Source organism: Heterodontus francisci, chromosome 28 (assembly GCF_036365525.1).
Source record: "Heterodontus francisci isolate sHetFra1 chromosome 28, sHetFra1.hap1, whole genome shotgun sequence".
NCBI lineage: Eukaryota > Metazoa > Chordata > Chondrichthyes > Heterodontiformes > Heterodontidae > Heterodontus > Heterodontus francisci.
In genome coordinates, this window is record NC_090398.1 from 20,222,454 (window position 1) to 20,366,632 (window position 144,179).

At 47.8% G+C, this 144,179-nt stretch overlaps 2 protein-coding genes and 1 pseudogene across 8 annotated transcripts; 1 reads left to right on the plus strand and 2 right to left on the minus strand.

Annotated features, from left to right (window-relative positions):
• Positions 1-16,456: 16,456 nt before the first annotated feature.
• LOC137385121 (probable G-protein coupled receptor 139) lies at positions 16,457-44,158 on the minus strand. 5 transcript variants are annotated; one of them, XR_010977737.1, is made up of 3 exons: positions 21,422-21,639; positions 17,783-21,012; positions 16,457-17,248 (listed from the first exon to the last, which is right to left on the minus strand). XR_010977737.1 is itself a non-coding variant. In XM_068059919.1 (3 exons), exons 1-3 carry the CDS (start codon positions 21,534-21,536, stop codon positions 16,857-16,859), a joined length of 819 nt encoding a protein of 272 aa, XP_067916020.1. In that variant the 5' UTR covers positions 21,537-21,639; the 3' UTR covers positions 16,457-16,856. The 5 variants fall into 5 exon arrangements, 4 of the variants coding, with proteins under 4 accessions (XP_067916020.1, XP_067916017.1, XP_067916016.1 ...); XM_068059919.1 differs by having other exon boundaries at positions 20,701-21,012; XM_068059916.1 differs by lacking the exon at positions 21,422-21,639 and adding an exon at positions 43,767-44,158 and having other exon boundaries at positions 16,457-21,012.
• A 9,057-nt stretch (positions 44,159-53,215) lies between these two features.
• Positions 53,216-114,677, minus strand: LOC137345124 (uncharacterized; annotated as a pseudogene).
• LOC137385122 (endogenous retrovirus group FC1 Env polyprotein-like) lies at positions 59,757-118,988 on the plus strand. Of its 3 annotated transcripts, none has more exons than XM_068059920.1 (3): positions 59,757-59,861; positions 113,371-113,539; positions 116,656-118,988. In XM_068059920.1, the coding sequence occupies exon 3, from the start codon at positions 117,561-117,563 to the stop codon at positions 118,482-118,484; it is 924 nt and encodes a 307-aa protein (XP_067916021.1). In that variant the 5' UTR covers positions 59,757-59,861; positions 113,371-113,539; positions 116,656-117,560; the 3' UTR covers positions 118,485-118,988. The 3 variants fall into 3 exon arrangements, with proteins under 3 accessions (XP_067916021.1, XP_067916023.1, XP_067916022.1); XM_068059922.1 differs by having other exon boundaries at positions 59,777-59,851; XM_068059921.1 differs by having other exon boundaries at positions 59,779-59,861; positions 113,375-113,539.
• The last annotated feature ends 25,191 nt before the right edge of the window (positions 118,989-144,179 follow it).

A 144,179-nucleotide genomic window follows, 5' to 3' on the forward strand; every position in this document is an offset into this window, starting at 1 on the left:
ATGATGAACATAAAGGGACTGGTAGTCTGAGGTGCATTTGTTTTAATGCAAGAAGTGTAGTAGGTAAGGCAGATGAACTTAGGGCTTGGATTAGTACCTGGGAGTATGATGTTATTGCTATTACTGAGACTTGGTTGAGGGAAGGGCACGATAGGCAACTAAATATCCCAGGATATCGATGCTTCAGGCGGGATAGAGAGGGAGGTAAAAGGGGTGGAGGAGTTGCATTACTGGTCAAAGAGGATATCACAGCTGTGCTGAAGGAGGGTACTATGGAGGACTCGAGCAGTGAGGCGATATCGGCAGAACTCAGAAATAGGAAGGGTGCGGTAACAATGTTGGGGCTGTACTACAGGCCTCCCAACAGCGAGCGTGAGATAGAGGTACAAATATGTAAACAGATTATGGAAAGATGTAGGAGCAACAGGGTGGTGGTGATAGGAGATTTTAATTTTCCCAACATTGACTGGGATTCACTTAGTGTTAGAGGTCTAGATGGAGCAGAATTTGTAAGGAGCATCCAGGTGGGTTTTCTAGAGCAGTATGTAAATAGTCCAACTTGGAAAGGGGCCATACTGGACCTGGTGTTGGGGAATGAGCCCGGCCAGGTTGTTGAAGTTTCAGTAGGGGAATACTTTGGGAATAGTGATCACAATTCCGTAAGTTTTAGAATACTCATGGACAAAGATGAAAGTGGTCCTAAAGGAAGAGTGCTAAATTGGGGGAAGGCCAACTATACCAAAATTCGGCAGGAGCTGGGGAATGTAGATTGGGAGCAGCTGCTTGAAGATAAATCCACATTTGATATGTGGGAGGCTTTTAAAGAGAGGTTGATTAGCGTGCAGGAGAGACATGTTCCTGTGAAAATGAGGGATAGAAATGGCAAGATTAGGGAACCATGGATGACAGGTGAAATTGGGAAACTAGCTCAGAGGAAAAAGGAAGCAGACATAAGGTCTAGGCGGCTAAAGAAAGACGAAGCTTTGGAAGAATATCGGGAATGTCGGACCAATCTGATACGAGGAATTAAGAGGGCTAAAAGGGGTCATGAAATATCTTTAGCAAACAGGGTTAAGTAAAATCCCAAAGCCTTTTATTCATATCTAAGGAGCAAGAGGGTAACGAGAGGAAGGATTGGCCCACTCAAGGACAAAGGAGGAAAGTTATGCGTGAAGTCAGAGAAAATGGGTGAGATTCTAAATGAGTACTTTGCATCGGTATTCACCGAGGAGAGGGACATGACGGATGTTGAGGTTAGGGATAGATGTTTGATTACTCCAGGTCAAGTCGGCATAAGGAAGGAGCAAGTGTTGGGTATTCTAAAAGGCATTAAGGTGGACAAGTTTCCAGGTCCGGATGGGATCTATCCCAGGTTACTGAGGGAAGCGAGAGAAGAAATAGCTGGGGCCTTAACAGATATCTTTGCAGCATCCTTAAACACGGGTGAGGTCCCGGAGGACTGGAGAATTGCTAATGTTGTCCCCTTGTTTAAGAAGGGTAGCAGTGATAATCCAGGTAATTATAGACCGGTGAGCCTGACGTCAGTGGTAGGGAAGCTGCTGGAGAAGATACTGAGGGATAGGATCTATTCCCATTTGGAAGAAAATGGGCTTATCAGTGATAGGCAACATGGTTTTGTGCAGGGAAGGTCATGTCTTACCAACTTAATAGAATTCTTTGAGGAAATGACAAAGTTGATTGATGAGGGAAGGGCTGTAGATGTCATATACATGGACTTCAGTAAGGCGTTTGATAAAGTTCCCCATGGTAGGTTGATGGAGAAAGTGAAGTCGCATGGGGTCCAGGGTATACTAGCTAGATGGATAAAGAACTGGCTTGGCAACAGGAGACAGAGAGTAGCAGTGGAAGGGAGTTTCTCAAAATGGAAACGTGTGAACAGTGGTGTTCCACAGGGATCCGTGCTGGGACCACTGTTGTTTGTGATATACATAAATGATTTGGAGGAACGTATAGGTGGTCTGATTAGCAAGTTTGCAGACGACACTAAGGTTGGTGGAGTAGCAGATAGTGAAGGGGACTGTCAGAGAATACAGCAAAATATAAATAGATTGGAGAGTTGGGCAGAGAAATGGCAGATGGAGTTCAATCCGGGCAAATGCGAGGTGATGCATTTTGGAAGATCCAATTCAAGAGTGCACTATACAATAAATGGAAAAGTCCTGGGGAAAATTGATGTACAGGGAGATTTGGGTGTTCAGCTCCATTGTTCCCTGAAGGTGGCAACGCAGGTCAATAGAGTGATCAAGAAGGCATACAGCATGCTTTCCTTTATTGGACGGGGTATTGAGTACAAGAGTTGGCAGGTCATGTTACAGTTGTATAAGACTTTGGTTCGGCCACATTTGGAATACTGCATGCAGTTCTGGTCGCCACATTACCAAAAGGATGTAGATGCTTTGGAGAGGGTGCAGAGGAGGGTCACCAGGATGTTGCCTGGTATGGAGGGCGCTAGCTATGAAGTGAGGTTGAGTAGATTAGGATTATTTTCATTAGAAAGACGGAGGTTGAGGGGGGACCTGGTTGAGCTATACAAAATCATGAGAGGTATAGACAGGGTGGATAGCAAGAAGCTTTTTCCCAGAGTGGGGGATTCAATTACTGGGGGTCACGAGTTCAAAGTGAGAGGGGAAAAGTTTAGGGGGGATATGCGTGGAAAGTTCTTTATGCAGAGGGTGGTGGGTGCCTGGAACGCGTTGCCAGCGGAGGTGGTTGACACGGGCATGATAGCGTCTTTTAAGATGTATCTAGACAGATACATGAATGGGCAGGAAGCAAAGAGATACAGACCCTTACAAAATAGGCGACTGGTTTAGATAGAGGATCTGGATCGGCGCAGGCTTGGAGGGCCGAAGGGCCTGTTCCTGTGCTGTAATTTTCTTTGTTCTTTGTTCTTAAAATAAAGGGTACAATTCTAAAGAGGGTGCAGAAGGACCTGGGGGTATAAGTGCATGAGTGGACAGGACAGGTTGAGAGAGCAGTTAATAAAGCATACCGTATCCTGGGCTTTATAAAAATGGGCATAGAGTACAAGAGCAAGGAAGTTATGTTGAACTTGCACAAGACAAGAGTCCGTCCTCAGCTGGAGTATTGCATCCAGTTCTGTGTGCTGCACTTCAGGAAAGATGTGAGGGCATTGGAGAGCGTACAGAAAAAATCACGAGAATGGTTCCAGGGATGAGGAATTTCAGTTATGAAGATAGATTGCAGATGTTAGGACTGTTTTCCTTGGAGTCGAGAAGGCTGAGAGGTGATGTGATAGAGATATTCAACATCATGAAGGGTAGATATGGAAAAGCTGGTCCCACTCGTGAAAGGATCGAGAATGAGAGGGCACAGATTTAAAGTAATGGGAATGAGAACAAAAGAGACTTGAAGTAAAACCTTTTCAGTCAGCGAGTTGTTGAAGGCTGGAATGCGCTCTCTGAGAGAATGGTGGAGGCTGTTCAATTGAAACATTCAGAAGGGAATTAGACTGTGATATGGAAAGAAGAATGTGCAAGGTTACGGGGAGAATGTGGGGAAATTGTTGGGAGTGAATTGCTCATTCGGAGAGCCGGTGCAGACACGATGGGCCGAATGGCCTCCTTTTACGCTGTAAAAATCTGCGATTCTGTGATTCTTTGTGAGAGGCAAGGAGAGGGAGAAAGAGACTGAGAGACAACAAGAGAAGAGAGAGGAAGTGAGTGTACGAGTGTGTGAGAGAGTGACCTCTGAAACTGTTAATTTGATCCATTCTCCTTGTGACATTGAAAGTTATTGGTTCCTGTGAGATGAATGAAGATGGTCCACCCTTAGCTGTATGGATCTCAGAAGGGTCAATATCAATGGTGCTCCTTTGTAAAATGACCTTACCACTGTATTCTGGGATCAATCCAGAAAATTAAACTTTGAACGCAGAATGAATACAGAGGGAATAAAGTGTCTCGCGTGGTGGAGACAAAATAAAACTATGACAGTAGATGAAGGCATTGCCTCATCATTGTGCAGAAAGTAAACAAAATAAAAATCCTTCCAAGCTGCAAGAAGGATGGTGGGTGAGGTTATGGAACTCGCCAGTCTGTGTTAAAGCAGTTAAAGTTAAAAGGTTGCGAGTTGGATCTTGGGATGGAGATACTTCTTGGCAGTGAGACGAGCTGCCTTCTTTTGCAGCCTCTGCTAATGGGGACACCCTAAAGCTCTAAGCTGAATGGCATGGGATTCAACGCCTTTCACTTAAAGTAAAGTTGCTTATGTAGGCTGGTCACCTGAATACACCAACTGGAGTAATGGAATGGGAATCTGGATCTATTTTATCGATTTGAGGATGGCCTGGTCCATTAATATCAGGCTGCTAGAAAGGAAATTCTTGCGAGATGGAAAAAAATTCGAAAACATTCTCATTAATAAAGAATAAAATTGGAAATTCAAAGCCAACAGTCACTTGTATTTAAACAGCGCCTTTAATGTAGTGAGCCATCCAAAAGCGCTTCACAGAAACCTAATCAGATAAATATCGATGCTGGACCAAATAGCATTTATTGTTAGAGGCAAGAGTAGTTGGAGAGGAGGAACAGAGTTGAAATAGCTAAATTTGCATTGGGAATAATAATCTAAGGGTTAGTTTTACTCTGCAGAGTGATCCTGGAGCAATGAACTGCAATTCATGATGATGTTGGAATAGTGAACAGGTTTCACAGAGTAAAGCAGGGCTCTGTAATGCTTCATCCTGTTCAGCCAGATCTGTCGATGGATGGTTGAGCCAATTGTGTACCACTACATTTGCATTTGTACAGCTGGGAATTGTAAAGTAAAGAAGGAGCCCAGACCAGAAGGAATAATGTGGGTGAGAGAGAATGAGGATTTTACTGTGCTCTGGATATCTCGGGGAGGTGGGGAGGTGTTGGAGCACATCGACAGCAATAGAAGTATGCTGGCGAATGGCAAGCCAACATCTAGACAACTGGCAGCTTGAAATTGTAATTTTAAATGATTTAATCAAGGGCTTATTGTAAAAGCAGACACAAGGGGAAAGGGCTGAGGAATGTGGGTTGTGGTGATTACATGGAAGTGATGAGAGATGACTTTGTCTACTGTCGAGACATTAGGAGTAGACAGGCCAATGAAATGGCCAGGTTGGGAGGGTGCAGTGTATATGGCTACTGAAATTTATATTGGAAACATTGAGGTAATTCAGGAGGGCAACTATAATAATATTGCCACAAATGACATTATAGTGTGGAACCTGAGGTGAACCATCCTTGGACTAGGGGTGTGAGTTTGCTTGGTCAGTATGTTTCTCACACAAACTGCTCCTTAGGAATATGCCATGCCTGGCTGATGAGATAAGAAGAGTGTTGTTGAAGCCTGATATCTCTTTCTGTTGTTGCAGTGTACCAGCTGCAAGGCCAATGGTGAGATAGCTATGTAAACGAAGGATTGAAAATTACTGTATCTTATTCGTTTAGAGCAAGAATTAAATTGTAATATTATTGGTGCTTTAGAATGGAAATTAAGGATTGAAATATTGTTGTAAGATTATTGGTTGCAGAATAGTATAATTGCCACTGTTTGACTGTAATTCTTTAGAACATCGCACTGAGTCTCAATGTGAGCTCTACTGTGTTTGTTCTCCTTGTGCACAAGTTAATAAAGTAGTTTGCGAGTACTCATCTGAGGAAGTTTGATTTATTTTGCTCTAGTTTCTTCCACAATAGTAGGATCAACAGAACTGGTCTTAGTGCAGTGATGGCAATTAATCTCAGAGTACTGGCATTACCAATAATGTTAGCGAATGGTAATCGTCAATTATTGTAGTGTATCATCATCAACAGTGATGATGAAGTATGGCCTCACCATTACTGTTGCAGTCGGGTTATCACCAGTAATGTTTCAGTAGGTATATCACCAGCAATGTTAGGATCGAGTCACCAGCATTCATGTTAGACTGGAGTCAGCACAAGACTAGGGTAGAGTAGGGTCCTCACCAGTAAAGGGAAGGTACAATTACCACAATTATTATTGCAACAGGTGCATTTCCAGTAATGTTCATGTTGGTCCATTAGCAGCAATGTTAGAATAGAGTCTTCACCAGTGATGGTAAACTGCAGTCGTTCCATCACCAGCAATGTTAGAGTAGGGTCATCACCAGTAACATTACCGCAGGTCCATCACAAATAACGTTCCAGTCGGGTCCCATCAATTATGATGAAGTAGTGTTACTACCAGGAATGTTCTAGAAGGTTCATCACAGTTATGAAAGGGAAGAGACATAAAAGTAATGTTCGGCTATCATCATCACAAATAATGTCAGTGCTCTTTCATCACCGATAATGTTCGAGAAGGATATCACAGGTAACGTTTTAGTAGGGTCGACACTAATAATAGTAAAATAGAACCACCGCCAATAATGTTAAAGGAAAGTAACTGCCAGTGATGTACGCGTACAATCAGCACTATTAATGTTACTGTGGAATCATGATCAGTAATGTTGGAACATTGGTTAAATGCCGAATATTTGATCAGTTTCTGGTGAAGAGTCAGTTTATTTTTGCCGCATTGATGGAACTGAGATTCAAGTTTACATTGTTGCAATCAAAGTAGCAGCTGCATGTTCCCAGTTTACTTTCGGCTATGAAGGGAGTGGAATTTATTATGGAAAGATTGGGCAGTCTGGAGTTGCTCACTGCAGAAATCTATGTCACAACGGACCAGCTGTCCTGTACCAAGCACGGAATACCTCTGTGACTTGTCTTGCAAGAAGGATTCTTGTTCTGATGTTTAGTCACTGAGCTGAAACGTTAACTCTGCTTCTCTCTCCACAGATGCTGCCAGACCTGCTGAGTGTTTCCAGAATTTCTTGTTTTCATTTCAGATTTCCAGAATCTGCAGTATTGTGCTTTTATTCTTGTTTCTGTGAAAAGTTTTCCCAGTGTTCTTAATGACCGTGATAGGACTCGAACCTGCAGGATTATGATGACTGTTGAAACACAGAAATCAGACGCTGTATACATTCGGCCAAACCGTCCTCCTCCGTGTCCCCAGCTCAATGAATCTGAACTAGAGTGTCTCCATGCAGAGATACTTCCTACAGATTTGACAACTCAGCTCAGTCCTGCTGTCCACAAATTCCCACATACTGCAGTTTTGACACTGTATCGCTGAGTGTCTGATAGGGCATCCCAGTCTGTATAACTCTGTACCTCAGGGTGCCAGTCTGTGTATTCAACATCATGGAACTCCTTCCCTAACAGTCCTGTGGGTAGACCCTCACCAGATGGACTGCAATGGTTCAATAAGGCAGCTTATCACCACCTTCTCATGGACAATTTGGGATGGGCAATAAATACTGGCATTGCCAGGGGCGCCAACATCCCAGGAAAGAATATTTTTAAAAATCCCCGTGTCTGTCCCTGTGTGTCTACCTCTGCATTCTAATGTGTCTGACTCTGTATTCCTTGTTTCTGAATAAGTGTACTTGTGTATCTGCCTCCTTATTCCAGGGTCCATGACTTAGTTTCTGATTGCCTCTGATTCTGTATCCCAATGTATCTGATTGCACATCTCTGCACTCCTGACTCTATATCACCGTGAGTCTGACTGTGAAAGCTGTGTAACTGTGTATATGAATCTATATCCCTGTGGGTTGGATAATATACTGCAGAGTATCTGACCCTGTATAATATTTTTTCTGCACCTTTGCTTATCTGTCCCTGCATATCTGTGTGTATGAATATGTATCCCTGTGTATGAGTCGGTATCTCTGTGTGTCTCCCTCTACAGGCTGTGTTTCTGACTGTATTCCTGTCTGTCTATCGCTATAAATCTGAGTGTCTGACTCTATACACTGTGCTGACTGCATTTCTGTGTGACAGACTCTGCAGACATGTGGGTATGAGTTCCTCAGTTTTTTTCCTGACTCTGTGCCTATGTGCATATAACAGTCTGAAACAGTGTGCCAGAAAGTATCTCAATGTTTCTGACATGACATGTCTGTGGATCAGACACGGTAGCCCTGGGAATCTGATTGTATTTCCGTGTGTCTGTTCCATATCATTGCCAGTCTCTGTATCCCTGTGTATCTGATACTGTAAACCGGTGCATCTGATAAAGCGTACCATACAGTCATAGAGCCATAGAATCACTAACGGTACAAAAGGAGGCCATTCAGCCCATTGGGTCCATGCTGGTTTGCCACGAAGCTATGTAATCTGTCCCACTCCCCAGTTTGATCTCCGCAGCCCGACAAATCTATTTCTCTCAGGTAGCCATCCAACATCCTCTTGAAGTGATTGTCTCTGCTTCCACCGATCTTGTGAGAAGGGAGTTCCAGGCCATTATTACTTGCTGCGTAAAAAAAGGTGCTTCCTCGTATTCCTCTTGCATTTTTTGCCCAAAACTTTCATTCTGTGCTCCCTGGTCCTTGTATTGTTTGCTAATGGAAACCGTTTTTCCTTGATCTAACTTACCTAAACCTGTCACAATCTTGGACACTTCTATTAAATCTCTCACCAATCTCTTTTGTCCTAAGGAGAACAAACCCAACTTTTCCAACCTAACCTTGCAACTAAAATCCTTCAACCTTGGAATCATTCTGATAAATTTCCTCTGCACCACCTCAAGGACCCCAGATCCTTCCTGAAGTGTGATGACCTCCAATTGAGGCCTAACCAGAGTTTGAAAAATGTTTAGCATAACTTCCCTGCTTTGGTACTCAATGCCTCTGTTCATGAAGCCCAAGATGCCATATGCTTTGCTAAACACTCTTTCAATGTTTCCTGCCACTTTTAAAGATCTATGCACACATATCTCCAGGTCCCTCTGTTCCTTAACACACTATAGAACTGTGCCATTAAGTTTATGTTGCCTCTCCCTGTTACTTCTGCCAAAATGCATCACCTCACACTTGTTAGCATTAAATTCCATCTGCCACATGTCTTCCCATTCCACTAGCCTATCTATATCCTGTTGCAGGTGATTCATATCATCCACACTGTTTGCTGCAACTCTAAGTTGGTGTCATCAGCAAATTTTGAGATTGTCCTCTGCATTCCAAGATCCAAGTCATTTCTATATTTAGGAAACAAAAAGGTGGTCCCAGCACTGACCATTGGGTAACTTCACTGTCGACCATTCTCCAGTCTGAAAAGCAACCATTTCGTATGACTTGCCATTTTTAAAATCCAATTGGGCAATGACCCTCCTATTGCATGAGTCACAACGTTGTAAACCAACCTTTTATGTGGTAACTTATCAAATACTTTCCCACCATCCATATAAACAACATCTACCACATTTCCTTCATCAACCTTCTCTGTTACGTCATCAAAACTTAATTAGAGTAGCCAAGCGTGATCTGCCTTTTACAAATCCATGCTGGCTGTCCTTAATTAACTCAAACCTCTCTAAGTCAGTGTATTAACCGATTTCACTCTGTATTCCAGTTAACTTGTCTCTGTATCCGAGTGCCTCTGACCTTGCATCCCAGCACATCTGACTGTGTATCTCTGTGTGCATGACTCTGAATCGGTTTTATGTCTGATTCTGTATGTCTGAGTGTCCTAACCTAAATACTATTTTTACTGACTTTGTATCCCTGTGTGTAAAACCGTGTATCTCTGTATGCATGTCTCAGTATCTTTCAAGTTCCCTCTATCTCAGTGGGTGTGACTTTATAACCGATGTGTCTGACTGTATTCCCTGTTCTGTTCCTCCATCCATGTACGTGTTTGACCCTGTCCCTGTGTGTATGACTGTATCCCTGTTTGTCTGACTGTGTATCCCTGTCTGCCTGACACTGTATTTCTGAGTTCATGACTCTGAATCCCTGTGTGTCAGATTCTATCTTCCTGAGTATCTGACATTGTATATAATTTTACTGACTCTTCACCACTGTGTGTATGACTTTGTTTCTGTATGTATGCCTCTGTATCTATGTGTACCTCTTCCGTACCTGAGTCAGTTTCTGTATCTATGTGTCTGACTACCTAGCATGTTGTGCCTACTGTGTATCCATGTGTATCTGACTCTATATCCCGTCTATCTGACTTTGGATCCCAATCTGCCTGACTTTGTGTCTGACTCTTTAGCCCGGTACATCTGAACTTTTATCCCAGGACGGTCTGAATCTGTCTCTGAGTTCCTGACTCTGTGTACTAACATATGTGACTTTGCATCCAGTGCAGCTGACTCTGTACCCTGTGCACCTGACTGTATCTCAGTCAACCAGACCCTGCTGAGTATTTCCAGCATTTCTTGTTTTTGCATCTCAGTGTGTCTGACTCTGTCCTAGTGAGACTGACTGTTCATTTGTGCCTGACTCTTGTGTGCCTGATACTGCATACCTGTCTATGTGACTCTGTATCGCTGTGTCTGACATTATATCGTGGTGTGGCTGATTGTGTATCCATCTGTCAATTACGCTGTACCTCAGTGTGTCTGACTATATATTCTTGTGTGCCTGTGTCTGTAGCCCAATCACTCTGACTATTTATTTCTGTGTGTCTGACTCTGTAGCCCTGTGCATCCTGATCTCTAACCAGGTATGTCAGACACTGTATCCCTGTGTGTCTGACTAAGTGCACCAGTGTACCTGCCTTAGTATTCCAGTGTGTGTGACTTTGTATCCCAGTGCCTCTGACCCTCTATCCCAGTGCATTTGACTGTGTATCTGTGTGTGCAAGACTCCGTATCACTGCATGTCTCATTCTATATGTCTGAGCATCTGACCCTGTATCCTTTTATTTCCTGACTCTGTACCGCTGTGTATCTGACCCTGTGTCTCTATGTGTGAGATGGTATCTGCATGTATGACTCTGGACCCCTCTGTGTATGACCTGGCATCTTGTGTGTTCAACTCTATACCCCATGTATCTGATTGTATTCTTTTAGGTCTCTCTGTGTGCCTGACTGTCTGACTCTGTCTGTGCGTGTCTCTATCTCTGCATACCCATGTGTCGAACACAGTGTAACAGTGTGCCTTACTGAGTGTACCAATGTAGTTAATACTGTATTCCAGTGTGCCTGACTCTGTATCCGAGTACACTGAGTTTGTATCCCAGTTCAACTGACTATGAACCCCTATGCGCCTGATTTTGCATCTCTGTGTGTCTGATTCCGCAAAGTTGTGCATATAGATTCTGTATTCCCGAGTGTACGACCCTGTTTTCCATTTTTCTGAGCCTGTGCTTGCGTTTCTAATCCTGTATGTCTGACTATATGCCTGAGTGTATAACTGATTACGCTTGTATATGACTCTGTTTCTCTGTCTGTCTCTTCCATACTTTTGCCAGTTTCTGTATCTCTGTGTGAATGACTCCAAAGCCTATGTGTTTGACTAGGTATCAAGGGGTTGCTGACTGTGTATCACTATGTGTCAAACTCCATACCCCTATTTGTCTGACTCTGGATCCCAGTCTGTCTGCATGACTTTATATTCTGAGTTTTTGACTCTGTATGCTGTGTATCTGACTGTACATCTATGTTTCTGACTCTGTTTCCTCGTGCATCTGACTCTGGCCCTTCGTGTCTGGGTCCTTATCGTTGTGTGTCTTGACACTGCATGCCAGTCCACGTTACTTGCTATTCTAATGTATCTGACTCTGCATCGTGGTGTCTCAAAATATCAGACACTTAGATCCGTGTTTGTCTGAGTCTGCTGCCCAGTCTGTCTGACACTGTATCCCTGTGTGTCTGAATATGTGTACAGCTGCATCTGCCTCTATATTCCAATCTGTCGTACTGTATCTGAGTGCCACTGACTCTGCATCCCGGTGTGTATGAACCTGTATCTCCGTGGTTATGAATCTGTATCTCTGTGTATGTCTTTAGACACTGTGTGTTGAATTGTATTCTTCTTTATCTGTGTCTACATCTCTGAATTTCTGACTCTGTGTTCTGGTGTTTTTGACTCTGCACCCAAAAATATCTGCTTGATTCTGCGATCCAGTGTGTCTGACTCTGTCCCCTTCTGACTTTTTGTATTATTGTGTTTGACCCTGCATACCTGTTTATGTGACTCAGCATTCCACTCTATCTGACTCGGCATCCCACTATATCTGAAATAAAAACAAGAAATGCTGGAAATACTCAGCATGTCTGGCAGCATCTGTGGAGAGAGAAGCAAAGTTAATGTTTCAGTTCAGTGACCCTTCTTCGGAACAGTCTATCTGACTCTGTAACGTAGTGTGTCTAACTGTTCATCCAGATGCACAGTATCTCAGTTTATACAGGTGCACAGTATCTGAATCTGTATCCCTGTGGTTTGGATTCTACATTACAGAATACCTGACCCTCTATCCCAGGTTTGTCAGAATCTGTCGCGCCAAAGGTTTTTATCTGGCCTGCGAGTGTAAACTGTTCCTGGGGCCATTCCTCATCCTCTCCGTGACTGGAAATTAGAAATTTCCCGCTGTCGTCTTCTTCTTATAGAGCGGCCTTTTCAAAACATTGCGCTGTCAGTTTCACAGGTGGCAGCTGCTGATATCAAGAACAGTCGTTTCCAAACAGACCCGGCTTTCTGAATTCAGAACCCATGAAGAGGAGGGGCAGAGAGAGAGTGAGTAGGGAGGGGGGATAGACAGCGGGAGAGGAGGGACATAGAGAATGAGAGGAGGGGCAGAGAGAGATGGCAGAGAGACAGGGAGCAGAGAGAGAGAGGGAGAGAAAAGGGGGTCCGAGAGAGAATAAAAAGGGGAGAGAGCAATGAGAAAAAAATGAAAGGGGGAGAAACAGACAGACGAGGTAACACAGAGATGGGGAACAGACAGAGTGAGGAACACTGAGCAAGCAACACTGAACGGGCAACACTGACTGAGAAATGGCGAACATGCAGCGGGGAACACTGGAGACACGGGGGTGGAGAAAGAGAGGTGGAAAGATGCAGAGAGGGGGAGGGTGGAGAGTGAGAGAGAGAGGAGGAAAAAAGAGAGAAAGGGGAGAGGGACACAGGGAGACAGACAGATGGTGGGTGGTGGGGAGAGAGAGAGCGAGAGATGAGAGGGGTGAGAGAGTCAAAGAGTCATATACGTACGGCACAGATTGAGACCATTCTGTGCATCCAGTCCATGCCAGCTCTCCACAGAGCTATGCTGTCAGTCTCACTCCCGAGCACGATCCCTGTAACCCTGCAAGTCTATTTCTCTCAGTTGGCCATCCAACTTCCTCTTGATGTCATTGATCATCTCCACTTCCACCACACTTGTGGGCAGAGAGTTCCTGGTCATTACCACACGTTGTGTAAAAAAGTGCTTCCTCATATTCCCCATGCATATTTTGCACAAAACTGTCAATTTGTGTCCCCTTGTCCCAAAGGGGATGGGGTTAGGGTGGGGAAAGAGAACAACACACACACATTTAGTGCGGTGAGAGGGAGGGGTGGGGGTGGGGGTGGGGGAAAAGATCAAGATCTCTCTTGAGAGATGGATATCCATCCAAAAAACTCTTAATCGCTTCATCAAGTGTGTGGGCAGAGACTGACTGCTTAGGCAAACAGAAACAATGCCAGGTATATAACGAAATTAGTTTTCAATATAGTGACGAGAAAGTAAGCCAATAAATTTATCTTCTCATTTAAAGCTTCTTCACAAAAATGCATATTTGTTGTTGTTCTTATTAGTAAGATAAATTTTAATACCTTTATCTTCCAAAATTTGCTCACTGCTCCCCACCCCAACCCCACCCCACCATGGGCCAAACAGAAATCATAAAGCGGCCCTCCGCCCGAAAAGGTTGGACAAAACTGTTTTACCCCATATTTACTGACTCTGTAACTTTGTGTGTCTGACCCTGTATCTCTGTTTGTTGACTCAATTACCTGTGTGTCTGACTGCATTTTTGTGTTTCTGCTTTTATATCCCCTTAGCCGTGCGCCCGACTCTATCTTGGAGAGTCTGACTCTGTATCACAGCTTGTCTGACTTTGTGTGTATAGTCTTTTACAGCATTAAATTGTATGTCTGAAAATGTCTCTGTTTCTGACACTGTCGCTCTGTGGATTTGACTGTATCTCTATTCCAGTCGCTGTTTGTTCTTGTGTCTGATTCTGTATCCCTGTGAGCCTGATGAAGTTTATCAGTGTGTTTACCTCTGTATTTCAATGGGCTTGACTGTCTCTCCGAGTACCTCAGACTGTATCCCAGTGCATCTGACTCTGTATTCCTGTGTGCATGACGCTGTATCAATGCAACTCTGTATCTCTGTGCTTTTTAAAATCTTTCATGGGATGTGGGCATCATCAGCAAGGCCAACATTTGCTTCCCATCCTTAACTGACCTGAACAACTGAATGGCTTGCTTGGCCATATCAGAAGGGAGTTAAGAGTCAACCACATTGCTGTAGGTTTGGAGTCACATGTAGGCCAGACCAGGTAAGGACTGCAGATTTTCTTCCCTAAAGGAGATTAATGAGAGGAGTTTTTATATCAAGTAATGATCGTTTCATGACATAATTCAAGATTTTACTAATTAATTCTATTTAAGTTGCCGTGGTGGGATTTAAACCTGTCTCACAGGGCATTCGCCTGGCCCACCAAATTACAGGTTCAGTAACATTACCACTACACCACCGTCTCCCCCGACTCTATTGCTGTGTGTAAGACCCTGTATCTCTCTGCCTCTGTATCTCTGTGCATCTCAACCTATATCTCTGTGCCTCTGCATTGCTGTGACTTTGTATATCTGTGTGTCTGACTCTGTCTCTCTGCATGGGTCCCTGTATTACTCTGTGTATGACTCTGTATCCCTCTGTTTATAATTCTGTATCTCTGTGTGTCTGACTCTGTATCTCTGTGGCTCTTTATCTCTGTGTATAATCCTGTACCTCTACGTGTCTGACCTTGTGTCTCTGCATCTCTGTAATCCTTTAATCTATGTGAGTGTGACTCTATTCCAATGTGCCAGACACTGTATCCAAGTGTCTCTGATTCTGTACCCCACTGCTTCTCAATTTCTATCACTCGGTGCTCAGCTCTATATTTCTGCGTGCCTGATTATCTTTTTGACTTGCTATGTATCACTGTGTGTCTGGCTCTGAGATGCTGTGTGTATAACTCCATAGACCCATGTGTCTCTTTATATATTCTTGTGGATCTGAACCTGTGTCCCATTTTTCTCGCTCTGTACGCTTGTGTGAGCCTGACCCTGGTTCTTTCTCTGTTATGAATCTGACTCTGTGTCATCGTGCGTCTGCCTCTGTCCCTTCATGTCTGATACTTTATATTTGTGTGTCTGACACTGCATATCTTTCTCTGCATCCCAGTACAGCTGACTGCGAATCCTCGTGTGTCTGACTGTGTATCCATGAAACTCAGTGTGTCTGACTTATTTAGTGCTGTGTGTCTGAGTTTGTCACCCTATAAGTTTGGATGCGTACACTGGTGTGTCTGACACTATATCCCTGTACGAATGACTCAGTGTATCGGTGTTGTTATTAGATTAGATTAGAGATACAGCACTGAAACAGGCCCTTCGGCCCACTGAGTCTGTGCCGAACATCAACCACCCATTTATACTAATCCTACACGAATCCCATATTCCTACCAAACATCCTCACCTGTCCCTATATTTCCCGACCTCCTACCTATACTAGTGACAATTTATAATGGCCAATTTACCTATCAACCTGCAAGTCTTTTGGCTTGTGGGAGGAAACCGGAGCACCCGGAGAAAACCCACGCAGACACAGGGAGAACTTGCAAACTCCACACAGGCAGTACCCGGAATCGAACACGGGTCCCTGGAGCTGTGAGGCTGCGGTGCTAACCACTGCGCCACTGCACCGTTATGATCCTGTCATTTTTTTTTCTTTTCCAGGAAGTATGCAGTGTGCCTTTAAGGCTATAACAGGATCAGTACTGCTTAATGCAGCAAGCTCCAGAGAATGAGTCAAAGAATGCATTCGTGTTGCCGTATGATACAGCCACTCAGCGACTGAGGATTGAGGGATGCATTCTTGCTAACTGACATTTGAAACTAGCTGAAAAGCTGGCTTTTGAGACACAGTTAACAGACAGACACAGACAGACATCTGGACCAGCATATACTGATGGAAATGAGATCTCTTCCTCGGTTTATTTAAACCTATTTATTATACTCTCAGAATTCTGGTGTCATGCTAGATTAATTTCTTAAAAGAAAATAACCAAATTCCTTTAACTACTGAACTTCAATTGCTGAAATTAACCTCTGGCAAAGAAGAGCATCAATTCAACTGCTGAATTAGACTACGAACTGTTCTACTGTTGAAGAACTTATTTTTTCCCCAATCGGACAGCTGTGAGGACTTCAAGCAACCTTAGACTATTCCACAATGGAACAGTTGACTTCAGCAGGAGCGTAAATATGCAAGGACACCATTTTTTGTTTCTATTTTAAGCTTGAGGATAACTTAAACCATGATTAATACATTTAATTCATGTTGATCCGAACTGGGTTAAATTCCACACTGATTGTGAATAGAGTCCGACATCATTCATCCCTCCATCAACACGAGGAGGTAACCACCCCACCTGGCCGCTTCCCACCAATCCCAGACAATTCCTTAATCAGGAATTAAAGGAGGGAATGCAGGATGTGTCTGATTTGTCAGCGTTTATCTTTCAGAATACCAGACCTCAGCTTTCCTACAACATGATCTTCCTGACTTAAGATCATAGTTGGATTCAAAGGATAGGATATTCCATGTGCCTGCTGCTGTGTAAGGGCCCGTTAAAAATAATACAACGAAAATTGTTCTATTTGAACTTCAATAACGTGCAGCTAACTGAACTGTCAGGGTTTTTCTGATTTATTAAAGGAGGGACAGGTGCCACAGATTATCCCATTACAAACTGTCAGGATAAATTTGTGAATTTCCAAAATACAGTTAAGTATTAGAATTCTCATTCTCTTCTTCTTCATTGAAGTATATGTCGTGACAGGAATATTCTATTTCTAATTTCACATTTTGAAGATTGTTATGATGGAACTCATTGTCACCGTGATGAATTTGAGAAAAGAACTTTGTCCATCTCCTCATCATCTTAAAACGTTCATTTATCTGAAGGAATTCTATGTTGTATTGACAGAAAGTGCAATTTCGGATAATTTCTTCAAAACTGGAATTGCGAATCCCTGGAATATTTGCAAACGATGCGGAATGAGGCAATGGATTGGGCAATCTGATACTGCACAGAGTGGTAATCATATATTGAAAGCAGGCTATTGATAAATGGCAACCTGCAAGGTAACCGTGTCCATTGAAGCTCTGGCATCTTCCTGTGAACAGATTATTTTAAATGTTTTGTTTAATAGAACCTCAACGGGGATGGTGGCATCTTAGAAAAAAGATAAAAATCATGCACATCAGTAACACTATAAAACCATTGATATGTTCTGTGAAGGATTCGGTCATTTGACGCAGTCTATCTGTGCTGGGTTACAGCACTGCCCTCCTCTTTTCACCAAAATTTACTTTTTCTGCTTCTAATACACATCTAATTTCCCCATAACTATTCTCTGAAGCAAAACATTCCAATTTCCAACAATCTTTCGGTTAACCTCTCTGCTCATTCCCTGTACGACAATGTTAAATTTACCACTGACTAACCAACTTGGCAGAATAATCTCCCTCTCTTCATTAAAAGCTGCATTCACTTTTCTCTTAGTTTTCTCTCCTCCAGTGCATGTAGATACCATGTCCTGTTTCTCGTCATCAGTACAGTTCTGATCCCTGGCACCATCCTGGTGTAACAACGCTATCTGATCTCTGTATTTAATGATCTTTCCCAAATGAGGAGACAGAAGCTTTACCTGGTATCCTAACGGTGGCCTTAGCAGCTTTTCGCAAAGAATTATCATCACTTGTTTAATCTCGTGATCTTTTCCCAATTTTTTGTTTTTGGTGTGGTGGACCTTTTATTTTATTCATTCATGGGACGTGGGCGTCACTGGCCAGGCCAGCATTTATTGCCCAACCCTAATTGCCCTTGAGAAGGTGGTAGTGAGCTGCCTTCTTGAACCGCTGCAGTCCATTTGGGGTAGGTACACCCACAGTGCTGTTAGGAAGGGAGTTCCAGGATTTTGACCGAGCGACAGTGGAGGAATGGCGATATAGTTCCAAGTCAGAATGGTGTGTGACTTGGAGGGGATCTTGCAGGTGATGGTATTCCCTAGTTTTTGCTGCCCTTGTTCTTCTAGTTGGTAGAGGTCGCGTGTTTGGAAGTTGCTGTCTCAGAAGCCTTGGTGCATTGCTGCAGTGGATCATGTAGATGGTACACACTGCTGCCACAGTGCGTCGGTGGTGGAGGGAGTGAATGTTTTTATATGGGGTGCCAATCAAGCAGGCTGCTTTGTCCTGGATGGTGTCGAGCTTCTTGAGTGTTGTTGGAGCTACACCCATCCAGGCAAGTGGAGAGTATCCCATCACACTCCTGACTTGTGCATTGTAGATGGTGGAAAGGCTTTGGGGAGTCAGGAGGTGAATTACTCGCCTCAGGATTCCTAGCCTCTGACCTGCTCTTGTAGCCACGGTATTTATAAGGCTACTCCAGTTCAGTTTCTCGTCAATGGTAGCCCCTAGGATGTTGATAGTGGGGGAATTCAGCGATGGTAATGCCGTTGAATGTCATGGGGAGATGGTCAGATCCTCTCTTGTTGCAGATGGTCATTGCCTGGCACTTGTGTGGCGCGAATGTTACTTGCCACTTATCAGCCCAAGCCTGGATATTGTCCAGGTCTTGCTGCATTTCTACACAGACTGCTTCAGTATCTGAGGAGACACGAATGGTGCTGAACATTGTGGAATCATCAGCGAACATCCTCACTTCTGACCTTATGATTGAAGGAACGTCATTGATGAAGCAGCTGAAGATGGTTGGGCCTTGGACACTACCCTGAGGAACTCCTGCAGTGATGTCCTGGAGCTCAGATGATTGACCTCCAACAACCACAACCATTTTCCTTTGCTCGAGATATGACTCCAGCCAGCGGAGGGTTTTCCCCCTGATTCCCATTGACCTCAGTTTTGCTCGGGCTCCTTGATGCCATACTCGGTCAAATGCTGCCTTGATGTCAAGGGCAGTCACTCTCACCTCACCTCACCTTGCACCAGGAAGGCCGTTTATCTCGGAAATTATTATTTGTGTCCCTCGAGCCTGTTCATCCACATTCTGCAGCTCCTGTTCATTGAGAACCTGCTCCCATTCTTTGGTGTTCTTGGCAGATTGAAGAGAGATGGCCGATGAATACTTTGTAACCAATTGAAGGTTCCTGGTATTTATCCAATTATTTCTTGGAAAAATGTGCAAACATAAGACGACAGTTACCAAAAATACTAATTCCGACAGTCTGCAGACGTTCGTCTCAACATGAACTACTCTATCTGTTTGACTTTTTTAAAATTTCTGGCAGGTTTGTTTTTACAGTTAACTTTCTTTGAATGTAATATTAAACAAGTTTATAACAATTTATTCATTGCTACATTGCTTTCGCATTCAGTTATGGAAATTGAGATTGAACAGCAATACTATTGCTCATGATACTGTTATGGACAGCACAGAAAGAAGGCTCAAACTGTGATGCGTGGGAGACACCAGTCAGTGTACAATCGACATTTTAATTAAATATCTGGGGCAAAGGAGGTGAATTTTCACATTGATTAGTGTCGAGCGCTGACAGTATCCTCCATTCGTAAACTTATAATGTGACAAAATTCTGGTTCCATTATCAATGAGGATCAATATTCACAACAAGCTTCTCGGAATGTTATCAATATGGATGATCCCAGGATCTTTGACTATTTCTGCACTAAATGAAACCTGATTGATGACGCTCCACCAGTATCTCTAATATAATGCGGTTGCATCTGTTACTCACATATCCAACGCCACTGCTGAAACCCATCATTGTTATCTTTGAAACGTGAACTTGAAATGTGCTGAATTTACAGGAGTCAGTTCTGTTTACTCAATGAAGGAGGTGTGAAGAAAAAATGTAATGAAGGTATTAAACTGCCACAAACTGCTACAGTGTGTACAAGTGCGAATCTACTTTTCACATTACCAAAAAGGATGTTGAACGATGGAAATGAGTTAAAATTGAGCTTCAGATGTGAACAAGCTTCCTCTAATTTTATCCACATTTTCTGACTAATCTCAGGACCACTGCCCAGAGAGATTTCAACACATTCTTCAGCTCTTCTCTGAATTTTCTCTGAGTCGCTGCATAAATGCAAGGGTTTTGAATACAAGTCAAAAACTTAAGGCAAGTTCCGGTTTCATAGGCGATATATCCAGGGGCTGTGTGGTCACCTCGGTAATTATTGGTGTTTGTCAGTCTGGTCGACACGAAACTCACGGCAGCTGTCAACCACAACAGTATAAAACAGCCCGATACAGTGAACAATAAAATAATGGATTTCCTTCGGTTCTCCATTTCTGAATCACTGTGATTCTCACTCCTGCTACCCCGGAGTTTCCTGCGGATTCTATTGGCCATTAAAATACGTCCAATAGTTAAACAATTAAATGCGACAATTAAAGTAAAAGGAAGCCAAACGACCCAGGCGCTATGAAACCAGACCCATGCTATACCGAGTGGTGAGGAAAAAAATTCGATGCTTGCCCGACAGCCCCACTGCACATTGTTAATTATTTGCTCAGGTTCGTATGCAAATAAAAAGCGAATGTTCTTGATAAATGTCAAGAAACAGAACACTGTTATCACCAGACCTGCATTTCTTGCTGTGCAATATCTTGCTTTAAACTTCTCGAAACAGACAGCGACAAAACGGTCAAATGTGAAGAAGACTGTGAACCAAACAGTCAAATCAAAGCTGACAGTACATAGGTATAGAATAACCCTACACACGGGACTGTAGGTTAAAAAGGAAAATGGAAAGTGATAGCTGAAAATACGATACACTATTACGTTGATGATCAGAACCAGGAGATCCGCTGTTGCCATGGCCACCATATAAACAGAAATACATTTGGAAAGACCGCAATTTCTTCGGGCGAGAATCATAATTGTCACCAAGTTCACTGCAAGAAAGAGAGATGATATAAATAATGTGTTAGTGACTGTTTGAAATATATATGGCGATATCTCTTAACGACATTTTACTCCATTCAGTGTGATTATATAAGATTAGCTGTGGAGCCATTTCCGAGGAAACCTGACCATATATTTTAAAGAGCTGCTGTAACACTTACTGTGCATGGGTGACACTTGATGCTTTGCATAGGACCTTCAAACAACATTTTAACATCAGTAAGGCTAATATATTAAGGGAAACAGAGAAAGTGTGGACCCCCCGGTTCACAGGTTTGCTCCAGTAACCACCGACTGTGTAATGCTGATATCGGGGAAACACGTTTTCTTATGCAACATATGGTCTAAACAGGGAGATAGTCAACACAGATTACGAAAAAATAGTTTCTAATGGCTCACCAAGGACACCCAGGGCTGCGACAAATGGATAGTAAATGTCTTTGATCAGCAGAATAGCTGGTTTCCTCATATTATGTGAGAATGAAGCTGTCGGAGTTGAAGCTCTGGTGCGCATCTGAGTTTGTGCGAGGGAACCTACATTTATGCACAAATGAATCCTCCAAGGAGTCAATTAGCTTTCATCATAATTAGCATTGGTTGTAGTCATTTAACAAATACACTCGGTAAGTTGGTTTTTTTCTAACAATTCAGAACGAAGGAACAGGTAAATATTAAGACAGTTTTAACAATGCAAAATTCAAACATTATTTACAAGTTGAACGAATATGGATCCTATTCCCACAGGACCAGTCAAAGTAGCTCTCTTTGCATGAATTGTCCTGATGCTGTCCTACAATCCAACCTATTGATTCAAAACCTGCCGATCAGGCAGCAGAAGAAATCCTTCTTCATTTGTGATGAAAATGGTCCTGCAGCAATACAGGTGATTTTCGTCTTCTGAGACTAGTACCAGTACATGTATATAGAGGTCTGCATGCTTATCCTTGTTAGAGTTACACTACATTCACCCGAGAGGTGGCCTTATTCCTCCAGTATTAGTGGTACTCTTCAATTACGTTAGAGTGAGCAGGATGTCCCTGTAATAGTGGTGTGCCGTCACTTACTCTAGAGGTGACTCTGTTCCTTTGATCCTAATTGCACCGATGATTACAGTAAATTTGCTATCTCCCTCTGTAATAGTGGCACCTACACTTGCAGAAGATGTGGTCATCCTGCTCCAATACTAATGGTTCCCTACACTTACACTGGAGATAACAATTCTTTTCTGATAGTCATAATTCCATTTATTTACTCGAGACGTGACAACTAGTGGTAACCCTACACTTACTTAAAGTAAATCCATACTCTGTTGGTGCTTGTGATCATCTATATTTGCAATGGAGGTAACAGTGCTCCTCCATGACTAATCGTTCCCTGCACTTATCTATGAACTAAAGAACATAAGAAATAGGAGCAGGAGTAGCCTTATGCCTCTCAAGCCTGCTCCACCACTCAAGATGATCACGGCTGATCTTCTGCCTCAACTCCACTTTCACGCCCACTCCCTCTCACCCTATTTCATGAAAGGCTAATAATGTGTCAATCGCAGCCTTAAACATGTTCATTCAACCATGTCACCTCCACTATCCTCCATTTACAATCCTCTGGGATTCACACTTCCAATGAATCACAACCCTTTGAGTGAAGAAATTTCTCTTGATCACAGTCCTAACCCTAACCCCTGTGACTGTGCCGCCACATTTTCCAGATTGCCAGGAAGGGAAACAATTCACAGCATTTACCCTAACAAATCCCCTTCAGATTCTGATTTGTTTCAATGAGGTCGCTTCTTATCTTTTCTAAATTCCGGACAGTATAGGCCCAGTTTATTTAGCCTCTCGTCATAGGACAATTCACTCATCCCAGGAACCAATCTAGAGAACCATTGCTGTACAGCTTCCAAGGCGAGTTTAATCTCCCTTAGATATGGAGACCGAAACCGTGCAAAGTACTCTCAGTATGGTCTCATCAAAGCACTGCACAACTACAGCAGGACATCCTTATTATAGTCCCCCAATCCCCTTGCAGTAAATGCCAACATCACATTTGCCTTCCTAATTGCTTGCTATTCCTGAATGCCGTTTTTCTGTGTTCTTTGTACGAGTATACCCAGGTGAGTCTGAATATCAACATCTAGAAGTTACTCACCTTTTTCAAAATCAGCTTTCTTTTTCTTACTACCAAAGTGAATAACTCCACACTTCCCTACATTATACTCCACCTGCCACCATGTTTCCCACTCACTTAAACTGTCTATATCTATTTGCAACCTTTTTGTGCTACTCCAGTACAAGTGCAACCCCAACAGTTTCACTGGAAATGATCGTACTTCTAATGTACTAGTGGTACCCTACACTTAGACTTAAAAAAAGTGTTCATCCAGTGTGAGTGGTAGACCCGCACATGAAGCAGAAGAGACCGTGCTCGATTGACAAAGTAGACATAGAGAGGATGTTTCCTCTTGTGGGGCAATCTCGAACGAGAAGTCATGATTTTAGGATAAGGGGTAGCAGATTTAAAACAGAGATGAGGAGAAATTACTTCTCTCAAAGGGGCCTGAATCTGTGGAATTCACTACCCCAGAGTGCAGTGGATGCCGGGACATTGGGTAAATTTAAGGAGGGGTTAGACAGATTTTTAATTAGAAATGGGTTGAAGGGTTATGGAGAACGGGCAGGAAAGTGGAGTTGAGGTCAAGATGCGATAAACCATGATCGTATTGAATGGTGGAGTAGGCTCAAGGGGCTGAATTGCCTACTCCTGCTCCTAGTTCTCATGTTCTGATGTTCTTATGCTGCTCCAGTATGAGTGGTGACATGAACTCACACTACAGATGGACTTTCAATCCCGATGTGGGTGAAACACTACACTGACAATAGAGATACAATTCTTGCTCCAGTGCAAGTCATAACCCAACAGTTAGACTAAAGGTAAAAGTTTTCCACTCGTACTGATGGTGCCCTATCCTGAGACTAGATAAAACTGTTTTCCTCTGGAATACAGTAGATGTCTATGCTGCTTCAGTACTAGTGGTGCCCTATAATTACACTAGCAACGACAATTCTCCTCTGGTATGAGTGGTAAACTGAAATTATACTAGAGATGATAGTACTCAACTGGTACCACCAGTAACACACAACTGCATGAGAAATCTTCATGCTCCTCTGTTACTAATGGTTCTGCATCAGCTACACTAGATGTGACCGTGCTCTGCTGGTGCTTGCTGTCTATTGTCACAAGAGCTTTTTTTTTTGTTCAAAGCTGGGGAAAGGGATTTTCTGTGAGCATTGAAGGATGAGGCTTGGTGTTTGAAGAGTGCAGACTGCAAGACATGTTCCCAAGAAACAAGCAAGATTTATGATTGTCATATGACTCGACTGTTGAAAAAATTTAGTTTCGTTTTGTGATTGAAATCGACCAGTGAACTATGCAAGGAGCAGGCTTTGAAATATTTGCTTTACCCTACCTGTAAAGAGAAGAAAACCCAGAAAAGTGTTACCACTCTCTGCAAAATCACAGACTTGTTACAGCGCAGAAGGAGGCCATTCGGCGATCATGTCTGAAAGAGCAACTCCCTCAGTCCCATTCCTCTGCCTTCTCCCCATAACCCTCAACAATCCTTTTGTTCATATAATGATCTAATTCCCTTTCGGATGCTTCAATTGAACCTGCCTCCAGCACATTCTCAGGCAGCGCATTCCAGACCTAAACCACTCACTGCATGAAAAAGACTTTCCTCATGTTACTTTTGCTTCTCTTTTCAAATACTTTAAATCTGTGCCCTTTCGTTCTCAATCCTTTCACGAGTGGGAACATTCTCTCCACCTACTCTGTCCAGACCACTCATGATTTTGAATACCTCTATCAAATCATGTCTCAGTCATCTCCTCTCCGAGGAAAACAGAACTAACTTCGCCAATCTATCTTCATAACTGAAATTCCTCATCCCTGGAACCATTCTCATGAATCTTTTCTGTACTCTCTCCACTGCCCTCACATCTTTCCTGAAGTGCGGCACACAGAATCGGACAAAATACTTCTGCTGAGGCAGACATAATGTCTGATACAAGTTCAACATAACTTCCTTGCTCTTGTACTCGATGCCACTATTAATAAAGCCCAGGATACTGTATGCCTTATTAACCCCGTTCTGAACCTGGCCTGCCACCTTCAGTGACGTATGCACGTATACACCTAGGTCCTTCTGCTCCTGCACCTCCTTTGGAATTTTACCCTTTATTCTATGTTGCCTTTCTATGCTCCTCCTACCAAAATAAATCACTTCATATTTCTCTGCGTTGACCTTCATCTGCCACATGTCTGCCCATTCCACTTACTTGTCTATGTCATTTTGAAGTGCTGCACAATCCTCCTCACTTTTCACAATGCTTCCAAGTTTCATATAATCTGCAAACTTTGAAATTGTGCACCGCACACCAAGGTCTAGGTCATTAATATATATCAGGAGAAACAAGGATCCCAACACTGATCCCTGGGGAACTCCAATATAAACCTTCCTCCAGCCCAAAATACATCTATTAACCACTACTCTTTGTTTCCTCTCACTCAGCCAATTTCACATCCATGTTGCTACCATGCCTTTTATTCCATGAGCTACAAGTTTGCTCGCAGATCTGTTGTGTGGCACTGCATCAAATGCCTTTTGAAAGTCCACGTACACCCCATCAACAGCATTGTCCTTATCAACCCTTTCTGCTACCTCATCAAAAAACACCAGCATGTTATTTAAACATGATTTTCCATTATGAAATCTATGCTGGCTTTCCTTAACCAACTCGCATTTGTCCATGTGACTATTGATTTTGTCCCAAATTATTTTTTTTCTAGATGTTTTCCCACCACCAAAGTTAAACTGACTGGCTTGTAGTTGCTGGGCTTATCTTTACACACTTTTTCGAACAGGGTGTAACGTTTGCATTTCTCCAGTCCTCTGGCACCACCCCCGAGTCTAAGGAAGACTGAAAAATTATGGCCAGTGCCTCTGCGAATGCCATGCTCACTTCCCTCAGTATCCATGTATGCATCTCATACGGCCCTGGTTCTTTATTCACTTTCGGTACAGACATCCTATCTAATACTTCCTCTGTATCAATTTTAAACCCCTCTAGTGTCTGACTTCCCTCCTCTTTCAACATTGCCTGGGTTGCAGCTCTTCCTTGGTAAAGACAGATGCAAGATATTCATTTCATACCTCAGCTATGCCATTTGCCTCCCTTTCTGGTCCATAATCGGCCATTCCTCCTTTTACCACCCTTTTATTATTTATATGCCCATTGAAAACTTTGGGATTTTCTTTAAGGTTAGCCTCTTTTCATGCTCTCGCTTTGCTTCCCCTTTTTCTCTTACTTTTTCACCTCCCCTCTGGACCGCGGTCTCAAACTAGTTCTCAATAGTATTTTCTACCTGACAGCTGTCAGAAGCACACTTTTTGCTCATTATCTTAATCTCTACTTCTTTTGTCATCCAGGGAGCTCTGGATTTGTTAGCCCTACTTTTCCCCTTTCCAGGGAACATACCTTGACCTACCCAAGCTATCTCTTCTTTGAAGGTCGCCCGTTCTTCAGCTCCTGGTTTTCCTGCCAGCTTTTGACTCCCATTTATTTACCCCAGCCTTCCTGCTGTTAATTAATATTACCCTGGCTTTCTCTCCTGTCAATACTTGATCAACTTGGCACATCTTATTCCCAGAATCAGGTTCAGCAGTGCCTTCTTTCTCGTTGGACGAGCAACATGCTGCCGTAGAAAAGAGGTATTGCATCTCTTCGAAAGATATTTTACATTTAAGGTGTGGCTCTGACCTGCCTGAAGAGAGGGAAAGACCCATGAAAAGGCGCGTTTTTACTCTCTGTAGAGGAAGATTGCTTTGCAGAGAGAACACCCCTGCATTTTAAAGGTAACAGATTTCTACTGTCTCCTGTCTCTGAAGAATCCCTGCCTCAAAAGTGATTCCTGTGACTGTGTTTTTGTGAGATTCTGAACTCTCAAGAAAGTTTCTACTGTTAGACTGCTACTTCAAAATCCATGTAAACCTGTTGCTACACCTTTTGCTGAAAGATCTGTGCAACGCTTCATACAGGCAAATTGCCTTGAATGCCTACCCATCACAAACTGTTCATCAATCTCGCCTGGAAAGACGTCGAGTGCCATTCGACTATTCGACTCCAGAGCATCTCAAGGATTCAGAAATATCCAGCAGACTGTGACAACCAATTGTTTACAATTCCAAAGAAACCGTTGCAACACAAAATACCCTTTCCCCCTGGTTGACTGGTTTTTGAATGTCTGTGTGTGTGCATGAGGGTTAGGAAGAATAAGAAGCTACAGAATCTTTTCATATATATATATATATTTATTCCACTATTTTTTAAAATTTAGTTTATTAATGAATGGTTATTTTTTGTTGTTGTTTAAAGAAATCTAGTATGGTGTTTTTTATTGTGGGGGACAAATAGAGTGTTAAATTCGCTATTTTCGATAGATGGGAAACCTTATTTGATATGCTACGACCTGTGGCACTGGATTAAAACTGCATTAGTCCCGCCTTGGTCATAACATATTAATTTGGGCGCTCTTGTGAGATTGAAATCCAACGCTAATTACGTGAATTATCAGGGGAGTAATAATTGAAAAGCGAAAGAAAAGGAACCAGATTTTTTGTATAATAGGGTAAAGTGTATACCATCAGAATGGCGTTAGCAGTTGCAGCAATTTTTCTCGAAAAGGAGAATGTGCCCCTCAGTGATTTGAATACTTTAACTAAGATTAAACTAAAATAATTGACAGCACAATTGTGGTTAGTGGTGAAATCTGTTTCTACAAAAGCAGAGTTAAGTGACATAATAGCCCAACAATTAAAATTGGAAGAAGAAGAAGAAGAAGAAGAAGAAGAAGAAGAAGAAGGTGATGCAGTTGAATTGGTTAAGATTTAGTTAGAAAAGAAACAAAACCAAGCAGGAAAAAGAACTAAGAAAACTTGAGGCTGAGAAAGAATTGACAATGAAAAAACTTGAATTGGAAAAAGAGGAAAGGGAGAAAGAGAGGGAATTTAGGTTAAAAGATATGAAACGAACACAAAGGGGTGGTCTTGATTCCAAGGAAAATTCTGGCCGGGAAAAAGCTGAATCCATCTCAGGACCCAGAGAAAACCGGTTAAAATTTATACCAGCTCCCTGAGGTTTGAGGAAAGAGACATAGAGACATTTTCACTTCTTTTGAAAAAAATCGCAAAGCAAATGAAATGGCCAAAGGAAAGCTGGGCACTGCTTTGCAAAGCAGGTTGATGGGCAGAGCTCATGAAGCTTATGCCATGCTTCCTGAAGAAGCTTCTACAGATTATGAGATGGCACAAAAGCCTATTCTCGCTGCGTATGAGTTAGTCCCTGAAGCTGACTGACTGAAGTTTCAGAACATAAAGAGATTGGCTGGGCAGAATTATGTACAGTTTGAGAGGGTAAAGCAAATGAACTTTGATCATTGGCTACGGGCATTAAAGATGGAAGCCAAGTATGAGAAACTTAGAGAATTGATCCTCTTGGAAGAATTTAAAAATTCAATCCCTCCAGTAGTGAGAACTCTTGTAGAGAACCTGAAGGTTTTAAAATCCAGGCAAGCATCGGAAATAGCTGATGATTTTGAGCTTATGAATAAGCCAAAATCCTTTGTCCATCACCCTCACAAACCCACGATGTATAGAAAGTGGGAGAGTGAAAGGAAGGCAAGTAGCTGGGACAAGAAGCAACAGCTGGTAACGCCCCAGGATCCCCTCCTCAGGCCAGAAAGGAATGTGCTGAGGGTATAAGTGAGGTCCGAAAGATGAAGTGTTATTGCCACAAGGTGGGACATCTTCGTTCAGAATGCTGGAAGTTGCGAGGTAAACACAACGGACTTGTTGGTGTACTCAAAACTAATTTAGAGAAAGTGGCTCTGACTTAAGGAAAAGCAGAGCAGGCTGTAGCTTTAATGGCAGCTGTAAAACCAGATGCAAAATGACTGTATGTGTTAAGAATAAGTTGCCTGAAAGTTATCATGATTTTTTTTACCAAAAGGAAATGTAACTTAATATCCCTCAAGCGAGGTAGACAAATCTATTGTTATACTTAAGGATGCAGGAGCAACACAAACCATTTTACTGCAGTGAGGTATAACATTTCCACCACAGAGTTCACTGAATGCTAAAGTCTTAGTTAATGTTATTGGTGGAGAGTCGTTCCAGTAGCTTTGTACTGAGTGCACCTAGAATGTGACTTAACATCTGGGGTGATAACAGTCAGAGATGACTATAGTTCGCCTGTAGACAGAACTGGCACACTACGAGGGAATTCTTTGGCTGGAGCAAGAGTATCAGTTTCTCCTGTAGGTGCAGAGAAACCAAGTGAAGTTAATGAAATGGAACAAATACAGAAACATGTTCCAGGAATGTTTTCTGTGTGCGTAGTGACCCAAGCAATGGCTAAACAAGTTCCACTATTGGAGGTAAAATTAACACCACAAACAGAGAGCTGAGTATCTGAAACTTTGCTTGGGGAGTAAGATAATCCAAATGAGATGTTTGACAAATCTTCCATAATTGCAGCACGGCAAGCTGATCCAGAGTTACATAGAAAAGCACAGTTGGCTCTGACAGAAGCTGAACCAAAAGGAGTTCCAGAACGCTTTTATGTCGAAGACGGGGTTCTATGGAGGAATGGAGATTGCCTGATAGACCTGTGGATGAAAAGTGAATAGTTGTTCGACAGGTAGTGGTACCAACTAAATAACGCCAGGAATTATTAAAGTTAGCAAATGACATTCCTCTTGCAGGACATATGGGGATCTGAAAGACCAAATCACGTATAAGTCAACATTATTAACTGCCAGGCCTTGCAAAAGATGTGAAGCAGTTTTGTATGTTAGGCCAGACATGCCAAATGGTGGAAAAACCGCAAACTGCCATAAAACTGGCACCCTATACCAGTTATTGAGGAACCATTTAGCAGTGTATAGGTAGACTGTGTCGGACCCTTTCCAAAAACAAAAGCAGGACATCAATATATACACATTATCATGGATATGGCTCCTCGATTTGTAGAGGCCATTCTTTTGAGGACAATTACTGTGAAAGTAGTAGCAGAGAAGTTAAACCAAGTCTTTACAAGATATCAATTATCACTTGAAGTTCAATCGGATCAAGGTTCTAATTTCATGTCTGGGATATTTCAAGAAATCATGGGTAATTTGGGTAACCAGCAGTTAAAATCTTCAGCATATCACCCACAGACACAGGGAGCTTTATAAAGGTACGATCAAACTCTCAAAACAATGATAAAAACATACTTCACGAATATCTGCATGATTGGGATAAAGGGCGAGACTTTCTTTCATTTCCCACTAGAGATTCACCAAATGAGTCCAAAGGTCGTCGTCCTTTCGAACTGGTTTCTCGACATGAAATAAGAGGTCCTCTAAAACTCATCAAAGACAGTTTCCTAGAACAAAGGAATGAACCTTCGATACTAGACTATGTATCTGTGTTCTGGGAAAGGCTCACAAAAGGTTGCAAGGTGGCTCAGGACCACTTTAAAGCATTCCAAGTCAATATGAAAGAAATTGGCAGACAAGAATGCAAAGACCCTAAATTTTCAACCAGGGGATGAAGTATTAGTATTATTACATTTACAGGGTGAACCATTAAAAGCACGGTTCAGGGGCCCATATAAATTGGTCAAAAAGTGGGTATGGTAAATTACTTGATTGACACCCTGATCACTGGAAAAGAATCGGCTGTATCATATCAATATGTTAAAGCAATATTATTGCAGGGAGGAGGATAAGCCAGTACAGGTATGTCCGGTAATCTGCACTGTTGAGAAGGAAAAGAATAGTGAGGATGAGGCAGAAGGAGGCTGAGATAATTCTCAGATTAAAACTCTTATTATCCAGTTAGCTATTACAGAATGGCAAGGGAAATTGGACAACATATGCTCGTACTTGGATGTAAAACAACGAGAAGACATAACAAGGCTATTCACTGCATTTAAAAGAGTCTGTAGGGATAAGCCAGGATGTACACTCTGATCCACACATGATGTGGATGTAGAGGAATCCATTCCTATAAACCAGCATCCTTCCCGTTTAAGGCCACACAATCAGGCTGCGGTAAAAACAGAAATCCAATACATGCTGGAAGACAACTTAATTGAACCTAGTCAAAGCAGCTGGTATTCACCAATAGTTTTAGTATCTAAACCTGATGGTTCAACTCGACTTTGCATAGACTGCAGAAAAGTCAATGCGGTAATGAAGGCAGACTCCAACACAATTCGTCGCTTGGACGACTCTATTGACGGAGTGGGCAGTGCCATCTTTCCTTTCAAAAAAAGATTTGTGTAAGGGATACTGGCAAATTCCTTTGACAACTCAAGCTAAAGAAATATCAGCTTTTGTCACACCAGACAGTCTTTATCAATGCCAAGTGATGCCATTTGGGCTAAAAAAAAAGGTATCATCAGCGTTTCAGAGATAGACAATTCAAGGGGTAGCCAGTGTTACCAACTGTGTCGTGAATCTTGCTGATATGCTAATATACAGTAACACTTGGAAGGAACACATAAAAGAGTTAGAAACTCTGTTTAAAAAATTACAAGCCACTGATTCAGTTTTAAATCGGGCAAAAAGCGAATTCACAAAAGCAAGAGTATCCTACCTCAGATATATAGTGGGGCAAGGATAAGTGTTGCCAAGCATGCTAAAAGTTCCATCTCAACAGTGTCGATTACCTGACATACCTGTACTGGCTTATCCCCCTCCCTGCAATAATATTGCTTTAACAGATTGATATGATATAGCCGATTCTTTTCCAGTGATCAGGGTGTCAATCAAGTAATTTACTTAACCACTATTTTTGACCAATTCATATGGACCACTGAACTGTGCTTTTAAGGGTTCACCTTGTAAAGGTAATAATCCTCATCCCCTGGTTGAAAATTTAGGGTCTTTCCGTTCATGTCTGACCATTTTTTCATATTGACTTGGAATGCTTTAAGGTGTTCCTAAGCCAGGTTGCAAGTTTTTTGTGAGCCTATCCCGGAACACAGGTGCGTAGGTTCATTCATTTGTTCTAAGAACCTATCTCTGATGAGTTTTAGAGGACCTTTTATTTCATGTCGAGAAACCAGTTCAAAAGGACGGCAACCTTTGGACTCATTTGGTGAATCTCTAGTGGGAAATGAAAGAAAGTCTCGCCCTTTATCCCAATCAGGCAGATATTGGTGACACTGTGCTCTAATCATTGTTGTGAGAGTTTGGTCGTACCTTTCTAAGACTCCCTGGCTGACATGCTGAAGATTATAACTGTTTGATACCCAAATTACCCATGACTTATCCATGACTGAAATATCCTCAACATGAAATTAGAACCTTGATCCGATTGAACTTCAAGTGGTAATTGATATCTCATAAAGAATTGAGTTAACTTCTCTACTACTACTTTAGCAATAATTGTTCTCAAATGAATAATAGAAACCGAGTACCCATATACATGATAATGTCCTGCTTTTGTTTTTGGCAAGGGTCCTACACAGTCTACCTATACACTGCTAAATGGTTCCTCAATAACTGGTATAGGAATTAGTGGTGCCAGTTTTATCGTAGTTTGCAGTTTTCCCACCATTGGGCATATCTAGCACATTCTACCAAACTGCTTCACGTCCTTTGTAAGGCCTGGCCAGTAATAATATTGACATATACATGATTTGGTCTTCCAGATCCCCATATGTCCTGCGAGAGAAATGTCAATAACCATACCTTAATAATTCCTGGTGACATTTAGTTGGTGCCACGACCTGCAGAACAACTGTCCAATTTTCATCAGCAGGCCTATGAGAAAATTTCCATTCCTCCATAGAACCTCGTCTTCAACATAATAGCCTTCTGGAACTCCATTTGGCTCAGCTTCTGTCAAAGCCATCTGGGCTATTCTATGTAACTCTGGATCAGCTTGCTGTGCTGCAATTATAGAAAATTTATAAAACATACCATTTGGATTATCTAAATTCCCTAGCAATGTTTCAGATATTCAGCTATCTGTTTGTGGTGCCAATTTTACCTCCAACAATGCAACTTGTTTATCCATTGCTTGGGTTACTACTTACACAAGAAATATTTCTGGAACATGTTTCTGTATTTGTTCCATTTCTTTAACTTCACTTGGTTTCTCTGAAACCACAGGAGAAACTGATACTCTTGCTCCAGATAAATCATTTATTTGTAGTAGGTCAATTCTGTGGGCAGGTAAACTATAGACAACTCTGACAGTTATCATCCCAGATATTAGGTCACACTCTCGGTGTACACAATACAAAGGTACGGGTACATACTCTCCGCCAATAACATTAACTGAACCCTTAGCATTCAGTGCAGTCTCTGGTGGAAATGTTATACCTTTCCCCAGTAAAAGAGTGTTTGTCGCTCCTATATCTCTAAATATGACGACAGGTTTGCTTGCCTTACTTGAGGGATGTGCAGTTACTTTCCCTTCTGTCAAAAAATGATTATAACTTTCAGGCATCTTATTCTTGATCCATTCAGTCACTTTGTGTCTGGTTGTACATCTGCCATTAAAGCTACAGCCTGCTCTGCTCCTTGCCTTCCTTTCACTCTCCCACTTTCTATACTTTGTGGGTTTATGGGGGTGATGGGCAAAGGGTTTTGGATTATTAACAAGCTCAAAATCATCAGTGATTTCTGCTGCTTACCTGGATCTTCATGAGATCTAACTATTGGAGGGATTGAATTTTTAAACTCTTCCAAACGAATAAATTCTCTAAGTTTCTCAAACGTGGCTTCCATATTTAATGCCCGTTGCCATCGATCAAAGTTAATTTGCTTTACCCTCTTAAATTCTGCACAAGTCTGCCAAGCCACTCTCTTTATGTTCTGAAACTTCTGTCAGTACACTTCAGTGACTAACTCATACGCAGTGAGAATAGCCTTTTATGCCATCTCATAATCTGTAGAAGCCTCTTCAGGAAGCATGGCATAAACTTAGTGAGCTCTGCCCATCAACCCACTTTGTATAAGCAGTGCCCCGCTTTCCTTTCACCATTTCATTTGTTTGGCTATTTTTTCAAAAGAAGTGAAAAATGCCTCTATGTCCCTTTACGCAAACCTCAGGAGACCCTGTATAACTTTTAACAGCCTTTCTCTGGGTCTTGGGCTGGATTCAGATTCTTCCTGACCATAATTTTCCCTGGAGTCAAGAACACCCCTTTGACTTAGTTCCCTCTCTTTTAACCTAAATTTACTCTCTTTCTCCCTTTCCACTTTTTTTCCAATTCAAGGTTTTTCATTGTCAATTCTTTCTCAGTCTCAAGTTTTCTTTGTTCTTTTTACTGCTCAAGGATTTTTTTTCATTTCTTACTAAATCTTAACCAATTCAACTGAATCACCCTCTAACTTTTCTTCTTCTTCTTCTTCTTCTTCTTCTTCTTCTTCTTCTTTTTCTTCTTCCTCCTCCTCCTCCTCCAATTTTAATTATTGGGCTATTATGTCAATTGTCTCTGCTTTTGCAAAACCTGGTTTCAATTCTAACTCTAATTGTGCTGCCAACTCTTTTACTGTATTCTTAGTTAAAGTTTTCAAGTCACTGAGGGGCAGTTTCTCCTTTTCTAGAAAAAACTGCTGCAACTGCTAATGCCATTCTGATGGTACATGCTTCATCCGATTATACAAGAAAGCTAGTTCCTTTTTTCTCTCTCTTTCAAATTGTTACTCCCTTTATAATTCACGTAGTTTGCGTTGGATTTGAATCTCACTAGACCCCCAATTCATATGTTACGACCAAGGCGGGAGTAGTGCACTGTTCATTCAGTCCCAGTATTTCACAGGTCATAGCATATCAAATAACAATTCTCATCTACCGGAATTAGCGAAATTAAACGATCTATTTGTCCCCCAGAGTAAAGCACACCATACCAAGTTTCTTTAAACAACATCAAAAATTACCTATTTATTAATAAACTAAATCTTAAACAATAATGGGATAAATCTATATACATGAAAAGATTTTAGAACTTCATATTCTTCCTGACCCTCATGGACACACACATACATTCAAAAACCAGTCAACCGGGGGAAAAGGGTGTTTCGAGTTGCAACGGTTTCTTCGGAATAATAAATAATTGGTTGTCACAGTCTGCTGGGTATTTCCAGATCCTTGAGGAGTCCTGGAGTCAAATACTCAGATGCCACTCGAAGGAGAACATTGAGGGGCAGTGATCACATTTTTTACTACAGTGATCATTTAGGAATGCTCTGGATCAGAAGGTGGTGCTATTCCAGCCATAATTAGCAGCATCTAGGTCTTGGAACACGATGGACATCCTGTCTGGAGAAATGTGCAGGTGCTTGTTGACCAGCTCGAACAGAATTTTGGAGTAAGTTTTGTTCTGCTTGCTGCTCTCTCCAGGTGAGACTGATGAGGGTTGGGCATTAAAGGTAATTTGTTTGCAGCAAGAGTCGCACAGATCTTTCAGCAACAGGTCTATTTGGATTTTGAAATAGCAGAACAGTAGAATCTTTCTTGAAATTTCAGGATCTCCCAAAACACAGGAGTAAAAGGAATCACTCTTGAGGCAGGAATTCTGCAGAGACTGGAGGCAGTTGAAATCGGTTACCTTTAAAATGCAGGGGCTATCTCTCTGCAAAGCAATCTTCCTCCACATAGAGTAGCAACTCCCCTTTTCCTGGGTCTTTCCCTCTCTTCAGGCAGGATTTCTTTCGAAGAGATGCAAGGCTTCTTTTCTACAACAGTATGTTGCTAGCCCAACGAGAAAGGAGGCATCGCTAGACCTGGCTCTTAGGAATGTGGTGGGCCAAGTGGACCAAGTATTGGTAGGAGAACATTGAGGGGTAGTGATCACTGAATCATAATGTTTAGGCTGACTCCGCAAAAGGACAAAGAGCAATCAAGGATAGGATCAATTAACTGTGGGAAGGCCAACTTCAATGAGGTAAATATGGAGCTGGGGAGAATAAATTGGAGTCAAAAGCCGGCAGGAAAACGATAGATGAAAGATGGGCTACCTTCAAAGAAGAGATAGTTCAGGCAGTCAACGTGTGTTCCCTCGAAAGGGAAAAGTAGGGCAAACAAATCCAGAGCTCCCTGGATGACAAAAGAAGTAGAGATTAAGATAAAGAAGAAAAAGTGTGCTCATGACAGATGCCAGGTAGAAAATACTGTTGAGAACCAGTTTGAATATAGAAGGTCTGGAGGGGAAGTGAGAAAGCAAATAAGAGAAGCAAAGAGAGAGCATGAAAAGAGGCTGGCAGCTAGCCTGAAAGAAAATCCCAAAGTTTTCTATAGGCATATAAATAGTAAAAGGGTGGTAAAAGGAGGAGTTGGCCGGATTAGGGACCAAGAATGGGATTTACACATGGAGGCAGAGGGCATAGCTGCGGTATTAAATGAATATTTTGCATTTGTCTTTAACAAGGAAGAAGATGCAACCCAGGCAATGTTGAAAGAGGAGGGAAGTCAGACACTAGAGGGGTTTAAAACTGATAAAATATTAGATAAGCTGTCTGTACTTAAAGTGGATAAAGCACCAAGGCCGGATGAGATGCATCCAAGGATACTGATGGAAGTTAGCGTGACAATCCCAGAGGCACGGGCCATAATTTGTCTGTCTTCTGGTGGTGCCAGAAGACTGGAGAATTGGAAACGTTACACCCTTGTTCAAAAAACGGTGTAAAGATAAGCCCAGCAACTACAGGCTAGGCAGTTTAACTTTGGGGGTGGGAAAATTCCTAGAAAAAAATAACTTGGGACGAAATCAATAGTCACGCGGACAAATCTGAGTTAATTAAGATAAGCCAGCATGGCGCTTTTAAAGGAAAATTATGTTTAAATAATCTTCTGAATTTTTTTGCGGAGGTTACAGAGAGGGTTGATGAGAGAAATGCTGTTGATGTGGTGTACATGGACTTTCAAAAGTCGTTTGATACAATGCCTCACAACAGACATGTGAGCAAACTTGTAGCTCATGGAATAAAGGCACTGTAGCAACATAAATACACAATTTGCTGAGTGACAGGAAACAAAGAGTAGTGGTTAATGGATGTATTTTGGGCTGGAGGAAGTTTTGTAGTGGAGTTCCTCAGGAATCGGTGTTGGGACCCTTGCTTTTCCTGTTATATATTAATGACCTAGAACTTGGTGGACAGCACACAATTTCAAACTTTTCAGATGATACGAAACTTCGAAGCATTATGAACTGTGAGAAGGGTAGTGTAGGACATCAAAAGGACATAGACAAGTTGGTAGAATGGGCAGACAGGCGGCAGATGAAGGTGAACACAGAGAAATGTGAAGAGATTTATTTTGGTAGGAAGAGCATGCAGATGCAATATAGAGCAACGGGTACAATTCGAAACGGGGTGCAGGAGCAGAAGAATCTAGGTATATATGTGCATAACTCATTGAAGGTGGTAGGACAAGCTGAAAGCACGGTTAATAAAGCATACAGTATTCTGGGCTTTATTAATAGGGGCATAGTGTCCAAGAGCAAGGAAGTTATGTTGAACTTACATTATGCATTATTTTGGCCTCAACTGGAGTATTGCATCTAATTCTGTGTGTCACACTTGAAGAAACATGCGAGGGCATTGGACAGAGTAGAGAAAAGATTCATGAGAATGGTTCCAGGGATGAGGAATTTCAGTTATGAGGATATAATGGAGAAGTTAGGACTGCTTTCCTTGGACCGGAGAAGGCTGACACGTGATTTGATAGAGGTATTCAAAATCATGAGGGGTCTTGACAGAGTAGATAGAAATAAACCTTTCCCACTCGAGAAAGGATCGAGAACTAAAGAGCACAGATTTAAAGTATTTGATAAGAGAAGCAAAAGTGACATGAGGAAAAACGTTTTCATGCAGTGAGTGCTTTACGTCTAGAATACACTGCCTGAGAATGTGGTGGAGGCAGGTTCAACTGAAGCATTCAAAAGGGAATTAGACTGGTATATGAACAGATTTAAAAGCCTGCTCCTTGCACTGTTCACTGGTCTCTTTCAATGACAAAACGAAACTAACTTTTTTTAACAGTCAAGTCATTTTTTAAAATTCATTCGCGGGATGTGGGCGTCGCTGGCCAGGCCAGCATTTATTGCCCATCCCTAATTGCCTTTGAGAAGGTGGTGGTGAGCTGCCTTCTTGAACCGCTGCAGTCCATGTGGGGTAGGTAGACCCACAGTGCTGTTAGGAAGGGAGTTCCAGGATTTTGACCGAGCGACAGTGAAGGAACAGTGATATAGTTCCAAGTCAGGGTGGTGTGTGACTTGGAGGGGAACTTGCAGGTGATGGTGTTCCCATGTATTTGCTGCCCTTGTCCTTCTAGTTGGTAGAGGTCGCGGGTTTGGAAGGTGCTGTCGAAGGAGCATTGGTGCGTTGTTGCAGTGCATCTTGCAGATGGTACACACTGCTGCCACTGTGCATCGGTGGTGGAGGGAGTGAATGTTTGTAGATGGGGTGCCAATCAAGCGGGCCGCTTTGTCCTGGATGGTGTTGAGCTTCTTGAGTGTTGTTGGAGCTGCACCCATCCAGGCAAGTGGAGAGTATTCCATCACACTCCTGACTTGTGCCTTGTAGATGGTGGACAGGCTTTGGGGAGTCAGAAGGTGAGTTACTCGCCTCAGGATTCCTAGCCTCTGACCTGCTCTTGTAGCCACGGTATTTATATGGCTACTCCAGTTCAGCTTTCGGTCAATGGTAGCCCCTAGGATGTTGATAGTGGGGGATTCAGCGATGGTAATGCCGTTGAATGTCAAGGGGAGATGGTTAGATTCTCTTTTGTTGGAGATGGTCATTGCCTGGCACTTGTGTGGCGCAAATGTTACTTGCCACTTATCAGCCCAAGCCTGGATATTGTCCAGGTCTTGCTGCATTTCTGCACGGACTGCTTCAGTATCTGAGGAGTTGCGAATGGTGCTGAACATTGTGCAATCATCAGCGAACATCCCCACTTCTGACCTTATGATTGAAGGAAGGTCATTGATGAAGCAGCTGAAGATGGTTGGGCCTAGGACACTACCCTGAGGTACTCCTGCAGTGATGTCCTGGAGCTCAGATGGTTGACCTCCAACAACCACAACCATCTTCCTTTGCGCGAGGCATGACTCCAGCCAGCGGAGGGTTTCCCCCTGATTCCCATTGACCTCAGTTTTGCTGGGGCTCCTTGATGCCATACTCGGTCAAATGCTGCCTTGATGTCAAGGGCAGTCACTCACACCTACCTCTTGAGTTCAGCTCTTTTGTCCAACTTTGAACCAAGGCTGTAATGAGGTCAGGAGCTGAGTGGCCCTGGCAGAACCCAAACTGAGCATCACTGAGCAGGTTGTTGCTAAGCAAGTGCCGCTTCATGGCACTGTTGATGACACCTTCCATCACTTTACTGATGATTGAGAGTAGGCTAATGGGGTGGTAGTTGGCCGGGTTGGATTTGTCCTGCTTTTTGTGCACAGGACATACCTGGGCAATTTTCGACATTGCAGGGTAGATGCCAGTGTTGTAGCTGTACTGGAACAGCTTGGCTGGGGACGCGGCAAGTTCTGGAGCACAGGTCTTCAGTACTATTGCTGGAATATTGTCAGGGCCCATAGCCTTTGCAGTATCCAGTGCCTTCAGTCGTTTCTTGATATCACGTGGAGTGAATCGAATTGGCTGAAGTTTGGCAGCTGTGATGCTGGGGACTTCAGGAGGAGGCCGAGATGGATCATCAACTCGACACTTCTGGCTGAAGATTGTTGCAAATGCTTCAGCCTAATCTTTCGCACTGATGTGCTGAGCTCCCCCATCATTGAGGATGGGGATATTTGTGGAGCCACCTCCTCCAGTTAGTTGTTTAATTGTCCACCACCATTCACGGCTGGATGTGGCAGGACTGCAGAGCTTAGATCTGATCCGTTGGTTATGGGATCGCTTAGCTCTGTCTATCGCATGCTGCTTACGCAGTTTGGCATGCAAGTAGTCCTGGGTTGTAGCTTCACCAGGTTGACACTTCATTTTGAGGTGTGTCTGGTGCTGCTCCTGGCATGCCTTCCTGCACTCTTCATTGAACCAGGGTGTGTCTCCTGGCTTGATGGTAATGGTAGAGTGGGGGATATGCCGGGCCATGAGGTTACAGATTGTGGTTGAGTACAATTCTACTGCTGCTGATGGACCACAGCACCTCATGGATGCCCAGTTTTGCATTGCTAGATCCGTTCAAAATCTATCCCATTCAGCACGGTGGTAGTGCCACACAACACGATGGATGGTATCCTCAATGTGAAGGCGGGACCTCGTCTCCACAAGGACTGTTCGGTGGTCACTCCTACCAATACGGTCATGGACAGATGCATCCGCGGGAGGCAGATTGGTGAGGATGAGGTTGAGTATGTTTTTCCCTCGTGTTGGTTCCCCCACCACCTGTCGCAGACCCAGTCTTGCAGTCATGTCCTTTAGGACTCGGCCAGCTCGGTCAGTAGTGGTGCTTCCGAGCCACTCATGGTGATGGACATTGAAGTCCCCCACCCAGAGTACATTTTGTGCCCTTGCCACGCACAGTGCTTCCTCCAATTGGTGTTCAACATGGAGGAGTACTGAGTCATCAGCTGAGGGAGGGCGGTAGGTGGTAATCAGTAGGACGTTACCTTGCCCATATTTAACCTGATGCCATGAGACTTCATGAGGTCCGGCGTCGATGTTGAGGACTCCCAGGGCAACTCCTTCCCTACTGTATACCACTGTGCCACCACCTCTGCTGGGTCTGTCTTGCCGGTGGGACAGGACGTACCCGGGGATGGTGATGGCAGTGTCTGGGACATTGTCTGTTAGGTATGATTCGGTGAGTATGACTATGTCAGGCTGTTGCTTGACTAGTCTGTGGGACAGCTCTCCCAACTTTGGCACAAGCCCCCAGATGTTAGTAAGGAGGACTTTGCAGGATCGACAGGGCTGGGTTTGCCGTTGTTGTTTCCGGTGCCTAGGTCGATGCCGGGTGGTCCGTCTAGTTTCATTCCTTTTTATAGACTTCGTAGCGGTTAGGTACAACTGAGTGGCTTGCTAGGCCATTTCAGAGGGCATGTAAGAGTTAACCACATCGCTGTGGGTCTGGAGTCACATGATAGGTAAGGACTGAATATTTCCTTCCCTAAAGGACATTAGTGAACCAGATGGGTTTTTACAACATTCGACAATGGTTTCATGGCCATCATTAGACGAGTTTTTAATTCCAGATATTTATTAAGTTCAAATTCCACCTTCTGCTGTGGTGGGATTCGAACCCATGTCCCCAGAGGAATACCCTGAGTCTCTGGGTTACTAGTCCAGTGACAATACCACTACGCCACCGCCTACCCATATGACAGTCATAATCTTCCTGGTTTCTTGGAAAAAGGTCTTGCAATGTGCAATCTTCAAACAACAAGCCTCATCCTTCAATCTTCACAGAAAATCCCTTTTCCCAGCTTTCAACACAAAAGTAAGCTCTTGTGACAGTAGACACACCACTAGCACCAGGGGAGCACGGTCACATCTAGTGTAGTTGATGTGGCACCATAGGAGCATGAACATTTCTGATCTAACTGTGTGTTACTCGTGGTACCAGTTGGGCACTATCATATCTAGTATAAGTTAAGTTCACCACTCGTACCAGAGGACAATTGTCATCATTAGTGTAATTGTAGGGTACCACTAGTATTGAAGCAGCATCGACATCTCTACTGTATTTCAGAGGAAAACAGTTTCATCTAGCCTCAGGATAGGGCACCATCAGTACGAGTGGAAAATGTTTACCTCTCGTCTAAATGTTTGTTTACTACTAGCACTGGAGCAAGAATGGTACCTCTATTGAAGTGTAGCGTTTTACACATATCGGTGTTGGAAGTTCATCTCTCGTGTGATTTCCAGTCACCACTCATGCTGGAGGAACTTGCTGTCTACTTCTTGTGCGGGTCTAGCATTCATACTGGAGGAAAACTTTTCCGTGTCAGTGTAGGATACCACCAATACCAGAGATATACGATTACTTCTAGTGCAATTGTTAAGGTTGCACTTGCACTGGAATAGTGCAAAGAGGTTGCAAAGAGATTTCGACAGGTGAAGTGAGTGGGCAACGTCGTGGTAGATGGCGAATAATATAGGGAAGTGTGAAGTTAGTCACGTTGGTAGTAAGAAAAAGAAAGCTGATTTTTTAATAGGCGAGAAACTTCAAAATATTGATGTTCTGACGGACGTGGTATACTCAGACAAAGAATTCAGAAATTAGCAAGCAGGAAAAGCAAACAATTAGGAAGGCAAATGTGATGTTGGCATTTACTGCAAGAGGATCGGGGTACTACAATAAGGATGTCTCACTGCGGTTGTACAGTGCTTTGATGAGACCACACCGAGAGTACTTTGCACTGCTTCAGTCTCCATATATAAGGGAGAATATACTCACCTTGGAAGCAGTACAACGATGGTTCACTAGATTGTTTCCTGGAATGAGTGAGTTGTCCTATGATGAGAGGCTGAGTAAATTGGGCCCACACTCTCTGGAGTTGAGAAGAATGGGAGGCGATCTAATTGAAACAAATAAGAATCTGAAGGGGTTTGTTGGTGTAAACGCTGTTTCCCTTCGTGGGGAATCCAGAACATGTGGAGGCACAGTCTCGGGAGAAGCGTTTAGGGTTAGGGTTAGGACTGTGATCAAGAGAAACATCTTCACTCAAAGGGTTGTGAATCATTAGAATTGTGTACACCAGAGAATTGTGGAGGCTACATGGTTGAATGAACATCTTTAAGGCTGAGATAAACATATTCTTAGCCTTTCATGGAATTGGAAGAGAAGGAATAGGCATGAACGTGGAGTTGAGGCAGACGATCAGCCGTGATCATCTTGAGTGGTGGAGCAGGCTTGAGAGGCATATGACCTACTCCTGCTCCTATTTCTTATGTTCCTTAGTTCTTATGTAGGTGTAGGGAATCATTAGTAGCGGAGGAGCGCTGTTACTGCCATTGCAATTATAGATGATCACAAGTACCAGAAGGATATGGGTTTACCTTACCTAAGTGTAGGGTTACCAGCAGTGGCCACCTCTAGAATAAATAAAGGGAATCACGAGCATCAGAAAAGAATTGTTATCTCTAGTGTAAGTGCAGCGAAACACTAGTATTGAAGCAGGGTGATTCCATCTTCTGGAACTGCAGGTGCCACTAGTGCAGAGGAGGATCGACACAGTTATTGTAAACATAGGAGCTATTAGTATCAAAGGAACATGGTCACCTCTAAGTGACGGCACACCACTATTACAGGGACATCCTGCTCACTCTAGCATAATTAAAGGGTGCCACTAATACTGGAGGAATATGGCCACTTCGAGTATGAATGTGATGTAACTCTAACAAGGATAAGTGTACAGACATTTGTGTACATGTATTGGTCTCACTAATGTCAGAAGACTAAAATCACCAGCATTGCTGCAGGGCAATTTTCATCACAAATATTGCAGGATTTCTTCTGCTACCTGATCGGCAGGTTTTGAATCAATAGGTTGGAGTGTAGGACTGCATCAGGACAATTCATGCAAAGAATATGTTGACTGATCCTGTGGGAATAGGATCCACATTCGTTCAAATTTTAAAGTAAGTTTTAATTGTGTATGGTTAAAACTGTCTCAGTGTTAACCTTTTGCCCTAGTTCTGTATTGTAATAAAAAAAACTTACCGAGTCTATTTGTTAAATGACTACAACCAATGCTCATTATGATGAAAGCTGATTGACTCCTTGGAGGTTTCATTTGCACATAAATATAGGTTCCTTCTCACAGGCTCAGACGTGAGTCAGTTCTTCAACTCCTACAGCTTTCATCCGATCTCACATAAAATGGGGAAACCAGCTATTCTGCTGATGAAAGACATTTACTACCCGATTGTCGCAGCCCTGGGCGTCCTTGGTGAACCATTATTAACCATTTGTTCGTAATCTGTTAACACCACATGTTGAGTAACAAAACGTGTTTCCCGATGCCGTCATTACACAGTGGTGGTTATGGAGCAAACTTGTGTACCGGGTGTCCACACTTTCTCTGTTTTCCTCAATTTGATAGCCTTACCGATGTTATAATGTTCTTTGAAGGTCTTATACAAAGAATCAAGTGTCACCCGTGCAGAATGAGCACTATAGCAGCTCATTAAAATATATGGTCAGGTTTCCCAGGAAATGTCTCCACAGCTAATCTTATATAAGCACACTGAATGGAGGAAAATGCTGTCAAGAGATATCACCGTATATATTTCAAACAGCCACTATAACATTATTTATATCGTCTCTCTTTCTTACAGTGAACTTGGTGACAATTATGATTCTCTCCCGAAGAAACTGCGGCCTTTCCAAATGTATTTCTGTTTATATGGTGGCCATGGCAACAGCAGACCTCCTGGTTCTGATCATCAATGGAACAGTGTATCGTATTTTCAGTTATCACTTTCCACTTTCATTCCTGTCTTACACCTTGGTGTGCAGGGTTATTCTCTACATGACAACTTTAACCTTTGATTTGTCTGTTTGGTTCACAGTCTCCTTCACATTTGACCGTTTTGTCGCTGTCTGTTTCGATAAGTTTAAAACAAGATATTGCACAGCAAGAAGTGCAGGTGTGGTTATAACAGTGTTCTGTTTCTTGTGTTTTTTGAAGAATATTAGCATTTTATTTGCATACGAACCTCAGAAAATAATTAACAAGGTGCAGTTGGGCTGTCGGGCGAGAGTGGATTTTTTTTTCTCACCACTCGGTACAGCATTGGTCTGGTTTCACAGCGCCTGGCTCGTTTGGCTTCCTTTTACTTTAATTATCTCATTTAATTGTTTAACCATCGGACGTATTTTAGTGGCCAACAGAACCCACAGGAAACTCCGGGGTAACAGGAGTGAGAATCACAGTGATTCAGAAATGGAGAACCGAAGGAAATCCATTATTTTATTGTTCACTGTATCGGGCAGTTTTATACTGTTCTGGTTGACAACTACCATAACTTTAGTGGCGACCAGACTGACAAACACCAATTATTACCGAGGTGACCTCACAGCCCCTGGATATATCGCCTATGAAACCGGAGCTTTCCTTAAATTTTTGAGCTGTATTCAAAACCCATGTATTTATGTAGCGACCCAGAGGAAATTCAGAGAAGAGCTGAAGAATGTGTTGAAATCTCTGTGGACACTAATTTTGAGATTAGTTGGAAAATGCGCATAAAATTAAAGACAGCTTGTTCACATCTGCAGCTCAATGTCAACTCATTCCTATCGTACAAGGTCCTTCTGTTCGGAGATGTGGAAAATACAGTGCGGCACAGTGGAGCAGTGGTTTGCACTGCAGCCTCACGGAGTTTGCAAGTTCTCCATGTGAGTGCTCCGGTTTCCTCCCACAGCCAAAGACTTACAGGTTGATAGGTAAATCGGCCATTATAAATTGCCCATAGTATAGGTAGATGGTAGGGGAATTGTGGGGATGTGGTAGGAATATGGGATTAATGTAGGATTAGTATAAATGGGTGGTTGATGGTCGGCACAGACTCAGTGGGCCGCAGGGCCTATTTCAGTGCTGTATCAATAAATAAATAAGCTCTTCAATTTTGTAGCACATTTGGTGGCTGCACTACATTCGTTCTTCACCCTTCATTCATTGAGTAAACATAATTTATTCTTGTAAATTCAACACATTTCAAATTAACGTTTCAAAGATGGTAATGATGTGTTTCAGTAGTGGCGTCATGCATGTGGGTAAGAGAGGGAACCGCCTTATTGTCGAGATACTGGGATCGGGCGTGCAAGGTAAATTCATCAGTAAGGCTTCACTTGGTGTGGAAAAAAGGTTCTGCGATCATCAATAGTGGTAACATTCTGGAAAGATTGATGTGAATATTGCAAGTGTGGGTCTCACGATCAGACGTCATTCGTCATTGACAAATGGAACCAGGATCTTGTCACATGATAAGTTTTTGAATGGAGGAAACTGTCAGAACTGGACACTGATCAATATGACTTTTCACCTCTTTTTCCCCAGATACTGAATTGAAATGTCAATTGTACACTGACTGGTGTCTCTCACTCATCATAGATAGAGCTTGCTGTTTTTATTTTGTACAGTTGATCAGTTTATAACAGTATCATGAGAAATAGTGTCCCAGTGCGTGAAACTGAATGTTAAAGGAATGTAGTATTAAATAGTCTGCCAAATGATTATTAACTATTATATTCGAATAAAGTTACCTGCATAAAACTGTCAGAAATTCAAAAAATGTCAAACTGGTATTGAGCATTGAACACATTCAGAAAGAATCTTTGGTAACTATCAGCTATATTATTCCACATAATAATTGAATAAATACCAGGAAGTTTGGATCAGTTACAAATCGTTCATGTGCCATCTCTCTTCAGTTTGCAGGAACGCCAAAGGATAGGAGCAGGTTCTCAATGAAAACGAGCTGCAGGGGTTGCATGAACAACAAGCTGTCGAGGCATAAGTGCTCATTTCTGAGAAAATGGCTTTCCTGGTGCAAAGTCCACAAAAAAAGAAAAAAACAACAAAAATTTTGGAAACACCACAAGAGTATACAAGTGGTGATAACTCTTTGTAAAAGCTGCTAAGGCCGCCGTTAGACTACCAGATAAATCTTCTGTCTCCTCATATTTCGAGCAGAGAGCAGATAGTGTAGACACACCAGTATGGTGTCAGGGATCATAACCGTACTGATGATGAAAAACAGGACATTGCATCCATTTGCAGTGGAGAAGAGAAAACTAAGAGAACATTGAACACAGGGTTTAAATATTATGAACAACTTTCATGAAATGAAGAGAGGGAGATTATTCTGTCCAGTTGGTTAGTCAGTGGTAAAGGTGATCAACTTAACATGGTCACAAAAGGAATGCGCAGAGAGATTAGCTGAAACTTCTTTATGCAAAAGTTCTTGGGGCATGGAATGTTTTGCTTCAGAGAAAAGGTCAAGGGGGAAACTGGCGTGTCTTAGACGAAGATAAATTAAGTGTTTGTGTAAACAGGAAGACAGTACTGTAATCCAAGAACACAGGACAGTTCGATTGCTTCAAATAGCCGAATCCCACCCAGAATACATCAATGCTTTCATAGTGTTATCAATGTGGCATGATTTTAATTTTATTCTAAGATACCCTGATCCCCGTTGAGATTCTATTAAACAAAACGTATGTAATAATCTGTTAACAAGATGCCAGATCTTCAATAGCCATCCTTGCCTCACAGGTTGCCATTTGCCCGTAGCCTGTTTTCAATATGTAATTACCTCTCTGTGCAGTGCCAAACTTCCCACTCCATCATTTGCAGAGATTCCAGGACTTCAAAATTCCAGTTTTGAATAAATTATACAACATTACGTTTGATATCTTTAGAACATAGGATTCCTTCGGATAAATGTCGGTTTTAAGATAATGAGGAGATGGCCAAAGTTTTTTTTTCAAATTCATCACAGCGACACGGAGTTCAATCACCACGATCGACAAAATGTGAAATTAGAAATAGAATAATCCTGTTACGACACATACTTTAGAGGAAGAGAATGAGAATTCTAATACTTAACGGTATTACAGAAATTCGAAAATGTATCCTGACAGTTTAAAATGGGATAGTCTGTGGCACCTGTCCCTATTTTAATAAATCAAAAATGAAAACCCTGACAACTCAGTTAGCTGCACTTTAATGAAGTTCAGTTTTTTTTGCCGAGCCCGTACAATGCAACAGGTGTATGGAATATCCTGTACTGTGAGTTCAAGTATTCGCCTAAGTTGTGGAGATCCTGTTGTAGGAAAGCTGAGTTTTGGTATCCTGAAAGATAACAGCTGAAATATCAGACACATCCTACATTCCCTCCTTTAACTCCTGAGTAAGGAATTGTCTGGGATGGGTGAGAGGCGGTTGGGTTCAGTGGTTACCTCCCAGTGCAGGTGGATGGATAAATGATGTCTGACGAGGTCCATGTTCTCCGTTGCATTTAATCCAATTCGGATCAAAAAGAATGCAATTTATTAACCATCGATTAAGTTATCCCCGAGTTTCTGAGTGAGAGAATGTCTCCCAAATGAGAAGGAAGAATCCAAACCCTACGTCATGCACTAAACAAATCAGAGCTGAAAGTTAAAGCTTGGCACACAGGAGTTTAATACACATTAACACATAGAAAAAGATTTTTCTAACAATTGAGTACCAGAACACGAATGGGTGGAATTGCTTCACAAAATTCAGTAGCGAAGGTTGTCCAGGCAATTCTAGATTTAGTCTTCGGTAATGGAACTTGACAAGTGGATGAAATAGCAATGGGTGACCATTTTGGAGATATGACCATCATACAATTAATTTCAGCATAATCATGGCAAAGGACAAAGATAAAACAGGAATCCATGTTCTAAATTGGGGGAAAGCAAATTTTACGAAGCTAAGAGGTGATCTGGTGAAAGTGGACTGGATACAGCTACTTGAAGGAAAATCAGAGGCAAATCAGTGGGAGGCATTCAAAAGTGAGATTCCACAAGCGCAGTGTAGGCATGTCCACACAAAGATAAAGGTTGGTACGGCCAAATCTAGAGCTCTTTGGGTATCTCGAAGCATATAGGCAAGATTAAGCAGAAAAAGAAAGCTTATGGAGGTCACTAATAAACTTAATAATGTAGAAAGGCTACAGGAGGATAGAAAGTGCAGGGTGAAGCAAAAGAAGAAATTATGAAAACAAAGGAAGGACATTAAATATTATTGGCAGGTAAAATCAAGGAAAACTTAAAGATGTTTTATCAGTGCATTAAGTACAAGAGTATATCTCAGGAAAGGATAGGGCCTATCAGAGATGTACAAGGGAACTTATGCGTGAATGCAGATGATGTAGGCAGGATTCTTAATGAGTTTTTTTGACGTCTTCACAAAGGAGAGGGATGCTGCAGACATTGTAGTAAAAGAGGAGGAGAGTGAAACATTAGATACAATACGCTTAAAGAAGGAGGAAGTAGTAGAGGGTCTAACATCCTTGAAGGTGGATAGGGCACCAGGGCCAAATGGATTGTATCCGAGGGTGTCAACGAAAGCTAGGGAGGAAATAACAGATGCTCCGAGGATCATCTTCAAATCCTTACTGGATACAGGTGAGGTTCTAGAGGATTGTAGGTCTGCCTGCGTTGTACCATTGGTTAAAAAGGGTGTGAGCGATAGGCCAAATAATATTAAGCTCATCATTCTGACCTCAGTGGTGGGTAAATTATTAGAATCAATTCTGAAACACAGGATAAACTGTCACTTAGAAAGGCACAGATTAATCAGGGATAGTCAGCATGGATTTGTTAAGGCAAGGTCATGTCTTACTAACTTGATTGAATTTTTTGACGAAGTAACAGGGAAGATTGATGAGGGTAGCGCAGTGGATGTGGTCTACATGGATTTTAGTGAGGTATTTCATAAAGTCCCACATGGCAGACTGGCCAGAAAAATGAAAACCCATGGGATGCAGCGGAATGTGGCAAGTTGGATCCAAAATTGCTTCAGTGACAGGAAACAAAGGGTAGGGATCGATGACATGTTTGCGAATGGAAAGCAGTTTCCAGTAGCGTTCCACAGGACTCAGTGTAGGGTCCCTTGCTGTTTGTGGCATATATTATTGATTTGGACTTAAATATGGGAGGCATAATTGGGAACTCTGCAGATGTGACAACATTTGCCGTGAAGTTGATAGCTGTAGACTCCAGAATGATATCAATGGTTTGGTTGCATTAGCAGAAAAGTGGAAAATGGAATTCAATCCAGAGAAATGTGGAGTAATGCATTTGTGGAGAGCAAACAAAGCAAGGGAATACACATAAACAGGAGGATATTCAGACGAGTAGAAGAAGTGATAGACCTTGGAGTGCATGTCCACAGGTCCCTGAACGTGGCAGGACATGTGGTTAGAGAGGTGAAGAAGACATATGGAATGCTTTCCTTTATTGGCAGAGATATAGAATACAAAAGCAGGGATGTAGTGCTGGAGATGCATAAATCTCTGGTTATGCCATAGCTTCAGTTTTGCACACAGTTCTGATCACCACATTACAGGAAGGACATAATTCCTTTGGAGACACTACACAGGAGATTTACAAGAATATTTCCAGGGCTTAAAATTTGCAGCTATGAGGAAAGTGCAGATCATCTAGGGTTGTTTTCTCAGAGGAAGCTGAGGAGTGACTTAATTGAGGAATACAAAATTATAAGGGGTCTAGATAGAGTAGGCAGGAAGGACCTGTTTCGCCTAGCATTGAGGTCAATTACCAGGGGGGCAGAGATTTAAGGTGATTGATCGAAGGATTAGAGGGAACATGAGGAAAAGCATTTTCACCCAGAGGACAGTGGTGTCTGGAGCTCACTGCCTGATCGGTGGTGCAATCAGAAACCTTCAACTAATTTAAAAGTTAGCTGGACATGGACCTGAAGTGCTGGAAGGTAGGATTAGATAGAGCGACTAGTTTCTTTTTCGCTTTTCAGCTGGAACAGGCACGATGGGCTGAATGGTCTCCTTCTGTGCTGTAACTTTTCTACGGTTGAACGGTTCTGCAGTAACCCTCGGAAGGAATGCTTAAAACAGCAAGAAACTATGTTTTAAAAATTAGAAGAAACTGATTTAGTGGCAAATCTGGCAACAAGCGAATTCGCAAAAGCAAGCTTGACCTACCTCGGTCATATAGTGGGGCAAGTGTTGCCATAAATGTCAAAAGCACAAGCCTTAGTGGAGGTTCCTATCCTTGAGACTAAGTGTGAAATCATGAGGTTTTTGGGTATGTGTGGTTTCTGCAGAAATTTTGCACCAAATTTAAGTGCTGTAGCCAATCCACTAACTGATTTGCTACAGAAAAAGAAAACCAAGATAGCGTGGTCAGGTGAATGCCAAGAATCTTTTGAAAAGCTAAAGGAAGTTTTGACTAGTGAACCAGTGTTGGCTGCTTCAAATTTTACAAAGCCCTTCAAGGTAGCGATTGATGCTCATGACCTGGGTGTCAGTGCAGTCCTATTACAAGATGACGAATCAGGCATAGAACAGCCAGCAGGGTAATTTTTCAAACGAATTGAAGCACCACCAATAAAGCAATTAACTTTGTTGAGATTAATGAGTAAGAATGATTCAACAAAAAATTGTGTTAACTACGAGTGGAGTGAATGAGGGGCATGAGTGCGAATTTTTTTAAAATGTTTTCAACTCCTATTTTTACATTGCAATGAAACACATTCAAGAATGGTGTTTTATTTCACCAAGGCCGGAGGTGTTACAAAAGGTTAATTTTGGTGCTAAAATCGCAGAATTCTGTGTGTTTTAAAAACTGAAGGAAAAAAGATTTTCAGTAGCCTTGGACATCGACAAATAGCTGGAATTTTTGGATGTTGACTTTGTATGCATGAACAGATGAAACATGCAGTTTAAAGGTAGCCAGCGAGGGGTTTGACCTTCTCAAAGGAACATTTTAAACGACATTGGAGACGCAAAGTCTGGTCACGTGACAGGCTCAGGAAAGCTTTTCTTTCACTTTGGATTTTTAAAAACCAGTAATTTCGACAAAGAGCATGCATTTTGAATCTCAGAGCTGACCTGCTTGGAGAACCAGACAAAGATCTCTCCCTGTAAAGGAAACCTGCATCTCTTGAAAATAAATGCTGCATTTGAAAGGTGGCAGGTTCCTCTTGCTTCCTGTCTCTGGAGAATTCCTGCATCCAATGAGATTCCTGTTGCCTACTGTGTTTTGGGAAGTCCGGGAACCTGAACAAAGCTTCTATTGCTGTGTTGTTGTTATGAGTCCTGAGCAGATCGGTTGCTGCACCCCTGTTGAAACACATGTATGCTGCCTGCTGTAGTTAAATTGCCTTGAAAACCTACCAATGAAAGACTTTTCATCAACTTGGTCTGGAGAGACTGCAAGTCACTATGTTTTTTTTTAATGTATGGGTGACTGCATGTCGGCATGAAATTAAGGAGATTTTCACATGTATAGATTTCTCGCATTACTAGTTAAGACTTGCTATTTCTTTTCTAATAAATAGTTAATGTTCTTTTTGTTGTAGAAAGAGACATCGTTTGGTGTAATTTATTCTGGAGGACAAATGGAGCGTCAAATGTGGCTATTCATCGGTAGTTGGTGCAATTCATTGATATACTGTGATCCAGGACTGAATTAACAGTGCATTTCTGCCACATTGGTCATAACATTCTATTCAAGAAAGGAGGGACACAGAAATGTGGAAACTACAGGCCATTTAGCTTGACATCTGTGGTCAGGGAAATGCTGGCATGTATTATTAAAGTGATCATAGTAGGGCACTTAGAAAATGTAATCAGGCAGAGTCAACATGGTTTTATGAAAGGGAATTCATTTTTGAATAATTTATTGGCGTTCTTTGACGAAGTAACAAACAAAGTGGATAAAGGGGAACCTGTGGATGAGGTGTGCTTTGATTTCCAGAAGGCATTTGACAATATGCCGCATGAAAGGTTACGAAGCAAACTAAGCGCCCATGGTATAGCAAGTGACATATTGGCATGGGTAAAGGGTGCTTGGCTGACAGGAAGCAGAGAGTAGGAATAAATGAATCTTTTTTGGGGGTTGACAAGCTGCAACTAGCGGAGTGTCACACGGATCATTGCTGGGGCCTCAGTTATAGATAATTTATATGAATGACTTGGATGAAGGGGCCGAATGTATGGTTGCTAAATATGCTGATGACACAACGATAGGTAGGAAAGCAAGTTGTGAAGAGGACATACAGAATTTGAGCCATAACCCTTCGATGGACAGGTTAAGTGAGTGGGCAAAAATTTGGCAAATGGAATATAATGTCGGAAAATGTAATGTTATCCACTTTGGCCAGAAGAATAGTGAAGCAGCATATTATTTGAATGGAGAGAGATTGCAGATCTCTAAGGTATCGAGCAATTTGGGTGTCCTGGTACAGAAATCACAAAAGGTTGGTATGTAGATTAGTACGGTAAACGGAATATTGACGTTTATTGCAAGGGGAATGGAATATAAAAGTAGGGATGTTTTGTTACAATTGTATTAGGTATTGGTTGTGAGAAACGTAGCCCACTTGATAATTTACACCAAGTCAAACTCTGAAGAAGTAAGTTTATTTAACGTTCTTGCAAGATCGGGTGTCCTACAAGCAGGCACACCGATCAACATATTCAGTTCATGTTTATACAATACAAATCCATTTGTCCACGCCTTTATTTTACATTATTGGTTATAACGTATTATGACACTAACCTATCCTATGGTTGCTACAGTCTCCTCCTCTGTTTACTTCTCCCCCTACTCTAACTTTCTAGCCCCTAACTCTTGTTTTTGTTTTACCTTATTTGGCTCTCCATTATGTGTTTTAACTTGCAGCTGTCAGCCTTTATCTTAGTGGGGCAGTTTCTTATTCACTACATCCGTTGTTCTAACTCTTGCTGTTTCTCTGTTATCTGCCTAAGCACAATTTTTAAGTGATGTACTGTCCCAAGGTCTCCACTTACATACCCTTATCAATTCTTTGTCAGTGATGTACTGTCTTAAGGTCTCCACATACCCTTATCAGTTCTCTTTGTCAGTGATGTACTGTCTTAAGGTCTCCACTGACATATCCTTATCAGTTCTCTTTTTCAGTGATTTCATTATGTTGTGCACAAATGACTTCTTGGTAACTTTCCACAAGCTGTAGAAACAACATTTCAGTATTTCTTATTCTCACAATTCCCCCTTTTCTTTTACTTAATCCTTGTTGTTTTCTACATACTGCGGAGGGTTCTCATATGTCCTCTCAAATCCTCTGAGCATTATTTCAGCCGCCTTTTCAATGTCTGTATCTCCGTTGATACTATCCACTTTGTCATTACCTAACAGGTATATACTTTCTTCCTGGCCTCTTTGTATTGACATCTGCTTCGTCAAAGCTGTCTCAATCAATCGCTGTGTCAGCCCTCTTACACAAGGAATAATACAACACCCGATGGCTATTAGTATTCCGACAACCATGATCAGGGAGGTAAAAACCGAGATTATCATGCCTTTCCATTTTCCAAACCAGGATTCAAGCCACCCCGTCAGGGAAGTGTCTGCTCCTGAATTTTCGACCATCTCCTCTGCTAAAGTTGTTAACCCTTGCAGTGCTCGGGTGATTGAACCATCGGGTGCTGTGTTATTTGGGATAAATGTGCAACATTTCCCTCCTAACATTATACACACACCTCCTTTTTCTGCTAAGATCATATCTAGAGCCAGTCGATTTTCCCAAGCCATTCTACTAGTGGCATCTAATTGTTCAGCTATACCTTTTACCGCATCTCTAGTATAATTTATAAATCTTTGTTGGTTGTAATAAATATAATTTATCCAATCTACATTTTTGTTAATAGTGACCCACCAAAACAAAGACTCGAAACCGGCGGTTATTTGGTTTCGGGCCTTGAATTCATCAGGTACCCCTCTTGGGACCCCTATGAAATCCATGTATACCTGGTCGTCAAAAGAGTTCGCTATCGCTTCCCTTTTATCCCTTTCCCTCGTTATTATCTTTTGTTTCTCAAATGCCAAGGTGAATGGTATTGCCAATTGAACAATTGCGCACGTCCCCTTCCACTGGGAGGGTAGGGTCTGTCTCAGGATTTTTCCTCCGCAATACCACCATAAATCCGCTCTGGGGACATTCAATGATGATTAGTTCCCTCCCCTGACTCTTCCAGTTACGTCCTCAGTCTCTATGCATGACTTCAACTCTCCCATATTTCTGGTTAGCTCCGCACCGTGTCGACGTACGCATGATGTGTGATTCACACCGGTGGCTAAAAATGAAGGGGGAGTCCTTGAATCTTCTTTCTCTAGGGGAGGGAACATTATTGACAAGGATATGCAAGTTTGAATACCCCAAGCCGTCTTATCCTGATATAGGGCTAACATGCCTTCCATGCCCTTTCGGTCACGCTCCCACCCCAGCGGGAAAGGTACTACTTGAGCTATCGGTCTACCAGATGCACAAGCATAGCAATTGTTTTTGTTCAAACTTTTTACAGGTAATTTTATCCATTCTACCCAGACATTTGTGTCCCCGTAACCGGTTTCTATCTCAATTGTCTTTCTCAAGTCTTTTACCTCTATTATTTTTACTATGTTAGGATCGTTATGAGAGGTCCCTTTTAGTTTGTTAGATGGTTTACCAATCTTATCTATTGTTACCTGAAAACAACATTTTAATTCACCTTTCTTTTTCCCTTCTCTAACTGTTACTCCAAACACCTTGTTGTCTAATTGGAAGTGGGTAATACAAAAACATCCAACCCATTTTATTTCCTGGCTACTTTTGAAAAGAAAGAGAGAAGGCACACAATATTACAGACAGTATTTCCGCGCTCGCGCCGTTATATTAAAACAAAAGTTCGTTACTCATAGTCTTTTTAGCTTTATTTTCAATGGTTCTTCTGTTAATTCGGTTGTCCAAGTTCCTTCCTCGGCCGGGGTTTGTACCGGCCCCTTGATTCTTGTGTAGTGGGTCCAACCTCTTTCTGCCGTTCTTATGGCTGTTTCAGTGGTTAGGAGAGTCTGGTATGGTCTTTCCCAGTTCAGTTGTAGTTTAGTCTCTTTCCACGATTTCACCAGAACCCAATCTCCTGGTTGGATCTTGTGTACTGCAAATTCGAGAGGTGAGGTCTGTGCTAACAGGCCTTGCTTCCTGAGGAATGACAATGAGGAAGACAACGCCAGTATATAGTTCTTTCGAAAAGAATCTTTAGTTTCTAAGGTTGGCATCTTGCCCCTGGTTCCCATATCGGGTAATCCGAATAGCATTTCATAGGGGGACAGTCCCACATCTTTTCTAGGGGCTGTCCGAATTCTGAGTATCGCTATAGGTAAACATTTTGTCCAGGGTAACCTTGTTTCAAGTATCAGTTTGGACAGGTGTTTCTTTAAGGTCTGATTCATTCTTTCCACCCGCCCTGAAGAGGGAGGGTGCCAAGGGGTATGGAAGTCCCATTGGATTCCCAATCCCCTAACTATTTCTTGTAATAGCTTTGAGGTAAAATGACTTCCTTGGTCTGAAGTGCTGTGGCAGCCACAGCTTGCACACACTCTGGCCATCCCTTTTAGCTATTTCATTGTGGTTTCTGCCACTTAAAATCAAAGCTCAGCAAAGCTACTATTCTTAACTTGGCTATATTTCCCATTAAGCACAGTGCCATGCCTTTCTGCTCACTTCCACATTCCCCCCTTTTATCATTCTATGATAACCTTCTCTCTACTGATCAACTTATATATGATTATATATATATTCACTAGGATTATGTGGATCCATTTACTCAAATAACATTTAAACAGGATAATATAAAAGCAAATATAAAAGCAAATATAAAAAACTCAGCAACTGCTGAATCAGAAGGGTAGGCTGAGCCACCCTCTAACAAGGGGGTGTGTATTAGCCTGGTCGGTATGTTTTTCATTCTAACTTTGTCATGTCTGGGTGATAAGAAGAGTGCTGTTGAAGTATAATGTCTCTCTCTCGCTGTACCAGCTGCAAGGCCAAGTTGCCTCAGCAGCCCTGAAGTTATGAAGTCATTTCTGATAAGCTGTCCCTCCCTACAGCACTGAAGCTAGCTTGTTAGCAGTACATGACTGATTAATTGTTTTAGGGTAGGCTGAGCCACCCTCTAACAAGGGGCGTGTTTTAGCCTGGTCGGTATGTTTTTCATTCTAACTTTCCCCTAGGATTGTCATGTCTGGGTGATAAGAAGAGTGCTGTTGAAGTACAATGTCTCTCTCTCTCTCTCTCTCTCTCGCTGTACCAGCTGCAAGGCCAAGTTGCCTCTGCAGCCCTGAAGTTATGAAGTCAGCTAGCTTGTTAGCAATACATGACTGATTAATTTTTTCATCTTAAATGTTCCCATGTAATTCTGTTCTTAAAAATTCTAAAATCTAAATTCTGTTCTCACAGTCCCCCTTTTGATTCTTCAAAACCTGTGTAAAAATCATTCTCTTGATCCCACCTAGGTGCCTTTAATGGTCTCTATTTGTCTGGAAACAGCCTTCAACACCCAGAGGGGTCACCCTCAATACGTCGCCTGCTTGTGCCATAAGAGGGGCCTGCGGTAACTCTGTAAAGGCATAAGTTTTGCAGGGGCTTCAACTACTTGTTTACAACAATGCCTTTTACTATCAGATTTCTAAGGTCTTTCATCTGGCCCCTATGGCCGATATTATTGTTCTGCCACTGCGGGTCTTGATTAGGGTATTTTTGTTTGGCTGATTCGTTTCCCCCTACCCTGGGAGGGTTTTCTCTTTCCCAAATTTTCAGGGGTCTTCTACGAGGACTTTCATTTCCTTTTTAAACACTCTTACCTCTCCTGACGTTAATGGTGCACTAACAAATCCAATTTCATTATTTCCTATTGGTACCTTTCTCAAGGGCATCATTGTCTTAGGAGACTCTCTGTCTCTATCGTCGTCGTTATCGTCGGGTTTAGGGGTGGTCCTTCTTGCTGTCCTTAGATCATATTTGGGTCTTTTTCTCCTTGGTTTTTGACTCTAAATCCCAATACTCCAACATCCGTCCCAATGGACTTTCTGGAGGGATGTTGCCGGCAGACTTTCCTTGTCTCCCATCGTCTTCCTTTTTAGACGATTTATTTCCCATGGTTAACTGAAGGGTCTTGTACCCTACGGTATTCACCTCCTAGCTGAAGGGTCTTATACCTTACGGTATTCACCTCCTAACTGAAGGGTCTTATACCATACAGTACTCACCTCCCAGCTGAAGGGTCTTATACTGCCCCACAGTATTCACCTCCTAACTGAAGGGTCTTGTACCCTACGGTATTCACCTCCTAGCTGAAGGGTCTTATACCTTACGGTATTCACCTCCTAACTGAAGGGTCTTATACCCTACGGTACTCACCTCCTAGCTGAAGGGTCTTATACTGCCCCACAGTATTCACCTCCTAACTGAAGGGTCTTGTACCCTGCGGTACTCACCTCCTAGCTGAAGGGTCTTATACTGCAGTACTTAGAAGGTCTTATCCCACAGTTAACCAGTATTCACCTCCTAACTGAAGGGTCTTATACCTTACGGTATTCACCTCCTAGCTGAAGGGTCTTGTACCCCACAGTATTCACCTCCTAACTGAAGGGTCTTGTACCCTACGGTATTCACCTCCTAGCTGAAGGGTCTTATACCTTACGGTATTCACCTCCTAACTGAAGGGTCTTATACCATACAGTACTCACCTCCGAGCTGAAGGGTCTTATACTGTCCCACAGTATTCACCTCCGAACTGAAGGGTCTTGTTCCCTACGGTATTCACCTCCTAGCTGAAGGGTCTTATACTGCAGGACTGTAAAATTCACTCCTCAAGGACTTTTGGTACTCAGAAGGTCTTATCCTACAGTTAACCATAAGTCACCAAGATAATACTTAAAAGTCGTTTTTCTTACCTTGGTCCGTGCACGGAGTTGCCTGACTTCACATGTGTACCTGCCGCACTAAATACTCGTTCAGAGTGACTTCCCTAGGATCGTTTTCAGTCAATTACTCGGGTCCGCTACCAACGAGAGAAACGAGACCGTTTTTAAATTAACGGGATGCGTCTTCTCGTCTGTCGTCGGCCGCGGTCCCGGCAATGATGAATAGATCCCGGACGAGCCCCCAATTGTGAGAAACGTAGCCCACTTAATAATAATTTACACCAAGTCAAACTCTGAAGAAGTAAGCTTATTTAACGTTCTTGCAAGATCGTGTGTCCAACAAGCAGGCACACCGATCAACATATTCAGTTCATGTTTATACAATACAAATCCATTTGTCCACGCCTTTATTTTACATTATTGGTTATAACGTATTATGACGCTAACCTATCCTATGGTTGCTGCAGTCTCCTCCTCTGTTTACTTCTCCCCCTACTCTAACTTTCTAGCCCCTAACTCTTGTTTTTGTTTTACCTTATTTGGCTCTCTATTATGTGTTTTAACTTGCAGCTGTCAGCCTTTATCTTAGTGGGGCAGTTTCTTATTCACTACATCCTTTGTTCTAACTCTTGCTGTTTCTCTGTTATCTGCCTAAGCACAATTTTTAAGTGATGTACTGTCCCAAGGTCTGTACTTACATACCCTTATCAGTTCTCTTTGTCAGTGATGTACTGTCCCAAGGTCTGTACTTACATACCCTTATCAGTTCTCTTTGTCAGTGATGTACTGTCTTAAGGTCTCCACTGACATATCCTTATCTGTTCTCTTTTTCAGTGATTTCATTATGTTGTGCACAAATGACTTCTTGGTAACTTTCCACAAGCTGTAGAAACAACATTTCAGTATTTCTTATTCTCACAATGGGTTTTTACAACAATTGATGATAGTTTCATGGAGTCATCACTTAGACGAATGATGTATTGCCGTGGTGGGATTTAACCCTGTGTCCACAGGACACATATTTATAAATGTCCTGACCTTGTCACCACGTCACCATCTCCCCGCCCCCGTCCTGAACCGTCAACTCTGTTTCTCCAGACACTGTCACATGATCCAGCACAATCCGCTCCGATTTCTGAATACATTAACATTTCCCACAGCGTTCGCTTCTCCTACTGGCTCAGACGAGCAGATTGACAGCTCCCTCCACCATTGTTGTCAAAAGTCACGCCCACTCCGCTCTCCGGCGAACGTCACGTGGATAATCTCAACCCTGCCGACTGCGCATGTCCACAATCTGGTTTTTGGGAAGGACGGAGGGAAGAGAGAGGAACCGGGATCAATGTGTGAGTGACGGTGAGGAACAGGAATAGCATCTGGCATCGTACAGTATCAATACAGAATGTTACAGCATGAAAACATGCTGTCAGTACAGGGCCGGAACCCGATCAGTTAATCTCTTGTTCTGAGAGAAAATGGCGAATAACCCGGGGAGGATGGACCCAGTGAGATCAGACAGTGTGTAACCCGGGGAGGATGGACCCAGTGTGATCAGACAGTGAATAACCCGGGGAGGATGGACCCAGTGTGATCAGACAGTGAATAACCCGGGGAGGATGGACCCAGTCTGATCAGACAGTGAATAACCCGGGGAGGATGGACCCAGTGTGATCAGACAGTGAATAACCCGGGGAGGATGGACCCAGTGTGATCAGACAGTGAATAACCCGGGGAGGATGGACCCAGTGTGATCAGACAGTGAATAACCCGGGGAGGATGGACCCAGTGTGATCAGACAGTGAATAACCCGGGGAGGATGGACCCAGTGTGATCAGACAGTGAATAACCCGGGGAGGATGGACCCAGTGTGATCAGACAGTGAATAACCCGGGGAGGATGGACCCAGTGTGATCAGACAGTGAATAACCCGGGGAGGATGGACCCAGTGTGATCAGACAGTGAATAACCCGGGGAGGATGGACCCAGTCTGATCAGACAGTGAATAACCCGGGGAGGATGGACCCAGTGTGATCAGACAGTGAATAACCCGGGGAGGATGGACCCAGTGTGATCAGACAGTGAATAACCCGGGGAGGATGGACCCAGTGTGATCAGACAGTGAATAACCCGGGGAGGATGGACCCAGTGTGATCAGACAGTGTGTAACCCGGGGAGGATGGACCCAGTGTGATCAGACAGTGTGTAACCCGGGGAGGATGGACCCAGTGTGATCAGACAGTGAATAACCCGGGGAGGATGGACCCAGTGTGATCAGACAGTGTGTAACCCGGGGAGGATGGACCCAGTGTGATCAGACAGTGTGTAACCCGGGGAGGATGGACCCAGTGTGATCAGACAGTGTGTAACCCGGGGAGGATGGACCCAGTGTGATCAGACAGTGAATAACCCGGGGAGGATGGACCCAGTGTGATCAGACAGTGAATAACCCGGGGAGGATGGACCCAGTGTGATCAGACAGTGTGTAACCCGGGGAGGATGGACCCAGTGTGATCAGACAGTGTGTAACCCGGGGAGGATGGACCCAGTGTGATCAGACAGTGTGTAACCCGGGGAGGATGGACCCAGTGTGATCAGACAGTGAATAACCCGGGGAGGATGGACCCAGTGTGATCAGACAGTGAATAACCCGGGGAGGATGGACCCAGTGTGATCAGACAGTGAATAACCCGGGGAGGATGGACCCAGTGTGATCAGACAGTGAATAACCCGGGGAGGATGGACCCAGTGTGATCAGACAGTGAATAACCCGGGGAGGATGGACCCAGTGTGATCAGACAGTGTGTAACCCGGGGAGGATGGACCCAGTGTGATCAGACAGTGTGTAACCCGGGGAGGATGGACCCAGTGTGATCAGACAGTGAATAACCCGGGGAGGATGGACCCAGTGTGATCAGACAGTGAATAACCCGGGGAGGATGGACCCAGTGAGATCAGACAGTGAATAACCCGGGGAGGATGGACCCAGTGTGATCAGACAGTGAATAACCCGGGGAGGATGGACCCAGTGTGATCAGACAGTGTGTAACCCGGGGAGGATGGACCCAGTGTGATCAGACAGTGAATAACCCGGGGAGGATGGACCCAGTGTGATCAGACAGTGAATAACCCGGGGAGGATGGACCCAGTGAGATCAGACAGTGAATAACCCGGGGAGGATGGACCCAGTGTGATCAGACAGTGAATAACCCGGGGAGGATGGACCCAGTGTGATCAGACAGTGAATAACCCGGGGAGGATGGACCCAGTCTGATCAGACAGTGAATAACCCGGGGAGGATGGACCCAGTGTGATCAGACAGTGAATAACCCGGGGAGGATGGACCCAGTGTGATCAGACAGTGAATAACCCGGGGAGGATGGACCCAGTGTGATCAGACAGTGAATAACCCGGGGAGGATGGACCCAGTGTGATCAGACAGTGAATAACCCGGGGAGGATGGACCCAGTGTGATCAGACAGTGAATAACCCGGGGAGGATGGACCCAGTGTGATCAGACAGTGAATAACCCGGGGAGGATGGACCCAGTGTGATCAGACACTGAATAACCCGGGGAGGATGGACCCAGTCTGATCAGACAGTGAATAACCCGGGGAGGATGGACCCAGTGTGATCAGACAGTGAATAACCCGGGGAGGATGGACCCAGTGTGATCAGACAGTGAATAACCCGGGGAGGATGGACCCAGTGTGATCAGACAGTGAATAACCCGGGGAGGATGGACCCAGTGTGATCAGACAGTGAATAACCCGGGGAGGATGGACCCAGTGTGATCAGACAGTGAATAACCCGGGGAGGATGGACCCAGTGTGATCAGACAGTGAATAACCCGGGGAGGATGGACCCAGTGTGATCAGACAGTGAATAACCCGGGGAGGATGGACCCAGTGTGATCAGACAGTGAATAACCCGGGGAGGATGGACCCAGTGTGATCAGACAGTGAATAACCCGGGGAGGATGGACCCAGTGTGATCAGACAGTGAATAACCCGGGGAGGATGGACCCAGTGTGATCAGACAGTGAATAACCCGGGGAGGATGGACCCAGTGTGATCAGACAGTGAATAACCCGGGGAGGATGGACACAGTGTGATCAGACAGTGAATAACCCGGGGAGGATGGACCCAGTGTGATCAGACAGTGAATAACCCGGGGAGGATGGACCCAGTGTGATCAAACAGTGAATAACCCGGGGAGGATGGACCCAGTGAGATCAGACAGTGAATAACCCGGGGAGGATGGACCCAGTGTGATCAGACAGTGAATAACCCGGGGAGGATGGACCCAGTGAGATCAGACAGTGAATAACCCGGGGAGGATGGACCCAGTGTGATCAGACAGTGAATAACCCGGGGAGGATGGACCCAGTGAGATCAGACAGTGAATAACCCGGGGAGGATGGACCCAGTGAGATCAGACAGTGAATAACCCGGGGAGGATGGACCCAGTGTGATCAGACAGTGAATAACCCGGGGAGGATGGACCCAGTGTGATCAGACAGTGAATAACCCGGGGAGGATGGACACAGTGTGATCAGACAGTGAATAACCCGGGGAGGACCCAGTCTGATCAGACAGTGAATAACCCGGGGAGGATGGACCCAGTGAGATCAGACAGTGAGTAACCCGGGGAGGATGGACCCAGTGTGATCAGACAGTGTGTAACCCGGGGAGGATGGACCCAGTGTGATCAGACAGTGTGTAACCCGGGGAGGATGGACCCAGTGTGATCAGACAGTGAATAACCCGGGGAGGATGGACCCAGTGTGATCAGACAGTGAATAACCCGGGGAGGATGGACCCAGTGTGATCAGACAGTGAATAACCCGGGGAGGATGGACCCAGTGTGATCAGACAGTGAATAACCCGGGGAGGATGGACCCAGTGTGATCAGACAGTGAATAACCCGGGGAGGATGGACCCAGTGTGATCAGACAGTGAATAACCCGGGGAGGATGGACCCAGTGTGATCAGACAGTGAATAACCCGGGGAGGATGGACCCAGTGTGATCAGACAGTGAATAACCCGGGGAGGATGGACCCAGTGAGATCAGACAGTGAATAACCCGGGGAGGATGGACCCAGTCTGATCAGACAGTGAATAACCCGGGGAGGATGGACCCAGTGAGATCAGACAGTGAATAACCCGGGGAGGATGGACCCAGTGTGATCAGACAGTGAATAACCCGGGGAGGATGGACCCAGTGTGATCAGACAGTGAATAACCCGGGGAGGATGGACCCAGTGAGATCAGACAGTGACTAACCCGGGGAGGATGGACCCAGTGAGATCAGACAGTGAATAACCCGGGGAGGATGGACCCAGTGTGATCAGACAGTGTGCAACCCGGGGAGGATGGACCCAGTGAGATCAGACAGTGAATAACCCGGGGAGGATGGACCCAGTGAGATCAGACAGTGAATAACCCGGGGAGGATGGACCCAGTGTGATCAGACAGTGAATAAACCGGGGAGGATGGACCCAGTGAGATCAGACAGTGAATAACCCGGGGAGGATGGACCCAGTGTGATCAGACAGTGAATAACCCGGGGAGGATGGACCCAGTGAGATCAGACAGTGAATAACCCGGGGAGGATGGACCCAGTGTGATCAGACAGTGAATAACCCGGGGAGGATGGACCCAGTGTGATCAGACAGTGAATAACCCGGGGAGGATGGACCCAGTGTGATCAGACAGTGAATAACCCGGGGAGGATGGACCCAGTGTGATCAGACAGTGAATAACCCGGGGAGGATGGACCCAGTGTGATCAGACAGTGAATAACCCGGGGAGGATGGACCCAGTGAGATCAGACAGTGAATAACCCGGGGAGGATGGACCCAGTCTGATCAGACAGTGAATAACCCGGGGAGGATGGACCCAGTGAGATCAGACAGTGAATAACCCGGGGAGGATGGACCCAGTGTGATCAGACAGTGAATAACCCGGGGAGGACGGACCCAGTGTGATCAGACAGTGAATAACCCGGGGAGGATGGACCCAGTGAGATCAGACAGTGAATAACCCGGGGAGGATGGACCCAGTGAGATCAGACAGTGAATAACCCGGGGAGGATGGACCCAGTGTGATCAGACAGTGAATAACCCGGGGAGGATGGACCCAGTGAGATCAGACAGTGAATAACCCGGGGAGGATGGACCCAGTGAGATCAGACAGTGAATAACCCGGGGAGGATGGACCCAGTGTGATCAGACAGTGAATAAACCGGGGAGGATGGACCCAGTGAGATCAGACAGTGAATAACCCGGGGAGGATGGACCCAGTGTGATCAGACAGTGAATAACCCGGGGAGGATGGACCCAGTGAGATCAGACAGTGAATAACCCGGGGAGGATGGACCCAGTGTGATCAGACAGTGAATAACCCGGGGAGGATGGACCCAGTGTGATCAGACAGTGAATAACCCGGGGAGGATGGACCCAGTGTGATCAGACAGTGAATAACCCGGGGAGGATGGACCCAGTGTGATCAGACAGTGAATAACCCGGGGAGGATGGACCCAGTCTGATCAGACAGTGAATAACCCGGGGAGGATGGACCCAGTGTGATCAGACAGTGAATAACCCGGGGAGGATGGACCCAGTGTGATCAGACAGTGAATAACCCGGGGAGGATGGACCCAGTGTGATCAGACAGTGAATAACCCGGGGAGGATGGACCCAGTGTGATCAGACAGTGAATAACCCGGGGAGGATGGACCCAGTGTGATCAGACAGTGAATAACCCGGGGAGGATGGACCCAGTCTGATCAGACAGTGAATAACCCGGGGAGGATGGACCCAGTGTGATCAGACAGTGAGTAACCCGGGGAGGATGGACCCAGTGTGATCAGACAGTGTGTAACCCGGGGAGGATGGACCCAGTGTGATCAGACAGTGAATAACCCGGGGAGGATGGACCCAGTGTGATCAGACAGTGAATAACCCGGGGAGGATGGACCCAGTGTGATCAGACAGTGAATAACCCGGGGAGGATGGACCCAGTGTGATCAGACAGTGAATAACCCGGGGAGGATGGACCCAGTGTGATCAGACAGTGAATAACCCGGGGGAGGATGGACCCAGTGAGATCAGACAGTGAATAACCCGGGGAGGATGGACCCAGTGTGATCACACAGTGAATAACCCGGGGAGGATGGACCCAGTGAGATCAGACAGTGAATAACCCGGGGAGGATGGACCCAGTGTGATCAGACAGTGAATAACCCGGGGGAGGATGGACCCAGTGAGATCAGACAGTGAATAACCCGGGGAGGATGGACCCAGTGTGATCAGACAGTGAGTAACCCGGGGAGGATGGACCCAGTGAGATCAGACAGTGAATAACCCGGGGAGGATGGACCCAGTGAGATCAGACAGTGAATAACCCGGGGAGGATGGACCCAGTGAGATCAGACAGTGTGTAACCCGGGGAGGATGGACCCAGTGAGATCAGACAGTGAATAACCCGGGGAGGATGGACCCAGTGAGATCAGACAGTGAATAACCCGGGGAGGATGGACCCAGTGTGATCAGACAGTGAATAACCCGGGGAGGATGGACCCAGTGAGATCAGACAGTGAATAACCCGGGGAGGATGGACCCAGTGAGATCAGACAGTGAATAACCCGGGGAGGATGGACCCAGTGTGATCAGACAGTGTGCAACCCGGGTAGAATGGACCCAGTGAGATCAGACAGTGAATAACCCGGGGAGGATGGACCCAGTGAGATCAGACAGTGAATAACCCGGGGAGGATGGACCCAGTGTGATCAGACAGTGAATAACCCGGGGAGGATGGACCCAGTGAGATCAGACAGTGAATAACCCGGGGAGGATGGACCCAGTGTGATCAGACAGTGAATAACCCGGGGAGGATGGACCCAGTGAGATCAGACAGTGAATAACCCGGGGAGGATGGACCCAGTGTGATCAGACAGTGAATAACCCGGGGAGGATGGACCCAGTGTGATCAGACAGTGAATAACCCGGGGAGGATGGACCCAGTGTGATCAGACAGTGAATAACCCGGGGAGGATGGACCCAGTGTGATCAGACAGTGAATAACCCGGGGAGGATGGACCCAGTGTGATCAGACAGTGAATAACCCGGGGAGGGTGGACCCAGTCTGATCAGACAGTGAATAACCCGGGGAGGATGGACCCAGTGTGATCAGACAGTGAATAACCCGGGGAGGATGGACCCAGTCTGATCAGACAGTGAATAACCCGGGGAGGATGGACCCAGTCTGATCAGACAGTGAATAACCCGGGGAGGATGGACCCAGTGTGATCAGACAGTGAATAACCCGGGGAGGATGGACCCAGTCTGATCAGACAGTGAATAACCCGGGGAGGATGGACCCAGTGTGATCAGACAGTGAATAACCCGGGGAGGATGGACCCAGTGTGATCAGACAGTGAATAACCCGGGGAGGATGGACCCAGTGTGATCAGACAGTGAATAACCCGGGGAGGATGGACCCAGTGTGATCAGACAGTGAATAACCCGGGGAGGATGGACCCAGTGTGATCAGACAGTGAATAACCCGGGGAGGATGGACCCAGTGTGATCAGACAGTGAATAACCCGGGGAGGATGGACCCAGTGTGATCAGACAGTGAGTAACCCGGGGAGGATGGACCCAGTGTGATCAGACAGTGTGTAACCCGGGGAGGATGGACCCAGTGTGATCAGACAGTGAATAACCCGGGGAGGATGGACCCAGTGTGATCAGACAGTGAATAACCCGGGGAGGATGGACCCAGTGTGATCAGACAGTGAATAACCCGGGGAGGATGGACCCAGTCTGATCAGACAGTGAATAACCCGGGGAGGATGGACCCAGTGTGATCAGACAGTGAATAACCCGGGGAGGATGGACCCAGTGAGATCAGACAGTGAATAACCCGGGGAGGATGGACCCAGTGTGATCAGACAGTGAATAACCCGGGGAGGATGGACCCAGTGTGATCAGACAGTGAATAACCCGGGGAGGATGGACCCAGTGTGATCAGACAGTGAATAACCCGGGGAGGATGGACCCAGTGTGATCAGACAGTGAATAACCCGGGGAGGATGGACCCAGTCTGATCAGACAGTGAATAACCCGGGGAGGATGGACCCAGTGTGATCAGACAGTGAATAACCCGGGGAGGATGGACCCAGTGTGATCAGACAGTGAATAACCCGGGGAGGATGGACCCAGTGTGATCAGACAGTGAATAACCCGGGGAGGATGGACCCAGTGTGATCAGACAGTGAATAACCCGGGGAGGATGGACCCAGTGTGATCAGACAGTGAATAACCCGGGGAGGATGGACCCAGTCTGATCAGACAGTGAATAACCCGGGGAGGATGGACCCAGTGTGATCAGACAGTGAGTAACCCGGGGAGGATGGACCCAGTGTGATCAGACAGTGTGTAACCCGGGGAGGATGGACCCAGTGTGATCAGACAGTGAATAACCCGGGGAGGATGGACCCAGTGTGATCAGACAGTGAATAACCCGGGGAGGATGGACCCAGTGTGATCAGACAGTGAATAACCCGGGGAGGATGGACCCAGTGTGATCAGACAGTGAATAACCCGGGGAGGATGGACCCAGTGTGATCAGACAGTGAATAACCCGGGGGAGGATGGACCCAGTGAGATCAGACAGTGAATAACCCGGGGAGGATGGACCCAGTGTGATCACACAGTGAATAACCCGGGGAGGATGGACCCAGTGAGATCAGACAGTGAATAACCCGGGGAGGATGGACCCAGTGTGATCAGACAGTGAATAACCCGGGGGAGGATGGACCCAGTGAGATCAGACAGTGAATAACCCGGGGAGGATGGACCCAGTGTGATCAGACAGTGAGTAACCCGGGGAGGATGGACCCAGTGAGATCAGACAGTGAATAACCCGGGGAGGATGGACCCAGTGAGATCAGACAGTGAATAACCCGGGGAGGATGGACCCAGTGAGATCAGACAGTGTGTAACCCGGGGAGGATGGACCCAGTGAGATCAGACAGTGAATAACCCGGGGAGGATGGACCCAGTGAGATCAGACAGTGAATAACCCGGGGAGGATGGACCCAGTGTGATCAGACAGTGAATAACCCGGGGAGGATGGACCCAGTGAGATCAGACAGTGAATAACCCGGGGAGGATGGACCCAGTGAGATCAGACAGTGAATAACCCGGGGAGGATGGACCCAGTGTGATCAGACAGTGTGCAACCCGGGTAGAATGGACCCAGTGAGATCAGACAGTGAATAACCCGGGGAGGATGGACCCAGTGAGATCAGACAGTGAATAACCCGGGGAGGATGGACCCAGTGTGATCAGACAGTGAATAACCCGGGGAGGATGGACCCAGTGAGATCAGACAGTGAATAACCCGGGGAGGATGGACCCAGTGTGATCAGACAGTGAATAACCCGGGGAGGATGGACCCAGTGAGATCAGACAGTGAATAACCCGGGGAGGATGGACCCAGTGTGATCAGACAGTGAATAACCCGGGGAGGATGGACCCAGTGTGATCAGACAGTGAATAACCCGGGGAGGATGGACCCAGTGTGATCAGACAGTGAATAACCCGGGGAGGATGGACCCAGTGTGATCAGACAGTGAATAACCCGGGGAGGATGGACCCAGTGTGATCAGACAGTGAATAACCCGGGGAGGGTGGACCCAGTCTGATCAGACAGTGAATAACCCGGGGAGGATGGACCCAGTGTGATCAGACAGTGAATAACCCGGGGAGGATGGACCCAGTCTGATCAGACAGTGAATAACCCGGGGAGGATGGACCCAGTCTGATCAGACAGTGAATAACCCGGGGAGGATGGACCCAGTGTGATCAGACAGTGAATAACCCGGGGAGGATGGACCCAGTCTGATCAGACAGTGAATAACCCGGGGAGGATGGACCCAGTGTGATCAGACAGTGAATAACCCGGGGAGGATGGACCCAGTGTGATCAGACAGTGAATAACCCGGGGAGGATGGACCCAGTGTGATCAGACAGTGAATAACCCGGGGAGGATGGACCCAGTGTGATCAGACAGTGAATAACCCGGGGAGGATGGACCCAGTGTGATCAGACAGTGAATAACCCGGGGAGGATGGACCCAGTGTGATCAGACAGTGAATAACCCGGGGAGGATGGACCCAGTGTGATCAGACAGTGAGTAACCCGGGGAGGATGGACCCAGTGTGATCAGACAGTGTGTAACCCGGGGAGGATGGACCCAGTGTGATCAGACAGTGAATAACCCGGGGAGGATGGACCCAGTGTGATCAGACAGTGAATAACCCGGGGAGGATGGACCCAGTGTGATCAGACAGTGAATAACCCGGGGAGGATGGACCCAGTCTGATCAGACAGTGAATAACCCGGGGAGGATGGACCCAGTGTGATCAGACAGTGAATAACCCGGGGAGGATGGACCCAGTCTGATCAGACAGTGAATAACCCGGGGAGGATGGACCCAGTGTGATCAGACAGTGAATAACCCGGGGAGGATGGACCCAGTGTGATCAGACAGTGTATAACCCGGGGAGGATGGACCCAGTGTGATCAGACAGTGAATAACCCGGGGAGGATGGACCCAGTGTGATCAGACAGTGAATAACCCGGGGAGGATGGACCCAGTCTGATCAGACAGTGAATAACCCGGGGAGGATGGACCCATTCTGATCAGACAGTGAATAACCCGGGGAGGATGGACCCAGTGTGATCAGACAGTGAATAACCCGGTGAGGATGGACCCAGTGTGATCAGACAGTGAATAACCCGGGGAGGATGGACCCAGTGTGATCAGACAGTGCGTAACCCAGGGAGGATGGACCCTGTGTGATCAGACAGTGTGTAACCCGGGGAGGATGGACCCAGTGTGATCAGACAGTGAATAACCTGGGGAGGATGGACCCAGTGTGATCAGACAGTAAATAACCCGGGGAGGATGGACCCAGTGTGATCAGACAGTGCGTAACCCAGGGAGGATGGACCCAGTGTGATCAGACAGTGTGTAACCCGGGGAGGATGGACCCAGTGAGATATGGCAGTGTGTAACCCGGGGAGGATGGACCCAGTGAGATCAGACAGTGTGTAACCCGGGGAGGATGGACCCAGTGTGATCAGACAGTGAATAACCCGGGGAGGATGGACCCAGTGTGATCAGACAGTGAATAACCCGGGGAGGATGGACCCAGTGTGATCAGACAGTGTGTAACCCGGGGAGGATGGACCCAGTGAGATCAGACAGTGTGTAACCCGGGGAGGATGGACCCAGTGAGATCAGACAGTGAATAACCCGGGGAGGATGGACCCAGTGAGATCAGACAGTGAATAACCCGGGGAGGATGGACCCAGTGAGATCAGACAGTGAATAACCCGGGGAGGATGGACCCAGTGTGATCAGACAGTGAATAACCCGGGGAGGATGGACCCAGAGAGATCAGACAGTCAATAACACGGGGAGGATGGACCCAGTGAGATCAGACAGTGTGTAACCCGAGGAGGATGGACCCAGTGTGATCAGACAGTGTGTAACCCGAGGAGGATGGACCCAGTGTGATCAGACAGTGTGTAACCCGGGGAGGATGGACCCAGTGTGATCAGACAGTGTGTAACCTGGGGAGGATGGACCTAGTGAGATCAGACAGTGTGTTACCCGGGGAGGATGGACCCAGTGTGATCAGACAGTGTGTAACCCGGGGAGGATGGACCCAGTGAGATCAGACAGTGTGTTACCCGGGGAGGATGGACCCAGTGTGATCAGACAGTGTGTAACCCGGGGAGGATGGACCCAGTGAGATCAGACAGTGTTTTACCCGGGGAGGATGGACCCAGTGAGATCAGACAGTGTGTAACGCGAGGGAGGATGGACCCAGTGAGATCAGACAGTGTGTTACCCGGGGAGGATGGACCCAGTGTGATCAGACAGTGTGTAACCCGGGGAGGATGGACCCAGTGAGATCAGACAGTGTGTAACCCGGGGAGTGTGGACCCAGTGTGATCAGACAGTGTATAACCCGGGGAGGATGTACCCAGTGTGATCAGACAGTGTGTGACCCGGGGAGGATGGACCCAGTGAGATCAGACAGTGAATAACCCGGGGAGGATGGACCCAGTGAGATCAGACAGTGAATAACCCGGGGAGGATGGACCCAGTGTGATCAGACAGTGAATAACCCGGGGAGGATGGACCCAGTGAGATCAGACAGTGAACAACCCGGGGAGGATGGACCCAGTGTGATCAGACAGTGTGTAACCCGGGGAGGATGGACCCAGTGTGATCAGACAGTGAATAACCCGGGGAGGATGGACCCAGTGAGATCAGACAGTGAATAACCCGGGGAGGATGGACCCAGTGTGATCAGACAGTGAATAACCCGGGGAGGATGGACCCAGTGTGATCAGACAGTGAATAACCCGGGGAGGATGGACCCAGTGTGATCAGACAGTGAATAACCCGGGGAGGATGGACCCAGTGTGATCAGACAGTGTGCAACCCGGGGAGGATGGACCCAGTGAGATCAGACAGTGAATAACCCGGGGAGGATGGACCCAGTGAGATCAGACAGTGAATAACCCGGGGAGGATGGACCCAGTGTGATCAGACAGTGAATAACCCGGGGAGGATGGACCCAGTGAGATCAGACAGCGAATAACCCGGGGAGGATGGACCCAGTGTGATCAGACAGTGAATAACCCGGGGAGGATGGACCCAGTGAGATCAGACAGTGAATAACCCGGGGAGGATGGACCCAGTGTGATCAGACAGTGAATAACCCGGGCAGGATGGACCCAGTGTGATCAGACAGTGAATAACCCGGGGAGGATGGACCCAGTGTGATCAGACAGTGAATAACCCGGGGAGGATGGACCCAGTGTGATCAGACAGTGAATAACCCGGGGAGGATGGACCCAGTGTGATCAGACAGTGAATAACCCGGGGAGGATGGACCCAGTGTGATCAGACAGTGAATAACCCGGGGAGGATGGACCCAGTGTGATCAGACAGTGAATAACCCGGGGAGGATGGACCCAGTGTGATCAGACAGTGAATAACCCGGGGAGGATGGACCCAGTGTGATCAGACAGTGAATAACCCGGGGAGGATGGACCCAGTGTGATCAGACAGTGAATAACCCGGGGAGGATGGACCCAGTCTGATCAGACAGTGAATAACCCGGGGAGGATGGACCCAGTGTGATCAGACAGTGAGTAACCCGGGGAGGATGGACCCAGTGTGATCAGACAGTGTGTAACCCGGGGAGGATGGACCCAGTGTGATCAGACAGTGAATAACCCGGGGAGGATGGACCCAGTGTGATCAGGCAGTGAATAACCCGGGGAGGATGGACCCAGTGTGATCAGACAGTGAATAACCCGGGGAGGATGGACCCAGTGTGATCAGACAGTGAATAACCCGGGGAGGATGGACCCAGTGTGATCAGACAGTGAATAACCCGGGGAGGATGGACCCAGTGTGATCAGACAGTGAATAACCCGGGGAGGATGGACCCAGTCTGATCAGACAGTGAATAACCCGGGGAGGATGGACCCAGTGTGATCAGACAGTGAATAACCCGGGGAGGATGGACCCAGTGTGATCAGACAGTGAATAACCCGGGGAGGATGGACCCAGTGTGATCAGACAGTGAATAACCCGGGGAGGATGGACCCAGTGTGATCAGACAGTGAATAACCCGGGGAGGATGGACCCAGTCTGATCAGACAGTGAATAACCCGGGGAGGATGGACCCAGTCTGATCAGACAGTGAATAACCCGGGGAGGATGGACCCAGTGTGATCAGACAGTGAATAACCCGGGGAGGATGGACCCAGTGTGATCAGACAGTGCGTAACCCAGGGAGGATGGACCCTGTGTGATCAGACAGTGTGTAACCCGGGGAGGATGGACCCAGTGTGATCAGACAGTGAATAACCTGGGGAGGATGGACCCAGTGTGATCAGACAGTAAATAACCCGGGGAGGATGGACCCAGTGTGATCAGACAGTGCGTAACCCAGGGAGGATGGACCCAGTGTGATCAGACAGTGTGTAACCCGGGGAGGATGGACCCAGTGAGATCAGACAGTGTGTAACCCGGGGAGGATGGACCCAGTGAGATCAGACAGTGTGTAACCCGGGGAGGATGGACCCAGTGTGATCAGACAGTGAATAACCCGGGGAGGATGGACCCAGTGTGATCAGACAGTGCGTAACCCGGGGAGGATGGACCCAGTGTGATCAGACAGTGTGTAACCCGGGGAGGATGGACCCAGTGAGATCAGACAGTGTGTAACCCGGGGAGGATGGACCCAGTGAGATCAGACAGTGAATAACCCGGGGAGGATGGACCCAGTGAGATCAGACAGTGAATAACCCGGGGAGGATGGACCCAGTGAGATCAGACAGTGAATAACCCGGGGAGGATGGACCCAGTGTGATCAGACAGTGAATAACCTGGGGAGGATGGACCCAGAGAGATCAGACAGTCAATAACACGGGGAGGATGGACCCAGTGTGATCAGACAGTGTGTAACCCGGGGAGGATGGACCCAGTGTGATCTTTCAGTATGTAACCTGGCGGAGGATGGACCCAGTGAGATCAGACAGTGTGTTACCCGGGGAGGATGGACCCAGTGTGATCAGACAGTGTGTAACCCGGGGAGGATGGACCCAGTGAGATCAGACAGTGTGTTACCCGGGGAGGATGGACCCAGTGTGATCAGACAGTGTGTAACCCGGGGAGGATGGACCCAGTGAGATCAGACAGTGTGTAACGCGAGGGAGGATGGACCCAGTGAGATCAGACAGTGTGTTACCCGGGGAGGATGGACCCAGTGTGATCAGACAGTGTGTAACCCGGGGAGGATGGACCCAGTGAGATCAGACAGTGTGTAACCCTGGGAGTCTGGACCCAGTGTGATCAGACAGTGTATAACCCGGGGAGGATGTACCCAGTGTGATCAGACAGTGTGTGACCCGGGGAGGATGGACCCCAGTGAGATCAGACAGTGTGTAACCGGGGGAGGATGGACCCCAGTGAGATCAGACAGTGTGTAACCCGGGGAGGATGGACCCAGTGAGATCAGACAGTGAATAACCCGGGGAGGATGGACCCAGTGTGATCAGACAGTGTATAACCCGGGGAGGATGTACCCAGTGTGATCAGACAGTGTGTAACCCGGGGAGGATGGACCCAGTGAGATCAGACAGTGAATAACCCGGGTAGGATGGACCCAGTGTGATCAGACAGTGTGTAACCCGTGGAGGATGGAGCCAGTGAGTTCTCACAGTGAATAACCCGGGGAGGATGGACCCAGTCTGATCAGACAGTGAATAACCCGGGGAGGATGGACCCAGTGTGATCAGACAGTGAATAACCCGGGGAGGATGGACCCAGTGTGATCAGACAGTGCGTAACCCAGGGAGGATGGACCCTGTGTGATCAGACAGTGTGTAACCCGGGGAGGATGGACCCAGTGTGATCAGACAGTGAATAACCTGGGGAGGATGGACCCAGTGTGATCAGACAGTAAATAACCCGGGGAGGATGGACCCAGTGTGATCAGACAGTGCGTAACCCAGGGAGGATGGACCCAGTGTGATCAGACAGTGTGTAACCCGGGGAGGATGGACCCAGTGAGATCAGACAGTGTGTAACCCGGGGAGGATGGACCCAGTGAGATCAGACAGTGTGTAACCCGGGGAGGATGGACCCAGTGTGATCAGACAGTGAATAACCCGGGGAGGATGGACCCAGTGTGATCAGACAGTGCGTAACCCGGGGAGGATGGACCCAGTGTGATCAGACAGTGTGTAACCCGGGGAGGATGGACCCAGTGAGATCAGACAGTGTGTAACCCGGGGAGGATGGACCCAGTGAGATCAGACAGTGAATAACCCGGGGAGGATGGACCCAGTGAGATCAGACAGTGAATAACCCGGGGAGGATGGACCCAGTGAGATCAGACAGTGAATAACCCGGGGAGGATGGACCCAGTGTGATCAGACAGTGAATAACCTGGGGAGGATGGACCCAGAGAGATCAGACAGTCAATAACACGGGGAGGATGGACCCAGTGTGATCAGACAGTGTGTAACCCGGGGAGGATGGACCCAGTGTGATCAGACAGTGAATAACCCGGGGAGGATGGACCCAGTCTGATCAGACAGTGAATAACCCGGGGAGGATGGACCCAGTGTGATCAGACAGTGTATAACCCGGGGAGGATGTACCCAGTGTGATCAGACAGTGTGTAACCCGGGGAGGATGGACCCAGTGAGATCAGACAGTGAATAACCCGGGTAGGATGGACCCAGTGTGATCAGACAGTGTGTAACCCGTGGAGGATGGAGCCAGTGAGTTCTCACAGTGAATAACCCGGGGAGGATGGACCCAGTCTGATCAGACAGTGAATAACCCGGGGAGGATGGACCCAGTGTGATCAGACAGTGAATAACCCGGGGAGGATGGACCCAGTGTGATCAGACAGTGCGTAACCCAGGGAGGATGGACCCTGTGTGATCAGACAGTGTGTAACCCGGGGAGGATGGACCCAGTGTGATCAGACAGTGAATAACCTGGGGAGGATGGACCCAGTGTGATCAGACAGTAAATAACCCGGGGAGGATGGACCCAGTGTGATCAGACAGTGCGTAACCCAGGGAGGATGGACCCAGTGTGATCAGACAGTGTGTAACCCGGGGAGGATGGACCCAGTGAGATCAGACAGTGTGTAACCCGGGGAGGATGGACCCAGTGAGATCAGACAGTGTGTAACCCGGGGAGGATGGACCCAGTGTGATCAGACAGTGAATAACCCGGGGAGGATGGACCCAGTGTGATCAGACAGTGCGTAACCCGGGGAGGATGGACCCAGTGTGATCAGACAGTGTGTAACCCGGGGAGGATGGACCCAGTGAGATCAGACAGTGTGTAACCCGGGGAGGATGGACCCAGTGAGATCAGACAGTGAATAACCCGGGGAGGATGGACCCAGTGAGATCAGACAGTGAATAACCCGGGGAGGATGGACCCAGTGAGATCAGACAGTGAATAACCCGGGGAGGATGGACCCAGTGTGATCAGACAGTGAATAACCTGGGGAGGATGGACCCAGAGAGATCAGACAGTCAATAACACGGGGAGGATGGACCCAGTGTGATCAGACAGTGTGTAACCCGGGGAGGATGGACCCAGTGTGATCAGACAGTATGTAACCTGGGGAGGATGGACCCAGTGAGATCAGACAGTGTGTTACCCGGGGAGGATGGACCCAGTGTGATCAGACAGTGTGTAACCCGGGGAGGATGGACCCAGTGAGATCAGACAGTGTGTTACCCGGGGAGGATGGACCCAGTGTGATCAGACAGTGTGTAACCCGGGGAGGATGGACCCAGTGTGATCAGACAGTGTGTAACGCGAGGGAGGATGGACCCAGTGAGATCAGACAGTGTGTTACCCGGGGAGGATGGACCCAGTGTGATCAGACAGTGTGTAACCCGGGGAGGATGGACCCAGTGAGATCAGACAGTGTGTAACCCGGGGAGTCTGGACCCAGTGTGATCAGACAGTGTATAACCCGGGGAGGATGTACCCAGTGTGATCAGACAGTGTGTGACCCGGGGAGGATGGACCCCAGTGAGATCAGACAGTGTGTAACCGGGGGAGGATGGACCCCAGTGAGATCAGACAGTGTGTAACCCGGGGAGGATGGACCCAGTGAGATCAGACAGTGAATAACCCGGGGAGGATGGACCCAGTGTGATCAGACAGTGTATAACCCGGGGAGGATGTACCCAGTGTGATCAGACAGTGTGTAACCCGGGGAGGATGGACCCAGTGAGATCAGACAGTGAATAACCCGGGTAGGATGGACCCAGTGTGATCAGACAGTGTGTAACCCGTGGAGGATGGAGCCAGTGAGTTCTCACAGTGAATAGCCCGGGGAGGATGGACCCAGTGTGATCAGACAGTGTGTAACCCGGGGAGGATGGATCCCAGTGAGATCAGACACTGTGTAACCTGGTGAGGATGGACCCAGTGAGAACAGACAGTGTGTAACCCGGCGAGGCTGGACCCAGTGTGATCAGACAGTGAATAACCTGGGGGGGATGGACCGCTTGTGATCAGACATTGTGTAACCCGGGGAAGATGGACCCAGTGTGATCAGACAGTGTGTAACCCGGGGAGGATGGATCCCGTGTGATCAAACATTGTGTAACACGGGGAGGATGGACCCAGTGAGATCAGACAGTGTGTAACCCGGGGAGGATGGACGCAGTGTGTTCAGACAGTGTATAACCCAGGGAGGATGGACCCTGTGTGATCAGACATTGTGTAATCCGGGGAGGATGGAACCAGTGTGATCAGACAGTGTGTAACCCGGGGAGGATGGACCCAGTGTTAGCAGACAGTGTGTAACCCGGGGTGGATGGAACCAGTGAGATCAGACAGTGTGTAACCCGGGTAGGATGGACCCAGTGTGATCAGACAGTGTGTAACCCGGGGTGGATGGAACCAGTGAGATCAGACAGTGTGTAACCCGGGTAGGATGGACCCAGTGTTATCAGACAGTGTGTAACCCGGGGAGGATGGACCCAGTGAGATCAGACAGTCTGTAACCAGAGGAGGATGGCCCCAGTGTTATCAGACAGTGTGTAACCCGGGGAGGATGGACCCAGTGAGATCAGACAGTGAATAACCCGGGGAGGATGGACCCAGTGAGATAAGACAGTGTGTAACCCGGGGAGGATGGACCCAGTGTGATCAGACAGTGTGTAACCCGGGGAGGATGGTCCCAGTGTGATCAGACAGTGTGTAACCCGGGGAGGATGGACCCAGTGTGATCAGACAGTGAATAACCTGGGGGGGATGGACCGCTTGTGATCAGACATTGTGTAACCCGGGGAGGATGGACCCATTGAGATCAGACAGTGTGTAACCCGGGGAGGATGGACGCAGTGTGTTCAGACAGTGTGTAACCCGGTGAGGATGGACCCAGTGTGATCAGACAGTGTGTGACCCGTGGAGGATGCACCCAGTGAGATCAGACAGTGTGTAACCCGGGGAGGATGGACCCAGTGTGATCAGACAGTGTGTAACCCGGGGAGGATGGACCCAGTGTGATCAGACAGTGTGTAACCCGTAGAGTCTGGACCCAGTGTGATCAGACAGTGTGTAACCCGGGGAGGATGGACCCAGTGTGATCAGACAGTGTGTAACCCGGGGTGGATGGACCCAGTGAGATCAGACAGTGTGTAACCCGGGTAGGATGGACCCAGTGTGATCAGACAGTATGTAACCCGTGGAGGATGGAGCCAGTGAGATCTCACAGTGAAAAACCCTGGGAGGATGGACCCAGTGAGATCAGACAGTGTGTAACCTGAGGAATATGGACCCAGTGTGATCAGACAGTGAATAGCCCGGGGAGGATGGACCCAGTGTGATCAGACAGTGTGTAACCCGTGGAGGATGGATCCCAGTGAGATCAGACAGTGTGCAACCCGGGGAGGATGGACCCAGTGTGATCAGACAGTGTGTAACCCGGGGAGGATGGACCCAGTGTGATCAGACAGTGTGTAAACTGGGGGGGATGGTCCGCTTGTGATCAGACACTGTGTAACCCGGGGAGGATGGACCCAGTGTGATCAGACAGTGTGTAACCCGGGGAGGATGGTCCCAGTGTGATCAGACAGTGTGTAACCCGGGGAGGATGGACCCAGTGTGATCAGACAGTGAATAACCCGGGGAGGATGGACCCAGTCTGATCAGACAGTGAATAACCCGGGGAGGATGGACCCAGTGTGATCAGACAGTGAGTAACCCGGGGAGGATGGACCCAGTGTGATCAGACAGTGTGTAACCCGGGGAGGATGGACCCAGTGTGATCAGACAGTGAATAACCCGGGGAGGATGGACCCAGTGTGATCAGGCAGTGAATAACCCGGGGAGGATGGACCCAGTGTGATCAGACAGTGAATAACCCGGGGAGGATGGACCCAGTGTGATCAGACAGTGAATAACCCGGGGAGGATGGACCCAGTCTGATCAGACAGTGAATAACCCGGGGAGGATGGACCCAGTGTGATCAGACAGTGAATAACCCGGGGAGGATGGACCCAGTCTGATCAGACAGTGAATAACCCGGGGAGGATGGACCCAGTGTGATCAGACAGTGAATAACCCGGGGAGGATGGACCCAGTGTGATCAGACAGTGAATAACCCGGGGAGGATGGACCCAGTGTGATCAGACAGTGAATAACCCGGGGAGGATGGACCCAGTGTGATCAGACAGTGAATAACCCGGGGAGGATGGACCCAGTCTGATCAGACAGTGAATAACCCGGGGAGGATGGACCCAGTCTGATCAGACAGTGAATAACCCGGGGAGGATGGACCCAGTGTGATCAGACAGTGAATAACCCGCGGAGGATGGACCCAGTGTGATCAGACAGTGCGTAACCCAGGGAGGATGGACCCTGTGTGATCAGACAGTGTGTAACCCGGGGAGGATGGACCCAGTGTGATCAGACAGTGAATAACCTGGGGAGGATGGACCCAGTGTGATCAGACAGTAAATAACCCGGGGAGGATGGACCCAGTGTGATCAGACAGTGCGTAACCCAGGGAGGATGGACCCAGTGTGATCAGACAGTGTGTAACCCGGGGAGGATGGACCCAGTGAGATCAGACAGTGTGTAACCCGGGGAGGATGGACCCAGTGAGATCAGACAGTGTGTAACCCGGGGAGGATGGACCCAGTGTGATCAGACAGTGAATAACCCGGGGAGGATGGACCCAGTGTGATCAGACAGTGCGTAACCCGGGGAGGATGGACCCAGTGTGATCAGACAGTGTGTAACCCGGGGAGGATGGACCCAGTGAGATCAGACAGTGTGTAACCCGGGGAGGATGGACCCAGTGAGATCAGACAGTGAATAACCCGGGGAGGATGGACCCAGTGAGATCAGACAGTGAATAACCCGGGGAGGATGGACCCAGTGAGATCAGACAGTGAATAACCCGGGGAGGATGGACCCAGTGTGATCAGACAGTGAATAACCTGGGGAGGATGGACCCAGAGAGATCAGACAGTCAATAACACGGGGAGGATGGACCCAGTGTGATCAGACAGTGTGTAACCCGGGGAGGATGGACCCAGTGTGATCAGACAGTATGTAACCTGGGGAGGATGGACCCAGTGAGATCAGACAGTGTGTTACCCGGGGAGGATGGACCCAGTGTGATCAGACAGTGTGTAACCCGGGGAGGATGGACCCAGTGAGATCAGACAGTGTGTTACCCGGGGAGGATGGACCCAGTGTGATCAGACAGTGTGTAACCCGGGGAGGATGGACCCAGTGAGATCAGACAGTGTGTAACGCGAGGGAGGATGGACCCAGTGAGATCAGACAGTGTGTTACCCGGGGAGGATGGACCCAGTGTGATCAGACAGTGTGTAACCCGGGGAGGATGGACCCAGTGAGATCAGACAGTGTGTAACCCGGGGAGTCTGGACCCAGTGTGATCAGACAGTGTATAACCCGGGGAGGATGTACCCAGTGTGATCAGACAGTGTGTGACCCGGGGAGGATGGACCCCAGTGAGATCAGACAGTGTGTAACCGGGGGAGGATGGACCCCAGTGAGATCAGACAGTGTGTAACCCGGGGAGGATGGACCCAGTGAGATCAGACAGTGAATAACCCGGGGAGGATGGACCCAGTGTGATCAGACAGTGTATAACCCGGGGAGGATGTACCCAGTGTGATCAGACAGTGTGTAACCCGGGGAGGATGGACCCAGTGAGATCAGACAGTGAATAACCCGGGGAGGATGGACCCAGTGTGATCAGACTGTGTGTAACCCGGGGAGGATGGATCCCAGTGAGATCAGACACTGTGTAACCTGGTGAGGATGGACCCAGTGAGAACAGACAGTGTGTAACCCGGCGAGGCTGGACCCAGTGTGATCAGACAGTGAATAACCTGGGGGGGATGGACCGCTTGTGATCAGACATTGTGTAACCCGGGGAAGATGGACCCAGTGTGATCAGACAGTGTGTAACCCGGGGAGGATGGATCCCGTGTGATCAAACATTGTGTAACACGGGGAGGATGGACCCAGTGAGATCAGACAGTGTGTAACCCGGGGAGGATGGACGCAGTGTGTTCAGACAGTGTGTAACCCGGGGAGGATGGACCCAGTGTGATCAGACAGTGTGTAACCCGGGGAGGATGGACCCAGTGTGATCTGACAGTGAATAACCCAGGGAGGATGGACCCCGTGTGATCAGACATTGTGTAATCCGGGGAGGATGGAACCAGTGTGATCAGACAGTGTGTAACCCGGGGAGGATGGACCCAGTGTTATCAGACAGTGTGTAACCCGGGGTGGATGGAACCAGTGAGATCAGACAGTGTGTAACCCGGGTAGGATGGACCCAGTGTGATCAGACAGTGTGTAACCCGGGGTGGATGGAACCAGTGAGATCAGACAGTGTGTAACCCGGGTAGGATGGACCCAGTGTTATCAGACAGTGTGTAACCCGGGGAGGATGGACCCAGTGAGATCAGACAGTCTGTAACCTGAGGAGGATGGCCCCAGTGTTATCAGACAGTGTGTAACCCGGGGAGGATGGACCCAGTGAGATCAGACAGTGAATAACCCGGGGAGGATGGACCCAGTGAGATAAGACAGTGTGTAACCCGGGGAGGATGGACCCAGTGTGATCAGACAGTGTGTAACCCGGGGAGGATGGACCCAGTGTGATCAGACAGTGAATAACCTGGGGGGGATGGACCGCTTGTGATCAGACATTGTGTAACCCGGGGAGGATGGACCCAGTGAGATCAGACAGTGTGTAACCCGGGGAGGATGGACCCAGTGAGATCAGACAGTGTGTAACCCGGGGAGGATGGACCCAGTGTGATCAGACAGTGTGTAACCCGGGGAGGATGGACCCAGTGTGATCAGACAGTGTGTAACCCGTAGAGTCTGGACCCAGTGTGATCAGACAGTGTGTAACCCGGGGAGGATGGACCCAGTGTGATCAGACAGTGTGTAACCCGGGGAGGATGGACCCAGTGTGATCAGACAGTGTGTAACCCGGGGAGGATGGACCCAGTGTGATCAGACAGTGTGTAACCCGGGGTGGGTGGACCCAGTGTGATCAGACAGTATGTAACCCGTGGAGGATGGAGCCAGTGAGATCTCACAGTGAAAAACCCTGGGAGGATGGACCCAGTGAGATCAGACAGTGTGTAACCTGAGGAATATGGACCCAGTGTGATCAGACAGTGAATAGCCCGGGGAGGATGGACCCAGTGTGATCAGACAGTGTGTAACCCGGGGAGGATGGATCCCAGTGAGATCAGACAGTGTGCAACCCGGGGAGGATGGACCCAGTGTGATCAGACAGTGTGTAACCCGGGGAGGATGGACCCAGTGTGATCAGACAGTGTGTAAACTGGGGGGGATGGTCCGCTTGTGATCAGACACTGTGTAACCCGGGGAGGATGGACCCAGTGTGATCAGACAGTGTGTAACCCGGGGAGGATGGTCCCAGTGTGATCAGACAGTGTGTAACCCGGGGAGGATGGACCCAGTGTGATCAGACAGTGTGTAACCCGGATAGTCTGGACCCAGTGTGATCAGACAGTGTGTTACCCGGGGAGGATGGACCCAGTGTGATCAGACAGTGTGTAACCCGGCGTGGATGGAACCAGTGAGATCAGACAATGTGTAACCCGGGGAGGATGGATCCCAGTGAGATCAGACACTGTGTAACCTGGTGAGGATGGACCCAGTGAGAACAGACAGTGTGTAACCCGGGGAGGATGGACCCAGTGTGATCAGACACTGTGTAACCCGGGGAGGATGGACGCAGTGTGATCAGACAGTGTGTAACCCGGGGAGGATGGATCCCAGTGAGATCAGACAGTGTGCAACCCGGGGAGGATGGACCCAGTTAGATCAGACAGTGTGTAACCCGGGGAGGATGGACCCAGTGTGATCAGACAGTGTGTAAACTGGGGGGGATGGACCGCTTGTGATCAGACAGTGTGTAACCCGGGGAGGATGGACCCAGTGTGATCAGACAGTGTGCAACCCTTGGAGGATGGACCCAGTGTGATCAGACAGTGTGCAACCCTTGGAGGATGGACCCAGTGTGATCAGACAGTGTGTAACCCGGGGAGGATGGACCCAGTGTGATCAGACAGTGTGTAACCCGGGGAGGATGGACCCAGTGTGATCAGACAGTGTGTAACCCGGATAGTCTGGACCCAGTGTGATCAGACAGTGTGTAACCCGGGGAGGATGGACCCAGTGTGATCAGACAGTGTGTAACCCGGCGTGGATGGAACCAGTGAGATCAGACAGTGTGTAACCCGGGGAGGATGGATCCCAGTGAGATCAGACACTGTGTAACCTGGTGAGGATGGACCCAGTGAGAACAGACAGTGTGTAACCCGGGGAGGATGGACCCAGTGTGATCAGACAGTGTGTAACCCGGGGAGGATGGACGCAGTGTGATCAGACAGTGTGTAACCCGGGGAGGATGGACCCAGTGTGATCAGACAGTGTGTTACCCGGGGAGGATGGACCCAGTGTGATCTGACAGTGAATAACCCAGGGGGGATGGACCCCGTGTGATCAGACATTGTGTAACCCGGGGAGGATGGAACCAGTGTGATCAGACAGTGTGGAACCCGGGGAGGATGGACCCAGTGTGATCAGACAGTGTGGAACCCGGGGAGGATGGACCCAGTGTGATCAGACAGTGTGGAACCCGGGGAGGATGGACCCAGTGTGATCAGACAGTGTGGAACCCGGGGAGGATGGACCCAGTGTGATCAGACAGTGTGGAACCCGGGGAGGATGGACCCAGTGAGATCAGAAAGTGTGGAACCCGGGGAGAATGGACTCATTGTGATCAGACAGTGTGTAACCTGGGGAGGATGGACCCAGTGAGATCAGACAGTGTGTAACCTGGGGAGGATGGACCCCAGTGAGATCAGACAGTGTGTAACCCGGGGAGGATGGACCCAGTGTGATCAGACAGTGTGTAACCCGGGGAGGATGGACCCAGTGTGATCAGACAGTGTGTAACCCGGAGAGTCTGGACCCAGTGTGATCAGACAGTGTGTATCCCGGGGAGGATGGACCCAGTGTGATCAGACAGTGTGCAACCCGGGGTGGATGGAACCAGTGAGATCAGACAGTGTGTAACCCGGGTAGGATGGACCCAGTGTGATCAGACAGTGTGTAACCCGTGGAGGATGGAGCCAGTGAGATCTCACAGTGAATAACCCGGGGAGGATGGACCCAATGTGATCAGACAGTGTGGAACCCGGGGAGGATGGATCCAGTGTGATCAGACAGTGTGTAACCCGGGGAGGATGGACCCAATGTGATCAGACAGTGTGTAACCCGGGGAGGATGGACCCAGTGTTATCAGACAGTGTGTAACCCGGGGAGGATGGACCCAGTGTGATCAGACAGTGTGTAACCCGGAGAGTCTGGACCCAGTGTGATCAGACAGTGTGTAACCCGGGGAGGATGGACCCAGTGAGATAAGACAGTGTGTAACCCCTGGAGGATGGACCCAGTGTGATCAGACAGTGTGTAACCCGGGGAGGATGGACCCAGTGTGATCAGACAGTGTGTCACCCGGGGAGGATGGACCCAGTGTGATCTGACAGTGAATAACCCAGGGGGGATGGACCCCGTGTGATCAGACAGTGTGGAACCCGGGGAGGATGGACCCAGTGTGATCAGACAGTGTGTAACCGGGGGAGGATGGACCCCAGTGAGATTAGACAGTGTGGAACCCGGGGAGGATGGACCCAGTGTGATCAGACAGTGTGGAATCCGGGGAGGATTAACCCAGTGAGATCAGACAGTGTGTAACCCCTGGAGGATGGACCCAGTGTGATCACACAGTGTGCAACCCAGGAAGGATGGACCCAAATGTGATCAGACAGTGTGTAACCCGGGGAGGATGGACCCCAGTGAGATCAGACAGTGTGTAACCTGGGGAGGATGGACCCAGTGTGATCAGACAGTGTGTAACCCGGGGAGTCTGGACCCAGTGTGATCAGACAGTGTGTAACCTGGGGAGGATGTACCCAGTGTGATCAGACAGTGTGTGACCCGGGGAGGATGGACCCAGTGTGATCAGACAGTGTGTAACCCGGGGAGGATGGACCCATTATGATCAGACAGTGTATAACCCGGGGAGGATGGACCCCAGTGAGATCAGACAGTGTGTAACCCGGGGAGGATGGATCCCGTGTGATCAGACAGTGTGTAACCCGGGGAGTCTGGACCCAGTGTGATCAGACAGTGTGCAACCCAGGGAGTCTGGACCCAGTGTGATCAGACAGTATATAACCCGGGGAGGATGGACCCCAGTGAGATCAGACAGTGTGTAACCCGGGGAGTCTGGGCCCAGTGTGATCAGACAGTGTGTAGCCCGGGGAGGATGGACCCAGTGTGATCAGACAGTGTGTAATCCGGGGTGGATGGAGCCAGTGAGATCAGACAGTGTGTAACCCGGGGAGGATGGACCCAGTGTGATCAGACAGTGTGTCACCCGGAGAGTGGTCCCAGTGTGATCAGACATTGTGCAACCCGGGGAGGATGGAGCCAGTGAGATCAGACAGTGTGTAACCCGGGAGGATGGACCTAGTGAGATCAGACATTGTGTAACCCGGGGAGGATGGACCCAGTGTGATCAGACAGTGTGCAACCCGGGGAGGATGGACCCAGTGTGATCAGACAGTGTGTTACCCGGGGAGGATGGACCCAGTGTGATCTGACAGTGAATAACCCAGGGGGGATGGACCCCGTGTGATCAGACAGTGTGGAACCCGGAGAGGATGGACCCAGTGTGATCAGACAGTGTGGAACCCGGGGAGGATGGACCCAGTGTGATCAGACAGTGTGGAACCCGGGGAGGATGGACCCAGTGTGATCAGACAGTGTGGAACCCGGGGAGGATGGACCCAGTGTGATCAGACAGTGTGAAACCCGGGGAGGATAGACCCAGTGAGATCAGACAGTGTGTAACCCGGGGAGGATGGACCCAGTGCGATCAGACAGTGTGGAACCCGGGGAGGATGGACCCAGTGAGATCAGACAGTGTGGAACCCGGGGAGGATGGACCCAGTGAGATAAGACAGTGTGTAACCCGGGGAGGATGGACCCATTGTGATCAGACAGTGTGTAACCTGGGGAGGATGGACCCAGTGTGATCAGACAGTGTGTAACCCGGGGTGCATGGACCCATTGTGATCAGACAGTGTGTAACCTGGGGAGGATGGACCCCAGTGAGATCAGACAGTGTGTAACCCGGGGAGGATGGACCCAGTGTGATCAGACAGTGTGTAACCCGGGGAGGATGGACCCAGTGTGATCAGACAGTGTGGAACCCGGGGAGGATGGACCCAGTGTGATCAGACAGTGTGGAACCCGGGGAGGATGGACCCAGTGTGATCAGACAGTGTGGAACCCGGGGAGGATGGACCCAGTGTGATCAGACAGTGTGAAACCCGGGGAGGATAGACCCAGTGAGATCAGACAGTGTGTAACCCGGGGAGGATGGACCCAGTGCGATCAGACAGTGTGGAACCCGGGGAGGATGGACCCAGTGTGATCAGACAGTGTGTAACCCTGGGAGGATGGACCCATTATGATCAGACAGTGTATAACCCGGGGAGGATGGACCCCAGTGAGATCAGACAGTGTGTAACCCGGGGAGGATGGATCCCGTGTGATCAGACAGTGTGTAACCCGGGGAGTCTGGACCCAGTGTGATCAGACAGTGTGCAACCCAGGGAGTCTGGACCCAGTGTGATCAGACAGTATATAACCCGGGGAGGATGGACCCCAGTGAGATCAGACAGTGTGTAACCCGGGGAGTCTGGGCCCAGTGTGATCAGACAGTGTGTAGCCCGGGGAGGATGGACCCAGTGTGATCAGACAGTGTGTAATCCGGGGTGGATGGAGCCAGTGAGATCAGACAGTGTGTAACCCGGGGAGGATGGACCCAGTGTGATCAGACAGTGTGTCACCCGGAGAGTGGTCCCAGTGTGATCAGACATTGTGCAACCCGGGGAGGATGGAGCCAGTGAGATCAGACAGTGTGTAACCCGGGAGGATGGACCTAGTGAGATCAGACATTGTGTAACCCGGGGAGGATGGACCCAGTGTGATCAGACAGTGTGCAACCCGGGGAGGATGGACCCAGTGTGATCAGACAGTGTGTTACCCGGGGAGGATGGACCCAGTGTGATCTGACAGTGAATAACCCAGGGGGGATGGACCCCGTGTGATCAGACAGTGTGGAACCCGGAGAGGATGGACCCAGTGTGATCAGACAGTGTGGAACCCGGGGAGGATGGACCCAGTGTGATCAGACAGTGTGGAACCCGGGGAGGATGGACCCAGTGTGATCAGACAGTGTGGAACCCGGGGAGGATGGACCCAGTGTGATCAGACAGTGTGAAACCCGGGGAGGATAGACCCAGTGAGATCAGACAGTGTGTAACCCGGGGAGGATGGACCCAGTGCGATCAGACAGTGTGGAACCCGGGGAGGATGGACCCAGTGAGATCAGACAGTGTGGAACCCGGGGAGGATGGACCCAGTGAGATAAGACAGTGTGTAACCCGGGGAGGATGGACCCATTGTGATCAGACAGTGTGTAACCTGGGGAGGATGGACCCAGTGTGATCAGACAGTGTGTAACCCGGGGAGGATGGACCCATTATGATCAGACAGTGTATAACCCGGGGAGGATGGACCCCAGTGAGATCAGACAGTGTGTAACCCGGGGAGGATGGATCCCGTGTGATCAGACAGTGTGTAACCCGGGGAGTCTGGACCCAGTGTGATCAGACAGTGTGCAACCCAGGGAGTCTGGACCCAGTGTGATCAGACAGTATATAACCCGGGGAGGATGGACCCCAGTGCGATCAGACAGTGTGGAACCCGGGGAGGATGGACCCAGTGAGATCAGACAGTGTGGAACCCGGGGAGGATGGACCCAGTGAGATAAGACAGTGTGTAACCCGGGGAGGATGGACCCATTGTGATCAGACAGTGTGTAACCTGGGGAGGATGGACCCAGTGTGATCAGACAGTGTGTAACCCGGGGTGCATGGACCCATTGTGATCAGACAGTGTGTAACCTGGGGAGGATGGACCCCAGTGAGATCAGACAGTGTGTAACCCGGGGAGGATGGACCCAGTGTGATCAGACAGTGTGTAACCCGGGGAGGATGGACCCAGTGTGATCAGACAGTGTGGAACCCGGGGAGGATGGACCCAGTGTGATCAGACAGTGTGGAACCCGGGGAGGATGGACCCAGTGTGATCAGACAGTGTGGAACCCGGGGAGGATGGACCCAGTGTGATCAGACAGTGTGAAACCCGGGGAGGATAGACCCAGTGAGATCAGACAGTGTGTAACCCGGGGAGGATGGACCCAGTGCGATCAGACAGTGTGGAACCCGGGGAGGATGGACCCAGTGTGATCAGACAGTGTGTAACCCTGGGAGGATGGACCCATTATGATCAGACAGTGTATAACCCGGGGAGGATGGACCCCAGTGAGATCAGACAGTGTGTAACCCGGGGAGGATGGATCCCGTGTGATCAGACAGTGTGTAACCCGGGGAGTCTGGACCCAGTGTGATCAGACAGTGTGCAACCCAGGGAGTCTGGACCCAGTGTGATCAGACAGTATATAACCCGGGGAGGATGGACCCCAGTGAGATCAGACAGTGTGTAACCCGGGGAGTCTGGGCCCAGTGTGATCAGACAGTGTGTAGCCCGGGGAGGATGGACCCAGTGTGATCAGACAGTGTGTAATCCGGGGTGGATGGAGCCAGTGAGATCAGACAGTGTGTAACCCGGGGAGGATGGACCCAGTGTGATCAGACAGTGTGTCACCCGGAGAGTGGTCCCAGTGTGATCAGACATTGTGCAACCCGGGGAGGATGGAGCCAGTGAGATCAGACAGTGTGTAACCCGGGAGGATGGACCTAGTGAGATCAGACATTGTGTAACCCGGGGAGGATGGACCCAGTGTGATCAGACAGTGTGCAACCCGGGGAGGATGGACCCAGTGTGATCAGACAGTGTGTTACCCGGGGAGGATGGACCCAGTGTGATCTGACAGTGAATAACCCAGGGGGGATGGACCCCGTGTGATCAGACAGTGTGGAACCCGGAGAGGATGGACCCAGTGTGATCAGACAGTGTGGAACCCGGGGAGGATGGACCCAGTGTGATCAGACAGTGTGGAACCCGGGGAGGATGGACCCAGTGTGATCAGACAGTGTGGAACCCGGGGAGGATGGACCCAGTGTGATCAGACAGTGTGAAACCCGGGGAGGATAGACCCAGTGAGATCAGACAGTGTGTAACCCGGGGAGGATGGACCCAGTGCGATCAGACAGTGTGGAACCCGGGGAGGATGGACCCAGTGAGATCAGACAGTGTGGAACCCGGGGAGGATGGACCCAGTGAGATAAGACAGTGTGTAACCCGGGGAGGATGGACCCATTGTGATCAGACAGTGTGTAACCTGGGGAGGATGGACCCAGTGTGATCAGACAGTGTGTAACCCGGGGTGCATGGACCCATTGTGATCAGACAGTGTGTAACCTGGGGAGGATGGACCCCAGTGAGATCAGACAGTGTGTAACCCGGGGAGGATGGACCCAGTGTGATCAGACAGTGTGTAACCCGGGGAGGATGGACCCAGTGTGATCAGACAGTGTGGAACCCGGGGAGGATGGACCCAGTGTGATCAGACAGTGTGGAACCCGGGGAGGATGGACCCAGTGTGATCAGACAGTGTGGAACCCGGGGAGGATGGACCCAGTGTGATCAGACAGTGTGAAACCCGGGGAGGATAGACCCAGTGAGATCAGACAGTGTGTAACCCGGGGAGGATGGACCCAGTGCGATCAGACAGTGTGGAACCCGGGGAGGATGGACCCAGTGAGATCAGACAGTGTGGAACCCGGGGAGGATGGACCCAGTGAGATAAGACAGTGTGTAACCCGGGGAGGATGGACCCAGTGTGATCAGACAGTGTGTAACCTGGGGAGGATGGACCCAGTGTGATCAGACAGTGTGTAACCCGGGGAGGATGGACCCAGTGTGATCAGACAGTGTGTAACCCGGAGAGTCTGAACCCAGTGTGATCAGACAGTGTGTAACCCGGGGAGGATGGACCCAGTGTGATCAGACAGTGTGCAACCCGGGGTGGATGGAACCAGTGAGATCAGACAATGTGTAACCCGGGTAGGATGGACCCAGTGTGATCAGACAGTGTGTAACCCGTGGAGGATGGAGCCAGTGAGATCTCACAGTGAATAACCCGGGGAGGATGGACCCAGTGAGATCAGACAGTGTGTAACCCGGGGAGGATGGACCCAGTGAGATAAGACAGTGTGTAACCCGTGGAGGATGGAGCCAGTGAGATCAGACAATGTGTAACCCGGGTAGGATGGACCCAGTGTGATCAGACAGTGTGTAACCCGTGGAGGATGGAGCCAGTGAGATCTCACAGTGAATAACCCGGGGAGGATGGACCCAGTGAGATCAGACAGTGTGTAACCCGTGGAGGATGGAGCCAGTGAGATCTCACAGTGAATAACCCGGGGAGGATGGACCCAGTGAGATCAGACAGTGTGTAACCCGGGGAGGATGGACCCAGTGAGATAAGACAGTGTGTAACCCGGGGAGGATGGACCCATTGTGATCAGACAGTGTGTAACCCGGGGAGGATGGACCCAGTGAGATAAGACAGTGTGTAACCCGGGGAGGATGGACCCAGTGAGATCAGACAGTGTGGAACCCGGGGAGGATGGACCCAGTGAGATAAGACAGTGTGTAACCCGGGGAGGATGGACCCATTGTGATCAGACAGTGTGTAACCCGGGGAGGATGGACCCAGTGTGATCAGACAGTGTGTAACCCGGGGAGGATGGACCCATTGTGATCAGACAGTGTGTAACCTGGGGAGGATGGACCCATTGTGATCAGACAGTGTATAACCTGGGGAGGATAGACCCAGTGTGATCAGACAGTGTGTAACCCGGGGAGGATGGATCCCAGTGAGATCAGACACTGTGTAACCTGGTGAGGATGGACCCAGTGAGAACAGACAGTGTGTAACCCGGGGAGGATGGACCCAGTGTGATCAGACAGTGAATAACCCGGGGAGGATGGCTCCTGTGTGATCAGACATTGTGTAACCCGGGGAGGATGGACCCAGTGAGATCAGACAGTGTGTAACCCGGGGAGGATGGACGCAGTGTGTTCAGACAGTGTGTAACCCGGGGAGGATGGACCCAGTGTGATCAGTCAGTGTGTAACCCGGGGAGGATGGACCCAGTGTGATCTGACCGTGAATAACCCAGGGAGGATGGACCCCGTGTGATCAGACAGTGTGGAACCCGGGGAGGATGGACCCAATGTGATAAGACAGTGTGGAACCCGGGGAGGATGGACCCAGTGTGATCAGACAGTGTGTAACCCGGGGAGGATGGACCCAATGTGATCAGACAGTGTGTAACCCGGGGAGGATGGACCCAGTGTTATCAGACAGTGTGTAACCCGGGGAGGATGGACCCAGTGTGATCAGACAGTGTGTAACCCGGAGAGTCTGGACCCAGTGTGATCAGACAGTGTGTAACCCGGGGAATATGGACCCAGTGAGATAAGACAGTGTGTAACCCCTGGAGGATGGACCCAGTGTGATCAGACAGTGTGTAACCCGGGGAGGATGGACCCAGTGTGATCAGACAGTGTGTAACCCGGGGAGGATGGACCCAGTGTGATCTGACAGTGAATAACCCAGGGGGGATGGACCCCGTGTGATCAGACAGTGTGGAACCCGGGGAGGATGGACCCAGTGTGATCAGACAGTGTGTAACCGGGGGAGGATGGACCCCAGTGAGATTAGACAGTGTGGAACCCGGGGAGGATGGACCCAGTGTGATCAGACAGTGTGGAATCCGGGGAGGATTAACCCAGTGAGATCAGACAGTGTGTAACCCCTGGAGGATGGACCCAGTGTGATCACACAGTGTGCAACCCAGGGAGGATGGACCCAAATGTGATCAGACAGTGTGTAACCCGGGGAGGATGGACCCAGTGAGATCAGACAGTGTGTAACCTGGGGAGGATGGACCCATTGTGATCAGACAGTGTATAACCTGGGGAGGATGGACCCCAGTGAGATTAGACAGTGTGTAACCGGGGGAGGATGGACCCCAGTGAGATCAGACAGTGTGTAACCCGGGGAGTCTGGACCCAGTGTGATCAGACAGTGTGTGACCCGGGGAGGATGGACCCAGTGAGATCAGACAGTGTGTAACCCGGGGAGGATGGATCCCGTGTGTTCAGACAGTGTGTAACCCGGGGAGTCTGGACCCAGTGTGATCAGACAGTGTGCAACCCAGGGAGTCTGGACCCTGTGTGATCAGACAGTATATAACCCGGGGAGGATGGACCCCAGTGAGATCAGACAGTGTGTAACCCGGGGAGTCTGGGCCCAGTGTGATCAGACAGTGTGTAACCCGGGGAGGATGGACCCAGTGTGATCAGACAGTGTGTAATCCGGGGTGGATGGAGCCAGTGAGATCAGACAGTGTGTAACCCGGGGAGGATGGACCCAGTGTGATCAGACAGTGTGTCACCCGGAGAGTGGTCCCAGTGTGATCAGACATTGTATAACCCGGGGAGGATGGACCCCGTGTGATCAGACAGTGTGTAACCCGGGGAGGATGGACCCAATGTGATCAGACATTGTGCAACCCGGGGAGGATGGAGCCAGTGAGATCAGACAGTGTGTAAACCGGGAGGATGGACCTAGTGAGATCAGACATTGTGTAACCCGGGGAGGATGGACCCAGTGTGATCAGACAGTGTGCAACCCGGGGAGGATGGACCCAGTGTGATCAGACATTGTGCAACCCGGGGAGGATGGAGCCAGTGTGATCAGACAGTGTGTAACCCGGGGAGGATGCACCTAGTGTGATCAGACAGTGTGTAACCCGGGGTGGATGGAACCAGTGAGATCAGACAGTGTGTAACCCGGGTAGGATGGACCCAGTGTGATCAGACAGTGTGTAACCCGTGGAGGATGGAGCCAGTGTGATCTCACAGTGAATAACCCGGGGAGGATGGACCCAGTGAGATCAGACAGTGTGTAACCCGGGGAGGATGGACCCAGTGTGATCAGACAGTGTGTCACCCGGAGAGTGGTCCCAGTGTGATCAGACATTGTATAACCCGGGGAGGATGGACCCCGTGTGATCAGACAGTGTGTAACCCGGGGAGGATGGACCCAATGTGATCAGACATTGTGCAACCCGGGGAGGATGGAGCCAGTGAGATCAGACAGTGTGTAACCCGGGAGGATGGACCTAGTGAGATCAGACATTGTGTAACCCGGGGAGGATGGACCCAGTGTGATCAGACAGTGTGCAACCCGGGGAGGATGGACCCAGTGTGATCAGACATTGTGCAACCCGGGGAGGATGGAGCCAGTGTCATCAGACAGTGTGTTACCCGGGGAGGATGCACCTCGTGTGATCAGACAGTGTGTAACCCGGGGTGGATGGAACCAGTGAGATCAGACAGTGTGTAACCCGGGTAGGATGGACCCAGTGTGATCAGACAGTGTGTAACCCGTGGAGGATGGAGCCAGTGAGATCTCACAGTGAATAACCCTGGGAGGATGGACCCAGTGAGATCAGACAGTGTGTCACCTGAGGAGGATGGACCCAGTGTGATCAGACAGTGAATAGCCCGGGGAGGATGGACCCAGTGTGATCAGACAGTGTGTAACCCGGGGAGGATGGATCCCAGTGAGATCAGACACTGTGTAACCTGGTGAGAATGGACCCAGTGAGAACAGACAGTGTGTAACCCGGGGAGGATGGACCCAGTGTGATCAGACAGTGAATAACCTGGGGGGGATGGACCGCTTGTGATCAGACATTGTGTAACCCGGGGAAGATGGACCCAGTGTGATCAGGCAGTGTGTAACCCGGGGAGGATGGATCCCGTGTGATCAGAGATTGTGTAACCCGGGGAGGATGGACCCAGTGAGATCAGACAGTGTGTAACCCGGGGAGGATGGACCCAGTGTGATCAGACATTGTGTAACCCGGGGTGCATGGATCCATTGTGATCAGACAGTGTGTAACTCGGGGAGGATGGACCCAGTGTGATCAGACAGTGTGTAACCCGGGGAGGATGGACCCAGTGTGATCTGACAGTGAATAACCCAGGGGGGATGGACCCCGTGTGATCAGACATTGTGTAACCCGGGGAAGTTGGACCCAGTGTGATCAGACAGTGTGTAACCCGGGGAGGATGGATCCCGTGTGATCAGACATTGTGTAACCCGGGGAGGATGGACCCAGTGAGATCAGACAGTGTGTAACCCGGGGAGGATGGACGCAGTGTGATCAGACAGTGTGTAACCCGGGGCGGATGGACCCAGTGTGATCAGACAGTGTGTAACCCGGGGAGGATATACCCAGTGTGATCAGACACTGTGTAACCCGGGGAGGATGGTCCCAGTTAGATCAGACAGTGAATAACCCGGGGAGGATGGACCCAGTGTGATCAGACAGTGTGTAACCCGGGGAGGATGGAGCCAGTGTGATCAGACATTGTGTGAACCGGGGAGGATGGACCCAGTGAGATCAGACTGTGTGTAACCCGGGGAGGATGGACCCAGTGTGATCAGACATTGTGTAACCTGGGGAGGATGGACCCAGTGTGATCAGACAGTGTGTGAACCGGGGAGGATGGACCCAGTGAGATCAGACAGTGTGTAACCCGGGGAGGATGGACCCAGTGTGATCAGACAGTGTGTGAACCGGGGAGGCTGGACCCAGTGAGATCAGACATTGTGTAACCCGGGGAGGATGGCCCCCTGTGAGATCAGACAGTGTGTAACCCGGGGAGGATGGACCCCAGTGTGATCCGCCAGTGTGTAACCCTGGAAGGATGGTCCCAGTGTGATCAGACAGTGTGTAACCCTGGGATGATGGACCCAGTGTGATCTGACAGTAAATAACCCAGGGGGGATGGACCCCGTGTGATCAGACATTGTGTAACCCGGGGAGGATGGAACCAGTGTGATCAGACAGTGTGGAACCCGGGGAGGATGGACCCAGTGTGATCAGACAGTGTGGAACCCGGGGCGGATGGACCCAGTGTGATCAGACAGTGTGCAACCCGGGGAGGATGGACCCAGTGTGATCAGACAGTGTGGAACCCGGGGAGGATGGACCCAGTGTGATCAGACAGTGTGGAACCCGGGGAGCATGGACCCAGTGTGATCAGACAGTGTGAAACCCGGGGAGGATGGACCCAGTGTGATCAGACAGTGTGGAACCCGGGGAGGATGGACCCAGTGTGATCAGACAGTGTGGAACCCGGGGAGGATGGACCCAGTGTGATCAGACAGTGTGGAACCCGGGGTGGATTGACCCAGTGAGATCAGTCAGTGTGGAACCCGGGGATGATGGACCCAGTGAGATCATCTGTGTGTAACCCGGGGAGGATGGACCCAGTGCGATCAGACAGTGTGGAACCCGGGGGGGATGGACCCAGTGAGATCAGTCAGTGTGGAACCCGGGGAGGATGGACCCCGTGTGATCAGACAGTGTGTAACCCGGGGAGGATGGACCCAGTGTGATCAGACATTGTGTAACCCGGGGAGGATGGACCCATTGTGATCAGACAGTGTGTAACCCGGGGAGGATGGACCCAGTGCGATCAGACAGTGTGGAACCCGGGGAGGATGGACCCATTGTGATCAGACAGTGTGTAACCCGGGGAGGATGGACCCAGTGTGATCAGACATTGTGTAACCCGGGGAGGATGGACCCAGTGAGATAAGACAGTGTGTAACCCGGGGAGGATGGACCCAGTGTGATCAGACAGTGTGTAACCTGGGGAGGATGGACCCAGTGTGATCAGACAGTGTGTAACCCGGGGAGGATGGACCCAGTGTGATCAGACATTGTGTAACCCGGGGTGCATGGACCCATTGTGATCAGACAGTGTGTCACCTGGGGAGGATGGACCCAGTGTGATCAGACATTGTGTCACCTGGGGAGGATGGACCCAGTGTGATCAGACATTGTGTAACCCGGGGAGGGTGGACCCAGTGAGATCAGACAGTGTGTAACCGGGGGAGGATGGACTCCAGTGAGATCAGACAGTGTGTAACCCGGGGAGGATGTACTCAGTGTGATCAGACAGTGTGTGACCCGGGGAGGATGGACCCAGTGAGATCAGACAGTTTGTAACCGGTGGAGGATGGACCCATTATGATCAGACAGTGTATAACCCGGGGAGGATGGACCCCAGTGAGATCAGACAGTGTGTAACCGGGGGAGGATGGACCCCAGTGAGATCAGACAGTGTGTAACCCGGGGAGGATGGACCCAGTGTGATCAGACAGTGTGCAACCCAGGGAGTCTGGACCCAGTGTGATCAGACAGTATAGAACCCGGGGAGGATGGATCCCAGTGAGATCAGACAGTGTGTAACCCGGGGAGTCTGGACCCAGTGTGATCAGACAGTGTGTAACCCGGGGAGGATGGACCCAGTGTGATCAGACAGTGTGTAACCCGGGGTGGATGGAGCCAGTGAGATCAGACAGTGTGTAACCCGGGGAGGATGGACCCAGTGTGATCAGACAGTGTGTAACCCGTAGAGAGTGGTCCCAGTGTGATCAGACATTGTGTAACCCGGGGAGGATGGACCCCGTGTGATCAGACAGTGTGTAACCAGGGGAGGATGGACCCAATGTGATCAGACATTATGCAACCCAGGGAGGATGGAGCCAGTGAGATCAGACAGTGTGTAACCCGGGAGGATGGACCCAGTGAGATCAGACGTTGTGTAACCCGGGGAGGATGGACCCAGTGTGATCAGACAGTGTGTAACCCGGGGAGGATGGAGCCAGTGTGATCAGACATTGTGCAACCCGGGGAGGGTGGAGCCAGTGTGATCAGACAGTGTGTAACCCGGGGAGGATGCACCTAGTGTGATCAGACAGTGTGTAACCCGGGGAGGATGGACCCAGTGAGATCAGACAGTGTGTAACCCGTGGCGATGGACCCAGTGTGACCAGACAGTGGGTAACCCGGGGAGGATGGACCCAGTGTGACCAGACAGTTGGTAACCCGGGGAGGATGGACCCCGGGAGATCAGACATTGTCTAACCCGGGGGGATGGACCCAGTGTGATCAGACAGTGAATAACCCGGGGTGGATGGACCCAGTGTGATCAGACAGTGTGTCACCCGTGGAGGATGGACCCAGTGAGATCAGACAGTGTGTAACCCGGGGAGGATGGACCCAGTGTGATCAGACAGTGTGGAATCCGGGGAGGATTGACCCAGTGAGATCAGACAGTGTGTAACCCGGGTAGGATGGACCCAGTGAGATCAGACAATGTGTGAACCGGGGAGGATGGACCCAGTGTGATCAGACATTGTGTAACCTGGGGAGGATGGACCCAGTGAGATCAGACAGTGTGTAACCCGGGGAGTCTGGACCCAGTGTGATCAGACAGTGTGTGAACCGGGGAGGATGGACCCAGTGTGATCAGACAGTGTGTGAACCGGGGAGGCTGGACCCAGTGAGATCAGACATTGTGTAACCCGGGGAGGATGGCCCCCTGTGAGATCAGACAGTGTGTAACCCGGGGAGGATGGACCCCAGTGAGATCAGACAGTGTATAACCCAGGGAGTCTGGACCTAGTGTGACCAGACATTGTGTAACCCGGGGAGGATGGACCCAGTGTGATCAGACAGTATGTAACCCTGGGAGGATGGACCCCAGTGAGATCAGACAGTGTGTAACCCGGGGAGTCTGGACCCAGTGTGGTCAGACAGTGTGTAACCCGGGGAGGATGGTCCGAGTGTGATCAGACAGTGTGTAACCCGGGGAGGATGGACCCAGTGTGATCAGACAGTGTGTAACCCGGGGAGTCTGGACCCAGTGTGATCAGACAGTGTATAACCCGGGGAGTCTGGACTCAGTGTGATCAGACAGTGTGTAACCCGGGGAGGATGGACCCAGTGTGATCAGACAGTGTGTAACCCGGGGAGGATGGACCCAGTGTGATCAGACAGTGTGTAACCCGGGGAGGATGGACCCGGTGTGATCAGACAGTGTGTAACCCGGGGAGGATGGACCCAGTGTGATCAGACAGTGTATAACCCGGGGAGTCTGGACCCAGTGTGATCAGACTGTGTGTAACCCGGGGAGGATGGACCCAGTGTGATCAGACAGTGTGTAACCCGGGGAGGATGGACCCAATGTGATCAGACATTGTGTAACCCGGGGTGGATGGAACCAGTGAGATCAGACAGTGTGTAACCCGGGTAGGATGGACCCAGTGTGATCAGACAGTGTGTAACCCGTGGAGGATGGAGCCAGTGTGATCTCACAGTGAATAACCCGGGGAGGATGGACCCAGTGAGATCAGACAGTGTGTAACCCGGGGAGGATGGACCCAGTGTGATCAGACAGTGTGTCACCCGGAGAGTGGTCCCAGTGTGATCAGACATTGTGTAACCCGGGGTGGATGGAACCAGTGAGATCAGACAGTGTGTAACCCGGGTAGGATGGACCCAGTGTGATCAGACAGTGTGTAACCCGTGGAGGATGGAGCCAGTGTGATCTCACAGTGAATAACCCGGGGAGGATGGACCCAGTGAGATCAGACAGTGTGTAACCCGGGGAGGATGGACCCAGTGTGATCAGACAGTGTGTCACCCGGAGAGTGGTCCCAGTGTGATCAGACATTGTATAACCCGGGGAGGATGGACCCCGTGTGATCAGACATTGTGCAACCCGGGGAGGATGGAGCCAGTGAGATCAGACAGTGTGTAACCCGGGAGGATGGACCCAGTGTGATCAGACATTGTATAACCCGGGGAGGATGGACCCAATGTGATCAGACATTGTGCAACCCGGGGAGGATGGAGCCAGTGAGATCAGACAGTGTGTAACCCGGGAGGATGGACCCAGTGAGATCAGACAGTGTGTAACCCGGGGAGTCTGGACCCAGTGTGATCAGACAGTGTGTGAACCGGGGAGGATGGACCCAGTGTGATCAGACAGTGTGTGAACCGGGGAGGCTGGACCCAGTGAGATCAGACATTGTGTAACCCGGGGAGGATGGCCCCCTGTGAGATCAGACAGTGTGTAACCCGGGGAGGATGGACCCCAGTGAGATCAGACAGTGTATAACCCAGGGAGTCTGGACCTAGTGTGACCAGACATTGTGTAACCCGGGGAGGATGGACCCAGTGTGATCAGACAGTATGTAACCCTGGGAGGATGGACCCCAGTGAGATCAGACAGTGTGTAACCCGGGGAGTCTGGACCCAGTGTGGTCAGACAGTGTGTAACCCGGGGAGGATGGTCCGAGTGTGATCAGACAGTGTGTAACCCGGGGAGGATGGACCCAGTGTGATCAGACAGTGTGTAACCCGGGGAGTCTGGACCCAGTGTGATCAGACAGTGTATAACCCGGGGAGTCTGGACTCAGTGTGATCAGACAGTGTGTAACCCGGGGAGGATGGACCCAGTGTGATCAGACAGTGTGTAACCCGGGGAGGATGGACCCAGTGTGATCAGACAGTGTGTAACCCGGGGAGGATGGACCCGGTGTGATCAGACAGTGTGTAACCCGGGGAGGATGGACCCAGTGTGATCAGACAGTGTATAACCCGGGGAGTCTGGACCCAGTGTGATCAGACTGTGTGTAACCCGGGGAGGATGGACCCAGTGTGATCAGACAGTGTGTAACCCGGGGAGGATGGACCCAATGTGATCAGACATTGTGTAACCCGGGGTGGATGGAACCAGTGAGATCAGACAGTGTGTAACCCGGGTAGGATGGACCCAGTGTGATCAGACAGTGTGTAACCCGTGGAGGATGGAGCCAGTGTGATCTCACAGTGAATAACCCGGGGAGGATGGACCCAGTGAGATCAGACAGTGTGTAACCCGGGGAGGATGGACCCAGTGTGATCAGACAGTGTGTCACCCGGAGAGTGGTCCCAGTGTGATCAGACATTGTGTAACCCGGGGTGGATGGAACCAGTGAGATCAGACAGTGTGTAACCCGGGTAGGATGGACCCAGTGTGATCAGACAGTGTGTAACCCGTGGAGGATGGAGCCAGTGTGATCTCACAGTGAATAACCCGGGGAGGATGGACCCAGTGAGATCAGACAGTGTGTAACCCGGGGAGGATGGACCCAGTGTGATCAGACAGTGTGTCACCCGGAGAGTGGTCCCAGTGTGATCAGACATTGTATAACCCGGGGAGGATGGACCCCGTGTGATCAGACATTGTGCAACCCGGGGAGGATGGAGCCAGTGAGATCAGACAGTGTGTAACCCGGGAGGATGGACCCAGTGTGATCAGACATTGTATAACCCGGGGAGGATGGACCCAATGTGATCAGACATTGTGCAACCCGGGGAGGATGGAGCCAGTGAGATCAGACAGTGTGTAACCCGGGAGGATGGACCTAGTGAGATCAGACATTGTGTAACCCGGGGAGGATGGACCCAGTGTGATCAGACAGTGTGCAACCCGGGGAGGATGGACCCAGTGTGATCAGACATTGTGCAACCCGGGGTGGATGGAACCAGTGAGATCAGACAGTGTGTAACCCGGGTAGGATGGACCCAGTGTGATCAGACAGTGTGTAACCCGTGGAGGATGGAGCCAGTGTGATCTCACAGTGAATAACCCGGGGAGGATGGACCCAGTGAGATCAGACAGTGTATAATCCGGGGAGTCTGGACCCAGTGTGATCAGACTGTGTGTAACCCGGGGAGGATGGACCCAGTGTGATCAGACAGTGTGTAACCCGGGGAGGATGCACCTAGTGTGATCAGACAGTGTGTAACCCGGGGTGGATGGAACCAGTGAGATCAGACAGTGTGTAACCCGGGTAGGATGGACCCAGTGTGATCAGACAGTGTGTAACCCGTGGAGGATGGAGCCAGTGTGATCTCACAGTGAATAACCCGGGGAGGATGGACCCAGTGAGATCAGACAGTGTGTAACCCGGGGAGGATGGACCCAGTGTGATCAGACAGTGTGTCACCCGGAGAGTGGTCCCAGTGTGATCAGACATTGTATAACCCGGGGAGGATGGACCCCGTGTGATCAGACAGTGTGTAACCCGGGGAGGATGGACCCAATGTGATCAGACATTGTGCAACCCGGGGAGGATGGAGCCAGTGAGATCAGACAGTGTGTAACCCGGGAGGATGGACCTAGTGAGATCAGACATTGTGTAACCCGGGGAGGATGGACCCAGTTTGATCAGACAGTGTGCAACCCGGGGAGGATGGACCCAGTGTGATCAGACATTGTGCAACCCGGGGAGGATGGAGCCAGTGTCATCAGACAGTGTGTTACCCGGGGAGGATGCACCTCGTGTGATCAGACAGTGTGTAACCCGGGGTGGATGGAACCAGTGAGATCAGACAGTGTGTAACCCGGGTAGGATGGACCCAGTGTGATCAGACAGTGTGTAACCCGTGGAGGATGGAGCCAGTGAGATCTCACAGTGAATAACCCTGGGAGGATGGACCCAGTGAGATCAGACAGTGTGTCACCTGAGGAGGATGGACCCAGTGTGATCAGACAGTGAATAGCCCGGGGAGGATGGACCCAGTGTGATCAGACAGTGTGTAACCCGGGGAGGATGGATCCCAGTGAGATCAGACACTGTGTAACCTGGTGAGAATGGACCCAGTGAGAACAGACAGTGTGTAACCCGGGGAGGATGGACCCAGTGTGATCAGACAGTGAATAACCTGGGGGGGATGGACCGCTTGTGATCAGACATTGTGTAACCCGGGGAAGATGGACCCAGTGTGATCAGGCAGTGTGTAACCCGGGGAGGATGGATCCCGTGTGATCAGAGATTGTGTAACCCGGGGAGGATGGACCCAGTGAGATCAGACAGTGTGTAACCCGGGGAGGATGGACCCAGTGTGATCAGACATTGTGTAACCCGGGGTGCATGGACCCATTGTGATCAGACAGTGTGTAACCCGGGGAGGATGGACCCAGTGTGATCAGACAGTGTGTAACCCGGGGAGGATGGACCCAGTGTGATCTGACAGTGAATAACCCAGGGGGGATGGACCCCGTGTGATCAGACATTGTGTAACCCGGGGAAGTTGGACCCAGTGTGATCAGACAGTGTGTAACCCGGGGAGGATGGATCCCGTGTGATCAGACATTGTGTAACCCGGGGAGGATGGACCCAGTGAGATCAGACAGTGTGTAACCCGGGGAGGATGGACGCAGTGTGATCAGACAGTGTGTAACCCGGGGCGGATGGACCCAGTGTGATCAGACAGTGTGTAACCCGGGGAGGATATACCCAGTGTGATCAGACACTGTGTAACCCGGGGAGGATGGTCCCAGTTAGATCAGACAGTGAATAACCCGGGGAGGATGGACCCAGTGTGATCAGACAGTGTGTAACCCGGGGAGGATGGAGCCAGTGTGATCAGACATTGTGTGAACCGGGGAGGATGGACCCAGTGAGATCAGACTGTGTGTAACCCGGGGAGGATGGACCCAGTGTGATCAGACATTGTGTAACCTGGGGAGGATGGACCCAGTGTGATCAGACAGTGTGTGAACCGGGGAGGATGGACCCAGTGAGATCAGACAGTGTGTAACCCGGGGAGGATGGACCCAGTGTGATCAGACAGTGTGTGAACCGGGGAGGCTGGACCCAGTGAGATCAGACATTGTGTAACCCGGGGAGGATGGCCCCCTGTGAGATCAGACAGTGTGTAACCCGGGGAGGATGGACCCCAGTGTGATCCGCCAGTGTGTAACCCTGGAAGGATGGTCCCAGTGTGATCAGACAGTGTGTAACCCTGGGATGATGGACCCAGTGTGATCTGACAGTAAATAACCCAGGGGGGATGGACCCCGTGTGATCAGACATTGTGTAACCCGGGGAGGATGGAACCAGTGTGATCAGACAGTGTGGAACCCGGGGAGGATGGACCCAGTGTGATCAGACAGTGTGGAACCCGGGGCGGATGGACCCAGTGTGATCAGACAGTGTGCAACCCGGGGAGGATGGACCCAGTGTGATCAGACAGTGTGGAACCCGGGGAGGATGGACCCAGTGTGATCAGACAGTGTGTAACCTGGGGAGGATGGACCCAGTGTGATCAGACAGTGTGAAACCCGGGGAGGATGGACCCAGTGTGATCAGACAGTGTGGAACCCGGGGAGGATTGACTCAGTGAGATCAGACAGTGTGGAACCCGGGGATGATGGACCCAGTGAGATCATCTGTGTGTAACCCGGGGAGGATGGACCCAGTGCGATCAGACAGTGTGGAACCCGGGGGGGATGGACCCAGTGAGATCAGACAGTGTGGAACCCGGGGAGGATGGACCCAGTGAGATCAGTCAGTGTGGAACCCGGGGAGGATGGACCCAGTGTGATCAGACATTGTGTAACCCGGGGAGGATGGACCCAGTGTGATCAGACATTGTGTAACCCGGGGAGGATGGACCCAGTGAGATAAGACAGTGTGTAACCCGGGGAGGATGGACCCATTGTGATCAGACAGTGTGTAAACCGGGGAGGATGGACCCAGTGTGATCAGACATTGTGTAACCCGGGGAGGATGGACCCAGTGAGATAAGACAGTGTGTAACCCGGGGAGGATGGACCCATTGTGATCAGACAGTGTGTAACCCGGGGAGGATGGACCCATTGTGATCAGACAGTGTGTAACCCGGGGAGGATGGACCCATTGTGATCAGACAGTGTGTCACCTGGGGAGGATGGACCCATTGTGATCAGACAGTGTGTAACCCGGGGAGGATGGACCCAGTGTGATCAGACAGTGTGTAACCTGGGGAGGATGGACCCATTGTGATCAGACAGTGTGTCACCTGGGGAGGATGGACCCATTGTGATCAGACAGTGTGTAACCCGGGGAGGATGGACCCAGTGAGATAAGACAGTGTGTAACCCGGGGAGGATGGACCCATTGTGATCAGACAGTGTGTCACCTGGGGAGGATGGACCCATTGTGATCAGACAGTGTGTAACCCGGGGAGGATGGACCCAGTGTGATCAGACAGTGTGTAACCCGGGGAGGATGGACCCATTGTGATCAGACAGTGTGTCACCTGGGGAGGATGGACCCATTGTGATCAGACAGTGTGTAACCCGGGGTGCATGGACCCATTGTGATCAGACAGTGTGTAACCCGGGGAGGATGGACCCATTGTGATCAGACAGTGTGTAACCCGGGGAGGATGGACCCAGTGTGATCAGACAGTGTGTAACCCGGGGAGGATGGACCCAGTGTGATCAGACAGTGTGTAACCCGGGGAGGATGGACCCATTGTGATCAGACAGTGTGTCACCTGGGGAGGATGGACCCATTGTGATCAGACAGTGTATCACCTGGGGAGGATGGACCCATTGTGATCAGACAGTGTGTCACCTGGGGAGGATGGACCCATTGTGATCAGACAGTGTGTAACCCGGGGAGGATGGACCCAGTGTGATCAGACAGTGTGTAACCCGGGGAGGATGGACCCAGTGTGATCAGACAGTGTGTAACCCGGGGAGGATGGACCCAGTGTGATCAGACAGTGTGTAACCCGGGGAGGATGGACCCAGTGTGATCAGACAGTGTGTAACCCGGGGAGGATGGACCCATTGTGATCAGACAGTGTGTCACCTGGGGAGGATGGACCCATTGTGATCAGACAGTGTGTCACCTGGGGAGGATGGACCCATTGTGATCAGACAGTGTGTCACCTGGGGAGGATGGACCCATTGTGATCAGACAGTGTGTAACCCGGGGAGGATGGACCCAGTGTGATCAGACAGTGTGTAACCCGGGGAGGATGGACCCAGTGTGATCAGACAGTGTGTAACCCGGGGAGGATGGACCCAGTGTGATCAGACAGTGTGTAACCCGGGGAGGATGGACCCAGTGTGATCAGACAGTGTGTCACCTGGGGAGGATGGACCCATTGTGATCAGACAGTGTGTAACCCGGGGAGGATGGACCCAGTGTGATCAGACAGTGTGTAACCCGGGGAGGATGGACCCAGTGTGATCAGACAGTGTGTAACCCGGGGAGGATGGACCCAGTGTGATCAGACAGTGTGTAACCCGGGGAGGATGGACCCAGTGTGATCAGACAGTGTGTAACCCGGGGTGCATGGACCCAGTGAGATCAGACAGTGTGTAACCCGGGGAGGATGGACCCCAGTGTGATCAGACAGTGTGTAACCTGGGGAGGATGGACTCCAGTGAGATCAGACAGTGTGTAACCCGGGGAGGATGGACCCAGTGAGATCAGACAGTTTGTAACCGGTGGAGGATGGACCCATTATGATCAGACAGTGTATAACCCGGGGAGGATGGACCCCAGTGAGATCAGACAGTGTGTAACCGGGGGAGGATGGACCCCAGTGAGATCAGACAGTTTGTAACCGGTGGAGGATGGACCCATTATGATCAGACAGTGTATAACCCGGGGAGGATGGACCCCAGTGAGATCAGACAGTGTGTAACCCGGGGAGGATGGACCCAGTGTGATCAGACAGTGTGTAACCCGGGGAGGATGGACCCAGTGTGATCAGACAGTGTGTAACCCGGGGAGGATGGTCCCAGTGTGATCAGACAGTGTGTAACCCGGGGTGCATGGACCCAGTGAGATCAGACAGTGTGTAACCCGGGGAGGATGGACCCCAGTGTGATCAGACAGTGTGTAACCTGGGGAGGATGGACCCCAGTGTGATCAGACAGTGTGTAACCGGGGGAGGATGGACTCCAGTGAGATCAGACAGTGTGTAACCCGGGGAGGATGTACTCAGTGTGATCAGACAGTGTGTGACCCGGGGAGGATGGACCCAGTGAGATCAGACAGTTTGTAACCGGTGGAGGATGGACCCATTATGATCAGACAGTGTATAACCCGGGGAGGATGGACCCAGTGTGATCAGACAGTGTGTAACCGGGGGAGGATGGACCCCAGTGAGATCAGACAGTGTGTAACCCGGGGAGGATGGACCCAGTGTGATCAGACAGTGTGCAACCCAGGGAGTCTGGACCCAGTGTGATCAGACAGTATAGAACCCGGGGAGGATGGATCCCAGTGAGATCAGACAGTGTGTAACCCGGGGAGTCTGGACCCAGTGTGATCAGACAGTGTGTAACCCGGGGAGGATGGACCCATTGGGATCAGACAGTGTATAACCTGGGGAGGATGGACCCCAGTGAGATCAGACAGTGTGTAACCGGGGGAGGATGGACTCCAGTGAGATCAGACAGTGTGTAACCCGGGGAGGATGTACTCAGTGTGATCAGACAGTGTGTGACCCGGGGAGGATGGACCCAGTGAGATCAGACAGTTTGTAACCGGTGGAGGATGGACCCATTATGATCAGACAGTGTATAACCCGGGGAGGATGGACCCCAGTGAGATCAGACAGTGTGTAACCGGGGGAGGATGGACCCCAGTGAGATCAGACAGTGTGTAACCCGGGGAGGATGGACCCAGTGTGATCAGACAGTGTGCAACCCAGGGAGTCTGGACCCAGTGTGATCAGACAGTATAGAACCCGGGGAGGATGGATCCCAGTGAGATCAGACAGTGTGTAACCCGGGGAGTCTGGACCCAGTGTGATCAGACAGTGTGTAACCCGGGGAGGATGGACCCAGTGTGATCAGACAGTGTGTAACCCGGGGTGGATGGAGCCAGTGAGATCAGACAGTGTGTAACCCGGGGAGGATGGACCCAGTGTGATCAGACAGTGTGTAACCCGTAGAGAGTGGTCCCAGTGTGATCAGACATTGTGTAACCCGGGGAGGATGGACCCCGTGTGATCAGACAGTGTGTAACCAGGGGAGGATGGACCCAATGTGATCAGACATTATGCAACCCAGGGAGGATGGAGCCAGTGAGATCAGACAGTGTGTAACCCGGGAGGATGGACCCAGTGAGATCAGACAGTGTGTAACCTGTAGAGAGTGGTCCCAGTGTGATCAGACATTGTGTAACCCGGGGAGGATGGACCCCGTGTGATCAGACAGTGTGTAACCCGGGGAGGATGGACCCAGTGTGATCAGACAGTGTGTAACCCGGGGAGGATGGAGCCAGTGTGATCAGACATTGTGCAACCCGGGGAGGATGGTGCCAGTGTGATCAGACAGTGTGTAACCCGGGGAGGATGCACCTAGTGTGATCAGACAGTGTGTAACCCGGGGAGGATGGACCCAGTGAGATCAGACAGTGTGTAACCCGTGGCGATGGACCCAGTGTGACCAGACAGTGGGTAACCCGGGGAGGATGGACCCAGTGTGACCAGACAGTTGGTAACCCGGGGAGGATGGACCCCGGGAGATCAGACATTGTCTAACCCGGGGGGATGGACCCAGTGTGATCAGACAGTGAATAACCCGGGGTGGATGGACCCAGTGTGATCAGACAGTGTGTCACCCGTGGAGGATGGACCCAGTGAGATCAGACAGTGTGTAACCCGGGGAGGATGGACCCAGTGTGATCAGACAGTGTGGAATCCGGGGAGGATTGACCCAGTGAGATCAGACAGTGTGTAACCCGGGTAGGATGGACCCAGTGAGATCAGACAGTGTGTGAACCGGGGAGGATGGACCCAGTGTGATCAGACATTGTGTAACCTGGGGAGGATGGACCCAGTGAGATCAGACAGTGTGTAACCCGGGGAGTCTGGACCCAGTGTGATCAGACAGTGTGTGAACCGGGGAGGATGGACCCAGTGTGATCAGACAGTGTGTGAACCGGGGAGGCTGGACCCAGTGAGATCAGACATTGTGTAACCCGGGGAGGATGGCCCCCTGTGAGATCAGACAGTGTGTAACCCGGGGAGGATGGACCCCAGTGAGATCAGACAGTGTATAACCCAGGGAGTCTGGACCTAGTGTGACCAGACATTGTGTAACCCGGGGAGGATGGACCCAGTGTGATCAGACAGTATGTAACCCTGGGAGGATGGACCCCAGTGAGATCAGACAGTGTGTAACCCGGGGAGTCTGGACCCAGTGTGGTCAGACAGTGTGTAACCCGGGGAGGATGGTCCGAGTGTGATCAGACAGTGTGTAACCCGGGGAGGATGGACCCAGTGTGATCAGACAGTGTGTAACCCGGGGAGTCTGGACCCAGTGTGATCAGACAGTGTATAACCCGGGGAGTCTGGACTCAGTGTGATCAGACAGTGTGTAACCCGGGGAGGATGGACCCAGTGTGATCAGACAGTGTGTAACCCGGGGAGGATGGACCCAGTGTGATCAGACAGTGTGTAACCCGGGGAGGATGGACCCGGTGTGATCAGACAGTGTGTAACCCGGGGAGGATGGACCCAGTGTGATCAGACAGTGTATAACCCGGGGAGTCTGGACCCAGTGTGATCAGACTGTGTGTAACCCGGGGAGGATGGACCCAGTGTGATCAGACAGTGTGTAACCCGGGGAGGATGGACCCAGTGTGATCAGACAGTGTGGAATCCGGGGAGGATTGACCCAGTGAGATCAGACAGTGTGTAACCCGGGTAGGATGGACCCAGTGAGATCTCACAGTGAATAACCCGGGGATGATGGACCCAGTGTGATCAGACATTGTGTAACCTGGGGAGGATGGACCCAGTGAGATCAGACAGTGTTTAACCCGGGGAGTCTGGACCCAGTGTGATCAGACAGTGTGTGAACCGGGGAGGATGGACCCAGTGTGATCAGACAGTGTGTGAACCGGGGAGGCTGGACCCAGTGAGATCAGACATTGTGTAACCCGGGGAGGATGGCCCCCTGTGAGATCAGACAGTGTGTAACCCGGGGAGGATGGACCCCAGTGATATCAGACAGTGTATAACCCAGGGAGTCTGGACCTAGTGTGACCAGACATTGTGTAACCCGGGGAGGATGGTCCGAGTCTGATCAGACAGTGTGTAACCCGGGGAGTCTGGACCCAGTGTGATCAGACTGTGTGTAACCCGGGGAGGATGGTCCGAGTGTGATCAGACAGTGTGTAACCCGGGGAGGATGGACCCAGTGTGATCAGACAGTGTGTAACCCGGGGAGTCTGGACCCAGTGTGATCAGACAGTGTATAACCCGGGGAGTCTGGACTCAGTGTGATCAGACAGTGTGTAACCCGGGGAGGATGGACCCAGTGTGATCAGACAGTGTGTAACCCGGGGAGGATGGACCCAGTGTGATCAGACAGTGTGTAACCCGGGGAGGATGGACCCGGTGTGATCAGACAGTGTGTAACCCGGGGAGGATGGACCCAGTGTGATCAGACAGTGTATAACCCGGGGAGTCTGGACCCAGTGTGATCAGACTGTGTGTAACCCGGGGAGGATGGACCCAGTGTGATCAGACAGTGTGTAACCCGGGGAGGATGGACCCAGTGTGATCAGACAGTGTGGAACCCGGGGAGGATGGACCCAGTGTGATCAGACATTGTGTAACCCGGGGAGGATGGACCCAGTGTGATCAGACATTGTGTAACCCGGGGAGGATGGACCCAGTGAGATAAGACAGTGTGTAACCCGGGGAGGATGGACCCATTGTGATCAGACAGTGTGTAAACCGGGGAGGATGGACCCAGTGTGATCAGACATTGTGTAACCCGGGGAGGATGGACCCAGTGAGATAAGACAGTGTGTAACCCGGGGAGGATGGACCCATTGTGATCAGACAGTGTGTAACCCGGGGAGGATGGACCCAGTGTGATCAGACAGTGTGTAACCCGGGGTGCATGGACCCATTGTGATCAGACAGTGTGTCACCTGGGGAGGATGGACCCAGTGTGATCAGACAGTGTGTAACCCGGGGTGCATGGACCCAGTGTGATCAGACAGTGTGTAACCCGGGGAGGATGGACCCAGTGTGATCAGACAGTGTGTAACCCGGGGTGCATGGACCCAGTGAGATCAGACAGTGTGTAACCCGGGGAGGATGGACCCCAGTGTGATCAGACAGTGTGTAACCTGGGGAGGATGGACCCCAGTGTGATCAGACAGTGTGTAACCGGGGGAGGATGGACTCCAGTGAGATCAGACAGTGTGTAACCCGGGGAGGATGTACTCAGTGTGATCAGACAGTGTGTGACCCGGGGAGGATGGACCCAGTGAGATCAGACAGTTTGTAACCGGGGGAGGATGGACCCCAGTGAGATCAGACAGTGTGTAACCCGGGGAGGATGGACCCAGTGTGATCAGACAGTGTGCAACCCAGGGAGTCTGGACCCAGTGTGATCAGACAGTATAGAACCCGGGGAGGATGGATCCCAGTGAGATCAGACAGTGTGTAACCCGGGGAGTCTGGACCCAGTGTGATCAGACAGTGTGTAACCCGGGGAGGATGGACCCAGTGTGACCAGACAGTGGGTAACCCGGGGAGGATGGACCCAGTGTGACCAGACAGTTGGTAACCCGGGGAGGATGGACCCCGGGAGATCAGACATTGTCTAACCCGGGGGGATGGACCCAGTGTGATCAGACAGTGAATAACCCGGGGTGGATGGACCCAGTGTGATCAGACAGTGTGTCACCCGTGGAGGATGGACCCAGTGAGATCAGACAGTGTGTAACCCGGGGAGGATGGACCCAGTGTGATCAGACAGTGTGGAATCCGGGGAGGATTGACCCAGTGAGATCAGACAGTGTGTAACCCGGGTAGGATGGACCCAGTGAGATCAGACAGTGTGTGAACCGGGGAGGATGGACCCAGTGTGATCAGACATTGTGTAACCTGGGGAGGATGGACCCAGTGAGATCAGACAGTGTGTAACCCGGGGAGTCTGGACCCAGTGTGATCAGACAGTGTGTGAACCGGGGAGGATGGACCCAGTGTGATCAGACAGTGTGTGAACCGGGGAGGCTGGACCCAGTGAGATCAGACATTGTGTAACCCGGGGAGGATGGCCCCCTGTGAGATCAGACAGTGTGTAACCCGGGGAGGATGGACCCCAGTGAGATCAGACAGTGTATAACCCAGGGAGTCTGGACCTAGTGTGACCAGACATTGTGTAACCCGGGGAGGATGGACCCAGTGTGATCAGACAGTATGTAACCCTGGGAGGATGGACCCCAGTGAGATCAGACAGTGTGTAACCCGGGGAGTCTGGACCCAGTGTGGTCAGACAGTGTGTAACCCGGGGAGGATGGTCCGAGTGTGATCAGACAGTGTGTAACCCGGGGAGGATGGACCCAGTGTGATCAGACAGTGTGTAACCCGGGGAGTCTGGACCCAGTGTGATCAGACAGTGTATAACCCGGGGAGTCTGGACTCAGTGTGATCAGACAGTGTGTAACCCGGGGAGGATGGACCCAGTGTGATCAGACAGTGTGTAACCCGGGGAGGATGGACCCAGTGTGATCAGACAGTGTGTAACCCGGGGAGGATGGACCCGGTGTGATCAGACAGTGTGTAACCCGGGGAGGATGGACCCAGTGTGATCAGACAGTGTATAACCCGGGGAGTCTGGACCCAGTGTGATCAGACTGTGTGTAACCCGGGGAGGATGGACCCAGTGAGATCAGACAGTGTGTAACCCGGGGAGGATGGACCCAGTGAGATCAGACAGTGTGTAACCCGGGGAGGATGGACCCAGTGAGATCAGACAGTGTGTATCCTGGGGAGGATGGACCCAGTGTGATCATACAGTGTGTAACACTGGGAGTATGGACCCAGTGAGATCAGACAGTGTGTAAACCGGGAAGGATGGACCCAGTGAGATCAGACAGTGTGTAACCCGCGAAGGATGGACCCAGTGAGATTAGACAGTGTGTAACCCGGGAAGGATGGACCCAGTGAGATCAGACAGTCTGTAACCCGGGGAGGATGGACCCAGTGTGATCAGACAGTGTGTAACCGGGGAAGGATGGATCCAGTGAGATCAGACAGTGTGTATCCCGGGGAGGATTGTCCCAGTGTGAGCAGACAGTGTGTAACCCGGGGAGGATGGACCCAGTGAGATCAGACAGTGTGTAACCCGCGGAGGATGGACCCATTGAGATCAGACAGTGTGTAACCGGGGGAGGATGGACCCAGTGTGATCTGACAGTGTGTCACCCGGGAGACTGGACCCAGTGAGATCAGACAGTGTGTAACCCGGGGAGGATGGACCCAGTGTGATCAGACAGTGTGTCACCTGGGGAGGATGGACCCAGTGAGATCAGACAGTGTGTAACCCGGGGAGGATGGACCCAGTGAGATCAGACAGTGTGTAACCTGGGGAGGATGGACCCAGTGAGATCAGACGTTTGCCTCTAGTACAGAGGTAAAATGCCACATTTCCATATTCATTTGTGAAGGTTTGTGGGAATTCCAGGTGGGTGAGTTGGGGATCTGAGAAAGGGACTGAATTCACCAGACACACAAGGCCCTGATCCTGAAGACGTGGAGGATCCCAGCAGCTGTTGGTCCCTCTGTTACCTCAGCAATCCAAGAGACAGTTTCTATTACCGTGTCAGTATGTCCACGGTGCCGAGAAAAAAGTCACGTTTCTGCCGCAAACACTGGTTGTTTTCCTGTAGCCCAGTTGGACAGACCGGGGATCTGTGGAAAGGAACAAAATCAAACAGAAAAATTTGTCTCTTAAATTTCACTTTGATGGGTTAGAAGACAAGTGTACATTACATTACCTCACACCGCCTGCATCCTTCTCATTTTCTGTTATGCTGTAGTTAGATCTCCTGGTGAATGACGGAGTGATGAGAAACGTCCACAGCTGGATGTAAACAGGGATTGTCAACTGAGGAACAACAGCAGGTGAACTAGCACAGGATTGTGAAAGCACCAACCAGAGAGAACCCTTTGATTCAAAGAGCTTCCATAGATCGACTGGGGAGAAAGGTAAGAGAAAGTCCAATTTACTCTGAGAAACACTGGTCCTGTAGACAGTAAAAAGCTAATGAGGTAATTTAGGAAATGGTGAGAATGAGACTGGGAGAGTCTGACCATCGAGAACAATTACCCAGAATGAGGCCGTGCAGTGGAATGTGAAGTGAGATCAGTTTCTGTCTCAAAATACACAAAAACCAGAAACACCTTCATAACCACACAGAGGTCCAAGTGAATCTTGTGTACAATTTTGAGTAAAGGGATTTGATCTGAGGGGTGACTCTCGTCTTGGGCAGAGCCCAGCAGATGGACACCTGTCTGTTTATTACGTGGGGCTGAACTCACACCAACATCATCCGTCCGATCAGTGTTAAAATGTCTCAGATTTGGGGACAAATCAAATAGGAGATTGAACTGTGAAACTCATTCCTGTCAATTCACTGAACACGATGCAGAGACAAACCTCAAAGATCAGCATGGCCTCTGACCAGCAGATGTGGTGTATTGTCAGATAGTGAATGCTGAACACAGCTTCATTACCTTTCAACAAGCCCAATGTTTAGTACTGGAGATGGTAAAAGACATTAAACACCGGGTGAGTGTTTACCTCCTATTTCATTGGTCACAGAGACACACAATACAGAAATCGAACAACAGTGGTCAAAGCAAGCAGGGAATGTGCTTCCAAAATCAATGTTGGATACAAAGCCAACATCAGTTTCCTAGTGTATTCTGAAATAGAATCCAAACCAAGAAAACACAGAATCTAGTCTGAAATGGGGTGAGGAATGATATTAGAAATAAAGCAGAAAATGCTGGAAATACTCAGTGGATCAGAGAGTATCTGTGGAGAGAGGAAGGTGGGGTTAATGTTTCAGATCCTGATCCTGTTCTCAGGAATGGTCATCAACCTGAACCATTAACCTCACCATCCTCTCCCCACAGACACTGTCTGACCCACTGAGGGTTTCCAACATTTTATTGGTTTTTTTCAGACTTCCAGCATCTCCAATATCTTGCTGTCTCTAAAATATAAGTTTACTTTTGAGTTGGTTTCCTTCCTTGCCGGCCCTGTGGAGGGTTCTACGACGGCCCCCTCGTTGAGACCGTCCCCTCCCCTAACCCCTGGACCTCCACTACAGCCGCCCATGCCCACCCCCCGACACAGCCCACATTCATCCACTGACCCGATCACTACCCGGACAAGACTGAGAACCAAAAACGAACCTAAACCCGCTTCGGAACCATCCAAGTTACTCCCTAAAGAACTATACCAACGAGAAGATGACTCCGATATGGGGAACACGGACACTGACGACGAGGGCGATATTTGGTACGGTCAGAAGGAGCCCATGTTTCGCTGGAACCCTCCTTGTTCCCCGCCATTCTTGACACACGCACTTGTCCAGGCCTCCTCCAGTCTCACATTACAGAAACTGGTCCATATTTATACCACGCACTCAGTGGTGGCCTTACTCACAAGCCAACAGACCCAGCACCTCACTACTGCCCGGCAAAGTCGCTATGAGATATCGCTACTGCAGAATTTCTTTATATCCTTTCACTATTGTTCGGCCATCAACCCAGCCCTCTTTCTTGAAGATCCTCCGTCCACTCTGTCCAGTCCCCCTCATGATTGTATCGAGTTAAACCACCACCTCACGGTCTCCCGTTCCGACCTCTCCGACCAGCCCTTTCTGAACGCGGAGCTGATCCTATACGTAGACGGCAGTTCCTCATTGACACCTGACGGCCAACGCTCTGCTGGATACGCTATTGTGGATGATCACCACGTCCTGGAAGCAGCTGCCTTCCTGGAATCTACTTCAGCTCAGAAAGCTGAACTCTTTGCCCTGACCCGTGCATGTATTCTGGCCCAGGACAAGGTTGTGAACCTTTATACGGACTCCCAATACGCTTTCGGAGTCGCCCATGATTTTGCCCAACTTTGGTCCCAGCGCGGATTTTTCACATCTGCCGGCACGTCCATTTGCAATGAGGTCTACGTTGAGAATCTTTTACAGGCTATCCAGTTGCCCCGACAATTGGCGATCATTAAATGTCCTGCTCACGTTCCCCTTGATTCTGATGTCGCTCAAGGTAACAATAGAGCTGATTTGGCAGCCAAACATGCTCGCACCTTTTGTGCTTTGGTAGTCCCTCAAATGATGAACAGGAAAAAACCTGATTCAGTGATTCCCACTTCTGATACCGAGGCTTTACCGAGCATTGAGGTTGTTTCTGAATGTCAGAGGGACACCTCTGACTCAGAAAAACAGGTTTGGCAGTCCTCGGGTTATACCTTTGACAACAAATCCAACCTTTGGACTTCCCCTGCAGGGCAGGTCTGTCTGCCCGATGCATTTTTACCATTATTCCTGGACTCTGTCCACACATGTACACATCTTGGCAAGGAGGGAATGGTAAAATTATTATTGCAATCCTGGTGGAGCCCGAATTTCTCTTCAAGCGCTGAAAGAGTGGCTGCAAGGTGCACAACTTGTCAGAAATACAACATTGGCCAGGGCGCAAAATGTAAGCAGGGCTCCACACCCTTATCAGATGGACCTTTTTCAACTGTTCAGATTGATTTTATTGAATTACCCCGTGTACATAGTTACAAATATTGTCTTGTTTTATTCGATGTATTTATGAGGTGGATAGAAGCTTACCCCACAGTAGATAATACTGCTGAAACAGTGGTGAAAATATTGATGAAGGATGTCATTCCAAGGTTCGGCATACCTCACGCTATAAGTTCAGATAATGGTCCACATTTTGTGGGACAAATAAACGTTGAATTATGTTCGGCATTAAAAATTAGACAACAATTCCACTGTCCACAGCGGCCACAAGCTGCTGGAGTAGTGGAAAGAGCTAACCAAACATTGAAAACCAAACTTGCAAAATTGACAATCGAAACTAGACTAAATTGGCTTCAGGTCTTACCAATCGCCCTGTTTCATATGAGGATCACTCCTCAAACAACTCATGGACTCTCGGCGGCCGAAATATTATATGGCCGACCAATGAGGACTCCATGAACCACTGACCCTGTGGGAACTCTAGATCTGTAATGAGTGACCAGATGATATCTTAAATGATGGCACTAACCTCTGCTCTCAAAGCTCTCCATTCGCAGGTTAGAGCGGTCCAGAAAAAAAATGCCAAGGGACTGATGAATCACCAGCCGACTGGTTGAGCGATCTGAAACCCGGCGATTTCATCCTGATTAAAGAGTGGAACAAGCGGAAGCTCGGCACCCGGTGGAGAGGACCGTACCATATCATCCTGACAACCCCTACAGCTGTCAAGTTAAAAGGAAAACCAAAATGGGTTCACAAGAGCCATTGCAAAAAAGTCTCCTCAGCTTTGGACTCTTAGTTGCGATAACCTACATTGTCACGGTCACCCAGGTCAAAGGATTGAAGGATAATCTTTTCCACCAGGTCCATACCAAATTGTATGGAAATCGGACTGTATGTTACCCCTTGGCCAGATCGGTTGAGGCCTTATTTGTGGCCACTCCTGGTTGGAACCCTCTCCAACTGTACACTGTCGAGACATCAGGTCAACCCTGTGAGGGACAGGAGGGCAGATACAACAGGAGTATGCAGGGAAGATGTGTAGAATTAATAGATCCCACTCATCCCAATTGCAGGGGGGTGCAGGGGACAGGGGGGACTAGCTGTTCAAAGAGGGAGGATTTTCCCCTGTGTTTTACGGGACAGGGCTGGGGATGTGCCTATGCCCTCGTCCCTAAGAACGCTACTTGTGTACAGAGACAGTGTGCTCGCCAGCATTGCCAAATACACCGAGGCCAGTTTTCATGTACATGTGATAAGGAAAGATGTTTCAACGTCACGGCAGGCAGGCAATTCATTTGCGGCCATTGTAATGGAACCCATGTGAGCTCAGACGCATGGTCGTATCCATTCGATTCGCACCAAATGATCGGGTCAAATGGAAGATCAACCGACCCCCGCAACTGGTGGTACGTCCAGTTCACACAGATCAATAACAAAATTATTACATGTTACCGAGCCAAGAGGGGATTCATGTTTCTCCTCAACGGCACTTACACAACGGCAACACCAACTCTCCCGATTCGTTTTGCAGTCGGAGCAATAGGACCACTCACCGTCCCATGCCCCCAAGAGACTCTCACACTCGCAGGAGAATAGTGGCCCGGGCTATCAGTTCAGACTTCTGCGCCGATTGGAAGGATCCTATTACCCTGGGATCGTCACTGGGCTACGGATTCCTTAGTGCTCTCTCGCTGGGAGGATCGGCGGGAGTCGTAGCTGCTAAGAATAGGAATTATCTCATTTGCGGCCTAACTATCCTGGGAAATAGCACTAGAAGGGGTCTGGAAGCCATCAATCGAGAGCTGTCCGAACTGCGACTATACACCCAACAGACCCGTTATGCTATAGACTACCCCCTGGCCCAGCAAGGGGGAGTGTGTATGATCGTGGGGGACAAATGTATTACCAATGTACGGGATGAATCGCTCAACATCACCGAGGCCATTAACGCCATTAAAGACCAGCTTGATGATTTCAGGCAGGGCCCTAAAGTAGGAGAGGATTGGCTGAACTGGCTGTTTGGCGGTGGCTGGGGAACCTGGATTATGCATTCTTTGGTAATAGTCGTGGTTATGCTCCTTTTTTCCGCCTTCCAAAGCATCATTAAGTGCCTCCTGATCCGATATTGTGGGGAAATGACTACCATGACCCAGCTCCCCGTACGTTATCGTCCCACCGCTTCGGAGCCTCCCAGAAGCACCTCTGCTACTGACGAGGTGGAAATCAGGGAGGTTACCCGACTGGCAGGTATTGATGTTGAAGGACTTAATGATCACGACTACTTTAAGCCCCCTACCTCTCCGCTCCGCATGTTTTGTTGTCATGATATGATAAAAGGAGGAAATGTGGAAAATTGCTCGGACTCCTAGCCCTGACCCAGAAAAGACAATGAAAACAAGTTTTAGAGAAAACGAGACTAAACTCCCGGCTGCATGATCTGCGAGGTCATGTCAGCAGTAAAATGTTCCATCTGGTTTGTTCGGATAAGAAAGCTCAGCAGACAAAAATGACTCATTCACTAACTATTGCAAGTTCGTGACCTCCAGATTGGGTGTGCTAACGCTTCAGAAACAGTGATAACAGGATGCAGCTTGTACCTAATCTAACCACACTAACTGTCTCAAGGTGTAGACGGAACCCATGACAGATATGGGGATGTGAGCAAAGAATAATCTGCTGAACCTTCTGCTTCTGTAAATTGCTTATGCAACCACACTAAATTTAGAATAACAAGTGACGCTCTGAAATGTATAAATGCTACTCGCATTGTTTAAACTGAACTCACTTGTGACACTGTCAGTGGGGCGTGTGCTCCTGCGCAGTAGAATCAGCTGAGTTCAGCTTGCAAGCAATAAAGAGTAATTGATTTCGAATGGTGTCGAGACTTCTTTACCTATACAGGTCCGAACCGATTCCTACACATCCTGCTTCGGTGCCTCTCCTTCATTGTCCAGCTCAATGGGACTGAACTCACTTGTTTCCACTCTTACCCATCCAATGATAGCCAGAGAATCTTGTTCAGTGGCTTCTCTTCCTGCCCCTGCACCATTGCCTCTGGAGACCCCCATGGATCTCTCCTCACCCCCTCCTATTTCTCATCCTTATGCTGCTCCTTGGAGACACAATGTAAAGACAAGGGCTCAGCTTTCACATGTCCACTGACAACACTCTGCTGCACCTCTCTCGACACCTCCACTGCCTCTGCTTTTTCATGCAACTAGTTTGACCGCAAGTCTTAAATTGAGGTATTACAGCACAGAAGGAGGCCATTTGGCCCATTGCGTCCATGCTGGCTCTCTGTAGTGCAATCCAGTCAGCCCCATACCCCTGTTCTATCCCCATAGCTTTTCAAATTTATTTCTCTCAAGTGCCCATCCAATTTCATTGATAAATCATTGATCATCTCCACTTCCACTGTCCTGAGAGACAGCGAGTTTCAGCTCATTGACACTTGCTGTGAAGAAAATTCTCCCTCATATTTTCCACTCCCCCCTGCATCTCTTACACAAAATCTTAGATCTGTGGCCCCTAGTCCTCATAGCATCAACTAATGGGAACAGCATTTCTTTATCGATCTTATCCAAACCTGTCATAATCTTGGTAAAATTGTCGCTATGAGGAAAGATTGGTTCGTCTAGGGTTGTTTTCCTCAGAACCGAGGAGGCTGAGGGCTGACTAATTGAGGTGTATAAAATTATGAGGGGCCAAGATAGAGTAGACAGGAAGGACCTGTTTCCCCTCGCGGAGAGGTCACTTACTGAGGGCACAGATTTAAGGTGATTGATAGAAGAATTAGAGGGGACGTGAAGAAAATATTGTCCAACCAGAGGGTGGTGGTGTCTGGAATTCACTGCCCGGATCAGTGGTGGAGGCAGAAACGCTCAACCCATTTAAAAGTTACCTGGACCTGCAGCTGAAATGCAGTAACCTGCAAGGAGCAGATGCTGGAAAGTGGGATTAGATTGGGTGGCTAGTTTTTTTATCAGCTGGCGCAGACATGATGGGCTGAATGGCTTCCTTCTGTGCTGTAACTTTTCTATGGTTCTAAACCTCTATCGAGTCTCCACTGGACATAATCTTCCTTAGATACTGAGGTGGTGCCAGAGGACTGGAGAATTGCAAATGTTGCACCCTTGTTCAAGAAAGGGTGTAAGGATGAGCCCAGCAATTACAGGCCAGTCAGTTTAATGTCGGTGGCGTAAAGGCTTTTGGAAATGATTTATTTTATTTGTTTGGAGGATGTGGGCGTTGCTGACTAGGTCAACATTTATTGCCTGTCCCTAATCGCCCTGAGTGGCTTGCTGGGACATTTCAGAGGGCAAATTGTGCTGAACTTATTGCTGGAGTTTTTTGATGAGGAAACAGTGCGTTGATGAGGATAATGTGTTTCATGTGATGTACCTGGACCTCTAAAAGGCATTTGATAAAGAGCCACATAACAGGCTTGTCGGCAAAGTTAGAGCCCATGGAATAAGAGGGAGAGTAGCAGCATGGGTCTGAAATTGGCTGAGTGTTGGTTTCTCAGACTGGAGGAAGGTATACAGTGGGGTTCCCGAGGGATTTTTGTTAGGATCACTACTTTTTCTGATATATATCAATGACCTTGACTTGGGAGTACAGGGCACAATTTCAAAATTTGCGGATGACACAAAACTTGGAAGTATTGTGTACTGTGAGGAGGATAGTGATAAACTTCACAAGGACATTGACAGGACAGTGGAATGTGTGGACAAGTGGAAGATGAAACTTAATACAGAGAAATGTGAAGTGATACATTTTGGTAGGAAGGACGAGGAGAGGCAATATAAAATAAAGGGTATATTTCTAAATAGGGTGCAGGAGCAGAGGGACCTGGGGGTATATGTGCACAAATGATTGAAGGTGGCAGGATAGGTTGAGAAAGCTGTTCAAAAGCAGCGCAGTGGTTAGCACCGCAGCCTCACAGCTCCAGCGACCCGGGTTCAATTCTGGGTACAGCCTGTGTGGAGTTTGCAAGTTCTCCCTGTGTTTGCGTGGGTTTCCTCCGGGTGCTCCGGTTTCCTCCCACAACCAAAAGACTTGCAGGTTGACAGGTAAATTGGCCATTATAAATTGCCCCTAGTATAGATAGGTGGTAGGGGAATATAGGGACAGGTAAGGATGTGGTAGGAATATGGGATTAGTGTAGGATTAGTATAAAGGGGTGGTTAATGGTCGGCACAGACTTGGTGGGCTGAAGGGCCTGTTTCAGTGCTGTATCCCTAAATCTAAATCTGACAGGTACATGGACTTTATAAGTAGAGATATTGAGTACAAAGGCAAGGAAGGAAGTTATGGTAATCCAGTATAAAACACTGGTTTGGCCTCAACTCGAATATTATGTCCAGTTCTGGGAACCACACTTCAGGAAAGATGAGTAGAGAGTAGAGATTAGAGAGGGTGCAGAGAACATTCACGAGAATGGTTCCAGGGATGAGGAACGTCAGTTACATGGATAGATTGGAGAAGCTGGGTATGTTCTTCTGGAGAAGAGGAGATTTGATAGAGGTGTTCAAAATCACGAGGCGTCTGGACAGAGTAAATGGGGAGAAACTGTTCCTGTTAACAGAAGGATTGGGGTGGCACAGTGGCGCAGTGGTTAGCACTGCAGCCTCACAGCTCCAGCGACCTGGGTTCAGTTCTGGGTACTGCCTGTGTCAAGTTTGCAAGTTCTCCCTGTGACCACGTGAATTTTCGCCGGGTGCTCCGGTTTCCTCCCAAAGACTGGCAGGTTGATAGGTAAATTGGCCATTATAAATTGACCTTCGTATAGATAGGTGGTAGGGGAATTGAGGGAAGATGGGGATGTGGTAGGAATAAGCGATTAATGTAGGATTGGTATAAATGGGTGGTTGATGGTCGGCACAGACTCGGTGGGGCGAAGGGCCTGTTTCAGTGCTGTATCTCTAAATAAAATAAAATAATAAAAATAAAGAAAGGATCAAGAACCAGAAGGAACTGATTTAAACTGATTGGCAAAAGAAGCAACGGTGACATGAGGAAAAACTTTACTTTGCAGTGAGTGGTTAGGATCTGGAATGCACTCGCTGAGAGTATGGTGGAGGCAGATTCAGTCATGGCTTTCAAAAGAAACAATTATCTGAAGAGAAAAATATTGTCGAGGAAAAGGCAGGGGACGAGGTGAGTTGCTCTTGCAGAGAGCTGGCATGGACACAATAGGCCAAACGTTCTTCTGTGCTGTAACCATTCTAATTTTCTTGATCACACCCAGATACATATTGTGTATGTGGGGAGATATATTCATAAAGTAGCAGAATTCAATATCAACACTTTGCACATCCAAAATATTAAACACAGATCTGTGAATAAAAATGTTGTAATTCTACCAGACCGTGTAAAGCTGATTGGTGGATCATTTAATACAGTAATGATCACCTACTCCAAAATTCCCTGCAGAATATTTACTGCCTCAGAAATAAGGCTGTTTTTGACCTGCACAACATGAATAACTCTAAGGAATGGGCACTTTTAAAAATTCTTTGATGGGATGAAGGCATCGCAAGCAAAGCCAGCATTTGTTGCCCATCCCGAAATGCCCTTGACAACTGAGTGGCTCGCTGGGCCATTTCAGATGGCAGTTAAGAGTCAACAAAATTGCTGTGGGTCTGGAGTTACATGTAGGCCAGACCAGGTAAAGATGGCAGATTTTCTTCCCTTAAGGGCATTCGTGAACCAGATGGGGTTTTTTTTACGACAATCGGTGATAGTTTCATGGCACCATTACAGATTCAGTTGAAGATTTTTATTAGTTCATTGAATTTTACTTCCACTAGCTGTTGTATAGTTCAGTGACATTATCATTACACCACCATCTACCCCACTTCTAGTGCAGAGTCTTGGTGATGGGCGTCCATCTGGAACAGGGCGATGGAGCTCAGCGAGACTGACTGGGCAGCTGTCTGGGTCATACCTGATGTGGAGGGTTGATCGTAACACTCGGGAAATGCTCAATCCCAGAGCTGACAGCTGTTATACTGATGGGAGGAGGGACTGATATCCTGTTTCACTAGGCAACATTCTCTTTTTTTAGTATTTCTGTCCAACCCTCATGTTAATATTAACTTTATTACAGAGAATCAGAATCTGGGAACGCCTGTCACCACCATGGCTGAAGGTCCAAATAGGGGAGAAGATCCAACATCTTCAAGAAGAATGAGAATGGATACAGGGAGGTTCACAAAATACTTTAAAATATCATCTCTGACCTGATCTTGTGCAAGAACCTGCAGCTCTCACAGCAAGAGAGAACAGGATGGGCTGAGCAAAAAGAGGGAAGTGAGTGACTATCTAGAGGGACATCGCAGTCATAGGTGGAGGGAGCCCCTGAGTACTGGAACTGTTTAGTAGATACATGCTATTGGGGACTGAAAGGTGGAAAGAGATAGTTGCCTGGAGAAGGATCCTCCTGTGCAACAGTATGACACGAGGGCGCAAGAGGTCACCATGAGTGGGTGGGGGTGAGAGGCAGGTGGAGCAGAGGAACAGGAGAGTGTAGTGGTGGGAGATTCTATAGTCAGGAGGATTTTTTTAAGTTGCTTTACAGGATGTGGGCGTCGCTGACCAGGCCAGCATTTATTGCCCATCCCTAATTGCCCTTGAGAAGGTGGTGGTGAGCTGCCTTCTTGAACCGCTGCAGTCCATGTGGGGTAGGAACACCCACAATGCTGTAAAGAAGGGAGTTCCAGGATTTTGAACCAGTGACAGTGGAGGAATGGCAATATAGTTCCAGGTCAGGATGGCTTGTGACTTGGATGGGAATTTGCAGGTGGTCGTGTTCCCAAGCATCTGCTGCCCTTGTCCTTCTAGGTGGTAGAGGTCGCGGGTATGGAAGGTGCTGTCCTAGGAGCATTGGTGAGTTGCTGTAGTGCATCTTGTAGATGGTACACACTGTTGCCAACACTGTGTGTTGGTGGTGGAGGGGTGCCAGTCAAGCAGGCTGCTCTGTCCTGGATAGGGTTGAGTTTCTTGAGTGTTGTTGGAGCTGCACCCATCCAGGCAAGTGGAGAGTATTCCATCACACTCCTGATTTGTTCCTTGTAGATGGTGGACAGGCTTTGGGAAGTCGAGAGGTGAGTTACTAACCAAAGGATTCCCAGCCTCTGACCTGCTCTTGTAGCCAGAATGTTTATGTGGCTGCTGCAGTTCAGTTTCTGGTCAATGATAACTCCCAGGATGTTTATAGTGGGGGATTCAGCGATGGTAATGCCGTTGAATGTCAAGAGGGGTGGTTAGATTCTTGCTTTTTTGAGATAGTCATTGCCTGGCATTTGTGTGGTGCGAATGTTACTTGCCACTTATCAGCCCAAGCCTGGATGTTGTCCAGATCTTGCTGTATTTCTACAGACTGCTTCAGTATCTGAGGAGTGACGAATGGTGCTGAACAATTTGCAATCATCAGTGATCATCCCCACTTCTAATCTTATGATTTGAAGGAAGGTCATTGATGAAGCAGCTGAAGATGGTTGAGCCTAGGACACTACCCTGAGGAACTCCTGCACTGGTGTCCTGGAGCTCAGATGATTGACCTCCAACAACCATAACCATCTTCCTTTGCGCTAGGTATGACTCCAACCAGCAGAGAGTTTTCCCCCTGATTCCGATTGACTCCAGTTTTGCTGGGGCTCCTTGATGCCAAACGACCTTCTATGCTGCCTTGATGTCTAGGGCAGTAATTCTCAGCTCACGTCTTCAGTTGAGCTCTTTTGTCCATATTTGAACCCAAGCTGAAATGAGGACAGGAGCTGAGTGGCCCTGGCAGAACCTAAGTTGAGCATCACAGAGCAGGTTATTACTAAGCAAGAGCCGCTTGATAGCATTGTCAACCGCACCTTCCATCACTTTACTGATGATCGCGAAGAGACTGATGGGGCGATAATTGGCCGGGTTGGATTTGTCTTGCTTTTGATGTAGAGGAAATACCTGGGCAATTTTCCACATTGCCGGGCAAATGCCAGTGTTGTGGCTGTACTGAAACAGCTTGGCTCAGGGCGCGGCAAGTTCTGGAGCACAGGTCTTCAGTACTATTGCCTGAGTGCTGTCAGGCCCATAGCCCTTGATGTATCCAGTGCCTTCAGTCGTTTCTTGATATCACACAGAGTGAATCAAATTGGATGAAGACTGTCATCTGTGATGCTGGGGACTTCAGGAGGAGGCCGAGATGGATCATCCACTTGGCACTTCTGGCTGAAGATTGCAAATGCTTCAGCCTTATCTTTTGCACTCTTGTGCTGGGCTCCCTCATCATTGAGGATGAGGATATTTGTGGAGCCACCTCCTCCAGTTAGTTGTTTAATGTCCACCAGCATTCACGGCTGGATGTGGCAGGACTGCAGAGCTTAGATCTGATCTGTTGGTTATGGGATCGCTGAGCTCTGACTATCGCATGCTGCTTACGCTGCTTGGCATGCAAGTAGTCCTGTGTTGTAGCTTCCCTTGGTTGACACCTCATTTTGAGGTCTGCTTAGTGCTGCTCCTGGCATGCCCTCCTGCACTCTTCATTGAACCAGACTTGATCTCCTGGCTTGATGGTAATGATAGAGTGGGGGATATGCCGGGCCATAAGGTTGCAGATTGTGGTTGAGTACAATTCTGCTGCTGCTGATGGCCCACAGCGCCTCATGGATCCCCAGTTTTGTGTTGCTAGATTTGTTAGAAATTTATCCCATTTAGCACGATGGTCGTGCCACAGAATGCGATGGCGGGTATCCTCAATGTGAAGACAGGACTTTGTCTCTACAAGGACTGTGCTGTGGTTACTCCTACCAATACTGTCATTGACAGATGCATCTGCAACAGGTAGATTGGTGAGGACAAAGTCAAATATGTTTTTCCCTCTTGTTGGTTCTCTCACCACCGGCCACAGACCCAGTCTAGCAGATATGTTCTTTAGGACTCGGTCAGTAGTGGTGCTACCGAACCACTCTTGGTGATGGACATTGAAGTCCCCCACCCAGAGTACATTCTGTACCCTTACCACCCTCATTGGTTCCTCCAGGTGCTGTTCAGCATGGAAGAGTCCGGATTCATCAGCTGAGGGAGGGCGGTAGGTGGTAATCAGCAGGAGGTTTTCTTGCCCATGTTTGACCTGACGCCATGAGACTTCATGGGGTCTGAAGTCGATGTTGAGGACGCCCAGAGCAACTCCCTCCCTACTGTATACCACTGTGCCGCTACCTCTGCTGGGTCTGTCCTGCCGATAGGAGAGGACAGACTCGGTGATGGTGGTGTCTGGGACAGTATCTGTAAGGTATGATTCCATGAATTTGACTGTGTCAGGCTATTGCTTGACTAGTCTGTGGGACAGCTCTTCCAACTTTGGCATTAGCCCCCAGATGTTAGTAAGGAAGACTTTTCAGGGTTGGATTTGCCCTTGTTGGGTCCGGCACCGAGGTTTATTCCGGGTGGTCAGTCCAGTTTCATTCTTTATTGACTTTGCAGCAGTTAGATACAACAGAGTGGCTTGCTGTGGGTCTGGAGTCACATGTAGGCCAGACCAGGTAAGGACAGCAACTTTCCTTCCCTAAATGGCATTAATGAACCAGATGGTTTTTATGACAATAAATGATATTTTCATGGCCGTCATTAGACTAGCTTTTCATTCCAGATTTATTATTTGAATTTAAATTCCACCTTCTGCCGTGATGGGATTCGAACCCATGTCCCCAAAGCAGTACCCTGGGTCTCTGGGTTATTCGTCCACTGACAATACCACTACGCCATCGCCTTCCGCAATATAATTACCTTTGATGTTCTGCTTCTTCATTTGGTGTCTAGCTCCTCATACTAACTCTGCAGAACCTCCTTCCTTGTCCTGCCTGTATCATTGGTACCTACATGTGTTAATCTGAGTTCTTTTTGCCTTCAGTCTGGTTCAGTAAATATACTGAGTCGGATGTGTAGGTAAAATCAATTACTTTATTTGCACAGTCGCCAGCGGACTTACTCTGAGAACAGCGGCACTGACTCCACCAGAGTCTGTCGGGTCCCCCCCAGAGTAAGTGAAGTTTGTGATACAGGTACCACTGTTTATACATTAAGATTCATGCTACACCTCCTTGTTTAACCAATCAGTGCAGTACAATTCAACTTCACCCACGTGGTGACATGCAGTACATCTGTTACTGAGGTTACAATACACTCCATTCTCAATACATACTTGTTACTAATAAAATATTGTTTTGTACCAGCAAGATAAAACAAAGTGGATAAGCAAGCTAATTAACAAGAGCATAGGAATCATCAATAACCATGCTGGTCTCACTCCCTACATAGATCATGAGTCCGTCTCGACCTTGTGACAAGTAATTGCGGCGCATCCTGCTATCTCTATTAGATGTACATTCCTGAGTGTTTCGTGCCGTCTGCAGCAACATCAAGTAGTGGCAGTTCACGAAGATAAGAGGGGCCTAGCACTTCTTATCACTCACACAGGGATGGACATCCTTTGATTCATATGAGTCCATCTACTTCAAACCACAGGGAGTCATACACTCAGGCCATAAAGAACAGATGTCCTTGCAATTACCAGTGTCGGCTAGTCTTTACTGTCTCACACGCTCCGCCTTTACTTTTAACTATTTCATTGTGGTTTCTGCCACTTAAAATCAAAGCTCAGCAAAGCTACTATTCCTAACTTGGCTATATTTCCCATTAAGCATAGTGCCATACCTTTCTGCTCACTTCCACATTCCCCCCTTTTATCATTCTATGATAACCTTCCCTCTACCGATCAACTTGTATATGATTATATATCGTCACTAGGATTATATGGATCTATTTACTCAAATAACATTTAAACAGTAAAATATAAAAGCAAATAAAGAAAAAACTCAGCAACTGCTGAATCTGAAGGGTAGGCTGAGCCACCCTCTAACAAGGGGGCGTGTATTAGCCTGGTCATTATGTTTTTCATTCTAACTTTTCCCTAGGATTGTCATGTCTGGGTGATAAGAAGAGTGCTGTTGAAGTACAATGTCTCTCTCTCTCTGTACCAGCTGCAAGGCCAAGTTGCCTCTGCAGCCCTGAAGTTATGAAGTCATTTCTGATAAGCTGTCCCTCCCTGCAGCACAGAAGCTAGCTTGTTAGCAATACATGACTGATTAATTGTTCCATCTTAAATATTCCCATGTAATTCTGTTCTTAAAAATTCTAAAATCTAAATTCTGTTCTCACAGTCCCTAAATTCTGTTCTCACAGTCCCCCCTTTGATTCTTCAAAACATGTGTAAAAATCATTCTCTTGATCCCACCTAGGTGCCTTTAATGGTCTCTATTTGTCTAGAAACAGTCTTCAACACCCAGAGGGGTCGCACTCAATACGTTGCCTGCTTGTGCCATAATAGGGGCCTGCGGGAACTCTGTAAAGGCATAAGTTTTGCAGGGGCTTCAACTATCTGCTTACAAAATAAAAGATGGTACACTTGTACAATTACAATTTCACTCGCAAAGCATAAGCAGTGTAATATTGAAGAAAGCACAATTTAACCATCACTATTACATAATCAATCAATTGTGCGAACATAATACAGTCGCAATTCCATTCTTAGAGTATACTGATCATTCACTAACTCATTTTAACAATATATGAATAGGTTATACATTTACCCTTTTATGGCATAACTAATTGTCCCTCCTTTGACAGAGCAAGTTCGAACACTAATTGCTTTTTCGGGTAGCTGTCCAACCTGTGTTCATACATCCTCTTACATTGCCTAATTAATTTCTAAAGTTGCCAAATTAAGTATGTCACATCTAACACCATGATACCCAAAACCACTATCAGGACATGGGAGATAATTCTAAACCAGGGGTGTATCTGCACGTCTGACCCCCAGTTCCATAAGTCCTCCTGCCAGGTAGAATCATTTATCTCGTCAATCTCATCTTGTTGCATCTTCGACTGTTGTTCCAAATTGTATTACACTACAGCAATGACTTCTAGCTGCTGTCTCTCCTTACCCAAGCGTGTGGGCAATGGCTGAATAGTCAAATCCACCTTAAAACTTTCTGTCACAGTTATTGTTTCTGTCTTTTGCTTATGTATCTGTACCAACGCCATCTTCCCTACTCGGGTTGGTATTTGTGGGTTGAACCAAAATGTACTGTTGCTCACCGGGCAGGTCCGTTTATGTCCCTACTGGTACTCCTTCGCTGTGTTGGTTAAGCGATATCTCCCCTTTCCCATATAGGCCACATGGGTTAGCTCTGACAATGCTTTCCTAGTCTCCATGGTGTAATTTACAGTGGCATTAAACCCACATTTTGATTCTGCCGTTTTATATTTAGGATGAGGACATATGATCATCTGGTTTTCCAGACTACACTCAGACAATGGACAATATTGTTCCAATTACCTCTTTTCCAATTTCCATAACATAGGGTAAAATATCATTGTATTTTATGTAATCTTTTCCCCTTATCACTCCTGTATTTTCTACTTTGTATAATTGCATCCCTAACTTATCTCTCAGAATTACAGGTATTCCCAACACTACTCCAATACTCATAGATCCTTTATTTACACATTCCTGATCTTTCCATACTTTAAATTTTCTGATTTGGCACCTGGTAATGTTATCATGAGTGTGACTAGTTAAGTATTCCAACTGGGTGTCATTGATCCAAACTGGCACCTGTCTTGCATCAATTTGCCTCGAATTTGTTCTAACATTCACGAACTGTATGTACTACAAACACTCTCATTATTTGAAATGTCACTGTTCACTAATATTATATGTTACTGGTTACTAAAATAATATTTCTTGGTAGACAAATTGTCTCCCTTGCCTTTGCTCTGGTTTTCATCCTTCTTCGCTGCACATATCGCCTGTATGAACGGCAAGCTAGTATGCCCCATATTATGGCCAGTATTAACTGTATTTTACTATGGAGGCACCGGTATTGAATCCGGTAGCAACGTCATTAACTATCCCTCTCCTTGTCCTATAAAGTTGATTCTGACCTCGAAATCTGACGGCACCCATGGCATTGGCAGCCTGCTGCATTACAATCTTACTTAATACACTATACATATTTCTTGCCTGTTCCGTACAATATCCCGACATTTGCATCCCTGAGATGTTGACCAGGACAGGCACAATCGCATGTTTAACATTATCATACAACGCTTCCCCTGGGCTCGATGTACCCACACACATCCATGTTACTTTCAACTTTCCTTATCATCTATTGCCCAATGGGAGGGGCACAAACAATTCCAAAGACACAGCTCTCAGTTACCCCTTCCCCTTTCTGTCTGGTCACGCAGTTAGCACGGTCATCTGTGGAACACCGTACACATTTCCCATCCAACATGTTGTGCAATGCCCCATAGTTCATATAGTCCATATTAATACTCCTTTCATTAATCCGTTGTGCATCCATTACCGGGTCTTTGTTCTTCCTCTCCGGATATTAGCATCAGGCCCCACTGCAGTCCGGTTCTTTCCCATTCGCCACTAGTGGTTATATCTGTAATTTAAACACACTGCCCTGGTGGTCACCAGGTGTTAGTACTTGTCCATGTTGTGAGTATCCTCCAATGAGGGATACATGTCTACCTGTGGGGACCGAACATGTCCTGGGGAACCCAGGAGTTAATTTATACTCTTATCATCTCTACTCTTTCGAAATTATCTATATGGTCCCGTTGTGCTCGGGTTTCATTCCCCACAATCCTTGCTCAGTTAGTAACCCATCAAATAATAATCCAAATGCCTATCAATACTACCATTATTCCCTTGATTATATTTTTTCAGTTGGGACCATGTATTTCTATCGGCCCTTCCCTTTACCATTACTTTGTCTCCCACAACAGGCACCTTTGGCTGTTCCTCTATCATGTTTCTATAGAACCTCCTGCCTCACCTTGTGCAGTTGTCTGCACAGCTCCTTCATAAATCTTTAACCCTTTCTCTTGCAGGTCCTATTTCCTGCTATGACATCCCCAGGCAACCTCATTGCCCTTCCTGTCACCGTATTCATCAAGTCTTTCCTACTTTAGCTACACCACTCTGTCCTTTTTGTTCCTTTTACAAAATATCCTTTACTAGCTGACTAAGAGTTCTCACATTCTGGTCCACATTTTCCAAATCTATAGTATTGGCAATTGAAGTTCCCTTATTAAGGACTGTGGCTGCGTCATTCACTAAACTATGTTTATGTCTCTTTCCCTTTATTATTCCCTCATTACCAAATTCCTGTCTCAGCAATTGTTACAGTAATATCTTGTACAACTCTCGGGTCTTAGGGCACCAGCCAGGTAGCTAGATATCTGAGATATTCAATATTACCGGTACCAACTCAAGTTTTATGTTATCATATACAATTTTATTAGTTTTTATTATCGCAAGTCCATTTTCTGGTCCTGTAGTCAAGGCCGGGCAAGGGAGATCAGTCACTTGTGGCTGTTGGGTCGTAACCTTACTCGTTAGTAATTAAAATGTGGGGGTAATTGTGGTGATTGGAGCTTGTTGCCCGTTTAATAAATTTTGAATGCTGGTTCGATTGTTAGCTCCTGCCCTTGTACACCCCCCCCCCAATGATTTTGACACAAAAGGTCCCTTGAGGGCCTTTGCTGTCAAAAGCTGACACACCTGGTAGATTAAATTGTCTACTAAAATAAAAGCAAAATATTGCAGATGCTGAAAATTGTCTCATTGATAAAGATGCTGTGATATTTGATGTCTGCAATTAATGTCTTAAATTCTCAAAGCTGCTGGATCTCTCGCTGTGGCATCAATTCTCACATGGCCTGTCGTCACCTGCTTAAAAACAACCCACAAAGAATCCACTGTGGCTCTGCCCCTGAGCCCAATGGGTTAATTTGTCCAATTCTATCTGTCAATTTAGAAATGTAAAATTTAACAATGTCCAATATATATAAATTTTACTTTCAGCAATGCAAAATTGTGTGGTGGGTTAAATGGAAAAACAGCAGCTGCAGCGGGGTTTTTTTTTCAAGGGGTGGAGCAAAATTGTTTCAGCTGCGTCACTTTACAAAACCTTTTTCTTCTCTGATCGAAAAAAAACACACTTCATTTTAATCTATCTTTTTCAATCCTTTTGGTATCCTTAGGGTTGCTCGCCTTTGAGGTTGAAAATGCCACGAATGCTTCCGTTACTTTCCAATAACAAATCACATCTGCACACTTGCACTGGTATTCCACTGTCATGCCACATATTCTGAACTCTCAGGTGATGTTATCAAAAGATCAAATATCAGCGGTGAGGAAAAGGGGGGGGGGGGGGCTGGTGGTGTCTATCTGAGATCTTTGCTTACCTCCCCCTGCAGGGTCCTGATGTCTCAGGTTATGGCCAGGCTTTCAAATGTAGCTCTCTTAAAAACTCATATCTCCAAGAGAAAACTATCAATTGCTAGTCTTATCTACACTTTCCTGACATTCACTGGAAAATTCGAGGCTTCTTGGAAATTAGCTGTTTATTTCACTATTTGTTTATCCCCAGAATTCCTTTATTAGCGCTTGCATCAGCCAGATCTGATTGCCAATTCCCATTAATTATAATTCTCTCTCATTTTGAGCCCTGGAGAACCTTTACAATTAATATTCATAATTCCTTAAAACAGAAATCAAACATTTCCATTTGATTCCAGACATTAGTGTATATTGTTTATGTTTTTTTTTAACCTTAGATGACATTTTAATTCCTTAAATCACTTGCCAAATTAAACTGGATTTTCGACATCTCACATTATTCCAAATTCAAATAACAGTAAATTTCCCTTTGAATGCTTTAAATAACCACTCATATCAATTTAATTTTGTTTATTGATTCCAATTTCTTATGCCCAGACTTGGTTGTACTTTTTGTACGTTAAAGACAGAAGTGCTTGCAACTATCTCTCTTTCTCAAGCACTTTGTCTCATTGATAAGGATGGTTGCAGCAGGGTTAATTTCTTGCTTGTCTCCAAGGGGGCGGAGCAAAGCATTCTCCGCTGCGTCGCTTTACGTAACCCTTTTTTTTAATGGAAAAGAACTAAACTCCTTTTTAAATGGTTTTTTTTATCCTTAGGATTGTCAAACAACAAAATCTTTAGTAACATTATCAACTTCAAAGGAAACCATCTCCATCAGGAAAGACAGCATTTTAGATTAAACTCCAATTGTTTCCAAACTTATTTTTTTGCATCTTTTATAAGAGGTTTCTAATCCAAGGATTATTTCTTTTTTAACAAAGATGATTCCAAATTCCAATTCACTGCAATCAATATTTAATATCAAAACTGCCAATGTTATATGAGTGAGTCCTCTGTCCGGAACTGAAGACTCCTCCAAAACATGACATAATAAACTTGAAAGTTCATTGTGGCAACAAATGAAATTTCCAGTTATTCAATTTAACAGGTCAATTAACCTTAATAGTATTAATTCAATTCAGACTTATTAACTTATAATACTTATTAACTACACACAGAACAGAATAGCATGTGCTTATTTTAAAAGATAGGTAAATTGCGTCATTTTCTTGTTCTTTCTTCAGGCGCCTTTTCAAATGACTGTAATAAAACCAAAAACTAAAGGAAAAGTTATTTAACATTCTTAACATAAAATATTTAACACCAGCTTCTTAAGTAAACTTTAAACAGACAGAATCTTTCCTATATCTCCTTTGTTTATCCTTCTCTCCCTTAGACCAATATCCAATTCCTAACATTTGCGACTTAAAACAGTCAATAAAACATGTCTTTAATTTAAACTGCAAAAAAAAACTAGAACAGATTTTAAACTGGAACTCCAATTAAAGCAGGAATGGTAAACTTCAAATTGGATTTCTGCCAAACATCTTCAGACCTTCAAGGCTGAAGCTTATCTCTTAGAAAATTGTTCATTGTCTTTTCACAGTTGCAAAACTAACCTTTTTATAAAAAATAAAATTTTAACTTAAAATATAATTCAATTTTATATTCCATTCCTGGGTGAACAACACTAAATCGAAATGAACACACTCAACAATCACTTTTCACACTCATTCAATTCCAAACAACTTCGAAAATTGATTTCTGTAATGGGTTATGAATTCAAAATACCAAATCTCTTTCAAAATTCCCTGTCCCAATGTCAAGGAACACACACAGGTTCAACTAATTCACAACCAAAACATGACTCAAGGTTCCCTCAAAATATACACTTGTAAAAATAAAAAAAGTAACAGACTCATTCTCTCATCATTAAGGCCAGACAACAAAGAGTCAACGACAGTCAGTTTTACAGAACACAAGCTGTACAGAACACAGGCTGTACATTCCAGACATTCAATTCATTTGCGGAAGCTTCCAACATTCTCACATTCAAATCAAAGACACGGTAACTTGTTTTTACTCTGAAACATACCTATCTTTAAAACACATTTTTACCGTGGCGCTTCTGCATCTTTCTCGAGTGGGCAACGGACGTGGGTTGCCTTTCTGCAGAGGACATGATTTACTTGTCCCCGGGGGCAACCCTTCTTCCTTACAAGCTGTCGAGCCCATTCTTCCTTCTACTTTCTCAAACCCTAGTTCTTTTCTATGAATCAAGCAGCATTAAAACGAAAGAAAACAAACAAGACACAAGAAAACGAATAGACACAGCAACACAAACAAAGGACGAACCACACACAAGGAGACGAACAGGCGCAGTCAATGTTGGGATCAACAGAATTTTTAGAGTCTTTTGGTTTCCCCCTTCACTAATCAGTATTCCTAATTTAAGGGCGTTTTCTTGCCAACTTGATAGGAGGGTTCTATTTTTTTTTTCTCCTGACAATATTGTCTCCATAATCCAATTAATTCTTTGGCCCTATTGCCTTTATTTTGTTTCCAGATTTTTTTCTTGGGGTTTTTTTTTTAGTCACTTCCAAATCTTTTGTCTCCCCTAAGGGCCATTGGTCTCCTAATTTCTTATTTAAGGCTGCCGATAATTATCTGAAGTCTTTCCCTTTATCCGGATATTTATCACCCAGTACGTTACTCACAAATTATCTTATTCAAACCTAAAAATACAAATAAAACCTTAACCTCAGCCATTCTAAAACAACCTGCTTAAGCCTTCAGTCGAGACCAACTTTAACTTTAACCTCAGTCCCATCAGCCGTAGTCTAAACTAACCGACTAAACCTGACTTAAAAATAAAACTTAAACCTCAGTTCCCCTCAGCCATAGTCTAAACTAACCAACGGAACCTGACCTAAATAAAATTTTAACCTCAGTTCCCCTCAGCCGCAGTCTAAAATAACCAACTGAACCTGACCTAACGATATAACACCTCAGTCGTACCTGCATCGACTGAACTTTGTCTTTCGAATCCGCCAGACTGATCGTTGATCTCGCCCAGACGATCTTACCTGACCATCAGCGAGTGATCAAACTTTTATCGGACTACGGGACAGAGGAAAACCGACATGGTCATATTTCAACTACTCACGTCGGGGGCCCATTTCCTCTCTCTCCGTCCAAGACTAGTCTGATTCTGATTTCGCTAATGATCGGCGGTCGTCTGTTGAGATCCCACTTCTGACACCAAAATGTAAATCTGAGTTCTTTTTGCCTTCAGTCTGGTTCAGTAAATATACCGAGTCGGATGTGTAGGTAAAATCAATTACTTTATTTGCACAGTCGCCAGCGGACTTACTCTGAGAACAGCGGCACTGACTCCACCAGAGTCTGTCGGGTCCCCCCCCAGAGTAAGTGAAGTTTGTGATACAGGTACCACTGTTTATACATTAAGATTCATGCTACACCTCCTTGTTTAACCAATCAGTGCGGTACAATTCGACTTCACCCACGTGGTGACATGCAGTACATCTGTTACTGAGGTTACAATACACTCCATTCTCAATACATACTTGTTACTAATAAAATATTGTTTTGTACCAGCAAGATAAAACAAAGCGGACAAGCAAGCTAATTAGCAAGAGCATAGGAATCATCAATAACCATGCTGGTCTCACTCCCTACATGGATCATGAGTTCTGTTTCTCCCTTGTGACAAGTAATTGCGGAGCATCCTGCTATCTCTATTAGGTTTACATTCCTGAGTGTTTCGTGCAGCCTGCAGCTACAAGTAGTGGCAGCTCACGAAGATAAGAGGGGCCTAGCACTCCTTATCACTCACACAGGGATGGACATCATTTGATTCACAGGAGTCCATTTGTTCCAAACCACAGGGAGTCACACAATCAGGCCATAAAGAACAGATGTCCTTGCAATTACCAGTGTCGGCTAGTCTTTACAGTCTCACACGCTCTGCCTTTACTTTTAACTATTTCATTGTGGTTTCTGCCACTTAAAATCAAAGCTCAGCAAAGCTACTATTCCTAACTTGGCTATATTTCCCATTAAGCATAGTGCCATGCCTTTCTGCTCACTTCCACAACAGCACATTCTAAGCCACCTTGCAGTACAAGGGTAGCAGAAGCATGGGGAAATCATCATCTGGAAGTTTCCCTCCAAGACATACACCATCCTGACTTGGAATTTATCGCCGTTTCTTCTCTGTCGCTGGATCAAAAACCTGGAACTCCCTCCTTCACAGCACCATTGGTTCACCTGCACCAGGTTGACCGCATCAGTTCAAAAAGGCAGCTCATCACCACTTTCTCAAGGGTAATTAAGGTTGGGCAACAAATGGTGGCCTTGCCCACAACACATGAAACAAATAAAAATCGATCAATTGTACCAGAGAATTATATAAAGAGAATAGGTAATGAAGCTCCTACTCTGAGCAAAAGACTTCTTTCTAATCCGAAATGTAAGAGGCCCAACAAAGGAGTCAATGTAGTAATCGAGATGAAGTCAAATCAGATAAAGGAAGTGAAAGTATAGGGAGGATTGGGCAATAGGTAAGGAATAACTCTCCTCGCCTGCACTGCCCCATCGAACACTCTCAGAGAAGGTACAGCACGGGTTAGATACAGAGCAAAGCTCCTTTTAAACTGCCCCTGGAGTGCCGGATTAACTCGGGACACTCACTGTGCCCGGCTCAGGCTCAAGACTCACCAACCTCAGTCACTGAGACGCTCCTGTATCAATTGCCTTAATGTAAGCGGATGCCGGGTTTGAGAGCAGGATAGGCACACGGGATTAGGACGACTGCTCATGTGGAGGATAAGCATCAGTAATCCCTCAGAGAATCAGAACAGATCAGTGAGACTCAGAAAAGTAAACTTGTGTTGAATTTGTGAGCCTTGCATTGTGGAATGCTTTAGTATTTGGTGAGAATGTTGACCCAGTGAAAGTTTGCCCCAGTGGGATGAATAGATAGTATATGACTTTATTACAACTGTGAGGTACCGTGTGTACTGTAAATATGGAATGAAATGACTGAATTAACAATGTAACTGATCAGTTTTCGGCTTAATACTATCATGACAGTTAGAGTTATAGAGTCATAGCGTAATACAGCACAGAAAGAGGCCCTTCAGCTCACTGTGTCCCGATGGACCAGCAAGCACCTTTGGCCCCTTTGACCCCTTTGTTCCCTTCGCCCACTTGACCCTGACCGTCATATGGGACTCAGTCCTCTTAATTCAGGCTCAGGATGGGTGATTGGGATATCGGGGTTTACAGGAAATCCGCCCTCCACCTAATCCACCAGCTATGGTTAATTGCTTAGTACAAAGAGGAGGAAACTCAGTCCTTACTTTAACGAACAATTTACTTTATTCACGTTGTTATACAATATAAGAATAAGGCCTATACACTTGGCTAGACAAAAGCATGCAACTCAAACTGTGATATACAGTTTATGACAAAACTAGAATCGATACACACACCCACAAGGATCCTCTGACATTCCCTGACCTAGTCTCAGAAATTAAAGGCTAATACCCGAAAAGGGGAGAGCTGACGCTGGCCAGGCATTCTGTTCTCTCTCTCTTTTACGTTGTCTCTGCATTGCTGATGCAGGGTCTTCCACTTCCACGCTGGTTGGTCTCCTGCGTTTCACTGGCTCTATGCCCAAGATTCTTGATACTTATTCTCTTTCTTATCTCTTCGAGCTGTGTTGTCTCTTTCCCATTGGTTTAGGCCTGCTCACCTCGTTCGTATCTTCTCCTTATTGGCCCAGGCCCAAGTTCCCCGGTATCACCCCGTGTCCAAATAATGCTCCCTTCTTGTGATATCTGCCTTGTTCTTCACATAACTTAATTAGTTCAAACTGGTTTCTACCAGCACAGGCCAGTGCCTGGGCTCAGGTTACTTCAGTTCACAGACTGCTCAGCAGTTTGTAACAGACTCAGTACTTCTTGCAGCCCCTGGCCAACATTTGGTTTTCTTGTCTGCCTGAATAACATGACAGGTTTTCCTGCCTCATTTACTGGATACGGAGTTACTATCCCCTTTGGCAGAAATTCATTATAACTCACAGGTATTTTATTCTTAACTCCTTGTAGTTTTAGTATTTAGTACTCCAGACCCACATGACTCTTACATGCCCTCTGAAATGTCCTAGCAAGCCACTCAGTTGTATCTAAACGCTACGAAGTCAATAAAAAGGAATGAAACCAGACGACCACCCGGCATCGACCGAGGCACCAGAAATGACAACGGCAAACCCAGCCCTGTCGACCCTGCAGAGTCCTCCTTACTAACATCTGGGGGCTTGTTCCAAAGTTTGGAGAGCTATCCCACAGACTAGTCAAGCAACAGCCTAACATAGTCATACTCACACAATCATACCTGACAGACAATGTCCCAGACACTGCCATCACCATCCCTGGGTATGTCTTGTCCCACCGGCAGGATATACCCACCAGAGGTTGCGGCACAGTGGTATACAGTAGGGAAGGAGTTGCTCTGGGAGTCCTCAACATCAATTCTGGACCCCATGAAGTCTCATGGCATCAGGTCAACCATGGACACGGAAACCTCCTGCTGATTATCACTGACCGCCCTCCCTCAGTTAATGAGTCAGTACTCCTCCATGTTGAACAACACTTGGAGGAAGCACTGAGGGTGGAAAGGGCACAGAATGTACTTCGGGTGGGGGACTTCATGTCCATTACCAAGAGTGGCTCGGTAAAACCACTACTGACCGAGCTGGCCGAGTCCTGAAGGACATAGCTGCTAGACTGGGTATGCAGCAGGTGGTGAGGAAACCAACGAGAGAGGAAAACATACTTGACTTCGTCCTCACCAATCTGCCTGCCGCAGATGCATCTGTCCATGATAGTATTGATAGGAGTGACCACCGCACTGTCGTTGGGTTGAAGTCCCACTTTCACATTGATGATACCCTCCATCATGTTGTGTGGCACTGCCACCGTGCTAAATGTGACAGATTTCGAACAGATCTAACAATGCAAAACTGGGCATCCATTAGGCGCTGTGGGCCATCAGCAGCAGCAGAATTGTACTCAACCACAATCTGCAACCTCATGGCCTGGCATATAACCCACTCTAACATTGCCATCAAGCCAGGAGACCAACCATGGTTCAATGAAGAGTTCAGGAGGGCATGCCAGGTGCAGCACCAGACATACCTCAAAATTAAGTGTCAACCTGGTGAAGCTACAACACACGACTATCTGCGTGCCAAACTGCGTAAGCAGCATGCGATAGACAGAGCTAAGTGATCCCATAGCCAACGGATCAGATCTAAGCTCTGCAGTGCTGCCACATCCAGGCATGAATAGTGGTGAACAATCAAACAACGAACTGGAGGAGGTGGCTCCACAAATATCCCTATCTTCAATGATGGGGGAGCCCAGCAGATCAGTGTGAAAGATAAGGCTGAAGCATTTGCAACCATCTTCAGCCAGAAGTGCCGAGTTGATGATCAATCTCGGCGTCCTCCTGAAGTCCCCAGCATCACAGATGCCAGACTTCAGCCAATTCGATTCACTCCACGTGATATCAAGAAGCGACTGAATGTACAGGATACTGCAAAGGCTTTGGGCCCTGACAATATTACGGCAATAGTCCTGAAGACCTGTGCTCCAGAACTTGCCGTGCCCCTCGCCAAGCTGTTCCAGTACAGCTATAACACTGGCATCTAACCTGCAATGTGAAAAATTGCCCAGGTATCTACTGTGCACAAAAAGCAGGACAAGTCCAACCTGGCCAATTACCGCCCCATCAGCCTACTGTCAGTCATCAGTAAAGTGATGGAAGGTGTCATCAACAGTGCCATCAAGCGGCACTTACATCACAATAACCTGCTCAGTGACGCTCAGTTTGGGTTCCGCCAGGGCCACTCAGCTCCTGTCCTCATCAGAGCCTCAGTTCAAACATGGAGAAAAGAGCTGAACTCAAGAGGTGAGGTGAAAGTGACTGCCCTTGACATCAAGTCAGCATTTGACCGAGTAAGGTTGCATCAAGGAGCCCTAGCAAAACTGAGATCAGTGGGAATAAGGGGGGAAGCCCTCCCCTGGCTGGACTCATACCTGGCGCAAATGTTGTTGGAGGTCAATCATCTGAGCTCCAGGACATCACTGCAGGAGTTCCTCAGGAATGTGGCCCAGGCCCAACCATCTTCAGCTGCTTCATCAATGACCTTCTTTTAATCATAAGGTCAGAAGTGGGGATGTTCGCTGATTCCTCAGATACTGAAGCAGTCCGTGTCGAAATGCAGCAAGACCTGACAATATCCAGGCTTGAGCTGATAAGTAGCAAGTAATATTTGCGCCGCACAAGTGGCAGAGAATGACCATCTCCAACAAGAGAGAATCTAACCATCTCTCCTTGACATTCAATAGCATTACCATCGCTGAATCCCCCACTATCAACATCCTAGGGGCTACCATTGACCAGAAACTGAACTGGAGTAGCCATATAAATACCATGGCGACAAGAACAGGTCAGAGGCTAGGAATCCTGAGACGAGTAACTCACTTCGTGACTACCCAAAGCCTGTCCACCATCGACAAGGCACAAGTCAGGAGTGTGATGGAATAGTCTCTACTTGCCTGGATGGGTGCAGCTCCAACAACACTCAAGAAGCTCGACACCTTCCAGGACAAAGCAGCCCGCTTGATTGGCACCCCATCTACAAACATTCACTCCCTCCACCACTGCCGCACAGTGGCAGATGTGTGTACTATCTACAAGAAGCACTACAGCAATGCACCAAGGCTCCTTAGACAGCACCTTCCAAACCCGCGACTTCTACCAACTCGCAGGACAAGGGCAGCAAATGCATGGGAACAGCGCCACCTGCAAATACCCCTCCAAGTCACACACCATCCTGTCTTGGAACTACATCGCTGTTCCCTCACTGTCGCTGGGTCAAAATGCTGGGACTCCCTTCCTAACAGCACTGTGGGTATACCTACCCCAAATAGACTGCAGTGGTTCAAGAAGGCAGCTCACCACCACCTTCTCAAGGGCAATTCGGGATGGGCAATAAATGCTGGCCTGGCCAGCGATGCTCACATCCCATGAATGAATAAAAAAGTAATAGTTTGGCAACATTGTTAAAGCTTTCGCCTGATCTGCGATACTCTCAGTCAGAGTATTTGCCTCTGCACTAGCTTTGCATACCCCAAATAAGTCCTGTGGTTTTTCCTCACAATTTCCAGCATTTTGACCGAAAATGACCCGCTTTGTGGCAATGTTAAACTCTTGGCTTCTGACCCTTACTTCTACCCTTTGCACCTTCCTTTCTGATCTGAGAGAGTGACCCTTGGGCATTCTCAACTGTTCCTTCTTGTTCCCAGCTAGAGTCATAGAGAGATACAGCACTGAAACAGGCCCTCCGGCCCACCAAGTCTGTGCTGACCATCCACCACTCTTTTATACTGATCCTACGTTCATCCCATATTTCCTACCACATCCCTACCTTCCCTCAGTTCTCTACCACCTACTTGCACTAGGGGCAATTTACGATTGCCAATTTACCTATCAACCTGCAAGTCTTTGGCTGTGGGAGGAAACTGGAGCACCTGGTGGAAACCCATGCAGTCACAGGGAAAACTTCCAAACTCCGCTCCGAGTTGCTGGAGCTGTGAAGCTGCGGTGCTAACCGCTGCACCACTGTGCCGCCCCCGACTTGCCTTCTTTCACTCTCCCACCTTATATCCTTCTCTGCTTTATGGGTGTGACGGAAAAAAGTTTTTGGCTCATTCAGAAGCTCAAAATCATCAACAATTTCTGCTGCTTGCCTAGCTTTCAAAACTTTAAGTTTATCTATATGAGTTCTAACTGAATCCTAGCAAGTCCATTACATTACCCTCTGACTTACGACTTTTTGTCTCGTGTATTCCCTTTCTGCTTCTTCTTCTCATTCCAGGTGTTCAGCTATTATGTCAATTATCTCTGTTTTTTTGGCTCCTGATTTCAACTCTGACTCTAATTGTGCTGGCAATTCTTTTAACTTACTTTTATTTAACTTCATTCAAGTCACTCAGAGAAACATTTTGTTTTTCCAAGAACTCTGCTTCTACCATTAGAATGGTCTAGTCTGTATCTTAGTATACATAAGACCTGGTTCTTTTTATTTCTTTGTAACCGGTGTTGGATTTAGAACCCAACAATCAAATGTCCAAATGATAGGATCCCAAATGCCAGAGAAATAAATATGATGCCAGACGCAAGACCCCAATTTAAATTTGTTATCCCAGAGACGAGTAATTAATATGATTATAAATGGGAGCTCTTCAATTAGTCTAATTCTGATCCCAGAGGTGAGCATCCTAATTAAAAATATGATTTGATCGCAGGCGATCACTTAGTTAATATGTTGTGGCACGACCACTCAAGACAAAGCCTGCAATCAAAATATATGATTCTGATTGTGGTGGGAGCAACACACTGTCAATTTAGTCCCTTCAATCCACAGATCGCATCACATATTACTTTGAACTTTCCAAATTAAAGAACGTGACAGCCGAATTGAACAATATGTTAATCCCCTGAATGAGGTGAATAAAACCAGGTATCTTTAGGTATCAATTAATTAACAGTTTATTGGTAAAAACTTAAAAAAAGACTTAAACACTGCTAAGATAAAGCAATATACAAAAAATGGAAATCACCATAGAACCAAAGCAGTAAGGTCCTTGCAGATTTATGCTCCTGACAAAATGAAATCTTCCAAAGTGGAACTGTTCAAGGTTTCTTGAAGTCCTCTGATTCCAAGTCCACTCACAATCTTCCAGTGTCCAGTAAGGTAAGGAAAGCCAGACCAACATCCGAAGTTTCAAACTCCTCTTCCTTCCAGCGATAACCACAATAGATCAACAACTCACAACCACTTTCAAATGAATCGATCTGGCTTAACCTTCAGGGTTTTGAGGAGTAAAAAACAAGTAGTCTAAATTCACGTCCTTCAGTTTAAATTAAGAGCGACATGTACTAGGGCGGCACAGTGGCGCAGTGGTTAGCACTGCAGCTTTAGAATTCCAGGGACCTGGGTTCGATTCTGGATAGTGCTTGTGTAGAGTTTGCAAGTTCTCTCTATGACCATGTGGATTTTTAGCAGGTGCTCTGGTTCCCTCCCACAGCCGAAGACTTGCAGGAGATTGGTAAATTGGCCGTTGTAAATTGCTCCTCGTGTAGGTAGGTGGCAGGGAATATGGAATTACTGTAGGGTTAGTATAAATGAGTGGTTGTTGGTCAGCACAGACTCGGTGGGCCGAAGGGCCTGTTTCAGTGCTGTAAATCTAAATAAAATAAGTAAATAAAATGTTCAGCTCATGTGGGGGCAGCTGCATCTCTGTTTCTGAACTGTGTCTGCGAAAGCCAGTTTTCAGTTAGTTTCAAAAGTCAATTGCAGCATTGTATATCCTGTTCTCAGTCTCTGAATGGCTGCATCTGGGGCAAGCAAGATGCTCCTTCTGAAGCTGGCTGTCATAATAGCAGTATTGATCCTTTGCTGTCTTAAAGATACACCGCATATTTCCAGAAAAGAAAACAATAGGATCATAAATGGCTCTTGTTTGTTTCAATGCAATGGATCGATGTGGCACCAGAAACTGAGGGCAGAAGAAAGAAGAAGGATCAGACTAAGATTTATTGAGTGACAGAATGGGAGTGAGATTTACTGTTGCGACCTCAGTGAGATCGTTAACGTTAAAACAAGAGGCATGAG

Coding starts and splice junctions, on each gene's coding strand:
- LOC137385122 (XM_068059920.1), top strand. CDS start 117,561: ATGTTACCGAGCCAAGAGGGGATTCATGTTTCTCCTCAACGGCACTTA.
- LOC137385121 (XM_068059915.1), bottom strand. CDS start 21,536: ATGCGCACCAGAGCTTCAACTCCGACAGCTTCATTCTCACATAATATG. Junction 21,013..21,421: donor CGCAGCCCTGGGTGTCCTTG/GTGAGCCATTAG, acceptor TCTTTCTTGCAG/TGAACTTGGTGACAATTATG.